The sequence below is a fragment of the Phoenix dactylifera genome, chromosome 18 (genome assembly GCF_009389715.1).
Source record: "Phoenix dactylifera cultivar Barhee BC4 chromosome 18, palm_55x_up_171113_PBpolish2nd_filt_p, whole genome shotgun sequence".
NCBI lineage: Eukaryota > Viridiplantae > Streptophyta > Magnoliopsida > Arecales > Arecaceae > Phoenix > Phoenix dactylifera.
Genome location: NC_052409.1, coordinates 5,078,566 through 5,185,347, shown reverse-complemented (window position 1 = coordinate 5,185,347; position 106,782 = coordinate 5,078,566). Strand labels below are relative to the sequence as shown.

General features: G+C 37.8%; 8 protein-coding genes, 2 long non-coding RNA genes and 1 other non-coding gene across 20 annotated transcripts; 4 read left to right on the top strand and 7 right to left on the bottom strand.

Moving 5' to 3' along the window:
* Positions 1 to 4,921: 4,921 nt before the first annotated feature.
* On the top strand, positions 4,922 to 10,972 carry LOC103722611 (SKP1-like protein 1A). The gene is made up of 2 exons (XM_008813224.3): positions 4,922 to 5,419; positions 10,541 to 10,972. Exons 1-2 carry the CDS (start codon positions 5,105 to 5,107, stop codon positions 10,712 to 10,714), a joined length of 489 nt encoding a protein of 162 aa, XP_008811446.1. The 5' UTR covers positions 4,922 to 5,104; the 3' UTR covers positions 10,715 to 10,972.
* Positions 10,973 to 12,335: 1,363 nt separating this feature from the next.
* LOC103722625 (tRNA dimethylallyltransferase 9) lies at positions 12,336 to 17,541 on the bottom strand. Of its 6 annotated transcripts, none has more exons than XM_008813262.4 (3): positions 17,296 to 17,541; positions 15,420 to 16,809; positions 12,336 to 12,821 (listed from the first exon to the last, which is right to left on the bottom strand). In XM_008813262.4, exons 1-3 carry the CDS (start codon positions 17,312 to 17,314, stop codon positions 12,791 to 12,793), a joined length of 1,440 nt encoding a protein of 479 aa, XP_008811484.1. In that variant the 5' UTR covers positions 17,315 to 17,541; the 3' UTR covers positions 12,336 to 12,790. The 6 variants fall into 6 exon arrangements, with proteins under 6 accessions (XP_008811484.1, XP_026655839.1, XP_008811501.1 ...); XM_026800038.2 differs by having other exon boundaries at positions 17,112 to 17,381; XM_008813279.3 differs by having other exon boundaries at positions 12,646 to 12,855.
* A 1,640-nt stretch (positions 17,542 to 19,181) lies between these two features.
* On the bottom strand, positions 19,182 to 26,407 carry LOC103722596 (pre-mRNA-processing factor 17-like). Of its 2 annotated transcripts, XM_008813205.3 has the most exons (2): positions 24,507 to 26,402; positions 19,182 to 19,589 (listed from the first exon to the last, which is right to left on the bottom strand). In XM_008813205.3, the coding sequence occupies exons 1-2, from the start codon at positions 26,309 to 26,311 to the stop codon at positions 19,583 to 19,585; spliced, it is 1,812 nt and encodes a 603-aa protein (XP_008811427.2). In that variant the 5' UTR covers positions 26,312 to 26,402; the 3' UTR covers positions 19,182 to 19,582. The 2 variants fall into 2 exon arrangements, with proteins under 2 accessions (XP_008811427.2, XP_008811433.2); XM_008813211.3 differs by lacking the exon at positions 19,182 to 19,589 and having other exon boundaries at positions 24,503 to 26,407.
* Positions 26,408 to 42,852: 16,445 nt separating this feature from the next.
* LOC103722575 (rac-like GTP-binding protein 5) lies at positions 42,853 to 53,375 on the bottom strand. Of its 3 annotated transcripts, none has more exons than XM_039115489.1 (8): positions 53,110 to 53,375; positions 52,839 to 52,978; positions 52,025 to 52,096; positions 51,757 to 51,866; positions 51,568 to 51,631; positions 43,648 to 43,712; positions 43,458 to 43,523; positions 42,853 to 43,367 (listed from the first exon to the last, which is right to left on the bottom strand). In XM_039115489.1, exons 1-8 carry the CDS (start codon positions 53,361 to 53,363, stop codon positions 43,266 to 43,268), a joined length of 873 nt encoding a protein of 290 aa, XP_038971417.1. In that variant the 5' UTR covers positions 53,364 to 53,375; the 3' UTR covers positions 42,853 to 43,265. The 3 variants fall into 3 exon arrangements, with proteins under 3 accessions (XP_038971417.1, XP_008811409.1, XP_008811416.1); XM_008813187.2 differs by having other exon boundaries at positions 52,025 to 52,112; positions 53,208 to 53,339; XM_008813194.3 differs by having other exon boundaries at positions 52,025 to 52,112; positions 53,110 to 53,273.
* Positions 49,674 to 50,727, top strand: LOC103722568. The gene is made up of 2 exons (XR_606492.4): positions 49,674 to 50,237; positions 50,652 to 50,727. It is a non-coding gene; the product is annotated as an uncharacterized LOC103722568 (long non-coding RNA).
* A 5,863-nt stretch (positions 53,376 to 59,238) lies between the features above and the next one.
* TRNAW-CCA lies at positions 59,239 to 59,310 on the bottom strand. The gene has a single exon. It is a non-coding gene; the product is annotated as a tRNA-Trp (tRNA).
* A 370-nt stretch (positions 59,311 to 59,680) lies between these two features.
* Positions 59,681 to 65,666, bottom strand: LOC120104462 (beta-galactosidase 12-like). Its single transcript, XM_039115662.1, has 6 exons — positions 65,595 to 65,666; positions 62,379 to 62,429; positions 61,885 to 62,030; positions 61,266 to 61,410; positions 60,264 to 60,458; positions 59,681 to 59,818 (listed from the first exon to the last, which is right to left on the bottom strand). The coding sequence occupies exons 1-6, from the start codon at positions 65,664 to 65,666 to the stop codon at positions 59,681 to 59,683; spliced, it is 747 nt and encodes a 248-aa protein (XP_038971590.1).
* Positions 65,667 to 66,692: 1,026 nt separating this feature from the next.
* Positions 66,693 to 72,355, top strand: LOC120104408 (3-dehydroquinate synthase, chloroplastic-like). 2 transcript variants are annotated; one of them, XM_039115487.1, is made up of 9 exons: positions 66,693 to 67,182; positions 67,281 to 67,431; positions 67,525 to 67,692; positions 67,780 to 68,006; positions 69,555 to 69,678; positions 71,607 to 71,669; positions 71,748 to 71,891; positions 71,966 to 72,124; positions 72,253 to 72,355. In XM_039115487.1, exons 1-8 carry the CDS (start codon positions 66,851 to 66,853, stop codon positions 72,095 to 72,097), a joined length of 1,341 nt encoding a protein of 446 aa, XP_038971415.1. In that variant the 5' UTR covers positions 66,693 to 66,850; the 3' UTR covers positions 72,098 to 72,124; positions 72,253 to 72,355. The 2 variants fall into 2 exon arrangements, with proteins under 2 accessions (XP_038971415.1, XP_038971416.1); XM_039115488.1 differs by having other exon boundaries at positions 71,966 to 72,355.
* Positions 72,356 to 73,765: 1,410 nt separating this feature from the next.
* LOC120104409 lies at positions 73,766 to 75,465 on the bottom strand. The gene is made up of 2 exons (XR_005506830.1): positions 74,355 to 75,465; positions 73,766 to 74,217 (listed from the first exon to the last, which is right to left on the bottom strand). It is a non-coding gene; the product is annotated as an uncharacterized LOC120104409 (long non-coding RNA).
* Positions 75,466 to 79,785: 4,320 nt separating this feature from the next.
* LOC103720604 (synaptotagmin-2-like) lies at positions 79,786 to 96,216 on the top strand. Its single transcript, XM_017846054.3, has 13 exons — positions 79,786 to 80,244; positions 80,345 to 80,498; positions 85,070 to 85,168; positions 85,250 to 85,300; positions 85,401 to 85,524; positions 92,535 to 92,653; positions 92,774 to 92,875; positions 92,985 to 93,059; positions 93,861 to 93,937; positions 94,055 to 94,301; positions 94,418 to 94,765; positions 94,877 to 95,005; positions 95,881 to 96,216. Exons 2-13 carry the CDS (start codon positions 80,388 to 80,390, stop codon positions 96,007 to 96,009), a joined length of 1,611 nt encoding a protein of 536 aa, XP_017701543.1. The 5' UTR covers positions 79,786 to 80,244; positions 80,345 to 80,387; the 3' UTR covers positions 96,010 to 96,216.
* Positions 96,217 to 98,161: 1,945 nt separating this feature from the next.
* LOC103720605 (protein ALTERED PHOSPHATE STARVATION RESPONSE 1-like) lies at positions 98,162 to 104,002 on the bottom strand. Its single transcript, XM_008810394.3, has 4 exons — positions 103,288 to 104,002; positions 102,987 to 103,201; positions 102,298 to 102,521; positions 98,162 to 99,273 (listed from the first exon to the last, which is right to left on the bottom strand). The coding sequence occupies exons 1-4, from the start codon at positions 104,000 to 104,002 to the stop codon at positions 98,490 to 98,492; spliced, it is 1,938 nt and encodes a 645-aa protein (XP_008808616.2). The 3' UTR covers positions 98,162 to 98,489.
* Positions 104,003 to 106,782: the final 2,780 nt, after the last annotated feature.

The following is a 106,782-nucleotide window of genomic DNA, read 5'->3' as shown; positions in this document are numbered from 1 at the left end:
GGGCTCTGGCCCATTTTAGTGGGCCAGGCCCACCTCCCTCGCCAACCAATCTTGGGCTTGTCTTACCTTCATGGGCTTGGGCCCAGCCCAGTTCCCCCTGCTCCTCCGCTTGGCTTGGTGGGGCGCTCAGGCCCGGGTCCGCAGCCCGATCCGGAGCGTGGTTCGGGCCCGGGTCCGCAGCCCGATCCGGAGCGTGATTCAGGCCCGGACCTACCCCCTAGGCTAGGGCTTGAAAGCCGCCTGACCGAGTGCGACCCGGTGTCAACTCGGCCTGAGCCGCCACCATCTTCTCCACACCCAACACCAGATGGCCGGGACCGTTACCCTTCCTTGGTGAGATATGCCGGGCTATCTTCTTGGGCTTTTGCTAGCCCTCGGAGTCCGGCGAGGACTCGGTCGCACTCGGCACTACTTTGCTTGGACTCGGCTCCGGGACATATGCAGTTGGTCCCCGGGTTGACTTGGTGGGAGGCCCCGTCATCTACTTCATCCGCATTTCCGCCCTGGCGCCGCCGCCCCATTGCATCTGCACCCGGGTTGTTACCATCCAGGGGCCGAACATCGTCGGCCCCTGCCCCTCAAGGTCATGTGCCGCCCTTTCCTCCGGAACATCCCCCGAGCCCCACCCCCAACTGGATTCGTCTTCTTCTCCAGCACGTGGAGTGGGCATTCCGGCGCTTTACGGTCGATGCAAGCGCAGAGGAAGCATAGGCTTGGCAGGTCCTCATTAGCAAAGGCTAGCCAAAATTTCTTCTGCCTATCTTGAACTAAAGAACCATGTACCAGAGGCTTACCTACGTTAACCTCCACCCGCACCCGGGCGGGTCCAATCCGTCACCGCTCATTGGAAATGCCGTCGAGCTCTACCGGCAACCCTGCCGCCGCCACAATTTCGAAAATGGCAGCCCTATTCCAGTACTTCAGAGGAAGACCCGGTAGTCGGACCCAGATCACTGTCCGGCTTACAATCTGGGTCTCCGGGATGAAGTCGGCCTGCCAATCTTCCATTGCAAGAAGCTGGCCCGCCACCACCCATGGATCCGTCGCCATCACCTTCGCCCGCTCATCCCCGGACCCAAAACGGACGGACATGAGCCCCTCTGCCATTGGGAGCACATCCACCGACAGCTGGAGTTTGGCCCGGCTTCTAACCTCGCGTGCCACCAGGTCCGCCGGAACTCGCCTCCCCAAACTCTTCCCAATCACCGCCTTCTTCTCCCATTCCATCCTCGTCATCTCCAGATGCTCCGCCGGCAGCCTCGCCACCCGTGGGAAGTGGCATTTGAGCGTCGCCAGCTCCTCCTCGAAGATCCGATGAGGGGGGATCTCCGGTCTTCACACTATCCCCTATGCCACCACAAACCACAGGGGGGTGGCCTCGGTCAACCCCGGTGTTCGACCACCCTGTTGGCCCCGATTTTCTCCACCTAACTCACTGCTACTGGGGCTGCCATGGGCATCCACGACGAAAATGAGAAGCTCTTTTTTTTTTTGGTGGGGGGGGGGGGGGGGGGGGGGGGGGGGGGTGGGGGGTGGTACACAAGAGATGCCTATTCTCAGATGGGTGAATCTACACGATCATAATATAGATGGGTCCCTTCCTTTCTCTCTATAAACAAACAAACAAAGAATGTTGCTCTAGACTAATTTATAATCAAAATTTCTTATAGAAGCAGGGTGGTCACGAGGGAAGTATAATAGAAAACTACACCAAGAGAAAAGGTATAATACTTTCGATATTAATTGATATATAAAAAAAATTAAAGATACAATCAAGCATCTCTACCCCATAGAATGCTTTGGAGTTGGAAGATGACTGAAAGATTAACCTCATGGGTCACGGCAGATAAGACCTCCATACCTAAGGTTTTGGATTATCTAAATAAGGACATTAGGTCCATATATAAATTGCGATAAATTATGCCATACTGCATACCGTGTCCAAGAGGTAATCCTTCACCATTGTAACCTCGGTTGCTTCTATAGGCATGCTACAAGGTTTTCTATTCTAAATTACTCTACCATTGTGCAAACTTATGGTTCACCCATCTCTGTCGAGATGCATCCTGTGCACCGTTATTATCACGCCCAATATCCAATAAATGGAGAGGTAAGCTTAGGTTAACCTCGTTCTCTTTAATTGCTGTTTTTCTATTTGTCATTATTGCTTCATTATCCAATGAAAAATATTGGAGATCACCTGATATCACGGCTTTGTTTAGTAGTCGACGTATGTCCATCATGAATCGGGTTCTTGTTCCTGCATCAGTAGTGGAAGTTGATGAATAGTTAAGAAACACCTGGGCCTAATTGACACGATCCATCTAATATCTGTAGCACCAATCTGAGTGCCATATGGGGATCGGGAAACTGAGAGGTGAATGAATGGATGATCAAGGGTAGTACACTTTCTTAATAAGCCAGCAAAAGCGGCACGGCTACGCATATATACATGCATGGCATTTAGGTGAATTAGACAATGCATACATGCATATATACATGCATGCATACATCAAAAATAAATACTTTTCCTAGCGACACTTGACAAGCTATTTTACTCAAGAAAATAAGAAACAACCCACATTGAAAGCAAATCAAACATGAAGCGAATCATCCGTATCCAAATCAAAACTAATGAGAACATCATTTTTTTTTCCCTCAAAAATAGTGAGCTTTAAACCTATGGAGGATAACAAACCCGCCAATATACATGGTCGCAAATTCTTTTCCCCCCTAACAAGCTAGTTGCTTCTCGGAGATAACAAACAACCAACGGCAAAATCAAATAAAATCAAGGGCAATGTAACATGATCCGAAGAGACTAATGTGATCATCTACATCTAAATCAAACTTGATGAACAATTTAACAGGAACATCTACATCCAAATCAAAGCAAAATCGCAAAAAATAGTAGATATCTACCTCATTGACTTAACCTTCTTTAAGGATATCGGTCCACCATCATAACGCAATCCACAAAACAACGAGCAATCAAACAGAGGGTTTCTGAGAGAAAACGCGATAAAAAGGATGAATTCCCTAGAGAGTAAACAAGAAGGGATCGACTAAAAGAGAGATATCTTTGGCCAGAGAGGCGACAAAAACTCACCCTGATCAGGTCGAAGAGGAGGTCATGGTTGCTCTTGATTTTCTTGATGAAGTCGAAGTCCCACGACCGGAGATCCTCCTCGGAGCCGCAGTACTCCTCCGTCCCGTCGTCGGCCTCGACGTGCTTCTGGCAGTTCTTGATGACATTCGCAAGAATGAATCTCGAGACGTTAGGTATGGGGATGATACCTTGGGCGGGCGCAGTCGTCCTCGATCATGTTCTTGATGGGCTCCAACTCCGTCGCCACCTTCATCTCCACCTCGAACACGTCGCCGTCCGAGCTCCTAAGCATCACCGTCTTTACCTCCGGAGGAGGCATGGAGGCGGAGGTCTCGTTGCCGTTACCGTCGGAGATTGCCATCGATCGCGGAAGAAAGAGAAACCCTAGAAAAACCCGAATACCTGCTCCGGGAAACGGTAGAGAACGAGAGAGAGGAGAGAGATGGACCGCTATGGGGCGGGGGGTTGGGCGTATTTATAGGGAGAGCTTTCCTTCGGAGAGTTTCCGATTTCGAATCGGAACCGGGCTCCCGAAATGGGCTCCTGTGGAGGAGCGGACCGTAAAATATTGGACCGGTCTAGGGTCAACCAGGACGGAAATTTGGTGCGGTTCGGTCTATATGAGTAGATCAAAGATCAAACCTAGCAGAAGAAATTCTTAGAAACTATAAAAATCCCCTGAAGTGAATATTTTTTATATCATTTATATAACAAAAATTAATAGATTCAGGTGACATACTTGTCATGCAAACAGTATGGCAAGGGCCGCGAGGAAAGATTCGTGAAAGAAAAAGATAAAACTTTGTAGCAACTCAGATATCAACTACAAGTATGGCAAATAGAATATGATGGTGGCGTACAAGAGCAAATCGAGCCTTCACTCCCCATTATAATCAATCGAACAGTAGGACATTGAGGTTAAGCTAAAGGGCAAGTTAGTAAATGTACTCCTAAGGTTCAAATTAGGTCCAGATAGAAAACAAATACATCTAGTAAAAGATTAATTTGCATTGTTGTCTATATGTTGGGATGATTCCTCGATACTTTGTTCTAGTAGCTTTTACAGATAATTTTTAGGGGTCCCCGCATCTAATGCAATGATCTTCTTCATCATCTCAAGCAATCATTCTTAGTTGTTTTTATAGCTACTTTTCAGAGGTCTTAGTATTTAATCCGTCAATTTTTTTCATTTCATCAAATAGCAAAAAAAGATGTTCTTCTTCGTCATAGGATGCAACCATCTTTGCAATGGCTCCTCAACGTGCCGCCTTAAAGTGGACCGTCTTATGTTTTTGTGTTATCCATGTCAGAGTTTGATAGGATAGGCATCATGAACTATGCCTTTGTGTATTAGGAAATGATTACTCTTACGTCGATTTACATGCTTAGCCAAAATGTATTGTGTTAAGATGCATTTAGTTTGCAATTAGAATCACAATAGGAATGAGTTGGAATAAAAAATAGAATAAAATCTGAATATTAAGAGGAGTTCAGGGATTGGGATATTTCCAATTATTCCTAAAATCAGAATAAAAATAAAGCCCTCTCCAACTAAATAGCTGTAATAGGAGTTCCGTATTTTTATTCCAACTATGGTAACTAATTTTTGCAAACCAAATATGCTCTAGATTTTAGTATCCAATTAAAATAAATAAAATTTTTGAGATTTAAATATTTTTTTCTGAAAAGTTTGATGATGATTGTATCCCACGGATCTATCGACAAGTGTTTCACGTTGGCGACCTCCTCTGGAACCTACTAGCTCACCGTTTTCTAAAAACAGATTCCTTGATTAAATCCATCTGCCGTTTCCTAATCGGACGGTCAGAAACATCCTCTCCTGGCCTTTGTTTCCTTCGCCACTAGATAAATATCTCGAACAACAACCGAGGCGAAGAAAAAAAGAGGCCATAAGAAATAAAAACTTGCGTCGTTCATCTCGTAGGTTTCTTATTGCTTTAATTCCTTCACTCCGGTGATCGATTCCCGGCGTCCATGGCGGAGAAGATCATCTTGAAGAGCTCTGATGGCGAGGTCTTCGAGGTGGAGGAGACTGTGGCAATGGAATCACAGACGATCAAGCACATGATAGAGGATGACTGCGCCAGCAACGGCATCCCCCTACCCAACGTTACCAGCAAGATCCTCTCCAAGGTGATTGAATACTGCAAGAGGCACGTCGAAGCCTCTGCCGCCGCCTCCAAGGCCGCCGCCGAGGACTCCTCCTCCAAGCTCGCTGACGACGAGCTCAAGGCCTGGGACGCCGAGTTCGTCAGGGTCGACCAGGCCACGCTCTTCGACCTCATCCTTGTTAGATCCTTCGACCCTTGATCTGTCCACCCCCCCTCTTTTGATTTAAGTTTTCGTGATTTCCTTCTTTCTTCGTCAATTAGGCTTGTTTGTTTATTTTTATTGCTCTTAGATTTGATGATATGTGTGCCGTTTTTGATAGGGTCATTTAGGGGGGTTTCTTTTGGTTATTTGTGCTGGGATTTGTTGTTAGGTCTGATCTTGTTCGGCTTTCATATTTGCCTCATCTATCTCTGGCTGTGATTTTGTTGGGGTTTCTTTTTGATAGGGTTTCATATTTGCTTCATTTATTGGGGTTTCTTTTGGTTATTTGTGCTGGGATTTGTTGCTAGGTCTTATCTTGTTTAGCTTTCATATTTGCCTCATCTATCTCTGGCTGTGAGTTTGTGATAGAAATATGAACATCTGATTTGATTTCATGAGGTTCATGTATTTGTTGACGTCGGGTGAGATTTCTGGGCTCTGCTTTTTCTATTGATTTTGATTGCATTCTAATGGAAATAATTGTTGCTCTGCCTGTATCTATTTAATATGTGTTATTATGACCAAAGGTATCTAACAAGGTCTTGCAGACTTTTGTTACTAAAGAATACCTTTCTATTTCTTTCGTAATGTGCATAATTGGGTTAGTGACGATGTCTTTGGTGTTTTCTCCCATTGTCTTCATCATTTGTTATCTCCTGTTGATTTGAATTCATTGGCTGAATTTGGTTATGCAGAGTGAGAATAACTGGAATAAACCAGTTTTAAGGGGGTTAATGGTTATGTGACTTGTTCGTATGTCGTCATCATAATTACCAACTAGGACCTTTAGCTTAAGATAGTTTGTGTTTGTTAGTTATTTTCTTTGATATACTTTAGTTATTATTGCATATAGGTGTACAATTTCTTCATCAGAGAGAGGGAAGCAAGAAGATGTATTTACATGTGGCTGAGAGAAAGGGTGAAAGAATAATATCTCCTTAGGTGGAAAGCCCCCTCAATCTATTGCATGCACTTACATCCATCATGCAGTATATTAAATGAGTTATTTATTTGATAGTGGTGCATTACGAATATTACTTATAATGACTGCACCAGCATCTACTCATTTATATTTTTGAAAGACTAAGTTCTCGCTACAACTGACCAGTTTTGTCTGGAGGGGAATGTTTTGGCATGGACCAAGCTATGTTACCCATAACGTTTGACATAGCCCAAAGTATCTGCACTGGCACCTAAACATGGATGCTGGTAAAACATTCGGACTTGGCTTCATAAGAAGAAATTCTTAGATTGTGAAAAGATCTGACATTTAGATGCACCGGCACCCAACAAACAACTTTGAGTCCATGTAACATTGTGACAGTTGAAACCTCCCCTTGGTTTTGGCTTTCAACTGGTTTTATCTAAACTGATCAGTTTTATTACAGCTTTTGTCCAATTTCAATTGTGCTTTCCAGTTTCTGCCAAAATTAAGCAAATTGGTCGTGGATGATATGTATATTCATCATTTGGCTTTTCAAATCATTTTTTGAGAGCATTTCTTCATTTCTGTAAGCGTGTTTGGGTAAATAAGGCTAGTCATTGTTCTTGCTTTTTTTGTGAGTTAGATGTTTTGACTCAGGTGTTGCATTTCTTGTACTTGTGAATCACTTATTCATGTAATATTTCAGACTTCCAAAGTCTTCTGAATTATTCATCATGTAGACTTATCATCCTCCGCTTTACAATGGTACAAGCAGATTTTTTAGTTGTTAGTTAATCCAACGTATAAGAAAATAAACAAGAAATCAATAATCTGTGGTTCCTGAATTGGTTTTATACATAATTTAAAGTATGAGATAGAATTTTTCTCAACATTTAGACAATCAATAATTTAGTGCTAATGAATGGTATCTTTAACCTCAAGAAACAATTTCTGGACAATTTTTAAAGTCATTGTGACAATGGCGGTGCAATTCGAAGGAATTCAAAATGAAGTAATTTTTAATGTGAAACACTCTTTTGCTTTAGAAATCTCACTTTGAGGAAATAACTATTTTGAGGCTGATAAGCGTAGCTTGTTTTTTAAGGCTTCTTTCAACATCTTAAAGTCCTATATATTACTCATGGAAACATCATATTAATGTACGATCCATTTAATCCCCCATTCCCCTTTAAACAAAGAATAAAAAAACCCGGCCTGCCCCAAAGAAACCCCCTTTAAGGAAATAATTATTATGAGGTTGATAAGCATACCTTGTTTTTTAAGGCTTCTTTCAACATCTTAAAGTCCTATATATTACTCGTTGAAACATCATATTAATATACCATCCATTTAATCACTGTGACTTATCAGTAGCTAAACTCTATTGTCAATTCTATGCTGAAGCGGTTTATGTTGGACATGCCACCAACTGTTTGTACTTCTGCTTGGAGCATGAACTGCACTTCAACAGACATCTGAGTTTTGATGCCTCTGTAGGGTTGAAAACTGCAAATAGAATCCTCCCCTGGATACATAATATATTAGATATTTGACATGTCCGGCACTTGGCATGTGGCACACCTCATGGCCCCCATTTGCTTCTCTTATCATCCTATGCAGAAAATATTGAATAGATTTCCATCTTTCTTTTATGCCCGCATTGCTAGTATGTGCTTTGTTGTTTGGTGGCATTTGGCAAATTATTCAGGGTTATGGTTGCATCATCCTGAATAGGTGATAACTTGAAAGAGCATGAAGTAGCATCAAGAATTTTCTCCAGGATGTTTCGTGTAACGAGCATTTGATCATACCATTGAGAACAGAGAGCTGGAATTATACACAGTGAAGTTAGGTGATGAGTCACTATACTAATTCTCAATCTTGTGAAGGGACATTCTGTTCTGAATCACATTAGGCGCATGAGTACTTATTAAACATCTGGTTTTGCGGTACTAATGGCATGATTATTAATGAAAGACAGGTAGGCTCTGCATAGGTTTGTTTTTGGTTTTTGGATCACGCCACAGCGATGGAGGTGGGGAGAATTCTCAATGAAAGAAAAGTTTAATGTCAACTGTTTCTGGCATCAAGTTCCCTTTAATAATTTTATGGTTGTAGTTACCTATTTATTTGCTGCTGGTGTTAGTCCATATTCATCATAGCTTAGGGGCGTCTGTGCCATACTTAATATCTAGGGAATCATGAAAATTTGTACTTCAATGTCATATGGTTCATGTAGATGAGCTGGTGCTTGTGTGCACTTGCTGTCACAGGTTCATTGGATAGGGGGCATTTTAATGCTTCTATTGGCAAGTGAACTACATTCTCATTTGCATATAGGTGGATATAATTGGATTAGATACGATGTTATTTGTGGCAATGAGTGTATCCTTTTTTTTTATTATTCAATTTGTTCATGATGTAAGATGAGCTGGTACTCTAATTTTCTTGTTGCCTTATACATGCTCTGTTTTAGTAAACTTTTTATCCCCTAATAATTGGAGCCTTCAGAAACTGAAATATTATTGTTATTCTTATAATGGAAATAACTGCAATTATTTCCCAAACAAGCCTTTGGCCGGATCTTTTGGAAAGTAATAAAATTGCAATTTTTTGCATAGAATCCATGGAATATTGTACCGCTTTGAACCGTTAGGTTCGGGCCGTACCAAGCCATACCGAGGGCGTACTGGCACGGTTTCGCCTTTCAGTTCGAGAAACTAGTGAGGGAGGGGAGAGGGGGAAGAGAGAGAGGGGGAGGGCCGAAATAGGGGTTCCATTCTCAGTTTCCCTATTTCAAACCCCTATTCGTTAGAAACAAGGGACTCCCTGACCCTCCTCTGGGCCTCCCCCTCCCTCTCGCTCTTTCCTTCCCTTCCTCTCCCTCTCCCCCCTCCCCCCCTCTCACTCTCTCTCTCTCACACACACATTTTTCCTTTCTCCTCCCTCTCCCCCTCCCTCGCTGGCTCTCGTTTTGTCGATATATGCTGGAACGGAATAGCACGGTACTGCACCGCCGGTCAACTAGTACAGATGCCGATACCGGTATCGCATGTCTTGATTCTATCTATGATAATAGCTGTTATATGACATTTAACATGAAATAATGTTGTTCTTTGATAATATCTTTGTTAACTGAATAAGATATTTTTTTCTTTTTTAAAGAAAGATATGATTTTATAATTTATTAAACAATGAAAATGTGAATAATGGTCATGATGGTATAATGGATAAATAATGATTGTCAATAAAATACCCGTTATGTATATGTAATATCGGGAACCCTTCAAAATCGTAATATGACATAGGTAGAGTAACAGTTGTGATACACAGATACACTCGAGTGTATCTCCACTTAGATCTGGTGAGGTCATAATTGGATGATGGGCGTCCATTATCGATAATCCATATTATTGGATGTGATATAATATCTTTAAAGTATTTTATACCAAAACTAATATTTTTGGAGATCCTTGGTCTATGCATGATGATTTAAACTGTTGTATTCTATGTATTGTTTCGTATTATGTAGATTATCCAATTTTTGACCATTTAATGCATATGCTATGAGTCTCAAAATCATATGATTTTTTGTGTGTAAGCAGTTCAGAAATAGTAGGTCACATCGAACAGCCCGGATCATTGATTTTGGATCCTCATTGTCCAATCATGACATGACCGGATAGACTCAAGTGTATCCTAGTCTACCTCTATTTTAATATGTAATTTTGCATTCATTTTTTTTGCATTGTGTCATTTTGCCTTGTATGGTTGCAGTGCGTCAAAGCAATGTTTATGTCCACACATATGGTTATGCTTTCCTGTATGTCTGTATTTCTTGTTAATCAGGTCACTCCAATGTTTTTGTTTTATCAGTGTAGAATGATCTTTATATCTTACTTTTTTTATGTTGTTTCAAGAAGGGGAGGAGGAGAGTGGTTGCAGAACTAATGCAATATTTTCCCCTATTATGGCTTTACACATTGTTCTGATTATTAGCTGCAACATGTATTCTACTTCTCTTGTTAGAGTTCGTCCTACCTTGCTGTAAAGCTTTTTATATATTTGCAAACAAGAATTCATCTGCTTCGAGATTTATTTCTGCATTTGTTTAGTTTGTTAGTTGTTAGAATTTTATGACTCTTTTTTGAATCTTTGCTTGGTGTTTCCAGGCTGCAAACTATCTAAACATTAAAGGCCTACTGGATCTGACCTGCCAAACCGTGGCTGATATGATCAAGGGCAAGACCCCTGAAGAGATCCGCAAAACTTTCAACATCAAAAATGACTTTACTCCTGAAGAAGAGGAAGAGGTCCGGAGAGAGAACCAGTGGGCCTTTGAGTGAATGGAATTTACATGTTATTTTCTGATAGGTGGGTAGCTGGCCTTGGGGTGATTATGGTGTAGATTGATGGCCTGAAACAATGCTGGACTTCCTTCTATGATGCTATTACTTTTACTGTGAGCTGTACAAAGTATATAGGGTTGGTTGCTTATCCGGACATGGGCACTGCTTGCCAACCTTATTTGGATACTTTGTGTATTTTCCTCTTGAATCATCGAACTTTGACAATTATATTACATTTCCTTGATTTGGATCCGATATAGGTGGTGCAATTTGGCATTTTCAATGGATTCTATCATGCATATATGCTTGGTTGAAAAAGTATGAAAAGTCAAAGGTACATTTGATGGCCTAAGATGGACATCATGTGGTACCCATGAGGCTCTGCTGCTAAGCGGTAGGTTTCTTTCCTGTAGGTTTTCATAGGAATATCAGGTTGGAGTTGCATTGGTGTTCTTTTGATTTCAAATGGATATAGATACCGTGGATTGTTGCATTAAAATTCTTCTGTGATGGATATTGGTAGGAATTGTCGGATCATAAAAACTTGTTTTTCTTTGTTAAATGCTAATTGTTTCGGCCAATTGTTTTGGATTTGATTTAGTATTTGCAGAGTGGAGTACAAGGTACTGCTGTATAAGATGGAACGAACATAGGCTGATTTCAGGCAAATCAATCAAAGCATATGCTGTTGCTTGGCAGTCAGCTTTGAAAGCAACTGAGCCTTCAACATCGATCAGCTTCTAAGAAATGGCGTAGCGCTTTGTAGCAAAAGCTGAAAAAGAGCCGGTATTTGTTATCCAGAATGTAAGTGGTTGGCTTTTGGCTGTTGTGACCTCTAACGCTCGTCGAGTGGCCAAGCATGAGCATTGAGTGGTCTGGGAGAGCGAGTCCGATTGCTCGAGGTGCTGTTTGGCTTATGGGGCTGCCTCGTTGATTGGTATCTATTTTGGGACAGCAAACAGGGCAAAACATCCTTCGACTCGGTAGGTAATACTCACCCTGAGATTAGTGTGAGCTGCTGGTGTACTAAAAAAAAAAAAGAACAGAGCAAAACGAGGAAGAGGAGTCCCGCTTATCCCGTGTGCATGATGATCCAACACGCCATAGTACTGCACGAGCAAAGTATAATATGCATCGAACCAAGATGTTGAACCATTATTGCATGTCAATAGAGTGGTCTATCACTAAGTTTTTCGATGGAAGTGGCTTATCGCTAAGTTGCGGTTTAAGTATATGCCACGTTATTTTATATAAAATATGGGTGATGAGGGTCGTCAGAGGATCAAACTTTATGGCTCGACTATGTTTTTTTTTTTTTGTGTGTGTGTGTGTTGGGGGGGGGGGGGGGGGGGGGGAGAGAGGATTGCATTACTATAAAAATAGTAAACAAAACAGATGATCACTAAGCACCTGAACCTAACAGAACAACAGTAATATCCATGGCACACTAATTTACAAAGCAGTAGTAGCAACATCAAATATTAAAGGTCCCTGCAAACCAGCTTTTAAGGCATATGTGGTAGCCAAATGTGCCACTTGATTCTGTGTCCTAGAGATGTGAGAGATTCGAATTGCAAAACAAGACCACGTCTAAAGCAAAATATCCTGCACCAGAGGAGAAGCCAAGCACCATGTATATAGTTAGGTTCATTAAACATAGAGATAATATCCATTGAATCCCCCTAGATCCAAATCTACGAAGCCTGGAACTTCATTATAGCACATTTAAAACCTTCTCACAATCCCAGTACTTTGCATATGGAACAAAACATTGAGGGAGAGGGCGTCCAGCCACCCACATCAGCCAGGTTGTATGATCTCATAGGATCAATCTTGCTGCTGCTGTCGAATCTCTTATGGCTCCATCAAAATTCAGTTTCAAGACACCAAGGGGACAGGGAAACCACTTACATTGCAGAGGAGAAGGGCCAACAAGCTGCTGCGTAATATTTCCCCAGTTCTTTGACTGTGTCTGAACATAAACTTGAGCACTAGGAGAATCATCATTCAGCAGGTAACACAAAGTACTCCTCACCAGCTTTTGAGGAGTCAATAGTTTCATACTGAAATACCCTATGGTTTCTTCGATTCCACATTTGCCAACCTGAACATGCCACCACCAATTTTACCTTTGCCTCCTTCAGGGCGTTGGATAATAGATCCAGCAATGCCGGCAAAGATGCAGGTGCATCAATGTGATAGTGATTAGCAATTGAATACCAGCAGAACCGAGCATAAGAGCAATAAAGTAACACATGGGAAACATCTTCCATATGAGTCGGGCATAAGTCACAAGTAGTCATATGATTAGGAATAATACTGATGGACCAATTTCCAGCAAAAGAATTTTACCTGCATTGGTACTTGCTCGACCATACATTTGACATCCTAGAATATGTTTCATGATGCAATATTTAGTGCTAATCAGACAGAAACCTGTTTCAGTCATAAAACTTCTTTTCCTTTATAATGTTTGATGTCAATAATGGTGATATGCTTCAATCACGTCCGTAAACATAAGAAGCACATCGGTTAAGAACTTGCATTGATCCCACGTGTTCTAATTGAAGAGAAAACTGTATTTTTCTTTTTTTGATTAAAGAAAATTAGATAGCAAATCTATCTAAACTAATAAAATGAAGGAAAATATTAGGAAATAAAGAACACTAGCTTGATGGACGGAGAAAAAGTAGAGTTTGGATTCTCTGTGTGGTTCAACTCCATGCACCCATTATTGGATTCAAATATTCTCAACTCCACAAAATAATTTAATACTTCAAACAATGATTAGCTGCAGTTGTTGCAACACCTTTTAAGCTCGATTAGGAATTAAAATTAAAGCCACAAAAGCTTTCCTTCGCAAGCCAGACCACGTAAATTGGCATCACATTCTCCTATAGATATCCAATATCAGAAGCTACAATATGCACAACAAATTCCTAACAAAATATGAAGCACCGCTATATTTGAACCCATAATTTGAATCTGGCAACCTTGATTCATGGATGAAAATCGATATTGCATCAGGCTTTACAGCAGCATAAACTTGACCAATTTTGAAACCTTTTAGGGTGCCAACAGATTTGGACTGGTTATTAGTCACCAGGGTTTGAATTTCAATAGACCTTCTCCATCTAATCCTTAAAAAAAATGATGAAGAAGGCTACAATTGTTGTTAGAGACCGAGACAAATCTAAATTATATTAGCATATAGAATTTTCAAGTTACTAACAAGCATGAACTACAGCTATGGAAGCCAAGTTACTAACAACCATGGAGAATTCCTTACATGCCACCCAAATGCCAAAAAAAGAAAAAGAAAATAAGCATGGAGAATTAAAGAACACGTAAATGCAGAATGGTATCAAGTCTACCGGATGCCTGACAATGTCTCGCACAAGTATCCACAAACAAAAATAATATTTGCATCTGTTGAATGGTGTAAAATTCCTACCACTCTCACTAAAAGAAAAATTTCTAGATCTCTCTCTCTCTCTCTCTCTCTCTCTCTCTCTCTCTCTTGTGCCAAGAGGGCCAGACATTGGAGAAATACACCTTAAAACATGATCAGAAGCAAATTAACTTATCCATTAGCAAGAGGGTGCTAAACTTCCCATCTGTTGAAAACAATTGCAACAGAATTCCAAGCTCCCATGGTTTGCAGGAGTTCCAACCTACCAACTGAGATGAATTTATATCATCTGACTCTGAGTAACTAGAAAACTATGCCCTGCCAATCATAAACAAATAACTGAATTATATGAAGTTAAAGAAAGAAGAAGGTTTTTCTGCTAGTTTGAAAGTGCTTTCAAAGATGCACAAGATTTGAGAAGTTTGGAAACATAAATTATGAGGAAAAAACAATGTATCACAAGTATATTAGGATTTCGCTCATGGTTTATGATAGAAATATTAAAAGGACTTATGTATTTTTGTCTACTCAATGCAACAACCATTTTCATCATCAATGTAACATTCTTCCCCCCCTCTCTTTATCGTCCATTTCGAGTCTTTGAGCCTTTAAGTGCAAGCAAACATACTTTGCAAACACTATTCCCAAGGGCATTGCAAAAGACCGTATGAATTAAGACAATATTCTCCATAATGGAGAATTTCTTGAACATCCTCAGTAACTCAACTTTGTAATGCCGCTGGACATGACCTCCCGTACCATACTGGTCAAGTCAGCCACTCAGCCACATGCCTTGGTATTCCTAACAGACAAATAAATCCAATCCTTCCATCAACTACTGTTGAACATATGAAATCTATGAATATGATATCAAAAGCCACAGAGTGTCCTCAAAGAAAAAATAATGAACAAGTCAGTACAGAAATTTTATGCATGTTTGAACCCATAAAGTAATAAAACTAAGGAGATAGCTTACATCATATGATGTAGTATTATAATACAAGAATGGCATACATATTTATGAAACACAAATCAATCAGATGATCATTTCGGTTAGAAACCAAACCACGTGACCCATGCTCAACGAATTTATGAAATATGCCGAAAAGATTTCTTTCTTAATGCATTGGTAAATGATGCCTTGATTAGGATAACAATAACATTCTCCATCAGAAATCATAGAGCCGGAGTAAAAATTAAGTTTTGAAGGCATAACAATTTCTCTTCACAACTATTGCATTTCAAGATAAAACTGAGAATCAACTGATGCTAGATATATGAGAATTATACCTTATTGTATTCTGGGTCCTCCTAATCCAATTCAGAACATGATGGCAATCCAGATCGCCAATAAACAACTTATTTTTGGTACGATAGGACTTCAGTTCATAGGTTTCCCGTTGGCCATTATTATCTTTCTTCATTTTAAGTGATTCAGGCACGACCAACGCCCCACTCTGGTCATAATAAGCATTACAAATGAAATCAATTACTTTCTCAAAAGGTCGTGAGGCATCAAGCCAGTTATAAATAAGCTCGTTCCGGAACCAAGTCATCTGCCTCTTTGCAAAATTTCGAGATGCTTTCTGAAACTCGTATAAAAATGCATAAAATTCTTCAGGAGAGCTTTTACCCCCTTGTTCCCTACAACTTAGCAAGTACTCCATAGCCTGTCTATAACCAATTGCGCGAGTTGCAGAGTTCATATTTGGACGAAGACCTATATCAAGAAGCCATGAGGATTCTGACAGAAGTCCTTCAGGGTCCATAAGCATCTCCTCACACCTCAAATCAATCGACCTATATAGAGCTACTCGTGGGCTTGAAAGAAAAAGACAAATGAACTCATAGTCCAGGTCCTTTGCAGGATTTTCTTGAAGATTATTTAAATCAGAAGTGCCATTAACTGAACAGCTCGTTAATCTCGAGTCAAGTTGTTCACGAAAAGAATCATATGGTACACTAAAAGCTGAAGGAGGTGACCCAGAAGACCTGATAATCTCAAGGCTACGCCTCAATCGATACCAATTGTTTTCAGGCAAGAACCGAGCTTTCGGATCACCAGCCTTCACTGCTAAATCCACAGCTGCATCCCACTGCCCATTCCTCTGCAAGTCCATGAGCTCGGAGCATACTTCAGAGGCGATCTCTATTGATGCTTTTGGAACAGCCGGTTTTCCATATATATACCACCGTAGATACAGACCAGTCCCACCAGCAACTATCGGCACCCGGCCCTTCCCAAGAATATCCTGTGTTGCTTTCCTAGCATCCTCAAAGAACTTCCCAGCTGAATAATCTTCTGATGGGTGTAAGGTGTCAATCAAGTGATGAGGCACTTCCCTTCTGTCAGTAACTGAAGGCTTGGCCGATCCAATGTCGAGTGCACAATACACTTGCACGGAATCGGCGCTTATGATCTCTCCATCAAGCTTCTTTGCTATCTCCAATGCAAGTCTACTCTTTCCGGCTCCAGTGGGACCAGATATTACAATGACCTTGCTCTTCTTATTTTGGTCAGCAGCTGAACAAGAAGTTGTCAAACTGTTCCTTGGGGAAAATGAGGACATGGAACTTCGCCTGAGGGAATATTGAAGAACTAAATTCCTTTTCATTTTTATTGCAAGCCTCGTTCTCCAAGCCGGCAACCCAACTCCCCCACTTATTAGTGGAAGAGCATCTACAACAAGTTAAAATCAAATCTATTTTAAAAATTAAAGTTAGGGGCATTAAGAAGTTAACATTCACGTTCAGGAAACTGGAAAAAGTAAAACATATATAATATCCACAAGAATTGAATCTCGATATTATTTTATCATTTAGAAACGAAAATGAAGGTACTAGAGATACGGAAGAGAATCTGAACAGCAGCTCAAAGTAATAGTCAAATCACTCGCGAATTGTGAAGATTGCCAACCAAAAAAAAAAAAATCATGCTATTAAGCTGGATTAAAAAATTAATGTTGAAAAGATGAACTATACCAACATAAAGCATTCGCAGCTCTCTAAAGAGACATCTTGCAAGAGAAAAGAGCTCCAGTTTTCCACTTAGGCATTGCCTCAAACATTTGGCACACAACAACAAAAACTACGTACTTAAACGTGAAAACAGGTCACGGTAGGAGCAATGGGAAGTAAATCGGAGAACAGGTAGAAGAAAATCCACCTATCCGTCGTTGGATCATATTTCCGCTGCTATGGCCTTGGAGCGTCGGGGAGTTAACCAAACCCTATCCGACTCCCCAGCATCGAAGACACTGCGCTTCCTTTATCCGTAACTCGTGGACCGCTCGGGCCGGCTTCAGATCGGTCGGAAGACGTCCGACCAACCCGGACCCAACTCGTGAACCGGCTGAACAAAAATCCTGCAGGGGCATCCTATCCAGGGCCCTCCCATGTCAGACGACGTCAGTTAATTTTAGACTCTTAAAGCAGGAGATATGATGGAGGATATTATATGGTCCAAATTATATAGAAAGGAGAGAGTTTCGAATCGTTGAATAATCCTTTGATTTCATTTATCAATTTGTTCAAAAGTACACTTCCACAGATCTTAAAAATTATGTTCTTTTCTATAAATTATTTATTTTTATATATCTATTTTTATTGAGTTAAAGATAAATACAAAAAGAATTAATTTACAAAAATATAAAAAAATAATTTATATGAGTACAGACATAAAGAGAAATAATTTATAAAAGTAAAATAATTTATAAAGATATACATGCAAGTACCTTGCAAGGATATACACATTATTTCAGATTTTAATAAAGATATGTATATAAAATAAATATTTTATAAGAATATAATACAAATAATAAATTTGTGAAAATATTTATAAAAAATACATGTAAAAATTTTAACTTTGAATAACAAATTTTAAATAAATAATAAATATTTAAAAAAATTTATGTATATCCTTATGAATATTCGAAATGATATAAATACTCTTGCAAATGACTATCTGCATGTGCCATTATAAATTATTCTTTTTGCATGTATATCTTTATAAAAATATAAAATTACAACTATTACTCTTGCAAATTTAATACTTGTGTGTACCCTTATAAATTATTTCTTTCTATGTCCATGTCCTAATAAATTACTTTTTTGTGGGTGGGTTGAAAAAATGTACACCCGTAAAAAAAAGAATAGTGTATAAGAATATATATAAATAGTGAATGTAAAGGAGTATATGAGTATATGTGTAGACCTATATTTGAACCTTTTATCTTATAAATATATATTTACCCATCTCAAAACAGTCAAAGCGACTTCATCTAGGTGGACCTATCCCGTCTTTCCTGCAGTCTTTTTTATTTTATGATTTTTTGGACAATACTCACACTCGTTATGTGTGAGTCGCCGATGTAAAAAAAAAAAAAAAAAAAAAAAAAAAAATCAAAGGGAGCACAAGTGCAGTAGAATATATAATATATAATTAGCTGATATGCGAAGTGGCTATAATTCTAATAGGACCACCCACCATTATGTGAATCCTATTATTATAAACTCCATACAATATGCTAATACTTTAAAACTTGTTTGGCTCTGTAAGGAAGTAAAGCTAAGATCATACTCATAGTGCCAGAGCACATTAAGTGGGTATTCACATGGTTATATGTAATCCTAGTATAGAACCCGCAATGTGCTCAACGAATTTTTAATGGAAAAAACTGAGCTTTGATCCCAAAATTTAAAGCTTGCGACCTTGATGAACATACTCTATAGCTCCAGCTTCTCGAACAGGCATTAAAAGGGACCTTACAGCACTTCATGTACATCAGGTTTTTCTGGTGGGATGTAAATCAGGTTTGCAGCAGCATATAATTAAGTTTACACTTTTAGATGAAGGTTGTATACTGATGATTTCAGTTGAGGACTTAGGCAAATCTAAACTTCCTCAAGTTAGGATACAGAATTTTCACTAATAGTACTACAACCATTATCATGAAACCCAGTTCACTAACAAGCAGGAACGATCCCTCGATTATCAAAAATAAAAATAAAAAAATCAAAGAATGCGTAAATAATTATCCCATCATGCCCAAGTAGCCACAAACAAAATAATATATGCACCTGTTGAATGGTGTACAATTCCTGCCATTATGTCATAAACAAAACAGTTCCACAGAGAGAGATATATATTTCTTTCAGGAACACATTGGAGAAAAACACCTTAAAATTTACATGAACTACACGTTTAATGACACGATGCTTGCAACAATGAAGAAAGGCCAAGAGTAGTAGTAGTCAAATCCGTCATAACGCAAGCCGATAGTTTGAAAACTTAGATGATGGCATTGCCATGATCCAAGGCAAATTAACTCAGCCAGCATCTGTAAAAACAAAATTGCAATGGAATTCCAAAGCTTTTGCAGGAAAGCGTGCAGGCTATCCAACCTAACAATTGAGATGGACCTCGTCATCTAACTTTGAGAGTGCCCAAAAAACTAATCCCTGCATATTACAAGAGAAACAAAAGCCTCAGATATCTGAACTAAAAAAGAAGGCAAAAACAAAGAAACAGAGAGTTTTCTTCTACTGTTTTGAAAGGGCTTATAAATAAGTACACACAAGATTTGAGTAAGTTCAAAAGCATAAATTAAGAAGGCCAAAAACTTATATATATTAGCATTTTGCTCATGGTATACAATTAAAATATTAATAATATTCATCTCTTTTTGTCTACCTGATGCAACAACCATTTGAATCGTCAACCTTACATTTCTCTCCCACCTTATACTAATCATTAATATTTTGAACAGCTTTTGTATACTTGGCATTATGTTGCCAGCCTTATCTGTAATATTTGTCAGTGCCATCCTGTGCCTCACACACACTGGCAAGCATATGCATATACTGGCACACGTAAGCTGGCATGCAGCGGTACTGCATGCCAGTCTTGCACTAGCAAAGAAAAGCTTGGCATCACTGAAATATTGGATGCATATAAGCTTGGTTGTTTCAGCATATTTGCCATAATTCAGTCTGTTGTCGATAACTTAAACATTCAACAGAACATGGCAGCATGCTTCACCAGATATTTACATAATGTATAGCTCCTTGGCCAAATTAACATAATACACTGGCTCCATGATGTGACATTTTTTTAAAAAAAAATCTGTAACTTCCATCTTAATCTAAAGACTCTGCTGTATGAACCAAGATTCAACTGCCAACTGCACTAGGAATCACCAAACAATGATCCAAGACAAAATGCACACAATGGAAAACTGCTGTCCTCACAAGCAGCAGATGCAAAGGTAAGGTGCATCCAAATCTTTGATTTTTAAGATGATAGTGTGTTTCAGATACTTTAATAGATATCATATTACCAGCTTAGATAACATCATGAAATTTAGATACTCAAGCACAAATTCATCAGCTACAGCCTCAAAGATGTACATGCATGCATGCTTGTGCCGGCTGTTCGCACATGTCTGTCTGTAAAATTGCCTACTGTTCACCAATAAATTGACTAATTTTATCAACATCTAAGTACTACACAGATAATGGGAACCTAATTATGCATAATGGAAAAACTTTTTTCTAATTTAAGGAAATGTCTTGAGATCTCATGGAAGAATATTGCCAATTATGCTATGAAGAGACACCCTTTATAAGTTCCTTTAGCTTAAATTCATATAAATTCTAACATGATGAGCACTAGATACCATCACTTAATTCTTTAGTCTTCATGAAATCAAAGGAGATTAGTGTAGCTCTATTGAGTCTACAAAGTCGCCAGTGAATATAAAAGAAAGCTCTTACTCTGGTTCTTGAATAAGAAGGAATGGTATTTTAGGCGTCCACAAGTGTTCCACTAAAGGTTCCTACTCCTCAACAATCTATTTAATTGGATGGAGGACAAGCACCAATAGAGTACATTTAACATCTGCTCAGCCACTCATACATTTAGAGCTGCAAACCTGGTTTTGCAATATGCAAGAAGATGGTCAGAAATAAGAAGCCACCAAGACATAGGAGGAAGGCAGAGCACAAGACCCTGTGTTTGACAAAGCAAATCAGATATCCTAATGATCCGATACTTCAGGAAGCAATGGGTAGCCATAGATCTTTTTTGTTGTAGACAAAGGAATTCCAAGCCTGAGGCTATCTGAGACACAGAATCATATCAATCCTAATGACATGGATGAGTGATTTTTATGCATATTTTTTACATTTTTTTAAAAAAAATGAAAGAATTGTGTTAAAATTGTTTCATCCTAAATGCCTTCAGTGAATACGAAGCATTATATGTTTTTAAGACTCATTAGGATTTGCTCAAAGTTGTATAAATGATGTCCATTCATCACTGCAAACAAAAAAAAAAGGTAGTCTACATGGAATCGGATAGAATACCTAGTGCAATTTTGGCATATCCTAGACCAATTTTACTATGTCTGTGCCACGAATGCTATTACTCTATCCGGCACATTACATAATGATCTCATGACCACTGATGATGTCCGTTAATTTCACCCAAATATCTGTAACATAGGACGTCATCTGAATTTCCTTTCTCATGCACAACACCCATAGTGATCTCAAAATTCTTGTCATACACACATTCAACATTATCATTATATTAATTTCTGCAATCAAAAATCATGCTTCTTATTCCTCCTCTGCCTCAATCTGTCACTCATTTTCCCACATGCCCATGAGCATAATTCTCAAGCATTATTATTGAGGGCAATGCATAAAACAATAAGAACTAAGACCACCTTTCCCATAATGAAGATTCTGGCCCATCATTATCAAAATAGAAGCTTCAAACATCCTTTTAAACTCAACACAAAATCATGACACCCTTGGGCACAACTTCCCATAACATATTGGTCAAGCCAGTCACATGACTTAATTGACAAATCAAGCCACTTCATTTTATCATCAACTATTATCCAACACATAGATCTATGAGTATAAAAGAATGATTGATCATAAGGTTAGCAAAATGAGATTCAGAACTATCCATCATCTAGAAACAAGAAAATAAAGACCAAAGGACCATCCCTGATGGAACTAGTGATAAGAGAGATAGAGGTGATTTCCAAGTAGATTACTTTCATGTTAAACAAGGCACTGCACAAAAAGTCAAATCTATATAGCCAACCCCATAGAGAAGGGTGAAGATCATTGCTCACATCTTTCATGTCAAATGTGTTTCAGGCTGCAAAAGTATAGCATCTATAAGATCCTCATCAAAAGAAATAGTAATGTCAAAGTCCAACGACAAGGACTGCTTAACCATATAGCTAAATATCTTGTATTTAAACATTTCCAGGTGTTTTTCATAAAATGTTAAATGATGGATATTGGGGCAACTTAAATATTGAAGCAAGCTCACAATTTTTTCCCTCTAAGCATTTACAATATAAAATAAAATTAACTCTGTCAGCAATTACAACTAAATAATTTAGCATATGAAATACTAAGATCAACATGAACTTAAAAAAAAAAAATGATAGCAACCATTCCTGTGAGAAAGCACTAGACATTTAAAGAAAGATCTAGCATCTGAGTTGCTAAGTGACTCATATCTCGACTTGACTGGTTATTCATATAAAAGCAATAGATGACAAAATCAACAACATAATGCTTAATTTAGAATATGAAATACTAAGATCAATATGAACTTAAAAAAAAATGATAGCAACCATTCCTGTGAGAAAGCACTAGACATTTAAAGAAAGATCTAGCATCTGAGTTGCTAAGTGACTCATATCTCGACTGGTTATTCCTATAAAAGCAATATATGACAAAAACAACAACATAATGCTTCTAATAAGAGTAGATACAACACTTCATATGCACATAGTGAAAACTGACATTCTAGCTAATACTAGCAACAGAATACTCTTTATTTTTTTTGTTTGTTTGTTTCTTTAGAATGTCAGTTGTTGGACAAACAAAGGTCTACAGCCATATCATCTCTACTAACCTATTAAACAAAGAGTTGTTTAAGAGGGCGAGGAGGCAAACATGGAATTGAATAATTTTATTTATCAAGTCTACCAAGAGTACTTCAAGCAATACCTTCCAGTCGTGTTACCTAGGCTTTTTAAGGAGCCATCAGGATGACATATACAAATATTTGAATTGTGGAGAACCCAAAAAGATTAGTGGTGTTTCTCCTTCTACTAGGTGAGATAAGGCTGAGATAATGAATAATTGTTCCCTAAACAATATTTGCCACCAACTTAGCAATCCAAGAATATATAACCATAGAAATTACATTAATGCCAACCTGTTGGCTGTAATTTGCATTTCATAATGTGCATCAATTTGTGTTCCAAATTATACCTTAGGAATATGAAAGTCATCAACTAACTATCAAAACATTATGAAAATCATCAGTTAATCATGTCTCAATCTAGGAAAGGGAAATTAGTTATCCACTCCAAAGTAGCAGTACCCTCCAACCAAACGTAGTTTATGAGGGTACCCCCCTCTAGAAATGTGAGAACGTTCACAAAGTATAAGTAAAATTCACTCCTATTGAGAATTAGATATCGAACAAGTTGAGGCACTGTATATGGTGATTTTGAAGTAGAAGGACAAAAAACTTCCAAATTTGGGTGAAATGGGCATGCCAACTAGTGGTCCAAATCCTAGCATAGTCAGTTCTACCATTGTCAAATAGTAAAGATCTTGATATAAGTCTAACTAATGGAAAGCTTGACTTCACCATGAAAGGCAAAGATCAACTATGTATTGACAGATGGATCTATCAATAACTACTCAAGCTCCGAAATGTTTGATTTCATATCTGCATATATGTGCTTGAGTATAAACTATGTGCTTAAGATAACAAATAGTATAAACTTATCGAACATACATCCATTTTTAGCAACATCCAAACTTGTATCCTCTTCACACTCTTTACTCCAGAGGCTAGCACTCAGGTGAGATATCTTAAACTTTTCTAAAGTTTATTTCTAATGTTTCCTGTATCAGCATTCCATCATCAATTCCTTCTTGTAATAATATCATATTACATTAACAGAAAGGGGCAAGGAAAAAAAAGGACCATTCCAGGTCCTTCTAACAGAGAAACAACAGGAGGCCACATTCACAACATAACTGAAGAAAAGTTTTACAGCAGTTAGTTCAGAAGTTCACGTAATGCAACAGATGATATTATAAATTTAACATGTCATGATCTACAAGTGAGTTGAAGACACATTTAGATTACAACCACAAGTCACATCAGAAATTAACCTATAGAAAATAAACAGTGCAGCAAAATGAAAGAATTAACTAGTTAACATCGTATTTATCATCCAACCTAATAAACAATTACGCAGTCGCTATCCTATAACAGAGATAAAAAATGCATGACAGCCTTTTATTGGGAAAAAAAAAACTTACCAGTATTTGATCATGCCATCCCATCCACAAGTTGCTACCTTGCTCTGCTCCAATGGATGCCACACACACCCGATACACACTCCCTCGTGGCATTTTAGAGTCCTGAAAACTTTGCAACTCTTCCAATCCCAAAACCAGCACTTCCCCTCCCCATCCCCTGACATAACAAACCGTCCATCTGGGGAAAAATTCACCTGACAAGCATAACCTGCAACAATGTGCCCCGCAAATCTCTTCTTTTTATTCAGCTGAAACCTTTCTTTGGTGCCATATATAAGTATCTGATTATCCAAGCTCTGTGCTGCCAGCCAATTTGAATTGGGATGAAGAGCAATTGATGGCATGGAATGCATGTGTGGCTCACTTATATACTTTATAACCACTGGAATTCCAAACTCCCATACGCGAAGGGACTTGTCATCACTCGAAGTAACAAATCTCCGGTTATTATCCACAAATGTGATGGTATTCACGGCCCCAAGATGTTGATCATACTCTTGTGTGATCTCCCCAGAATTCATGTCCCACTGAACGATCTTCTTATCACTCATCCCTGCAAGAAGAATGTTTTGCTTGTCTTCATCGGGGTTCAGCTTCACGACATAGGGGATTTTCCCAGTGGAGAAGGTTGAGATCACCTTCCCGGTCTCGGTGTCCCAATACTTGATGTTCTTGTCGTACCCGGCGCTCAAGAATTTGGTACCATCGTTGGAGAAGCAGATATCCCGGACCGCCTTGGAGTGGCCCATATAGGTGCGCATGCACTTGCCCGTATTGAAGACATCCCAAATCTTGACCTTTGAGTCCATGCCCGCCGAGAGGAGGTGGCGGCCATGCTTGGGGAAGAATCGAATGGCGGCGACGCCCTTGGTGTGGCCGCTCCACGTGTGGACCCACCGCTTGGGGATGTAGCAGTGGTCATTGGCGGCCTTGGCATCCTTGGGAGGTGCAATCCACGACCGGCCCTGGTAGTCGCGTTCCTCCTTCCCATGGAAGGTGCTCTTGTCGACTTGCTCGACCCTGTCCCCTCTCCCCTCGCCGCCTCTCTCCTTCTCGGCCTTCTTCGCAGCATGCTCCTCGGCGTACTTCTTCTGCTCCTCGGTAAGCTCACCCTGGACCCCCTCCTTCTTCCCTGCCCACGGGCTATTGCGGTTCTTGAGTATCCACTCCTCAGAGGCGGGGTTCTCGACGTCGGGACCGGCGGCGGCGGCGGGGTCTTCCTCGGCAGGGGTGGCCTTCATCTGGAGGCGGCGGCGCTTCTGTTCCTGCTGGGGGATGTTGTAGACGGAGAGGGCCTGGTTGCGTTGGAGGGTGTCGAGGTCGCCGACATAGTCGATGCCGGAGGGGTCGGCGGCGTAGCCGTACTTGTGGAAGGTGTTGTACTGCTCGTCGAAGAGGAAGGGCTCGATGGAGGCGTCCTCGACGAAGCCGAGCTTGTGGTTACGCATGCCCTGGGGGACGCCGTCCTTAGCGAAGGGGTGGGCGGGACCGTGGATGGGGGCCCAGAGCTGGTCATAGGTGGGGTTGAAGGCCACGGCGTGCTGGGCCGGGTCGATGGGGCGGTGGAGAAAGCGAGCAGTGCCGGCGGCGGCGAGGGCGAGGGCGGTGTCGTCCACCCGCGGCGCGGCGGACTTGGCCGGGAGGAGACGGGGAGGAGAGGACGAGGAGTCCGAGTCCGGCGAGGCAGGGGCCGCCTCCACCTCCGTCTCCCCTCCTCCTTTCCCCTTCTCTTCTCCTCCTTTTCGTCGCGATTCTTCCCCGTCTTCTTCGTCGCTCTTGTCCCCGTAGCTTTGGAGAAGATCCATGGTGGCTTCTAGGGTTTTCGAGGACGAACGGGAAAAAATAAAAAGCCCTAGCTTTTTGATCCGCTCGAGTGGGACCGGAGGCGGTAGTGGAGGAGGGCAACGGTATGGATCGGATCGGGTTTAAATATTATACATTTTCTTAAGCCAGACCGGATGGAGAACCCGAAAAGTCCAGACCGAAGCGGTCGAGTTTGGATGCCAAGCTGAGGCCGGTCCAGGTAAGAATTATCTACACGAGATAGATTTTGACGGCTGAATACATTGCCATCGAAAAAGATTCAGCAACAGTAATTAGCTGGATAATGAGTTGATAGTATTCAATGCTGCTCATCCGCTCGCACTTGATATTTAAGAGTCCCCTGACGGCACGTCTTCAACAAAATTTTTCATAAATACTGCCGACTTGGTTACTTCTTTTATGGCAAAACACTTCCCACAGATATTGTGGACCAAATTATTAGCTGTCTCGATCCAATTCTGTAATATTTTGTCTTCATCTTTGTTGAATGTATGACCTGCTCATCTTATCAGAAAAAATAATAATAATAAAAAACTCTTAAAGAAAACAAAACTCAGAATGGTTCCCCATGGGAAGTGGTTTGTGGTGTGTTATTAGAAGTAGAATTTTATATATATATTACATTAGGATCAATTGGAACCTGCATTCCATGCATGGTGGTGCATGATGCCCAACTAGTAGTGGAACGGATCATCAAAGGCCTAACTCGGTCTCTTTCTAGCTGGGAATCTGATCCCATCCCTCAGAAAATTCCTACAGCTAGCTTGTGTACGTGCCAGCCTTTATCCAAGTCCATAATAATTTTCTACTAAAAATCTACCATCTCAATGTATTTGATATACGCTTGAATGATCCCATATATAAGTGAAACTATATTTATCTTGATGATGTAGTAGAAAAATATACTTGTTGGCAGTAATTAATCATGCCAAGCTCTTCTGCAATCAGCTACCACACTTCTCTCCAACAGTAGATTTGGTTTGGTAATAATTTTAAGATTTTGTAACTGTGAAAAGAAACATATTTTTGTACGAGTCTTGCCTATTAATTTACTAGGTTTAAGAATGGACCAAGCACACATCATTTTGATTTTTCGAAAAAAGGATGGAGTCCTGCCATGTTATAATTACCTAGGTCCAAAATCTATCTTAAGCATGCAAAATCTATGATTATAACTAGAGAGCTATGACAATTAAGATAATCCTCAGTTCATAAATTTAAATATACCAATCAGAATTTTCTATAATAATGTTGTAAAAGAAAGTAAAGAATTTGCACCACAGAAATTTAGTCGGCAGTTTAGTTTATCCGGTGATCTCTTACCCAGATATTGCATTGGCTGTTCCTAGGCCTTTCATAGCGGCTGCTCGGTCAATTCACCTTGCAGTGGTCCATTAGATTCTTAGATATATTCCAGGTGCTATTTTTTCCATCATCGTCCTCTTAAGAGCATTCATTTCTTCTTAAATGAGGATTCATTTCTGTGCATATTAACAACCTCAAGTGGCTGGCCGACGGTACCATCTTTATTGGGAAAAATATTTGAATAAGCTAGATCAAACATTTTCTTGGTGAGAGACGCAGACATAATATCTCAAAAAATAGTTTTATCCTATCTGGTTTGTGGGTAATTCCTAAGAATATTTTGCAACATGTCCGGTGAGAAAGAAACTGCTATCATTCAATTAAATTTCATGAATCAGAAGTAATGAAGCAAAAGAAATATTTGCTTGCCTCTTTTTTGTTGGCAGGCCAAGTTCCATTTCAAGATATTCCAACAATTTTGTGAGAGCTTTGCAGTGTCATATACTGTTTGTTCTTACATTCAAAACAGAAGAGCGATTGTAGCTGGCTCCAAATATCTATCTAGTGTGCCATATCTCTGAAACTGGAGTATGTTTTCTTCTGTAGAGTTTGATAAAGAACCCTTTGTCTTCTTCAAACGCAGGAGGGCTTATTCTATCATTCCAATTATTCTACTTGGGATCGTTTCATTCTCCACCTAAAATAACCGATTTTCTATGTGAGAATCATGGGAATTTGATAGAATTATCATGTATATAAGTATCTACCGTAGCTGTCGTTAACTTAAAAACCTCGCTTTTAGCTCCTTTCATGTGAGATAAATGATCGTAGGCTTTTCAAACTTAGAAAAAAAAAGATACAGTTAATGCAGTTTTCTATTTCAGAGTACATATGAATCGCTGGATGAAATTCTTTGTTCTCTGAAAGCTCATCCATTTCTTCTAGTTCATCTTTTGTGTACATAACATACCATGCTGCAATCTATTCTTGAGCTGTAGCTGCATTAATGTAATTTCTTCATGAGCACCACTGCTCCTAGTTGTATCGCCTGATCTTTTCTTTTCTTCTGCATTGCCATGGTCTATGCCGTGCTGCGAACGACGAGTATTCCGGTGGACTGAACTTGTGGAAAGAGGCAAAGGAGGAGCCCAAGAAGGAGGATAAAAGGGACAAGAAGCAAGAAACATCCAGGGAAGAGATTGTCAACTCGGAACATGCAGAAGACGGCACCAAGAAGAGGAAGCATGATGAGAGGAGCCAGTTGCGTCAGCAGGATGGGCACGGAGAAAAGCCGTGACGAGAAGAGCTGGTGGCCACTTTCCATGGCTTAGGATCTGGAGCTGCCTGCCTCAAGGAAGCTGGGGGAAGCAGCAGAAATTTCCCACAGCAAATACTGCTCCAAAACAAGCGTTGGAACTTAGTAGGAACTGCAGCTCAGAGATTTGATGGTGCACTAGAAAACATGTTCATAGTGGTGGGAACATACTGAAAATTACTGGATCCATTACAATGCCAAGAGATGCAGCTCTAGCAGCAAGTCTTGCTGGCTGAATTGGTTTAATTATATAAGCTCCCACCTGTGGGTCCATGATCAGGTTGTGGTCCAAGGATCATGTTTGAAGTGTGAAAAGCATTAAAAAAATTGGTAGGAAGTAAACTGAAGGATAATGGAGGCATTTTATTCCTCCCTTTCTTCTGGGGTACTGGATTAGCTCAACTTCGTTTAGTTTGCTGTGGAGGGAATTTTAGTTGGAACCGTGTCACTCTTTTAACCTCAATGCGAGATGCTTGCGACAGAAAATAGATCATCAAAATCTAGCTAACTAAACTTTTAAATAGATAGAACAACACTACCTAATTGTTGGAACAAGAGATTTGTCGAATTTATGTCGGTCAATATCTGGAATTATGTCGACCTATGCTCCAACTAACTAATAAGTGATAACCAGACTGACGCAACTCAAGTAAATGTTATGACATGCTCAAGCAGACTAGTGGACCCTAAGCTCGCTCTCAGGAAAAAATTATTAGGTGGATCAAATCCACCGTAGATTTAAGATAAAATCATCTAGGTTGTATTGCTATTACCCACGAAAAAAAGGAGGAGGAGGAAAAATGAAGTGATTACATCCCAGGTCACTCGACCCGGCCGGTTAACCTAATAATCTCTCCTCTCTAGGACTCAGTCATGGCATCCCAACTTGGTGTAATCCATCCTGAGCTAACTTGGTCTGATTTATCTCGACCTCACCGGTCACCGCTGGTAAAATTTTGGTAAAAACATGCAAAAAAAAAAAAAAAATCCTTTTCTTTTCAAAAATTCAAAAACTAACAAAAATTAAACATCAAGGATTAAGCTAACATTTGCATTGATCTCACATCACTTTGCATGTGCTAGCCGAGGACTGATACAAGGCAACTTTTGGGATGGTTCCACACATGAAGTGATCCTGTACCTTCTCTACCATTTTGCACCGTACCATTTTGTTACCTCATTTGAAGCAAAGCGATCCTTTGCGGTCTGTGCCAATTCCATACCATCCTCTTATCACACACAATCTGTGCTATATTGGTCAGTGATTGGTAGAACTCTGGTTTTTTATTTTTCTTTTCAAATCCTTGCTTACCATCAAAGTCCAGCACAAACCAATCCCAGATTGGGCTAGTTTTTGCCACCCTTCTTTAGTGTTTATCCACCACCATACATCGTTCGTGCATAAAAGCGCACACGCGCATATATATTGATATATATATATATAGACAGATAGATAGACAGATAGAGAGATAGATTTGAATAGACAATTCTAAAAGGAATGAATGGTCACAAGGAGAACAACACAGCATAGGGCCTGACATTAGGCCTCATGATGGTTGCTTGCCGTTGGAACATATCATCAGCCACAGTGCCTTAAATGAAAATCCAACCAAGGTAGCGGTCAAATAAAGAGTATTTTAGAAGAACAGGATAACTCTAAAAGGTTTGTGGGTCTCTCTAGAGGTCCTCAAGCTTCTTGATGATTCTTGTCAGGCCATTTTAGTTCGATCAATTAACAAATTGTTCGAGGCTTACCTATTGCTGTTTCTAAGCACCAATGTCATGTGGACAATTTCACCAAGTGGCCAAGCTGAGGCATCCCATAATTCATATAGAGAGCCGAGCATCAACGTTATTTTTAACAGCTAAGGTTGGCGATGCAGGATCAGGAGCTGTCGAGCCGTTAAACAAATACAATCAAGAAATAACAATGCACGAATTCTTTTTCTCTCCTTGTGCATTTTAATAGGATATCACTGTAATTAACTAAGTAATAATAATCTCCACAATCTATATAAATAATTAACAAGCGAAATAATCAAATAACCTATAACCAAGAAAAACATAATTTTAAGGTGAAAAATCATTCAATGCAAAAAAAAAACTATAAAATCTGGCTCGGTCAAAAACTTACTCTATTTGAAACAATAAAATTACAATATTTTTTTCTAATTTAATTAGAGATTACGCAAACACCATCAAGATTGGATCTTAGCTTCTATAACAATAATATCCATCACTAATGAGATATATTTCAACAATTCATAATAAAATAAAGAATGGATGTCACTAACTTTGTATGCTTGAAAGAAAATGTTTCAAACATCCAAAATATTCAGTTTGCAGCTTGCAATAGAACTAGCTACTGTAATTCCAGCCAAGTCAATAGTATGGGTCACATCTAAGAAGGACCGGACGCCAGCAATACGGTAGGCCGAAACAAAACGACAGTGATGTGACCCAGAGGAGATGCCTTAGATGAGGACATGATCTTTTTTTTATCATCAATTTTTTTTGATAACATGTTTTTTTTTTAATAGCGTTCATATCACCACTCTATGTGTGTGTCGTAGGTGGGGGGAGCGCATTACATAAGCTGTCAAACCCGTGTCAAATACTCAAATACAATACAAATAATGAAAATTTTAATTCATTATTCAAATACTAAAGTTCTACTAACACAAACTTCAAGCTTGTACTATTCTTCATTTCGACCGATATATTTCTGGAGAGATAAAAGAAAATAGAGGTATATAAGCAACATAGCTTAGTAAATAAACTTTTCACTACTTTATTGGATCAAATATAATTTTTTTTATGCCAATGCATCATATTAAAAAAATAACAGATATTCCAAAATAAGCATTTCATAGTACCATATTAAAACAAGTCATAAAGCAAATTATACATACATAAATCACTTATATTTCATAAATATAGCTCCAAGTTCATTTTGTAAATAAATATATAAATTATTCTTCTGTCATTTAGCCAAACCATAGGTCAAAATATTGCTCACAGATATTCGTGCTACGGTCACTTTATACCCGTAATAGCGCTTATGTTCGTAATTGATATAGATTCATATTTTGTATGCCAACTTTATACCCATTAGTGGGGCAGTATTCGCATGGATGCTAGCTTCGGATGTCGATTTTTCTAAATCTAGAGATCATACATAGCTATCTAACAGCCTTTAGAAAGCTTATATTTTTTTCTTAAAATATACATATAAATAGATGAAAAATACTAAATGGCATAATCATGTTCATATTTCATAACGAAGCTATTTTTACCAAAGCATTTATAAACTATTTTTCATAACAAAGCATGATTTTCATAATACATATGTTGTTTCATAATTTTAAGAAAAACATTATATTTTCATAAGCAAATTTTATGTACAGAAAACATGATCATATAAAAAATAAAAAGGAGTATAAGATTTACTTATCTCTTTTGTCCTAGACTGTTAGACCTTGCTAGGCAACTCCTCTAGACCTATTTAAAGATATTAAAGCGAGATTAATTTTTATTCGAATTAAAATAATAAGAAATAGGGATGAGCATTCAATGATTTCGAGTGAGTCAGGCCTGAGCAATTCGATCAATAAATCATAGGGCATGGACTCGATCAAAGCCAAGGTTAATCAATATGGTTCATCAATGAAGGTTTCAAGGACATTTAATAGGGCTGGGGTGATCGGTCCAGTAGGTGATCCGAGCACCAAAGCGAATTGGGGCCCTTTACAGGGTCAACTTAGGTTTGTAGATCAAGTTGACAAAATATGATACTAGGTTTCTTGGATCTTCTAGAGAGAGAAAGTAGAGACAAGAGAGAGAAAGAGAGGGATGGCTCTCTCTCTCTTTCTTCTTCTTTTCTCAGTAATAGGAGAGAAAAGAAGGTAGGCTAGTGGCTGTTGTTGTCATGGTTCGGTGAAGTAACCACTGGAGGCGATGGCGGCGATGGCGGCTAACAAAGGGTGGCCGACAGCAGTGGTCGGCCGGGTGAATCAATCCAAAATAAAGCCGAATAAGGAGAATTTTGGCTTGGTTGTCCTCAGAACCCAGCTCGCTCGCCGACGGTTGGTAGTCCGGCTTTGGCTAAGGACTGATGCAGGGTAGCAGTCATTGGCTTCAACGATGAACGCTGACAGCGTCGGCTAACTCGGAAGGAGGGAAAAGAGAACCGAAACAAGGGTACCCTATTTCAGATGCAAATCTAGCGGTTGCTTGCTCTAATTCATTGGATCGAAAGCCTAAAACATAAAGAAAGGAAGAGGAGAAGATGGAAAGCTCGTACCTCAGTTCGACGAGGCTTTCTGATGACTCTTTTCTGCAACGAATCAAGGAGGAGGCTCGGAAAAGAAAAGCTTGAATAAGAGGATTTCTAACCTATGCTTCAATGGATCTCAAAAAGGAGGATGGGTGATTTTAAATAGGCAAGAGTTCTTGTTCGACTCGCCTGGAAAGCTCGTACCTCAGTCCGGCGAGGCTTTCTGGTGACTCTTTTTCTGCGATGAATCGAGGAGGAGGCTCGGAAAAGAAAAGCTTGAATAAGAGGATTTCTAACCTATGCTTCAATGGATCTCAAGGAGGATGGGTGATCTTAAATAGGCAAGAGTTCTTGTTCAACTCGTCTCGAATCGTCCGATTTTTTTCGCTGCGATCAGAAGGATCGTAATCGGATGACGGAGCAAGGAGACTTTCAGTCAGAGTTCTTCTCATCTCTTTCCTTACGTGCAGCACTGGTGAGAAATAGGGCTGGCCACTTAAGGTCGTGGCCATCCCACTGACCCAATCGTGTGAGGGCCAATCAATGGATGGGGGAGGCCGGAAGAGACGGCCGTGATGCATCCAAGCGGAGCTGTCTTGGACGAGGATATGATCTTTTCTAATCATCACTTTTTTTTTTTATTTTTTGATAACATGCTTACCGTCGCTTTGCGGTGGCAAATGATCCGCCACGAAATGTCACCGAGAGGCACAAACCAGCGACCGCCTCGGGTGACGCTTAGCGTGATGGATTCTGACGTTCGTTTGGTCTATTATCAAATGACTGCAGTATTAATTATATATATGATATAAGAAGGGCAGTATTTTATTAAAAAAAGACAAAACTGCAGTATTAATCTTTTTCATTTTGACAAATTATATGTATACATGATATAGGAAGGACAGACCTCCTTCCCTTCTATTCTCCTTATTAGGCGTAAACTAACCAAGCTTGAAGCCTAATAAGTTCGGCTAATTTTGTTTGAATTAGTTTATTTAACTTTAGATTCAGTAGAAGTTGTTCATGGACAGAATGCTCAATAGTACCGACAGAAGTTGGAGTAATTTATTTATATTAAATTATAATAAACAAATAAATATTAAAATGATGTTTATATGAAGATAATAATTGAAACAATGTCTATTCTGATCCTAATATAAAAAGATTGAAAATGTTTGCCAATTTTTCATTTCTCGTAATATCTATAGTTAATTTTTTTCAAATTAAATGGTGTTCCCATTTTTAACCTCTGATACATGCATACGTATATAAATATATGTATTATACTAGAATTCGTTGCCAATCTTGCTGTCTAATGATACTAATTATATTCTTGTTGTTATTAATAGAGATGTTGACTATGTACATTATATTCAAATTTTTTAGCAATTATAGGTGTACATTATAAGTTATGTATGCACAATTTTATTTTTTGAGAATAATATTTTGTTCAAATTTAATTGAGGCTTATTTTTAAACCTTCCGGTCAAAACTTATGAACTATACATGCATGGGCATAAAATAGCTTGCTTATTTAATATCCCAGCCTAATTGCTTTTTGGTACTTTCAAAAGTTTTTTTCTTTTTGTTAAGATGAGTAAGTCAGGTTATTGGAGTTCGAACCCATATAATAAATTAAAAAATAAAATATGATCAAGTATTATAGATAATTTTTTTTATATCTATAAAATGGTACTAGAGTGGTTGGGGGGCATAAGCAATCATTGTCTGCAGTGTGATTCGAACTTTCAAAAGTTGGATTAGGTGTTTTTTTGGGACATCCTTTCAACGTGATAAATTGTCTCATGCTCTTGTTACTTTCCATCAACAAATATTCAAAATGATAAATTCCAGGAAGAAACAACTCTTCCGGCCTCATTTGCTGTCAATCAATCAAGCTCTCCTGTTCCCAGTCAAGGCAAAAAAAAAAAAAAAAAAAAAAAAAAAAAAAAGGAGCAAGAAAGATAAGAGGGCAAGAATCTATCGAAGGTGGTAGTCCAGTTGCAACGGAGCGTTTGCTTCCAACCAAATTGTTCCAAATTCGAAACGCGCAGACGTCGATTAAATTTGGAGACCGGATGCCCCACGCCTGGACACGGGGTCTGCAAGCGCTACTGGTCGGCTGGTAGCCTGGGTGGTGCCAGATATGACGTACTCACACGGAGGGTCGGGTCGGATAACCGAGCCGACCCACGGGTGGAGAGGGTATGAGTAAAACCGGCTGGGGTGCCCAACACACGGTCATTTCTGCCCGCATCGAACATTCTTCCGATGGGATGGGAGCCCAGTAGGAGCTGCTAAGCGGGGATGGGCTTGTCCCTTACTATCCTTTTTTTTTTTTTTTTCAAGCAAAAAAAAAAAAATCCGCAAGCACTCTTCTTTTCTTTATTTATTTATTTTTAGAGATTAGCCCTCCTTTGAAACTACGTCCTTTTCTCCATCAGATCATGATTTATCGCAAGTACTATTGCGGCGCACGGCGTTACAGGTTCAGCCCATGTGGTACTCATGGAATCAAAAAAATAAAAAAAAATAAAAAATAAAAGAAGAGAACTAGATTTGAGAGGAAGTTGTTTTTTTGCGGTTCTAATTGCCCTCCCATTTATGCAAGAGTTATGTTCTTTTGAACTTGTTCTTATTTTTCCTTTCATGAATCTACGGTTAGCTCATACCTAAGGAACAATACTTTTGTCTGGATTTTTTTTAAGTCCAACCTATCACTGATTGTTACCTTTTCTCAACCGTCGTGTTAGGAAGAATTTACCCTTCATCATTATGTGGTTTCACTGTCATTGTTTGCCCCGAAAAGTAGATAAATATTGTTTAAGATATCTCGTGAGGTAACTTTTGTTTTTGTTTTTAATCAATTTATACCTCAAATTTCTAGAAATAGTACCAGAGAGAATTCTATTGTAATCACTATTTTATTATAGTAGATTTTATTTGGAGTTGCCCCATAATTTTTTTTTCTATAGAGAGAGAGGGTTTTTCATGTAAATTTCCATGTTTGCTCTCTTTTATCGAATTTTATTTTGTTTATATTTATAAATTTGGGCCCCTCAATTGGTATCAGAGTACTATTGACTGTTACCTTTTCTCAACAGTCGCGTTAGGGAGAATTTAGCCTTCATCATTATGTGGTTTCACTGTTTTTGATTGCCCCAAAAAGTAGATAGGTATTGTTGACCAATATTTATTAAGATATCTCGTGAGGTAACTTTTATATTTGTCTTTAATCAATTTATACCTCAAATTTCTAAAATAGTACTAGAGAGAATTCTATTGTAATCACTATTTTATTTATAGTAGATTTTATTTAGAGTTGCCCCATATTTTTTTTCCTAAGAGAGGGTTTTCCATGTAAGTTTTTGTGTTTGCTCTCTTTTAACGAATTTTATTTTGTTTATATTTATAAATTTGGGCCCTTCAAGTGGTATCAGAGTGAGGTTGGTTCTCTGGTGAAAATGATGGACACAAGATTCGAGATTGAGAAATTTAATGGTAGAGATGATTTTTTTTCTCTTGCATAGGAGAATGAAAGATCTATTAATAGAACAAGGTGTACACAAAGTATTATTGGGTAAAAAGAAAAAGGCAAAAAAAGTGTTTGACGATGATTTTAAAGAGAAGATGAGAAGGCTACCAGTTCTATCGAGCTTAATTTGGCGGATGAAGTTCTGAATAATGTGAATGATGTGGAGACGACCATAGAGATTTGGCAAAAGCTAGAGAGCTTGTACATGGCGAAAAATATGATAAATAAACTATATTTGAAGAAGCAATTGTATGCACTTCAGATAGAGGAGCACGAGTTTTTTTGGCACATCTAGATATGTTTAATGGCCTGATCATGCAGTTGGCAAATATTGGTGTGAAACTTGAAGAAGAAGATAAAGTTCTATTTCTTTTGGCTTTGTTGCTCAATTCTTATGATAAGTAGGTTACGACCATATTACATGGGAAGGAAATTCTTATGTTGAAGGATGTTACATCTACACTAATGTACAATCAGAAGATGAAAAATTCAGAGCCGCAAGTTCTTGTCACAAAGAAAATGGGTAGGATGATCTAAGGGTCATGTTATATCCAAAGGCAGGTCAAAGTCAAAAGAAAGGCTGAAGATGCTATCATTGTGGCAAAGAGGGGCATTTAAAACAAAACTGCTTTAGCAACAACCAAAAAAATAAAAACTGCAGGTTTTTTAAAGTGGGAGTAGAAAAAAAGAGAAGAATTAGAAGGAAAAAAAAAGAGCAAATGATAAGAACACTACAATGAATGTATTAGAAGAGGAAGTGGTGGTTCTCACATTTGGAAATAAAGAATGCAATCATATTCTAAACATGATGTTGAGTGGGTTGTTGATTTTGTAGCATCCTTTTATGCCACTCCCACAGAGGTATTTTTCACATCGTACGAAGCAGAAGATTTTGGTTATGTGAGGATGGGTAACAACGGTCGTGCATAGATTATGAAAATTGGTGATGTGTATAGAGACTAATGTTGGTTGCACATTGACTTTGAAGGATGTGAAATATGTTCTTGATTTGCACCTTAATATGATTTCTACTCATGCCATGGATCGGGTAGGCTTTGAAAATTATTTGGTAATGGAAGATGGAAACGTACTAAGGGTTCGTTAATTGTTGCAAAAAGGGAGTGCTTGCTGTACACTGTACAAGACTTATGTTAAGATGTGCACAAATAGATTATTTGCAATTAAGGATGAAACTTTACCAGATCTATGGCATAAGAGGTTGGCTCGCATGAGTAAAAAAATATTGTAGATTTTGGCAAAGAGGTCCCTCAAACCCTCCACCGAAGATAAACCACTACATCATTGTGATTATTGTTTATTTGGCAAGCATCATGAAGTTTCTTTTTACAAATCCTCCAAAAGAAAGAAAAAATTGTTGCATATGATTTATTCTAATCTATGTGGTCTTATTAAGGTAGAGTCGTTAGGTGGCAATAAATCTTTATTACTTTTATTAATGATGCTTCACGGAAAATGTAGGTATATTTTTTGAAAACAAAAGACTAAGTGTTCAAGTTCTTTCAAAAATTTCATATCATGGTAGAAAAAGAAATAGGCAGACCATTGAAATATCTTTATACTGACAATAGAGGTGAATACACTTCGAAAGAGTTTGAGGAGTACCGCAAGTAGAGAGGCACAAGACCTGAGAAAATAGTCCCTGACATCCTACAGCATAATGGTGTGGCGAGAGGATAAATTGCGCCATTGTGGAGAAGGTCAAATGCATGTTAAAGATGGTTAAGTTGCCAAAGTCATTCTGGAGTAAAGCTGTACGTACTGTTGGCTACCTAATTAATAGGTCTCTATCAGTTTCTTTAAGTTTTGACATTTTCGAGAGAGTGTGGACAGGACAAAGTTTTCTACTCTCATTTGAAGATGTTTGATCGCAAAGCATTTACACGTACCTAAGGAGCAAAGGTCAAAGATGGATGACAGAGCTATTCCCAACATATTTCTAGGTTATGGAGATGCTGAGTTTGGTTACAGATTATGGGATTCAGAAAAGAAGGAGATTATTAGAAGCAGAGATATAGTCTTTCATGAGAATGAGAATTTAGTAGACATTGAGAAGATTATGCAGTCTGAAGCTATAGTTAATGATGTTTCTAATTTTACACCACTCCCTTCTCCATCCAATAAGGTCACTGATGGGAGAGAAGTACAAGATGAAGAGCATAATGAAAAAAATGAGCTAGCAACAGTTGATAATGAAGATGTGCTAGATGTTGAGGGTATTGAGCAAAGGGAGCAACCTCCTCCATCGGAGTTTGCAAAACCTTAAGTTAGGAGGTCTACTAGAGAGCACAACCATCTACAATATATCCTAGTTTGGAGTATGTTTTGGTTACTAATGAGAGAGAGGCAAGTAGCTTTCAAGAAATCTAATATTATAAAGATAAAGATAGTTGGATGAGGGCGATGCAGGATGAGATGAATTTCTTGCAAAAGAATTATACTTATGAGTTGGTTGAACTTCCTAAAGGTAGGAAAGCATTATAGAACAAGTAGATGTTCAAGTTGAAGAAGGATGGTGATAAATTAGTAAAGTACAAAGCTTGTTTGGTAGTGAAAGGCTTCGAACAAAAGAAAAGGATCAATGTTGATGAGATCTTCTCTCTAGTTGTGAAGATGAGCTCTATTTGAGTTGTTCTGGGTTTAACAGTGAGTTTAGATCTTGAGCTTAAGTAGTTAGACCCGAAGACTACTTTTCTCCATGGTGACTTGGAAGAAGATATCTACATGGTGCAACCAGAAAATTTTGAGGTTAAAGGAAATGAGCACTTAGTTTGTAAACTAAAGAAAAGTCTCTATGGGTTAAAACAGATACCAAGGTATTGGTATAAAAAGTTTGATACATTCATGGTGGGCTATAGCTACACAAGGATAGTTGTAGATCCCTGTGTTTATTTCGGAACCCTTCCTGAAAGTAACTTCATTATTTTGTTGCTATATATAGATGATATGCTTATTGTGGGACAAGATGCTAAGATGATTGGCAAGCTAAATGAAGAGTTGTTTAGATTCTTTGACATGAAGGATTTGGGTCAAGCACGTCAGATTTTGGGTATGCAGATCATCCATGATAGAAGAGTTAAGAAGTTGTGGTTGTCATAGAAAAGGTATATAGAGAAAGTGCTTGAGAGATTTAATATTAAACATGCTAAGCCAGTTAGCATACCACTTGCTAGTCACTTCAAGTTGAGTAATAAGTTTTGTCCATCCACTAAAAAAGAGAGAGAATTCGTCATCTATTTCTTACTCTTCTGCAGTTGGGAGTTTGATGTATACCATGGTTAGCACACAACCTGATATTACTCATGTTATTGGTGTAGTTAGCAGGTTTCTAGCAAATCTTGGTAGGGAGCAATAGGAAGTGGTTTAGTAGATCTTTAGATATTTGAGAGGCAACTCTAAGTTATGTTTGTTTTGGGGGGCTCAAAACTAGTTTTAGAGGACTTTATAGATGCAGATATGACATGTGACCTTAATAGCAGAAAATGAACTTTTGGATTCTTGTTTACTTTTGCGGGAGGAGCTGTGTCATGACAATTCAACCTATAAAGTTATTTTGCTTTATCTACAGCTGAAGCTAAGTACATTGCTGCCACCAAAGCAATGAAAGAAATGCTTTGGATGATGAGCAAGATGGGTATATAGTGTTTTGTGACAGTCAAAGTACTATGGACTTGAGCAAAAATGATACATGTCATTTTCGCACAAAACATATTGAAATGAGATACCACTAGCGTCGAAAAGTGGTTGAGAAACAATTGGCGTTGTTGAGGAAGATTCACATTGGAAATAATCCATTAGATATGATGACTAAAGTCATTCCAATAGAAAAGCTTGAGCTTCGCATAGAGCTCGTTGGACTCTAAATAAGGAGTTGTATAGTTCCTCCATGGGGTGGAGGGTGAGATTGTTGGCCCATGGAGGGGGAGATTGTTGCGATGCATGACACTATAGGTCCAGCCCATATGGGACTCGTGCAGTCAAAAAATAATTAAAAAAAGAAAGAAAAAGAAGAGAAGGAAACCTGATTAGGAAGAAAGCCACTTCTAGCCATGAAAATGCCACCCTGTTTTTTTGGGATTATAATTGCTCTTCCATTTGAGTGGCAATTATATTCTTTTAGGATTCTTTTTTCTTTCATGGTTCTAGGAGTGGCTTACACCTTAAGAGCAGTGCCTCTATTTGGATTTTTTAAGTCTGACTAGCTGTTAGCCATTGTCTTCTCAACGATCGCACTAGAAGAAATTTAGGCTCCGTTTGAAAACTTGGAATTGAGGAGAAAGGAATGGAATGGAAGGGAAAGTTAAAAATTTTGATGTTTGGAAGTTTTTTAGTGGAAGAAAAGGAAGAAAAAAAAGGAGAAAATAGGAGGAAAAATTTTGGGCTCCAATTGTTTCCTTCTTTCCTCCCATAAGTGGAAAGATTTGGAGAGAAAGAAATTAGAACTTAATAAATTTTTTATAATACTTATTTTACCCTTAAATTAAAGAACTACCAAATTAAAAGGACAAATATATCTTAGGGCATATTTTGTTTTGACCTTTCATATGTTATCTCCTAGGGTTGGGTCTGGGTCTAAAATTAGGACCCAAACAAGGGTGGCTTAGGACCTGGTCCGATCCGATCCATTTGCACCTCTACTCATAAGCATGCCCCTTTTATAATAAGGGTATTTTAGTAAAAGTGTTAAAAATGTATACTTTCTTTTTTTTTCTCTCCAAACTTCCAAACAAGAGGAAGGAAAACACTTTCTCTTCCCTCCTAAAACTCCCAAACAAGAGAAGAGAAAAGTCTATTCTATTCATTTCTTTTTTTTTTCCTCCTTATTAAAGTTTTCCTTTCCTTTCTTTTCTCCCCAAAACTCCCAAAAAGAGGGTAAACCTTCATCTTTATTTAACTTCATAGTTGCCTAATACTTTAGAGAGCAAATAAGTGTTTTGAAAGACATCTATTGATATATCAAGGTGATTTTGAAAGGCATCTATTAAGATATCTAGTAACATAACCTTTATATTTATTTTCAATCAATATATACTTCAAGTTTTTTGGCATAGTATTTGAGAGAATCATATTGTAATTACTATCTTATTGTAGTAGATCTTATTTGGAGTTGTCCTATAATTTTTTTTCTTCATGGAGAAAAACTTTTCCACATAAATTTTAATATTTGTCCTATTTCATTTAATTTTATTTTATTTATATTTATGAATTTGAGTCCTTCAGTGGCAAGATCCCTTGTGTTAATAAATAAGGCCCTTCCGACAACATTCCACATTCAAACTCATCACATGCTAACATTCTCCTTAAATGTAATCATCAAATAAAAAGTGGCATGCGGCGGAGATAGGTCTGGAAAGGAATAAAATTCTCCCCCTTTTAATGTGAGGAAGAATGAAAGAATCTTCCCTCTCAAGAAAAAAATAAAAAAAAAGGCGTCCCACCAGTCAGGCAGTCAGACCTGGACGGAAAACAAACATTCAATGAGCTCAGGCACAGGTCAGGCAGTCAGGCTGAACCCCAGAGAACTGGATGAATCCAACCTAATATAGTTCAATAAAATGATACCCGAGCTAACATATTAAACACGGAAACAGTTTAATAAATGGTTCCGACATGGTCTTAAACTATAAGGCGTAAAGGTGATTAAAACAACTTATCTCTCTTTTGTTTCCTATTCTTTCATTAGGGACAATCTTTTTGATGCTGTGACCACTGACAAGAGGTCAGATTTATTTTCCCGACCAACCAAACTCAAGCAGGCGTAGACAAATTCAATATACTTGGTTCTTTCATAAAACTGTCAAACTTTATTTCCAGGCTATGTTAATACCATCTTTGGTCCCAAGAAACCTTCCACACAACTTTGGCACTGAGAAGAGTGGTATCGCATATATAGCATCTTCGCAAGGAATATATGGCACAAGCTTCCTCGTACCTGTAAATATAACTCAAGATAAAACCCCATTTCAACAGAAAAACATTGTAGTTAGATGATGTAAGGCACAAACTTTAAAAAAATAAGTAACTTCAATTGCAAGAAATGGATTTCAAGAAAATGAGAGTGCGCGCCACGGAGAGAAGCATGCCATGCCAGTCCATCACAATACCAATGATTTGCACAAAAATAGATGATCAGAGTTTCTGAACATAAGTTTAGCAGACAATTACACAATCTAGCCAAGCCAATTGCACAATCTACCCAAGCCTTTTAAGCAATTAAATTAAGGTACAAAATACTATTATATCGTGTCCATGCAAGGAAAACATATCTAAACAAGATTTCCCTTACATCAAGGTGAATAAGTCAACATTTGAAGGTGCGCGTCGCGACAAGTTGGTTACAAATCACCACAGGACAGAAAAAATTGAAACAGATCACCTGATACTGCCGTCAGTTGATTCTGCGCCAACCAAGATCCTTTAATGGAGCAAGGAGCTACAACAAAGGATGGCTGGTGGGTCATCATTCTTTCTTCTTGTGTTCAATGATCACAAAATGGAGCAGCCCTTCTGTCCCTTCCTCCTCTTCTTCTTCTGCTTGGGAGGCTGGAGTACCACCTTAATGGCTGCATCGAAAACTGCCTTGACGTTCTGCACATTAAACACATTTCGCAGCAAAACAGAACTCCATCAATAAAGCGGATATTACATGAAAAGATAAGCTGAGAGGAAACAACATACTTGTTGGGTCTTTGAACTGCACTCAATGTAGGCCGGAGCCCCTATTGCTTTCCTCAGCTCTTCTCCCTTCAACATTAATGAAAATCATGAAACTGGCTACCATAGACAAATTGAGATGACTTTGAACGAAATAAATAGGAAGTCTGAGTAGGGAATATGATGTAGCTGCATGATATAAAACCACCATTACCTGAGCAGTGGTAATGGGGACAGCACCTGGGTGATCTATAAAAAACTGCTTATCATCCCGAAGATCTGTGAACAAACCCATATGCAGCTAGTTAGCATACTAGAACTGCAGCTGTTAGAAAAGCAGTGAACATCACATATGCTCATAATGTAATAGAAAATAATATTGCATGACTGTTAAAAGATCTCTGAGCTTAGTCCTTAGCAAATGATGCATGCTGCATTAAGCAGCCAACTCAAATGAGTGGTAAGGGTAATGCTTCAAGAGCACTTACACTACCTATAACAAGATACCAACAAAAGAAAAAATAAAAAAAAAGGAACTGATTGGTAATGACAAAAATAGCCATTTGTATAGTACCTCTGATAGTTGAGAGAGAAAAAATATTCTAATAAAGAAATGTACATCCAAGAATTAGTCCAATAAACAATTCCAACTGTAAACAATTTTAAGTGATAATCTAAGTGACTTGTATTCACTAATTTATATCCACTGCATGGACAATAAAAATGTTAAATGCAAAAGTCCAGATGAGATCTCTAACAGCCTGAAAAATGGGAGATAGAAACAACCAGGTAGTAAGGAAGTAAGAGGATCTGATCTGACCCCATCATCACTTTGATCACATTAATTGCAAGTGTGGGATAACACAGTGAAAAACTATAAATTACAATTTGCAGTAGCAAAATACATTGTCATAACATGAAACTATTCTCAGGCCACTTTTTGAAACACTTCAGATATAATAGCAAGCATATTTTTCCGGAAATGATTTCTTTGATAAATGCACCTGAAGACAAATAAAAAACACTCTTTTTTACTGACAGATATATAAATAAGCATCAAAGGGGACAGAATTGGTCATCTGTACAGATCCAACCCACTTCCAGACCACAATCAAACTAATGAAGTACAACACTATGCCCCTCATAATTATTTGATACATATCAGAAGGTTCTTGTCAGGATGTGAACCTCTTTTACAAGCCTGTATTGCTAGGTGGCCCAGATCATCCATAAAACAGGTTGTTAAGCCTCCTTTACCAGTTAATCATCATATCTGGTTCCTCACGATATACAGAGGCATCTCATGTAGAAATCATGTTTGCCATTATTAACATACAAGTAATTCAAGGAGTGATCACTGACACTGTGGCAACTCCCAAGATCATTAATGAAACATATTAAACCGTAACTAAACTAAATAACTTCAGGCCATAACATTATAGTTTTAACTTTATCTTCCTAAAATATCAAAGTAATGTATGGTATGATATAAAAAAGAGCTACAATGGGCTACTAGGAGGAGTTGAAGAAGACATTTCACATTTCAAGTTTCATTAATATCATTAAGCTACTAAACCATCACTTTCCAGAAATGAGTGGTCTGAAGAACTAGAATCATAAAACCTTCAATGACCAGAAACATAACCAAGAAGCTGCATAACATGCATCCAGGTCAACTTCATGAAACTTGCTTTGTCTTTTAATGTATATATAGATTTAAATCTTTAACAAAAAGAAGCTTCTCTCAAAACTGTTGATGCAGTACACGGATGATTTCTCACTAACCTAACTACTATAAATGGTTTGCTTACTTGTCAATTCAGGTATTTCATGAATAAATAAATTACAAAGAAAAACTGGCAAGGCAAAATGAGGAAAAGGAAAAAAGAAAGACCCAACGTCTCATTGATAATGGGCAACTCATCCCTAGAGGCAGCACTATTTGCATGCCAATCAAAATGTAATTTGTTTTCCCAAATTTTACAAGCATTGAAAAAGAACTTCACATTTAATCAGTACCGTCCAATTGCATCAGATGAATAGAACTTTAAAAGACAAATTATCACAGATAGCACCCCTAACATCCAGCAGGCTCAGAGAAACTGCACTGTCAACCAGACAGACCCACAACATCAAGATTAATTTTTTTTTTTTCACTCCCTAGAGATGGAGACCATCTCTCAGTCAACTCAACTTGACTAAGCCTTAATCACAAACTAGCTGGAGACCATCTCTCACTGTGCACTAAAACTCCTAAACTAAACGTTGATCAGCAATCAAATTTTTTAACACAAAAATGTTTAAATGAAGCATCAACTGGCACATATTATGCCTCAAATCAGATAACCTTGGATTCCTTTCTCCCCAAACCATCAATACCATCATTTCAGTTAGCAATTACATGTCCAGCAGTTGATCATTCACTGTGAAATGCCTCAAAACAGCAACTCATTAACACATTTTAATCCCTAAAAAAGCAGGGAAAAATATCATACAAAGCAAACGCTAACAATCAAACCAACAACAACCTGAAGAGGAAATGAAGCTCCCCTCCTCTTAAGGAATGATATCAGACAGCAGGCAGGGAGGAGAAGAAAGCCTCGCATGCACGCATACATCTATGCAGAAAAATGTCAACGATAAAAATACGTGAGAGTTGTTTCTTGGTTGTTGTAAGATTGATGATTGCCATATGCTTTTAGGAATTAAGAGTCCATTTGCAAGACATACAAATGTTAAGGTGAATATGTGTGAAGAAACATGGATAAGGATAGAAATGCATACATCAGAAGCAGAGATGATTGTGTTACAGGGACTGCAGAATTTGCACCCAAAGAAAAACAAAAAAAAAATGCTTCTGTTGTTGAGATGCCTGCAAAATCTTTAGAGTTTCACAAGCATATGCATGTAGATGAGCTTTATGAAGCAATATAATAATTGAATAAATAGGGAGTTGATTTTGTCTGGAGGCATTAAGAGGGAATGGAATCACCAAAATGCAGAAGGATAAATGGAAAATAGTAGGAAGAGCATGAAAGGGCTGTATTGAAAAAGAGGTGTTTGGTACAAATTAATTGCAAATGGAGTGGTAATGTTGAGCCCGCATAGTTGAGATACTGATGCTTGGTTATATACATAGTCACACAAGCAAGATGAAGTTGGTTGTTTCTTTACATAATTCATTGTTAACTTCTGTTGTTGCAGCATAACAGCATATGGGTGTTCAGGCCTCTAAGAGATTTAGTACTTGGAACTACTTGCTTAAACTAGCCACTTCATTTCTCATCATTACTTGTATTCAAAACCAATGCACTTGCAAGCAATAATGAGTCAAAAGCAGAAGTATTGCATAAGCTGATTTTAGACACGTGATAGACAGGCAATTGTAAGATGTATTGTCTTAAGCATCAAGTTGAAATGATTGCCATATGATTTTAATACTAAAAATAGTACTAATACTAAAAATAGCAATAATACTAAAATAGCAATACTATTAATAATAGTAATACTACTAATAATAGTGATTGTACCAATAATAGTAAAGATGCTAAAACTAGTAACGACGTTAAAAATAGTAATGATGTTAAAAATAGTAATTGAATTAAAAATAGTAAGGGTACTAAAAATAGTAACGATACTAAAAAATAGTAGCGGTACTAAAAATAGTAACGATACTAAAAAATAGTAGCGGTACTAAAAATAGCATCGTTACTAATAATAGTGATTGTACCAATAATAGTAACGATGCTAAAAATAGTAACGATGCTAAAATAGTAACGATGCTAAAATAGTAACGATGCTAAAAATAGTAACGCTGCTAAAGATAGTAACGCTGCTAAAGATAGTAACGATGCTAAAAATAGTAACAATGCTAAAAATAGTAATAGTATTAAAAATTAGTAATGATCCTAAAAATAGTAATGATGTTAAAAATAGTAATGGTACTAAAAATAGTAATGATACTAAAAAATAGTAGCAGTACTAAAAATAGCATCGTTACTAATAATAGTGATTGTACCAATAATAGTAATGATGCTAAAAATAGTAACGATGCTAAAAATAGTAACAGTATTAAAAAATAGTAATGGTACTAAAAATAGTAACGATACTAGAAATAGTAGCGGTACTAAAAATAGTAATAATACTAGTAACAATAATAGTACTAAAAATAGTAAAAATACTAGTAACAAGGTAAGCCTTCCACCCACTTTCTCCCTCCTCCCTCTCTCTCCACCAATGCTTGCTCGCTCCCCCCCCCCAACCAACTCAACACCGCAATGTCGTCGGCCGCCCTGAAGGTAAGCCTCCCCGCTCTCTCCTCCCTCTCTCCCATCAGGCACTTGCTCTCTCTCCCCTCCCTCTTCGACGCCGCTACGCTATCAGCCACCCTCGAGGCAAACCTCTCCCTTCCTCCTCCTCTCTCTCTTCCTTCCTTCCTCCTCCGCTCCCTCTCCCTCCCAATGGTCCGATACGCCCCTGCTCATACAATATGTACCGGCACCATACTCATACAATATGTACCGGTACCATACCGAACCAATCACCAACCTGTACAAACCTCGGTACCAGTCGAACAAACCAAGGCTAGTACAATTTTTTTTTAAGTTTAAACAAACTTACTGTGTAAGAAACTCCATTGATTTCAATCTTTTTCCTCTCTCTTTTTTCTTTTGGAGAGAGGAGAGGGGTGCTCAAAAAACATATTAACATCTCTAGGATGCCAACTGTTCAAATAGATTGTAGGGAAAAAAGTCCCTAACATATAATCTCTCTATCTTTCAATGTACTCCTAAATTAGGAATTTTACCAAAACTTTTTCAATCATGAGTCACAATATCTGATGATAAGAATTTAAAACAGGGTTGTTTTTATAGTGAAAAATAATGTCTTCTAAATAATGCAAATCATCTTCAAAACCATGAAAATAGCAACCAGATAGCAACATTATATCCAATAATTCCACTTTGTATACCCAATATGCACCTAGTTTTAGTAATTGGAAGCAACTAGACATATAGAGGGATCAACATTCTTCCTTATAGGAAGCTGTCTACAACAATTCAAAAGTCATTGCGAGGATTAGCATATGGATAATATCACTACTAACTTTAGTAATTGATGTTCTTCTATTAACAACTAATGTGCGCAACCATGGAATCAGAAAGTAGTTCTCCATACCTTCATCCTTCAAGTAGAGCATAACATAAGCATTAAGTTGCAAGCAATATCTTCCTATAATCATCTTTTATCACATATAAACCTCAGCACTTTTCTCCTATGGGACACTCAACGCGCAACTTCTAGATCATGTATTATCAACTTTTAATTGGTCATATGACCTCTTGTTATGACATTTGTCCACCTAGCTCAATTATAATAGAAAGATCTCTCCAACTGATTTATTTCATCTAATAAAGATACTGAGCAAAAAATTGTTATGAATATCTCTAAAAGATTGACAAAACCTAAAAATACAGGATTCCAGCATGGTTCTAGGGCGTAGAACACCCCCCCCCCCCAACCCTTTATCTTCTCTTTCCCTGTTTGCATGAGCGGTCTAGAACAATAATACTAAGAATACCATTTCTAAAGTAGACCAATATAGGGCACAAAGAAATACTATATGATATGATCGACTTGCGAATAGAATAACTTAACTGTGCAACCTTAATTAAATGCCTTGTCTCATCTAGGTAAAGTATGGAATAACTTAATAAGCCAAATAATATCAATTGCACCATTAATGTTCTAATGGAAGCAGCTACTTCTGTGGCAACTACATCAGCTATAGATGTGATGAGTAAGCCATGAATAGGAACAGCACTTTGGTTTTTAAACATTGGAAAATGATGACAAAGTAAAAGCATCCACCTCAATACAGAAACTTCAATATAGATGGTTAAAAAAGAGGTGACATGATTTTAAGCTCTAGGCACTGCTGGTTCGTGCCAAATCAGTGTAGGCACCAGGCACAGGGTCAAGATGGCACATATGATGTCCCTCTATTTGATTTTTAATTAAAAAGAGCAATTGAATTCTTTTCTCGGCATGGATGTTTGCCAGTCGTGCTGGCTGGCACACTAATTATTGGCAATGCAAGGATTAGGGCTGGAAGTGGGCCGGGCCGGGCCGGGCCACACCCCTACCCAAGCCCGGCCCGAAATTTTTTTTCAGGCTTCGGGCCGGGCCGAGGCCCAAACAATTTTACAGGAACGAGCCCGGCCCGAGCTCGGCCCGAGCCCATTTGGGCCAGCCCGTTTGGGCTTTTCTTTCATTTGACCTCTGAAGGGCTTTTTGAACCTTGTGTCATTTATTTTTCTCACAAGACTTTTAGTTCAGTAATAAGGGACCCCTTAAGGTTTATCTGAGTGCATTTACTAAGATTCTCTCTGATTTAGTATCTGGAAGTTCTTTGCTTTGATGAGTTTACTTCGAATGTCATGCCCTTCTATTTCATATCCTTTATCATCTCAGCAACTTTTTTTTTTCAGTCCAATACATTTTTTCCCTGTCGCGTTGGTTAGATAGCTTATTGAATAGTTAATACATGCATCAAGTTATATGGTGCATCCCCTGGTTCTTGCCATAGCTTATATTGCTCTTAGACAGTTAATGTTTCTTCTTATTATTAGTCTACAGCTGCTGTCATTTCCATTTCTAACTAGCAACTTCTTGTGGTTGCAAGGTTTCATTGTTTTGTTGAACCTCGTTGTAACAGGAACTCCACCTGAAAATGAAGGGAGGAAAGGGAAAAGGGGCAACAAAGAAGGAAACTAAGGAAGTACTGAAGCTAGCTGATGACAGGTTACTTGAGCTTTTTTAATGCTGCATCCAGTCAACCTTTGCGATGAAATTGCTAACTTCATCCTATCTGCTGTTGTAGCTTACAATACTTTCTGTTTGTGATGATGGCTTATGATCCATCTTATTTGCTGAGTAAACTGATTGAGCCTATGGAGCATGGAAACACTGAGTTTAAGTGCAGATGCACACACGAGGTTCTAGGCACATTTGCAGCAAGGCTGGGGCACACAAGTGGTCATTTTGTAATTATATGAGTATTTCCTATGAGTGAAACAAATATATGTTATGACGGAAGGTCCTTCTTCTGCACGTTCAACATTAAGGATTTTACTGTAGCCAAGATCCCTTTGCAGAAGAGAGGTTTTCAGCATGCTATGTTGTTCTAGAAATATATTTGAAGTTTCTTTATTTCAGGAAGGTTGGGAAACGCAAGGCTGCTATTAAGGCAGATAAGAGTAGCAAAAGACAGGCCAAGAAGGAAAAAAAGGCCCAAAAAGATCCTAACAAACCGTTTGGGCCAGCCCGTTTGGGCCGTGATTTTATTTCGGTTCGGGCTGGCATTGGGCTCGGGCTTGGTCCGGGCCCGGGCCGAGCCAATGGAAAACCCGAGCCCGGCCCGAAATAAAATTGGGCTTAAGTTTGCAGCCCGAGCCCGGCCCGAAATTCATTGGGTCTAGCCCATAGCCCGGCCCGCAAGCGGCCCGACCCGATGGGCTTCGGGCCGGCCCGAGCCCACTTCCAGCCCTAGCAAGGATGCATACTTGGTAAATTGCATAGACCCTACCTTCAACGTTACAGAGCCAGCTCTAAACAATCTTGGCAGAAAGCAATGACTTGGCTAGTTCAATAGCAAAAGATAGCTGCACCTTCCCCTCTTCTGTAAAAAGGGCAGCACCTACTCCTTGCCTCAAATATTTCTTAATGTAACCGCAGTAGTTTAGAACTGCCACACCATTTGATGAATCTTGCAACCATGAGTGTCCTATGACTTTCCTAACTTCATTTGGCTAGCAAAAAAGTGTTACACACCAATCAAGAAATAAGGCATGGGAACAATCATCCAAGTTACACCACAACAGATGTAATTATATAATTGAATGTGAACTGCAAAAGTAACCTAGCATTATAAAACAATGGATGTACTTTTGCATTACAATCTAGGAAAAAAATACCACCAAACAATTATAACCATACAGTAAAAGGCTTTAACATCCAGAATACCAAAAATAGGAGACCGAAAATATGTTCTCTGATCAAAATCAGAACACAAGAATGCAAAATATAAAAAAGAGAAGCAATAAGATAAAGCAGAAATGATGAAAATCATTACCAAGCTTCGTTCCAACGAGAATTATAGGCACACCTGGTGCGTAGTGCCTCAGTTCAGGAATCCACTGAAAAAAGGGGCAAAAAACAAGTGTAGTAAAATGTAGAATCAGCAAGGCAGTAAATTGTTACTTTGAAAAGAGAGGAGGAGAGCAAAACAAAATATATAGAAGAAGAAATGATTAATTCTTGCCTTCTTAGCAACATTTTCATAGCTGGCCTTACTGATGAGAGAGAATGCCAGCAAAAAAACATCAGCACCGCGATAGCTCAAAGGTCTTAATCTATTGTAATCCTCCTGGCCTGTTCCAACAAAGCAGGCTATAAGACTGGCACCAACAACTTCATGACTTTGAGAAAAAGGACAAAGCGATACACACTGGGAGGGGGGGAGAGAGAGAGAGAGAGAGAAAGAGAGGAGAGGGAAACAAAAGAGAACTGCAAGAAAGTGCAAAATTTACCTGCAGTATCCCACAAACCTAGGTTAACAGTGCTACCATCCACCACAACATTTGCACTGAAATTGTCGAAAACTGTTGGAACATAATCCTGCCCGTCATTTAACACAAAGTAATGATAATAATTTTATACAAGACAGCTTTGGACAAAAAAAAAAAAAAGGTAACGAATAAGAAATTTACAAGGTAAAGATTTCCTTGATCAAAAATCCATCTTCCAAAACATATCAGAAAAGATAAGAAATTCATAAAGGAAAAGTCACCTAAAATGTATGTTCTTTCTGGAAGAAAAAAAAGTTATAAATAGAATTGTCTAAAGGAGTCCATTGCATCATCATTTCGAAAATCCAACAAGGGGGTGCTCAATAAAACGCATGGACATTACAATGAATAAAATCGCAATGCCAAAGTTCCTTACAGCAAATTATATATCATATATATGGCTGAAACAACACATGGTTCTGAATGAGAAAAACAGAGAGAACTGTATTGAAAAGCCAATACCCCACAATCTTCTGCGTAACAACAAAAAAATTATCAAGGACCAATTTCCCTGAATAAAGGTTGCAACAAGACAAAACATGCAACACTTCAGTGACCTCAAATGCAAAATCATTTTCTCAATTTCAACCCAAGTTTATGGAAGAAAACGCTGGAACATCATGTGATTTCATTCACCTAAAGATAATTCTCCGAGAAAATTCACTGAACTTAACCACCGAAACAGAACCGCACCCTACCACATTCCCCGGACGAAACCCTAACATCAAGAAATCACCAACCAAAACAAAGAATGCAGGAAATTCCAGCATCTCACCGTGGGGAAAGTGTTGCTGGTGTAGGATATAAGCATGCAGGTCTTGCCGACGGCGCCGTCCCCCACCGTGACACACTTTATGAACCTCGATGCGCTCATCTCCTCCCCCGATCTCCTCCTCCGCCTCCTCAGCTACGCATCTGAAATCTCCAAGAGAGACCAACAACGATCCCGCGTCCCTCAGCCCTCCCCGCGACCTCCATGAACGCAAAATCCAAGAAAAAACAGAAAAAAAAAAAAACCAAAACGGGAGAGAAGGAGAAGCCCTAACCCTAACCCTAGGGGCGGAGATCTGCGAGGAGATCTCTTCTCTTTTTTCTTTCGCTTTCTCTTCGCTGAAAATTTTTTCCGGTTAGAGAGAGAACGCACCTTTGGGCGAGAGAGAAGGCCAGAGGGGAAGTGTGGCCGGGAAAAGAACCGGTGCGGTTGAAGCGGTCTACCGGTGGTTTCTGGAGATGGAAATAAATTGAGAGGAATATAAATGGAAAGAGTTTGAGCCCCCTCGGTGACAGCTAATATGATCATTTCTCTCCTGTCCAATTCTATTATTATACACAGCATTTCTCATTTGTTTTTTTTCTTTCAATTACTGAACCTAGAAAAATCCCATACTTTTGTCGCTTACCAGTTACCTACTTGGGCACAATTATTGCATGTAATTAACTAGTGAAAAGAATTAGGTATGATCAGGATAAGAGTATATTATAAAGTAGTTAATCATGGAATAATGCATGAAAGATATAAATGGTTATGATCAAATGAGAAGAAATGTCAATAGTGCAATCCTTTATCCAATATCTCATTTATAAGGGTTAGTATAAAATATTAAAGATTTTAGAGACTAATATGCAATCTTTTTATATTTATATAAAAAAATTTGTGATGTTCTTGATCGACAACATTTTTACCTTAATTTTTGTCTTTTGCCCACTGATAGAAATAATTATTGAAATAAGATGGTTGCAGAGACTAGACTTATTCTTTTTTTTTGATTGGATGATCTTATATTATTCTCCGTGAACAAATCAACCTAGAACTATTTAATTATCGTTAAATTATACATGGATTAACAACTCTTTCGAGAGTTTGATATTAATTTTTTAAAAGAAAATTCTTTACATGTTACAAACTAATGATCCGTATATGATTATTAGTAGTGGCATGTCTTGCTATTATTTATTATTCTTATTTATTCTCCACTTCTTCTTGAGTGATTAAATTTTTAAATAGTTTAGTTTAGTTATATTTTTAAGTTTTGCTATTTTTTTTGTCACATCTCTCTCTCAATCTTTTATCCTCACATCTTGTTATCTCAACTCGTTCGAAATTTTGGATAAACTTATTGGATTTTTTTTGCAAAATCCAAATTGTGCAAACCTTTTGCTCTAAGATGACGGTCTTTTTAACCTCTCGTGCCGGTTTCTATCATATTGATATGGCTGAGTTGTATTTAGGCACCAACTTTTGTTATACCTTAAAGGTTGTGACATTGTGGTGTTTGGAAAAGTGAGTTTTTTTTTCACAAAAGAGAAAATGATGACGATGTCCTCAGGACTCCAGCAAATTTTATCTGGAGTATAAGAGGTTGTTCCAACTTTCTCAGACAAGAGGCATAAAAAGATATGGATGGTGGCCCATGCAATCTCTTAGGCCAGGAAATTCATAAAAATATTTGCATTTGAGAGACAAGTTGGATGCAGAAGAATGTCTTTTGGCTGATCAATTTCTGCCATGTTTCCTAATCATGCTAAATTCTTCCAACTTGGTCACTTGGAGATGATTTATTCTTTGCATCGGAATAATGCTCGAGAGAATGCTGGTGATAGGAATAGCTAAGAAAATGCATGCAAAGTCTTACATAATCAAGTTCGGTTATATAGGTGCCTTGCTGAGAGAGAGATGGGAAAGCCAGTTGAATCGGAACTTAGGCTGATTAAGATCTAAACTTTCATGCCTTTTAAGAAGGTTTGGCATTTATCCTTGACAGTATTGGATGCAACTTGAATTGGAGGTTGGAGAAGCCAACACAAGCCTACTCCTGTGGTTGTAATTACTTCATGTTAGTCATGTAGGGCTCGTTTGGTTCGCGGAAAGTATTTTCCCTCCTAGGAATATGATTCCTGGGAATCAGATTCCTAGGAAGAGGATACCTAGGAAAGTACTTTTGGCATGTTTGGTTAACCATGGGAAAGTGACAAATTTCCAAAGTGCTTATGTTTGGTTGACCATCCACTTTCCTAGGAAAGTTATGTATAATTCCTATTATGCCCTTAATAAAAATTAGGTATTTAATGCCTCTTTAATGCTTCTTTAATGCTGAAGGGTCTTTTTGGGAAAAAATAAAAAAGGAGTGATTCCCACCTCATGGGAAAGTAACTTTCCCATGTTTCTCATGGGAAAGACTTTCCCATGAAATGTGGGAATCATATTCCCATGGGAATACAACTTTCCCATCTCTCTCCTTTGAAAACTCCAACCAAACAAGAGGCATTTCATTACTTTCCCGTTGACCACACTTTCCCCCCTCCTTTTCCTGCGAACCAAACGAGCCCGTAGAGTCTGTAGGTACACTTGGGCAGGTATATATGCTATGTTCGACAGAGAATTTTGTGGGATTAACCCTCAGTTAGATACTCAGATTTGTGGACTTAATGGATCTCCAATGTAAATCAACAAACAAATGAAGATCACGGTGTTTACCTTATTTAGCGAAATGTTGAAATTATTAGGATATGTTGCTTGTTTTACAGCCTACGATCACCACACAATCATCATCTAGATCTCCTTTCCACGTCTCTGAGAAGGCTAGTAGAGTCTTCTTCTTGATTTCACCCTTCAAATTCCGATGTCCTGAATGACTACCCTAGAGATGATCCTTCTAGAAATGATCCCTTAATGAAGAAGATTTTCTCACAATGCCACTGTATCTCTCTCTTCAACTCTATCTCTGAATCACTATTGATTCAAAATCCTCTTTAAACTAGTGTAAAGGCTCTCTTTTTATAGAGCCTTTAGAGGAGAGAAGATAGCAATATTTCACTTCAGGAGTCTTTCAAAAATCCAAAAGACGTTTCTAATTAGGACTCCTTTGGTTATAACTAACCATGACACGGCGTTTTTAAGAGCTAAAAACATGTGGACGCAAGAGTTTGACAAGGTCAAAACCTTATTTGTTTTTCAACAATTATGACCCTTAAATATGGTGCATTTACCTAGAACATGTTCTGCATGTAAACTTCTTACAGTATCTGAACTCATACATGCATTTTTATGCATTCTTGCACCTCCTATGTATATTGAGAAGGTGGCTATTTTCTGGACTATGGGGAGTGTTAGGTAGTAAGAGGCAAGAGACCTAAGTAGATTGTCATTTATATCTATCTTCCCCTCTGGATCTATATAACATCCTTTAATACTGAATTCCATAGTAATGTTCAAGGATTTTGCTACGCTGAGGGCTGAATTTAACCAAGTCTTTGTCCTAAATTGCCAATGTTCAAGTAGCCCACAAAAAACAAAGCAAAAAAAAAGGGTCGCATCAACCTTTGACATAGTTTAGAAGGGTTCAACAATGGTGTTTACCAGAGTTACATATCGTACGGTATCTCAGGGGCAAATTTATCAGAACATTTGTATTTGCAGATAAACTTAGTGTAAAATACGGCAAAGGTATCATGCAAGATAAACCTCGAACAAGAGTCGTCTAGGTGCATTATGGGAATATCAGACCAATGAAAGGAATAAGAACAACCTCTTGATGTCTTACAAACTCTTCTAGGTACATAGGGTGTGGAAAAAATTAATGCGCACGTGGTGTCTCGGACAGCATGCGTATTTGCCTATTGGCGCCCACTGAGACTCATGTGGGCGCGCGCTAGCGGGCGCGCACCGACGCACACTGCTGCCAGCGTCCGCGGGCGCTGACCAACCGCGTCCACGGAAAGTGGACATGTGCCAGCGTTTGCTGGTCGCGAGAAGATCGTGAACGCATCCACGGAAGGCGCGGAGGCGTCTGCAAAAATTACTATAAAGGCCCTGCCCAAAACCCTATATTTACCCCTCGTTTTTTCTCCTTTCAGCACACAAAAAAATAGAAAAAAATACTGAAAAAATTTTGAAGAAATTTTTTTCCTCCTCTTAGCTACTTCTGATTTTTACTTTTGCAATTTTGTTTAGCAAAGTTTATTTTATTTTTTTATTTCGCTCTTCGCTGGATCTGCAAGTTCGATCGGGTTCGATTTGGCTTCTTCCGAAACGCACTGAAGAAGAAGTTTAGGATCATCGTATCTCTCAGGAGAATTGCTGGGAGATCCGTACGTAGGAGCAAACCCTTTTTTGGGACAGCGCCTATGCGCTTCGATCTGTCTTCAATCAGGCTATTTTCTTCTACTTTTATTTTAAATTTAATATTAGTAAATATGTAGGATTTACAACTTTGTGATTTAAATTTATTAAATGAAAAAATTTGTTTTGTGCTAGAATAAATTTCTTTTGTGATAGAATAGATTTCTTTTGTACTATAATAAATTTATTTTAATGTCGAATAGTGTATACACACACACACACACATATATATATATATATATATATATATATATATATATATATATATATATATATATATATATATTATTTTAAAATTTTTTTATTAATTATAGTTATTGCTTGATTTATTTATTTAGGTGATATATTGCTAACATAAGGTACGTACCTAAAATTATTAATACCCAAAGCCTGTCTTAAATGTCAGCACTAAGCACAACTTTAAACACTTGGCTCCACTATCCATTGAGTCCCCATGTGCTTGGTGAATCATAACCACATTCCTTCAAGTAGCTGTTTTCTTGGCCGTCGTGCGAGATTCTATTCGTGGTCCTTCAATCAGATGGCAACTGGTTTGCAATATGGACTAGTTCATGCAATGCCTGTTTGATTACATTCTCGTCTTGAAATTGTTTAAAGGAACTCGAGAAATAAATGTCAGCAAAACATGGATACCGGTTGCAGAGCGAAGTACCTTCATCCTCTACCCTGCAACAAACAGGAAGAAACTAGGATGAGGTTGTGATGAGAGTGGAGGAATAGCTTCAGATGGCAGCAAAACTGCTCGAGGTGGCAACTCCAGTGAACCAGAAGCCTGGAGAAAAGGTTGTTACTTCACCAAGTGTGTCCAACGAAGAAGCCAACAAGATGTTCCATAGGGATATTAGTGATTTCATCGAAAAAGGGATATTATTTGAATTTTTTGATCCTATATAAGTATCCAAAATCTACCCAGCGAACAATCAATATTGGATTAAACATATGCCTGCAGAAGTTCTCACATAATTTCCCTGTTTAAGCCCTGACGTTTTCGTCGGCATAAGATTTTCAATCTATTTAAATCAAATCACAAGCACCACGATCGACATATGTTCAGCCCTAATGAACCCATGCTGCAATATCTCCTAGTCCACATAGGTTATGAATCAGATCCGCTCCAATACTATTTGTAACAATTCAGAATCTCATCCAAAATGACTAGCCGGAATGTATATTTAAGTTCTCTGATCCTATACAAGTACCTAAGATGATCCAGCGAATAGCTGACGTGGGACTAAATACGTGCTCTCACGAGTCCTCGCATCATGCCTCTAGGATTTTCCTCCATACTAAGATACGTTGCACCGATCCAAATCGAACGGTACAAGTCGTACCATATCGTATTAGTACCGGTTCGGTGTCAGTAGGCCAAAAATAATTCCGTTCTATACCATACCAATACTATACTAGTATAGCACTGATATGGAGTGTGGTACCGAAATAACAAATTTTGCTATGTATGGACTGGTTGATGGGTGTTTGAAGGCATATGCATTTGCACTATAGGTTTTTGTTTGTCTTGTTTCTTTTGGTGTGTTGGTTGCATGTTACGAAAGTACTTACTTTCCTCGCTTGTCATCAGCTTGTGTATGGCTTTTGCCAGTGAAATGATCTCCAATGCTATGATGCCCAACTCTTACAAAATTTTCCATTGTTTGGTCATGGAGTTCGTCCTTTTATTTTTTCATTTTCGTTTTACTGGGAGGAGCTTGCTTAGTAGTTAGTAAGAAGGGCCTTCAAATTTCACAGTATACTTCTCAAAAAGGCTTATATACTAATATTTTTAATTCACGAAATTGGTTTGTAATATAATGAAATGAACGATAACGCTTCCACTTCATGGCATGAAATTTATATTCATGTTTTGTTCCTTGCAACAAAAATACTAGTAAAATCTTTTAAAAAAATAATTTAGATGGAAACCAAGAAATTTTTGTTATAAAAAGTTTTGGAGGGAAATAGTGGCAATGGGGGAAAAAATATTAGTAAAATGCAAAAGAAATTTAAAAACTTCTTTAAAAGTCTGGAGTTTGGGAATTGAACCCGACGTGAATCGAACACGCAACCTTCTGATCTGGAGTCAGACGCGCTACCATTGCGCCACGGATCCAGTTACTGAAAACCTTCTTAAAGTAATTTTATATTTCTTAACATTGTTGCATGCACTTGACGATTTCAATTTCACACTCATTGTTGCCCCTACTTGAAAAATTAATGCGATTGATGTGAATTCATTAACATATTCATGTCGGTGGACGCCATATTGCAATACTTGTGACCCATTGCAAAGGTAAGACAAAGTACATCAGGAGACTCTTCTACTGTAAAAGAAGCAAAATTTGCTTCCACCGAGCATTTGTACATTCACCAATTACTGTAGTAGTGTCCGAGAAGAAATTTTACACCACCGCCTTTGATCATTTCCAGTTTTTCATCTCATTACAAGGTTCCTTAACAAAAGTACTATATGACATGGTGAATCACTCCTTGTCATCCTTCTTCTGCCGAGCACATTTAGCCTGGACCGCAAGAGTGTTCGTGGTTCCGGGACAAGCAGGGTCTGCACCATAGGCTTGGGCTGACACTGGTGGCACACAGGAATTCTTCTCCAGGCAGGCCTGATCAGTAGAGAAAAATGAATATCAGTGGAGCCAAGATGAGGAAGAAAGAGAAAAGCAACAGCTCTTCGAGGCAGGAAACAGATAAATCCTTCTATAAATTAGTTTGCTGAGAAAAACTAATTGTAGTTTCTGGTTTATATATTCACATGGCTATGAAGTTTCTTGGAATGATCATGAATGATCAAGTGAATGTAGAAAGCTATCGAGGCCACACGGAAAGGTAGAGAAAAAAGAACTGCAAAGCTTTGACGCAGACAAGAATAAACTTCTCATGACAGATTTGTTGTTCCCTTAGGAAATCTAGTTCCCAATGAGGTCATGCAGGCTTATAACTAAACGGAGTTTACATTCATAGTTCATCAGGAACTTTATATAGCCATATATTTTCAAATAGATGTGAGTTGAATTGTTAGTAGAAGGATCACCTTCTCGACATGCTTGCGGTCTGTGGAGAGTGGCAGGTTCCGACAGTGAAGTTGCCACATGCGCCTGTGGGGTTCCCGAAGCTAGCAAAGGCAATGGAGCGGATGACCTTGTTGTCATCACACTTCAACTGAGCCCTTGGTTTAACATCTTGGACGAGGGTCTTGATCTCGCTATCCTCCCTCAAAAATGACTTAGGCCCTATTTGGGAGAGCTTTTGGAGGGCCAAAAAGCACTTTCTGACCCTCCAAAAGTACTTTTAGATAAAAAATGGTGTTTGATAAAATTTTCGAAAAGCTGTTTCAGCTTTTGCGGGAAGCTGAAAACAGCTTTTAGGGAGAAACTCCAATTTGGAGATTTCCGAAAATGCTGTTTTCAGCTTGTCGGGAAGCTGTTTTTTGAACCAAAATACCCCCATTTAAATCACACTTTTCCCCCCAAAACCCTTATCCCGCCTCTTCCTTTCTCTCTTTCCATCTCAATCTTCTTCTTCCTTTCTCTCTATTTTTTAGAGAGATAAATGGTTATTAGAAGGATAAAAAATTAATTTACACTAATAATTATAATATTTTATATATTTATTATTGTATTATACTATAAATATAATATTATATTACATTATATCATAATACATTGATATGTTATTTAAATAATTTAATATTATATTAAATTATTATTCTATAATACATAATGTTATATTACTATATTATAATAATATTATATTACATTGCATTAATATTATACTATATCATATATTTATGTATTAATACATATTATATTTTATTATGCTCTGTTATATAATACTGGTAATGTCCTTTATGGTCATTTTGTCACACAAAAGTACTTTCTCAGTTTGTTTACCAAACACATGTTAAAGTACCACAGCACTTTAGAAATGTAGTTACCAAACAGCAAACAGCTTTTTATAAACGCTCTGCTTCAAACAGCTCTACTTCTAACAGCTCTATTTCCAAAAGTTCTACTACTAATAGCTCCCCCAAACAGGACCTTAATATATAGCAGGAGGATGGAACTCGGTGACTACGGTGCAGATGTTGTCCCTCTTCACAGTCACGATCAGTATGTCCTTTGGCTTCCTTCCATGCTCCTCAAAGACGACCCAAAGGTTCTCCTTTGGCTTCAACCACGCGCGCGGGATGTGGTAGCTGAAACACCGAAGACAAAAAATTTTATGATGAAACTTTGCATGCTTCCATGTTCTTGTTGAGACTGATTCAAACTTTGACAGCATGTTTTCAGAAGACTTATCTCTTTGTTTGTTGGTTTCTAGGCGAAACTTACCTCTTTGCTAGTTCGTTTCTAGATAGGATTTATCCCTTAGTATTCTGGTTTATGGTTTTTATCTGGTTGTTTAGTGTTTCCATTGGTTGTAAGCCTATAAAGAGGCATTATTTGTTATGAAGTTTTGAGTGCTGAAAATCATCCATCCTCTGTTTTCCTCTGTTTCCAGAAAATAAAACAAGACTTCCATTCATATTTGTTATCTATCTATCACTCCTTCCCAACAGTTCTTTGACGTCTTTTGTTATGTTAGCAAATATGAATTCAATGCCTTCAACATAGGAGTATTAGAGATGATGCAACTATTTGTCATCAGAAATTATGGGTTCAGTGCTTACACTGACTGAGAAGGCTTTCCAAGGGGACTGAGGTAGGACACCCAGTAACGACCAATGCAGTTGCCAATGACCCATGCAAGTCCTTCGCCCATGCCGGTCATATCTAGAGCGACCGGATCGTTTCCACTAGGCATATCAAAGTATCTCTGAGAGAGAATTAGATCCAATGAGTATGTCTCGGAAGCTCTTGTTATCAAGTATATCATAGTAATGAGAATCTCTTAGCTCCTTCTTTCAGAGGGAGAATCCAGTGTTTCCAGATGTTATACGTGCTATCAAAATGCGATAACCAAAGCATTATGATTAGACTGAACAATTTGAACTCTATAGAAGAATATTGGTGCTTATAACCAATTGCTCTGATCATAGTGTGAGCTCAGCAGAAGGAAAGTTTTTCTTATTCTCCATACCTTGGATTAATTGCATAATAGTTATGTTAATCATTGATGATTTGCTTGATTAATTACGACGAGATAAAGATCATATCCTCATACCTTGTACCATGTTACTGGCATGTCACTCTTAGCTTCCGTCCACTTAACCTTCTTGGACGTAATTTTTACAGATCAATGTTTGCCGGTAAAATATAAATCAGGTCAAATTGCTTTCATCAAAAGAATGGAGGATGAAAATATAAATAGAGTACTAATGGAGGACAAGAGCAAGAGAAATAAACAAACAAAAAAGCCAGGAGAGGAACCAAAGAAGTAAGAGGAAAAGAAGAGGAAGGAAGAATGGAGAAACTAAGAAGCAACAGTAAGAACACCTTGCTCCTTGAAAAATAATTGTCAATTTTGGAACATGAGAAACCAAACTGGTCTAGCCCTTGAGGACGAAAACAATTGATTCCAAAACATCAAGAACATATCAAGCAAAACTTTTTCATTCCTCTCCAACCAATATTCCAACAAAAAATCAACGGTAAACTAACCACTTCTACTTTTTTTCCTTTATAAATCCCAAATGCTAATGTTGTTAGAATCCTTCAAAAGTTCAAATCCAGCAGCAGGTAGCTGATTGGTCTTTGAATATCAATTCTTACTTCCCCCAAAAACAAAAAAAAAATCTTACTTGCGAGCCTGAAAGTTTGTGGTTGGATATGGATCGATATGTTGTTCAGATCACCATTCTATCTAAGAGCATTAACAAGCCAAACATGTGCAAATGAGAGCTAGATTAAACTTGGTTTAATAATCACCAAGGTTGGATGAAACTTTGACTTGATATTAGCTTGAAAGCTGGCAAGATCCAACTAATTGAAGGTGGTGCTATTAATCATGAAATGGATAGAGGAGCTTTGCATGGGGCACTTAACGTTGCTGATGTTGATTTAGTAGGTAGCGAGCCGTAGATCAATATAGTAAATCAGGATGGAGTGAATGGGGGGCTAATGGCAAAATCAAGTGAGAGTTGCAACTGATTGCCATTGGATGCTGGATCCAGAAGTCACTATCCTTTAGGACATCACAGACATATGTACAAATGGAGAGAGGAGGAGGATCTTTTTAGGATTGTTGATGTCTATCCTTTACTTTTCCTCTTTCAATGCTAATCCTGCAATTTTTTTACATGACGTTGCAATCAAATATTTTGATGAATGTTTCCAAGGACGTTAGTGAGTGTTTCCATTATATATTGATAAGCATAAAATAATATGCATTGATATTAGGACTATTATTACATATCATCCATCTATTCATCGCCTTATTCATGAGTCTAATATGGTAGTCAGGAAGTTGGTGGTTTTGATCAAGATCCAAAATATGTCCAGCCAATTGCTAACTTTCGCATAGCATCGATGAACTAAGTATTGGTATGGTGATTAATCTAGCTAGCATTCTTCTAAGACTAATTAATATATATTTATCATAATCATATTTGATTCAAGTATGAAACAAGTGTAAGGCTTGGAATAAGCTTTATGCCTACTAAATAATATTTGGGAAACAAGATATAATCAAGAAACTAGTTATGCCAGAAGGAAAGCTATCATAGCTATACCGGAAGAAAAGTTATTTTTCACAAATAAAAAATTAGTACTCAAAGTTATTTCAAAAAAGATACTTTTTTTTAAAAAAAAATAGCAATAATAGTTATTTTCATGGATATAATTTTTACTATTTCTGTCTTCTATTTCGAACCAAAAGCAGCTTATATATTTAGAACTTTCATAACAAAAAAGTGAACAGCAAAGACACTAAATTACGAGTTTATGTGTGTTTGTTTTCTGGCTAAAAAAATAATCTCCTGCATTTCGTATGAATTTGTAAATATCATCATACATGCTTAATTGTCGTAATATCAAACTTGCATTTTTCACATTTTTGCAATATGTCCCATTCTCCTCCAAATTGGAGTATTGGCCTATTTCTTGCGCGTACCAATTGAAGTATTTTGAAATGAACTGAAGAAAAACGATTGTTTTGTTCTTCCGCTCTGCGACTCCATTCAGCTTTGGAGTGTAAAGGGCCGGATTCCATTTTGTTTCGTCATCACGGATCAGCATGTCAGACTAGTGGAGGGCGAGGGTCGGCATATCTTCAGTCAGTCCATCGCTGGTGCCGAGGTCAGAGCTGCATGAAAGGGGTGTCTCATACACGAGACAAATGCTGGGTGCGGACTGCATCATCCTTGAGGAGGATTCTGCTACGGTGACCCTCCGTGGACGAACCTTGCGGAGGAACCCTTAGGTTTTCGGGGCATTGGATTCTCACCAATGCTTGCGTTACTCAAGCCGACATTCTCGCTTCCGCTTCGTCCACACCTGCTTGCGCGGGTGCGGAATGCCCGGGCTACTGCCTATAAGATCTTCCAGAATAGGCCTTAAGTCATTGATTCAAGTCCAGGGATGATCCCTGCTCAGGGGCATTTCTCTCCGTAGGGGACTCAATTCAAGGAGGCACCGGTTACCAGAAAAGGGGCCTTCGCCCAATTATATGTCTTCGCCCAATATGTCCCATTCTCCTCCAAATTCTCATGGGGATTTCATCCATGCCTCTTCAACGTCTTTCTTTCACACCCGCTTTCGACCGTCCAATTCTTCCTCTAGTCATGGTCACCATTTTGTTATCACCATCTATTGGTTGGAGCTCTCTTCGGAAAAGAGTCTAAGCTGCCCGCCCATTTCTTCTTCAATTTCACAAAGAAGATTTGAGTGGTTTCAGCCCCTTCTCCTATAATGTTAGGCGAGGTGCCTTCTGCTCTCTTCGATTTAGCAAGCAACTGAGTGGCTTTCGCTACGTTTCCTCTTCTTTTCTCTCTCTTTCTTAAACCATCCCATCCCCTGATATCCCGAAAGTTCCCGAACCTAAGTTTACGAGGTTCGGGTTCCCTAACCCTTGGAAGGGGAGGGGATTCGGGGGAGGGAAAACCTTCCTTTCCCCAGATCTCGACGCTACGTAGTATAAATCAGAACTGAAAACTCTTTTATACCCGGAAAAAACTTTTATTCATTCCCGGTTTACAAAGGGGCAACCTCTACTCTAGGGTTTTACAGTTCATGGCACACTCACGCATCATATGCTGCAATGTCTACTTGTCAACTGACATGGACATAATTTATCAAAAGTGCCTACTTATCAGCTGACATGGAGGTAATTAGATGATGTTGAGGTAATTAGGTCATCTACTATCACTATTACCCCTACAAATAAAATCTACCCCCAAACCCTAACCCTAACCCCCAACCCTCCTTCCTAAGATGGCCATACATCCCTCACCGCCAAACCCTCGGCCGTTGCCTTCGCCACCACCGTCCCCTTGGCCGTTGCTGCCCCTGTCATCCTTCGCTCCTCCCCTATCAATGGCAACCAAATGGCTCCCCTCCTAAGAAACCACCAACCTCGCTGCCTCCGCCATGTCCTCCTCTGCTTCGCCGCTATCCCTGATGGATTTGCTATCCTCTCAACTTTCGATCCATGCCCTCCACCTTTGAGACCCTCGAGAGAAGCCAAAATGTGAGGAGGAGAAGAAGAGCCGATGTGCCTCTCTTGGGGTCCTCCTTTTGTTTGCCATGATTTCTACAATGTTGTTCCTAAACCATAAATCCTTCTCCACTTCCACCACCTTCTCTAAATCCGACATGGATTATGGTGAGGACCTGCCCATTTGATTCAGATTCCATGAAGAAGGGCTCGAAGTCGGAAGATCTAAAGAAGGTGGAGGGAGGGTTAGCAAAGTGATCGAGGACCTCTTTGCCTCAAATCGAAACATGGAGGAAATCTCAGGCCTTCTCTTATGATCGATGTCCTCGAGAGGTTCTGGCATGCTCACAAGTCAGCATGCAGGTTCTTCTGACGGACTAGCGAGAGGCCAAGGTTCGCACACGACTCCAACACCTGCAACAAAAATATTGAGCACTCTGGGGAAAATGAGGTGACGGAGAAAAAGGGGCTTGGCTATGGCTAATTGGCCATCTTGGCTGTGTAGGGTTAGGGGAGGGGATGGGTTTAAAGTTAGAGTTTGTTCATGGAGGTAATGGTAATGGCATATCCATAGTATTTAATTATTTCCACGTCAGCTAATAAGTAGGCACTTCTTATGAGCTACATTCACATCAACTGATAAGTAAGCGCTACCGGGAGCTCTAACCCTAATTGAGAGGAGGGTGGGCCACAATGCAATAATGTGAAAAATGTAAAATTAATATTACAATAATTAAATAGATAGAGAGTAGGAAGGGGCTTAGAATTTTATTATTATTAGTATTAGTATTAGTATTATTTTAATTTTTACATGCACATGTAATATAGCCATTCGCGGCACGTGCGGAATCTTCTGACGCTTCCATACGCCTCACTTACCACCCCTCCACCCCAACAACCCCCGCCTAGCCTCAACAACCCCCGCCCAGCTAAGGAGCAAAGCAAGCGGGGGTCGACGACGGCGGAGGCCAGTGACAAACACTTCGCCCCTCGTCGCTTCCAAGCCCTGACCCTAACTCTAAACCTAACCGTAACCCTAATCCATGGCGGCCTCCACATCTTCAATCCGCTCCTCTCTCCTCTCCTCCCCCAAGCTCTCCGGTCCCCGCCTCTCCGGCTTGGTCTCCGGCCACCGTGCCGTCTTCTCCATCCGCCGTCGCAGCCTTGACTTCCCCTCCCTCGCGTCGCTGTCGGTCTCCCTCCGGTCCGCTCCGAATCGCTCCACGATGTCCGAGAGCGCCGCGCCGGTGGTGGAAGGGACGCCGCAGAAGGCGGATTCCAGAGTTTCCACGATCGTGGAGGTCGATCTTGGGAACCGGAGCTACCCTATCTACATCGGCTCCGGCCTGCTTGACGAACCCGATCTTCTCCAGAGGTACCCATCTCCCTTAAAAATCCCGTCTTTCGTCTGTTTCCGTTTCCTGGATTATTGTTTTCTTACATGATTTCTTGGGATTTTTTCCTTCAATTTAGGCATGTTCACGGGAAGAGGGTTCTGGTGGTAACTAACACTACGATTGCACCACTGTATCTTGACAAAGTTATCAAAGCGTTGACTCATGGGAATTCGAATGTTTCCGTTGAGAGCGTGATTTTACCTGACGGAGAAGCATACAAGGACATGGTTGGTCATTCAGAAAAACCAGTTATTTTTTCTTTGATCCTTTCAATTGTGTTTGAATTATTGTAAACCAGTTATTGGTTGAGTTTCGTCCAGGAAACATTGATGAAGATCTTTGATAAGGCCATAGAGTCTAGGATGGATCGGCGTTGTACCTTTGTGGCACTGGGTGGTGGAGTCATCGGTGATATGTGTGGGTTTGCTGCTGCTGCCTTTCTTCGTGGTGTTAATTTCATTCAGATTCCAACTACTCTAATGGCTCAGGTACTCGGGGATTTAGTTTTCATGTTGAAGTAATCATTTACTCTTAAGTGGAGATTATTAAGGAAAATTGATGCTTGTATAATTTAGGTGGATTCATCAGTTGGGGGGAAAACTGGAATAAACCATCCACTGGGGAAAAACTTGATTGGCGCCTTCTACCAACCACAATCTGTACTTATAGATACCGACACTCTAATTACATTACCTGATCGGGAACTGGCTTCGGGTATAGCAGAAGTTGTGAAGTATGGGCTCATTAGAGATGCAGATTTCTTTGAATGGCAAGAAAAGAACATGCAGGGACTGTTAGGAAGGTGTGATTATAAATATATTATCTTTATTGCAGATGAGTAGTAGTTCTTGCAAACTAGAATAAGGTAAAATATTTTTAGATAGGTGCTTACTTATCTCCAATATTACATTTTTCTTGGTACCTTTTATTTATTTTATCTGGTAAAGAGACTCGATCAAGAAATGAGAATTCACATACAATGTTACAGTCAAAAGGATAGAGTGCAAACAACAAAAACAAAGATAATCCCATCATGAGAAATTTACTTAGGGGACTATGCTACTCCTTTACAACTTCTTTGTATTGCTGTCATGGTTAGCATGTTCACTTTCTATATCAACTTGTTTCAATGTGTTGTCCGAGATAATTAAAATATCAACAAACTACTTCCAAGTCCTTGAAATGCAATACTTGTGACTTTGCCCAATCTGGCTCTGCTTGAATTACATTTTACTATACATCTCTATACTACTTTGATCTTTGTTGATGAAAGAGACGCGAACAACAAAACCTTTATAACCAATCTCTAGTTTCTGAAGTGCTCACATACCATAATCACCATTTTGAACATTATTCAGACCAGTCAATATCAGGAGCTATGACCACAGAGCATGTGATAATCTAGGACATGCTCATGTAAAGCAGTACACATCAAACAAAATTTCGGAAGTGACCCAAAAAAAATATCTGCAAACAAAGTTCAAATTTTTCTGTAATAGATATCAAACTTCAACAGAGTCTTCTCTAAAACAGTTAATCCATTGGACATAGTTGGGTCCCTCGACTCCCTTGTACTTCTTAGATACCACATGTAGAATTCAGGGGTGACCAAATACCATGCTTGTTTGCCATAATAAATAAACCTTTCAGTGACAGTTCTCCAATAAGGCATTATTGAAAGCTCTTAACTCCAAAAACACCAAATGCTTAACCTTTAAAGATCTTGTAGGAAGCCTAACTTGTTTGATAGATATGCCGTTATTGTCAATAATCTTCCTTAATCTTTTTAATACTATCTAAAACCACCTTTTTAAGCTCCAAAAAACTTGTGAAATAAATTGGCAAACAAACTAGGATAGCCATTGAGTATCCACTCTGCCAATCAGGAGCATTTTCACAAGTTAGCCTTCACAGGATGATATCACATTACAACACATCTTTAGTTACCAATATAACTATTTTGCTCAGTTTTGAGAATTTCCCATTTCATCCCTTGCAACCAGTCAAATCTTGCATATCTATCACATTTGTTGTGAAACTTGTGACAATAAAGTTGTCAAAGTTGTATTTTCTTTAACTGTTGTAGACCAAGTAAGATGAATTTTAGCATATCTTGCTTGCTTTAGCTTGACACCATAAAATCTAAGTATCTTTTCCACTAGCCCTAGCCATTGTGAAGTTGTTTGGTAGGTTCGGTTTTCATCACTTTTTAAGTGTTTCAGCATTACACAATCAACAAAATTAGAAAGGTCGGAAAAGGGTTATGTGGCATAACTAGACTTTTAAGTGATTCCATTTTAGATTTTCATCAAAAATGAACCTCATCTATTTGTATATGTGATTATTGCAGGGACCCAAGTGCCTTAGCATATGCTATCAAGCGATCATGTGAAAACAAAGCTGAGGTCGTTGCATTGGATGAGAAGGAAAGTGGGCTGCGGGCAACCTTGAACTTGGGTCATACATTTGGTCATGTGAGTGTTTAGTTTGCCACCAATTTTGTATATGATTTTTTGTTTCTGATACTTATTCACTTTATGCTAATCTTGTCTCTGGCTCTTCATATGTAAATACATGTGCTAAATTTCCATCTTCAGAACATAATTAGTCATGTTAAATCCTATTTCCAGTTAACAAGTCCAATTTTTACAACATATGTTGGTTAAGATGTTCAGCTAATTACAGCAGAGAAGCAAGGGCTTACTCATCAAAGAAACTTGAAGTTTGAGCCATTGTTTAGGTAGTACATTTTACTACCATGCGGCGGATAGTTACTAATTTTTGGAAAAGCTTGCAGGGAATAATTATTTTCAATAGGTACCATGATGTGACCCAGAGAAACAAAAAGCTGGTCCTAGTTTGAGTTATAGCTGGGACCTATAATAACTTCAGGTGAGGAAGGAATTGCTAGCTATAGGAGTCTATAAATAAAGTTAATGGAATCTTGAGTTGGAAGATGGTATTTGAAGGTTTTTAGTGAAAAAAGAAGAACAAGGAGCACGGGCCCTTCTTTATCCTATTCTCCATTCTAGTTATGATTTGGTCAGTCCTTAGATGGCTAGTTCTTTCTTAATTTGAGTTATATCTGGGACCTATAATAACTTCAGACTACGAAGGAATTGCTAGCCAAAGGAGTCTATAAATAAAGTTAATGGAATCTCGAGTTGGAGGATGATATTTGAAGTTTTTAGCTGGGACCTATAATAACTTCAGATTAGGAAGGAATTGCTAGCTAAAGGAGTCTATAAATAAAGTTAATGGAATCTTGAGTTGGAGATGGTATTTGAAGTTTTTAGCCAAAAAAGAACAAGGAGCACAGGCCCTTCTATATCTTATTCTCTATATTGTGTATTCTCTTGATCACCCTTTCTTCTTCTTTACTTATTTATGTTGCCTTTATTTTCAGTTTGCTGTTAATTACTGTCACTCTTGGTAGAAAACAGAGTTAATTATTATAACTGAAGACAAATCTTATTTTTCATCTGCAAATAAACCTGAAGCAGCCCTAATTTTCTTGGTCTATATCAAATTATGGAAAAGCCATCCAGTACAAGGATGTTAAACTATTTTAATAAAAGCATATATGGTATGGATTTTTTTGTGCAAAACTTGAATGGGGTAAAGATAGGAGACTCCCTGTTATTCTGTTTCCATTTATTGTGTCATTTAGTAGATAAAACTGTATCTTATGGAATTAGAATAGGTTGAGCAAAGTGGAGAAGCACGTACGGGCATGCCTTACTATGAACTTGGTAGGGTGTGTCAATGTTTAATGAAGGATTGTTTGGTAGCACAAATGTCACTGTTTAAATGTATATCGCTGATATATAATTTTCCTCTTGCTCAGTTTGGTAACTATGGTGCCAGCTGTAAAGGAAGCAACATGAGTGTTATACTTTAGCTGTGGCAGTTAACTATATTGAGATTTCTGTGTTACACGAGGGCTGTTTGTGTTAGCTATTAGTTTGAAAGTAACCATATCACCTCGTGGTCGTCTATTTTTTTAGTCCATCTCACCAGATCTATCAGTTTAAACTTTAAAGCAAGCTCTTCGTGGTGCAGATTGAAATTCTAAGTTATGACTTTTATTCAAAAAAATGTACATATCTTCTTTTTAGGGGTTGTGGAAGACCATATGTTCCTACCGACCAAAATATCTGGGACATTTTTTCTTAATTATTCAAAATTCAGCAACTTCAATTGTCCTTTTCTTTTGAAGGTTTACTGACCACATGTGACTAAGAAATCATTATTCTTCTATTTAACAAAGTTCCTCACCTTCATTTTTTTTTTGTTTTTAAATCTGCTTGTTCTTAACATTCATTCCTTTCCATAATATGCAACTTGCAAGTGATTATTTATTATATGCATGACATTCTCACGTTGACACTTTTCATTTCAGGCTATTGAGACAGGCTTTGGCTATGGACAGTGGCTCCATGGTGAAGCTGTTGCAGCTGGAATGGTGATAGAGCCAACGCTCTTTGTTTCTTACATTTATTGTAAATCGATTATTGCAAATTAATATTTATGATTTTTATAGGTGATGGCAGTTGACATGTCCCGTCGTCTAGGCTGGATTGATGGTACAATTGTAAAGCGGGTCCTTGACATCCTACAGAAGGCTAAGCTTCCAACAGAACCACCTGAGATGATGACAGTGGAGAAGTTTAGAACTGCTATGGCTGTAAGTGTTACATTCTCTTCTCCATTTCTTCCGGCAATTCTTGATGCTAAACTTTGGAACCATTGAGATTGTAGGTTGATAAAAAGGTGGCTGATGGATTGCTAAGGCTCATCCTTCTTAAAGGTCCTCTGGGCAACTGTGTTTTCACCGGCGATTACGACAGGAAGGCCCTTGATGACACTCTTCATGCCTTCTGCAAGAGCTGAAGCTTTTAGCTGTGAAGTCGTCTTAAGTTCTTTGTGTACAAACATGATCAGGAATACAGTACAAACATGTCATTTACGCATTTATTCTTCTCATCTTATTCTAAAAGATGCGAGTGACCAAGAGCTGAAGCTTTTAGCTGTGAAGTCGTCTTAAGTTCTTTGTGTACAAACATGATCAGGAATACAGTACAAACATGTCATTTACGCATTTATTCTTCTCATCTTATTCTAAAAGATGCGAGTGACAAGTTATTGTTTCGGAGGTACGCACAATGTTCTGAATTCAGTGCAAAGCTTGAGTGGGTTCCTTCGAATTATTTGGAATAACGCCTCTGATTTGTATGCTGTTCTTTTGGCAAGGTCTATTTATTAATTCTGTCGCATTTCCTCGCCGACTTTAAGTGCGGTTTGGAACTTTTGAAAATGAAAGGAGGGGAAGCTGCTGAGATTCGTGCTTTCAATGAGAGGGAGCTGCCTCCTGAGGATAGGAGTCACCTTTCCTTGGTAATGCAAGACTAGTTTGCAACAGATAGAACATGTTTGGCTAATGTGATTAGCTTTTCACAAGGGCGAGATCAATGCAGAATCAAAATTCCTCTCATTGTCATCAGTTCATGAAATTCCCTCCATAGAGTTAGGTATAAGATCTCATAGTTTGGTTCCTGTGAATTTATAAATCTTGTTTAACCTAGTTTTTCGTGTTCGGATTTTGCCAATATAATGTTTGAAATTGAGTTTCATGTTTTGATTAATTCTTTATATTATCAGAATGGAGGTCGACATTTACAACAGAAACTAAGGCTCTATTTAGGAGAGCTTTTGGAGGGCCAAAAAAGCATTTTCTGACGCTCTAAAAGTACTTTTAGATAAAAAATGATGTTTGGTAAAATTTCTGAAAAGCTGTTTCAGCTTTTGCGGGAAGCTGAAAACAGCTTTTGGGGAGGAAGCTTCAATTTGGAGCTTTCTGAAAATACTGTTTTCAGCTTTGTCGGAAAGCTGTATTGTTGACAAAAATGTCCATATTAAAATATAATAATTACATAGTTTGTCCCTTTATAAACCTAAAAATCTGTTGGAGCCAACAACCCTAGCCGTCAGACTCTTTTCTGCAAGAAAAATTGTTAGAGAGATAAATAGTCATTCGAAGGATGAAAAATTAATTTACACTAATAATTAAAATATTTTATATCTTTATTATTGTATTATACTATAAATATAATATTATATTACATTACATCATAATACATTAATAAGTTATTTTAAATAATTTAATATTATATTATATTATGAAAAATTAATTTATACTAATAATTATAATATTTTATATCTTTATTATTGTATTATATTATAAATATTACATCATATTATATTATATTATTATTGTATATACTATGCAATGTCCTTTATGATAATTTTGTCATACAAAAGTATTTTCTTAATTTGTTTACCAAATATATGTTAAAGTACCACAGCATTTTAAAAATATAGTTACCAAACAGCAAACAACTTTTTATAACAGCTTTACTTCAGACAAGCTCTATTTCCAACAGTTTTACTATTCACAGCTCTTCAAATAGGGCCTTAGTATCTTGCAGCTTCTGTCAGAGGGACATGTCTCCAACAAACTTCTGAAGTGATCTTTCTCCACTTGTCACTATAACTTGAACATCGATAACGTAACCGCGATGGGTTGGCATTAAAATAATCACCGTTATCTTGTACAATGTCGTTATCAAACAAAAAGAGATGCCACACTTCAACATACAGTTTTGCTTTCGTTGAGACAGGTTGCATGGATTACTTTATTGAGGGCACACCATCAAGCTGCCACAACATTGCCACGTTTCGTTTGCATACTCTCATTGAAATAGTGATGAATCTAACCATTGTCTTGCTGGTTAAAAAGCAGATGTCCCTTCTCTTGAACCTGGTTATGAATTTGACCATTGTCTTGATGGCTGGTTAGAGTGCAATTCGGCATTTGATCTGTTATGCAGACCATCTCTGTGAACTAGCAAGATTAACAGATAAGGATTAGAGGGTAAAAATCATAGGACAAGGGGCGCATGAATTGAATTAGCAACAGGGCAAGTGATCGTCCCTTTTCTTCTTCAATGCATCTGCAATAAAACTGATTAGGTCATGATAGCCAGTTTCTTACAAATAAGGTCAAAAGATTTACTTATTACATTAGAGAATTTTAGTCAAATATTTGCATCTAGAGAATTCAGAAACACGGATAAAGAGAACAGCTTACTATATATTATTTTGATCGGTACAGTTCAGCACCTCCAACATCACATCCTAAAGGCGGAGCAGGCGGCGGAGACCATCGGTGGCGCCGATGTCTATGCTACCACCTTCCACGGCCTCCATGGCACAGGATGCAGCAGACTTGGGCCTTCGAAGAGAGAATCTAGGCAACGGAAGGCTGCTCGGTGGAGGCGAGATCGAGTAGATGGATTCCATGGCATCCTCTCTTTCCTCCTCCCATGTCTCTGCTTTGCATTTGTGGGCTGTTACAAGGACGGCTTTCCCATTCCTCGGCTTCGCCGAGGATTTTCCCTTCCACCGATGCTTCTGCTGATTAGATCTGATGGTCGTGGCTGTCCTCTTGGGTGGCGACAGAGCAGACGTGGATTTTGAGTCAGGGAGGGGAAGGAGGGGTGGTTGATGAAGAGAAGGATGAGAAGCACCAGGAAGAGAGGAATGATGAGGTGGAGGAAGTGATCGTAATGGCCCCAAACTTCTATTCAAGATGTGATGCTGGCTCAAAGAGAAGGGAGAATTAGAAGATCTTAACATAAATCTACCATTAACAGTGGCAAATCTTGTTGGATTCCGAGAAGAATGATCCATAACCACCACTGTCCCTGTCGGTCTATCCTTTTTCTTCATGAAAAATTATCTATTCTTCGTTTCCTTTCTGCACGCTAGGGGCGATTTCTTAGGAGAAAAAAAATAATAAAAAATTTCAAAAGTTTTGATGGAGATCCAGGAGATATTAGAAAGTCGGAATTACATCAAAAGATCCAAGAAATGATAGAGAAGATTGGAATAGAACAGGTTCAAAATCTTAAGAAATAAACAAAATTGAAAACGCAAATCCTTTTATCAAGCTAATCTTCTTCACAGTTTAGAGAGATAGCAACGAAAGAAAAAAGTTTCTGCACTTCACAAGAAAACAACAGGAAAAAAGAAAGAATAACAAAGACTCTATTATCTCTTATAACAAAATTAAGCTTCTATTATCAGAGGGTTAAAAAAGAATAGAAAGTATTATATATGGATGGATTTCTATTTTCTCTTTCTACAAGAAACCATATATCAAACCCAACTCACAAGTTCTCTCTTTCTTCCCTTCCTTCGCATGCAACGGTTCTGGAGGCTCTATACCCCTTTTATAGGACGAAGCCAACGGATAGTTCTGTTAAAAAAATATTATTAGCTTTTTTTATTTAAACCTCACATTTTTTTATTCCTAATTAGCCGACAACCGCTGCCACCGGCTCCTGCGAGGATCAGACAGCTACTGAAGGGTGGCAACGGCCGAATCAACGGACCGTCGGATCAGGCTAAAATTCCAGCCGTTGGATCATCTCGGCCGTTAGCTGAGATTGGTTTCGTTGGAGGACACCTGGACAGTGACGCCGGAGTTTTTGTGTTATCTCAAGCCTCCTGCCTTGATAATGCTAACTTGGAGGGATAATTAGCATTCCTGCCTTCAAATTTTTAGCTAATCGTCTAATCATTACTACTTTCACGCGTAATGCTGATTTAAATGATAATTTAATGACTGATGATGTATTTTTGACACCTATAGTAACACTATAGATGTTATGTTAACGTGTGCCATAAGAAATTTGCTGGTAATTTCCTTCCGAAGATACGATCTTAATACTTGTACTACCCATGCACATATATTTCAGTAAAAACATAAAAGATACATTGGATCTATCTTCTGTACAAATATCTCATCCATTATGTGTTAAACACATGCATGATGCACGCATATATACTAAGGGGGCATTTGGTATGGGGTGATCATCCCAAGATCAACAGTGCTATGGCCGGAGATGATAAGATCACTGTATTTGGTTGTACCATGGTGATTCTATATAGCAGTGATCTCAAATTATCCCCACTTTTCAAATCACCACCTAACCTAATGAGAGGATACCCGTTCTTGAGATCGGAAATCCAAGATCACCCTAAGAAAGTGATCTTAGGCAGACGATTGAGGAAAAAAATGCCCCTCAATCTAGTAGAAAAAATGATATATCAATATACCGTTAACATATTATGTCAGTATTATCTATGTATTATTTTATATTGATACCATATATTATATATATGATACATACTGTATTATAATATATTATTAATCATATTCTTATTTAATGATAATTTAAATTATAGTAGAAATATATTGTTGTATTTTATATCTATATAATGAAAGTATTTAATATTTTACTTCTATTTTCCTTATTTTCCTAATAAAAATAATTATTAGTATCAAAAAATAATATATATTATAAGTATAAATAAAAATATTAATTCTATGATAACAATCAATATATCTTTATAGGATTAATAATTTATAATACTAATAAATATACTTTTATAGAATATATTAATAATTAATATATTGCTAAATATATTATTTTTTATTATAATATATTTTATATGATTAATAAATATATCTTAATGAAATATATCAGGAATAGTTTTGCTATTATATGGTGAGTGATTTTGGATTCTCATGAAATACCAAACAGGTTACTGGTGGATACCTAAAAATTTTTAATCACTGGAGTATAACATACTAAATGCGGTGATCTTAAATTATCGGAGATCAGATTATTCTGAAATAAGAAGCACCGGTGATCTAAGATCACCTCGGTAATCCCATTTGGGTTACCAAACGCCAGCTAAATGTTGGATTTACCTTCAATTATCTCGTCTATTATGTATGAAGCTACTTTTAGACATTCTCCCATGAAATGGATATCATGCTCCAATATATGGATGATAACTTTATAAAGGGTAGATACACGGCAAAATTTTTTTATTTGTATGCTCTATATCAATCTTCGAAAATGTTTATAATTTAGATATCATGATTTGATATTGCAAAACCTATAATAGGTTTCTTTTACTTTTTTTTTAAAAAAAAAGAGGGGAAGGAGATCCATTTATATTATAATTATATAGGATCAAAAACCTCGCGATGCACCATCTAAGACTTGGATCTAAAAGCTCTGGTTGCCAAACAGAGCGATATGGCCACTAAAGCATCGATACACTAATTATACTATTTGTCAATCATGTATGCTTTAGAAATAAGTCAATCATGTGCTTTGTGTTTTTAGCATTCATATTTTTAAAATTAGCTATCTTGGTGATTTGCGGATACTAAACATGTCCAAACGCTTAAAGTAGGACTAAAACAATGAGGGGACTCAAATAGAAGTTAGAAGAACATATTTTGTAAGGTCCTCACAAAAGAAAAGAAGAGAGAAAATATTAAAAGAAAAAAATCCAACAGTTTGTTAGATTTAGAACAGAAAATGATCCAAATATTTGTAAAACATTATATATATATATATAAGATAAGGCACCCTTGCTACTACAAATTAGATATAACTTTTTGTTTGGTAAATATATTGTCTTTTAATTTTGCCTAAACAACTTCAATTCATATAATTTGTGAAAGACAATATGTTTTAAAACATTTATCCACAACGTCATAACTTTGTTCATAATAAAGCTTTGATTGTGTAACTCAATGACTCCTTTCTAAATTTATTAAGAAAATATTGGATTTATTATAATTAAAGAGGACTCTTAATATGCTATAGGTTAATGATACTATTTTTTTTTATGCATATCAAGCCAATCAAAGAGCACCTAACAAATTTCTTTCAAAAATGCGGGCATAGGGCAAAAAAAAATTCAATTATTCTGCCTCCCCCTAAGGAAGTCTAGCAGCAAAGTTGCATAGAAATCTTGATATTATGTTCTTTTGTTGCTTTTGCTTTTCTTATATCATTAAGAGAAAATCTATCATTAACAAATATTTGTGTTATATTAGTAAGAAAATTTATTATTAAGGATAAAATAATGATAAATTGAAGAACTTACAGCAAGGAGAGGCACTTTAAAGTCTTTAATTTGTATTCATTGTGGGAAAAATGAAGAGAGAAGACCTAACTTGACATGGATAGATGTTGTGAGGAAGGATATAGTAATGATTAAAAGAAAATCTATCATTAAAAGAAGTCCATCACAATAAATATATTGATAAGAAAATCTATTATTGAGGATAAAGTAACAAAAGATCGGTTGAAATAGTGTGAACATGTACAATGAAGATTCAAAGAGTCTCTAATAAGAAGAGATTCTTTAATTTATATTGAATGTTGCAAGTAAAAGAAAGGAAAAATGTAACATAACATGGATGAATATATGAGAAATAATATGCAAAAACTTGAAAAAATCAAAGATTGCCCTAAATAGAAATACTTAGCAAATGAAGATATATAAAGTTGATCCCAAATACTTAGAACAAAGATCAGATAGTTATGGTTATGGTATTGAACATTAATATATAGATGATATTTTATTAAAAATTTTCTTGAAGCATGAAAAGTAAGTATAATTAGTAATAATATTTACATTTGTCTTCTGTGTCCCTCTAGTTGCATTCCAAAGAAAAAGCAATCAAAAATCTAACAATTATCTCTCTTTAAATTTTTTTATTTTGTTAATGATCCTCTTTCAACAACCAAAAAGCTTTATCCATATCACACTTTAATTCCCTAGAAGAATCATGAATTCCAAAAGCCTCAATCTTTTTTGTGAGGGCAAAAAATAGTGATTATGATATTATTCATTTCCATTAAACCTAAAACTTTAATTTTAGTAATACCGAGAAATAATTATAATGATCAGAGAAAGCCTACCATCCATAACACACATAGTTTTCTAGATGGAAGTCAGATGCTTGATTGGCTTTGCAAAAACTAAACATTGTGGTATGGCTGTATTTACACTAAGATGATTCGATTCTTCCATTCCAACAACAACAACAAAAAAAAAAAAAGCTAGACACTATGGTCTGTGCATCATGTTTGTTCTTAAGAAAGATATACTCATCATCTTTCTCAACGTAAAGCAATCATTCAAATTCAAAAAAGAAAAAGAGAGTCATGATTGTACTATAATTTGCCATCATCAAGCAAATTATTGTCTCCTTTTGGCATCACCAACCACTACAACTTCCATAGTAAAGGGGACGTGTCACAAGAAGCCTATCAAAATCTCGAGCAATATGGTATAAGACAAGTATATATATTTGTTTTCCTTTTTCTTAAAGAACCCATGCCATGCACTAAAACTGCTGCTTTAGTAGTTGAAGAGATCCCATGACATGAAGCAACGAACCTTCACCCGTCATTTTCCGACGCCCACCCCTTCACGCGCCCCGTCACCTTTCTGCGGGTCCGTTTACCGTCTCCAGAACAAAAACCTGGCACGTTCCCATCACACAAAGAGACAACTAGACCACGAAGTTCACCAAGCACGTAGAGGCATGCATTAAATGAAGGCAAAATAAATAAAGCACTATTTTGGAGATCTCAACGGTCGTCCTCCTTATTCCCATTCTTTTCTTATTCCGTCCCGTAGCCTTACGCGGAAAAGAGCATCCGATGCCCCGACTCCAGAAGCCCTCCCGGAAGTCCAAACCCAAAGGAAAGGAGAAGATTAACAAAAAAAACCAAAAAGGCAAGCAGGAAAGAAAGAAATAAAGCCACCTTTCAGGTCCCGTTTTAAACTCTATAGCCTCTCTCCTCTTCTTCCAACTCTTCTTCTTCTTGTTAATCTCACTACTAAGAGAAATAAGTCCACTATTCCAGTTAGCTATTCAAAGTAATAGATATCCTGGAATAATTATCGTAACGAGGGAACGTCCCTTTCTTTTAAAGCTCTTAATGTGTGGTAAATATATTTCCTTGGAAGTGGCGATGGAGAAATAGAAATCGACCTCTTTGTATTCTTCTTCCGTGCGGGCTTTTTGCTTCTCTTTTTCGTACTTTTTGGCGCAGATGGGACGGGAGATTTGGGTGAGTTCGACGAGGTAGAAGGTGGGTGATCTTTTTTTGTTCTTTTCCTTTCATTTTGTTTTCCTTTTTCTTTTTTGGTAGCTATTGCTTGAGTTTAGTATTTGAAGTTGAAGTTTTATAGAAGCGGTTTTGGAGTTTTGTGAGGAATTGGAAGCGGATTGGAGATGGGGTTCGTGAGTACGGTGCTCGGTTTCTGCGGATTTAGCGCGGGGTTATCGGCTGGCATCGTGATTGGATACTATCTCTTCATCTACTTCCAGCCCATTGATGTTACGGTACGGTTCTTTTTTATTTGTATATGGTTTTCTTGTTTGGTAATGCTCTGATTGATGTGTTTTTCATTAATTTTTTTTTGTCAGATTTGTTCTTGTTTGTTTACGGGTGTAGTTTTTAAACTCTTTTGTTGAATTTGTGGTAGTTGCTTGCGATGAACAGTCTAGGAAACGAAGAGGATGAATGGAGGTATAGGTTTCTTGAGGTTATTGGATTTCTTGTTTTCATACTTTTCTTTGATTAGCTTGCAAGGTTCGAATTTGGGCTTCAAGAAGAAAGTCAAGTCTTGAATTGGTGTCCATACGAGCATTCTGACAAGAATCTGCCGAGTTAAAGCATCTTAGTTGATCGAACAATGCAAGTCACAAAATTCTGTTGTTTGAAACGAAAAAAAAAATCACAAGCTCAATACATCACATATACTTGAATTAGAAAAATGAGCCTGGACATCTTAGATCACTGTGAGTGGCAAAAAGCATTATATTTTTTAAAAGAAACATGTCCTTGAAAGTTTTAGGTTTTCTGTCATTGTTATAACCGGGAATAATAAGGAGATTGCATCATCATACCCTGCTTGTCTCTACTGACAATATGTTAAAGGAGCTGGCTTGCTCGGACGGCCATTGCTGCCAGAGTTAATGTGGTTGATCCAATTATTGTACATGGTACCGAGGAAGATAAGCAAGAGCACTGTTATTTTACCCACATATTTTTTTTTACATATAATTTTCTGTAAACAATGTTTTTAGATAAGGGGCAGAATATTAGTTCACAAAGAGGTAGAATATTGGGCTTATCCAGATTTGGCTGAATTGAAATATAAGGGCATACTAATGGACTGTTCCAGATTTGTGAAAGTGAATAGTGGATTGGATCATATAAATGTCTAAGGAGACATTATAAATAAGTTATGGATTACAAACCAGTAGGTCTAGGAGATGTGTTGGAAGAGTTGTATGTGTACTATTGATTACATAAACCATAGTCTAAGACTCTAAGAACAAGATGAATGGCTGAGATGCTATAATCTTAGTTCAATGGTCATTCATGCATGTTGACAGAAATTTATTGGTGCTCTTGTGCTAGTTATTATAGTACATGTGCAAATGCATGTGCTCATTGAAGTTATTAGACATAAAATATTCTAACTAAATTCAAAATCTATAATTGTAAATAATCCTATGATTGTCAATAAACCAAGAAAAAGCATAATTCTATGATATAGTAATCTAACCAGGTTGCACTTTGTTTTTAATAAAATAGAAAGTTTTTATCCTTTATTTTTGATGCTGATTAAGTCATATTTGACGAGCAAAATGCGTAATCACAATACAATATTATTGCGAAAATGACCATCCAAACACCAACTCTACCTAACTCTGATGTTTTCAATCCCAACATAGTCAAGTTGTCTCGGAACAATTTATATCCAAATCTTCATCTACCCTTTAAATTTGGACCTTGCTTAAATCATGTTTGGTTGAAAGTTGTAAGACCTACTGTAAACTTTTGTATCAACTTTTAGGCTAAGACTTAAACACAACAGACATGCAATATAAAATTAGACCGAGCTTTTCTAACCCAATAAAAATGCACTATTCTAACCTGACAATGACCAGACAAACCTGAACTCGAAGATAGGATCACATTTAGAGGGAAAAGAGAAAAAAAAAAGAGAGAGCTTGGCAGAGAAGTGGGAACAATAATTCATGGATTATGGATAGGCAGGCTACTTTGTACAAGCCAGGGAGAACTATATATCCTATGAATTACGAACTCGTTCATATTCTGGGGAGGTGTTCTGAAATCTTAAGGTTTACGAAATCTGTTTGTAGGATAAGACAGTGTGGTTCAATTTCTAAAACAAGATCCTAAAAAATGGAAAAGTTTACATCTATTTAAGGGAATTGGTAATTCACCAACTTGCCTTCTGAATTAACAGAAAATTTTGAAAGTTGTGGTAACAACAGGGGATTTTGTATGACTCTCATAGTTTGTCTATCCATACCAGACTATTAGTTGCCATTGGATTTGGTGGTGGATCGCGATCTCCAGGCTGCCTCTAATTAAACTATTTTTTAGATCCTTAATTATCAAACTTCTGTTGGATCATATTTGCATAAGAAAGTCCATAAATTATAAGAATAATGATCACTCTTTAGTAGTGGCTATTCAAATTGCAATAGCTACTTTTTGAAATTTGACTGGGTTTTCCTTGAATAAATCAGAGGTGAAATACTCTTATGGTCACGTATAATGCTGTATGTTGATTATTTTTCTTGTTTTAAAATTCAAGGAACCTCTACTGGCTGCTCGCTATAGGATTTTTAGAGCTGCTGCAAGGATGATTTTGCCACCAAATGGACAAAGATAACTGAGTTGCTTATTACTGATTCAGGATTTTCACACAACTACTGAAAAAATGATTGGATTCAAATAAATTTGGTGAACCAACGAAAATGTTATATTATGCACATATTTTAAACAATAATGCAGAAGAAACTATGAGTATTGTAAATGATATGCCACATCTGGCACAGTATATGCTACCAAATGTCCATTTCAATCTTATGATGAAATATACCTCATCATCTAAGATATAACAAATATTTTATTTATACCAAGAAAACCAACTTCTTGGAATTTTCCGAATAAAACACTATATTTCTTCAATCTTCAGTCTGCTTTTTAAATTATTGCTCATGTCTGAACACCTTAGCAAAAAACATAATACCATTCAATGTAAGGAATGGAGTGGCACAATGGTAGGAGATATGGATAATGCCAACGTCGCCATGAATGCTTATCTTTTTTATAGAAATATGTTGGTGAAGATTGCCATCTGAATGAAGTTCACCTTTAGCAACTGTATTTATTATCTGAAAGCTTCATATGCTAGATGTGAATTGGAGGATGAGGATGTAGAACACATGATATGGGGTTGTAGTAGATCAAGGGTAATACATGTGAAGTTCGATAGATTTGGAGGGGATGTAGATTCTGATATTTGCTGGAAATAATTGGCCATTATGACTAAATGTGAATTGAGAAATTTTACTTCTATGACTTTGGTTGTTGGAACATTTTGAAGGGGAGAAATGATGCTGCTTTTTAGCCACAACAAAGAGACATATTCAAGGTTGTATGGCAAAATTGTTAATCATACAAAGGGCTGCCTTTAGACAATATGCAGTCTTAGCAAAAGGCAGCAGATGTCAGAAGGTAGTTAATGGAACCATCTGCCCCCACCTTATATTAAGACAAACTTGATGCCTCTTTGGCACAGCAGCTTCAACAACTGGGATTGGGTTTATTCGTTGAAATGACAAGGGCTGCCAAGGACCAATGATATTGTTACTCCTGAGTTGATGGTTTTCAGAACTAGGATTGAATGGAGAACATGGGAAGGATGTTCTAAACTATGGTTGGAGTTAGATGCCAAGATTTTCTAAATTCCATACTAGCAGCTTTGGATAGCCTGGAACATTTCCATTGATACAAAAATGAGATGCTGCCCCAATATGATGATGTCTAGATTCTGCATGTTCATAGGGAGGACTGATTGGTTGGCTATCAAGAATGAACTCGGCAGGGAAGCTTGCAGTGGGAAGGATGTTCGCCACTGTGTACAGGTTCAGCAGGGATGCTTGCAGAGGGATGGATGTTAGCCTCTTGAATTTTTTATCGCTTGTACAAACAGATCTTGGAGGAGGTAACCCCAGAAAATGCAAACAAGTAGACCGCTTTGTACAGTAAATCTGAATTACCAAAAAAACAAAAAAATAAAAACATAAATGTAAATCATCACTATAAGACAGATTCCCCATTTAGAAGACATGAAATATATATTCCACTGATAGAGGATCCAGGCTCAAATCCTATTGAAGATTTTCATCTATACATCTATCTGTTATCTATTTAAACAGTCTGTCATGTGTTGTGCAATCTATGTCTTGCATATTTATATCTTCATCATATATGTCTTTGTGTATGTATGTATAACATATAGGAGGATAAGCATGAAGAAAATCTTTTTAGCTTTCATTCTAAGTAGAATTCTTTAAGTTGTAGTTATTTACTAGGATTTCTTCTTCCTTAGATTATGCAAGGAGTATGTCTTCTTTCTTGCAGTAGCTTGTATCTTCCATCGATTATTAATTTTTAGAAGTTTTTTTACATTGCATGCTTCTCTCTCTCTCTCTCTTCACATTTTTTCACTAGTATCAATATCATTTTGTACTCATTAATTTTTTTCTTTGCATGACCAGTATGTAAAACATATAGGAGGATAAGAATGAAGAAAATCTTTTTATCTTTCATTCTTAGTAGATTCTTTTAGTTGTAGTTATTTACTAGGATTTCCTCTTCCTTAGGTTATGCAAGGAGTATGTCTTCTTTCTTGCAGTTGCTTGTATCTTCCATCGTTTATTAATTTTTTGAAGTTTCTTTACATTGCATGCTGTTCTCTCTCTCTCTCTCTCTCTCTCTCTCTCTCTCTCTCTCTCTCTCCGCATTTTTTCATTAGCATCAATGGCATTTTATACTCATTATTTTTTTTTTTTTGCATGATAAGGATCCTAAAATTCGTCCACTTGTTGAACATGATTCAAAATCTTTGGAACGTATGCTTCCTGAGATTCCTTTATGGGTCAAAAATCCTGACTATGATCGGGTATGTGTGTGTTGATTGAATGCTATGATTGTAATTTTAATTTTGCTACTTCTTAATTATCTTGTTTTCCTCTCTTTGAAGGTTGATTGGCTAAACAAGTTTCTAGAATCAATGTGGCCTTATCTGGATAAGGTGTGTTCTGTTGCAAGTCCCACCAAATATTTTGAACTTACAAAATATCTGGTTGCGGCTTTGTTCTATTCAATGCTAATATATGTTGCTCCCTTTCTAGGCAATCTGCAGAATGGTAAAGGAAATTGCGAAGCCAATAATTGCTGAGAACATTCGAAAGTATAAAATTGGCTCTGTTGAATTTGAAACGTTTACCCTAGGTTCCCTACCACCAACTTTACAAGGTTAGTTTTTTATAGATCTTACCTATGCTTTTGTACTTATGCATTGAAGTGCAGACAAATATTTTACCTGTGAAATAATTCTTATTTTCATATAAAAATTGCAATAGCATTGCTATTTCCTTGATCATTTGGGAAGTGGGTGAGTAATGTCGATAATGAGAAAAGGAAATACAAGGGCATGCCAAATCTGTTGTGTAGGACCAAACAAGAGAAGCTGGTAGCTTAGTTTCATCTATTTTAATAATCATATCATGCCCTGACAAGAGCGAGAATATCTTTTAATGTCTTACCATCCATCTGGGCTGTATTATTGAGTTAAGCCATTAGAATGTCAATATCACCTTCCCATGCAGTATGTGGAATAGTGAATTTCTTTGAAATTTTAGGCAATCTCCTAGATATGGGAATGTTCCATCCAAATTCAATATTTAAATATCCAGTTAGAAAACTTCTAGGTTCCACTTTCTTTGTCCGGTGAGACTCTCAAACAGCTTTATCCTTCTAGAATCTATCAAGCTCTGTCAGATGAATGTGTTTGAAATTCTACATTGATGATCACATAGCATCATTGAAAATGCTCTCATATACCATACCTCTCTAACATCTTATACTGAAAATATCTTGGCCTTGTTCATTCATATAACTCATGCCCTATTTATGACAACATGATTTAATAACTTTCCACGATCTGTTTTATGAGCTATCTACTTGATTCTTTCTAGTAGGGCCCTATATAAGGAGGTATGGTATGGGTTTTAGATTAAGATTGTTTAGAGAAACCTAAGGCGCATTTAAATTGTATTGAAGATTATTCTATCAGAGGTAGCAGATCTTTGAGGGTAATCGGATATAGATGACTGGTTAATTGGATACAGATGAATAGGAAATTGACCTAGTTTCCTAAGATATGAAACCACTTCTAAGTTTTTTATCAAAATATGCAATAAATTCTAATATTTTCTTTTATTTTTGGTTAAGCCTCAAAGCTGCCACTATTAAGCCCTAGTCTTGCCTTAGTTTTTATGAACTCTAGTTTCTTCATTCCATGCTTCAACAAGAAGTTTTGATTTATTGTACACACCTGAACAATAATCCCCATGTCCTTTACATTTTCTCTATTTTATTTGATTATAGCTTTTGTCACATATGGTATATTAGTTTGGTATGAAGTTAGTTGATCCTCGAGCATTTACTTACCTGAACAATAATCCTGGAGTGCCTTATATTTCCTCTATTTTATTGAACTATATTTTCTGTACCACCTTCACTATATCAGTTAGCTACTAGGTTAATTGATCCTTGGACAATTATTGCCATTTATGAACAGTTTGTAGAGAAACAGGCAAGCTGAGCAAAGGGAAAGGAAACAACAACTACCCAAATTACTAGGTTTTGTTTGTCTTAATTAGTGCATACTTCAGGAAATAGAAAAAAAATGCTTGCATATGTTCTCTTGTTCTTGTGATTTAAAATGAAACAAGATGACGAAGGAGGTCAGACTCTTAGGGGGGCTGAGACTCAAAAGATTACTTTTTAAAAGTCTGCAATTATTTGACAACTTAAGTGTTGGAAATTTAAATGATCTATGTATATAGCATAAAGCATTGTTTATACACACGTCTTCTTTTTATGTTCATATACCAAATATGCATATCTTTTTTGTGTGAGAGGCGAGAAGCTATGGTTTAATTCCATGGTTATGGATGGATTGCTAACTGTATATATGAACTTGAAGGTTTATTATAGTAGACTTTGTTTGGATTAGCTTGTGGATGCTTTGTGTCATTGATTCCCTATTCATGGCCAAGTCCTCAAAGGTGGAGTTTCTTGAAATCTTTAATCACTACTTTCCATTGAAGTCTTCTTTGGTCTACCTCCTCTTCAGAGTTTCTTTGACCATAGTTGAGTACATTCCTTACTAGGCAATCTTTGGCATAGTGAGTATAAGCAAATTGTGTCAAAAGTTTTTTTGTCACAACATTGAAGAGTTTGGGAGCCTATTGAACCCATACTGCCTAGATCTTTAGCATACCACTCATTTCCTAGCCATGTGGCAGATTGGACATGGATATGGTGCTAGGGTATCAGATAAGTTCTTGATGTAATTTTAACTTAATCATTCCTAGCTGTCATAATTGTTATGCTCATCAAGTCATATTATCCATATCTGCCCCTTTCAATGAATGTTTTGACCTTCGTAGTAGAGTCAATTTCATTATTGTTCTAAAATACTCATTTGCATACTAATATTTGCATTTTCATGTGTAATATTATCAGCATACTACTTCATCAACAAATGACGTGAAACAAAGAGTCACCTATACATACATACATATATACATATATATTATGTATGTATATATTTGTATATATATGTATATGTATGTATATATATGTGTGTGTGTGTGTGTGTATGTATATATGTGTGCATATATGTATGTATGTATATATATATATGTAAACACATATGTGCATATATATATAGCAATACATGCATGCAAGAAGTATAAAACTGTACATAATGAGAACTTGCAATTAAGTAGTTGAGCAGTTAATCCACTTGCCATTGCTTCTTGATTAATGTCTAACATTAGCGTTATGCATATGTGATCTTTCCTTGTATCCAACAAATAAGTTATGCTTCTTTCTCCATTTTAGTAATTAAGACCTATTGAAGAAGTATAAAACTGTAAATAATGAGAGCTTGCAATTAAGTAGTTGAGCAGTTAATCCACTTGCCATTGCTTCTTGATATATGTCTAACATTAGCATTATGAGTATTTGATCTTTCCTTGTATCCAACAAATAAGTCATGTTGATACACAGGCAGATTCTCTTTTTCCTTTTTATGTAATCATGACCTTGTCAGAAGGTTTATGGAACTGACAATTTATTTCATTATAGTCTATACTCATTGGCATGCCAACTACTATTTAAACATATCAAGGTTCTCTGTTATCTACTTCCTTAACTGTATAAATCAACTCTCACTCTTCTATGCAACCATAGTTCTGCCATTAAATAAGAGTTCCATGGAATGAATTCAAAATGATATGACATAAGTTGTTCAATGGAATCACATTGTCTAAGAAGTTGCAGATTAAGAAACCTCATCAGTGCAATTGGAAAGGCTGATTGCACGACCATTTTGGCAATTTGATGAGGAAAGCGAGTTTGGGGATATTTAGAGTTAGTAAACAATGCATGCTTTTTTTTATTGTTTGGATTTATTTTCAGAGATGTATCTTAGTATGATCAGCTATCTGTTGTTTTTTATAAAAGAAATGTGTGACTATGTAATTAATCTTTTTATGTTTAGTGGCATGTTAGTCCATGAGCTTGGGTAATATTATAAAAGTTTTTTTGTAGGAAGTAGTCAGAGGATGTCCTTGTTTGATAATGTATTGCAAGGATGTGCAATGCACACAGAGGCAAATGAACATCGGCATTCAACGGGTTGCTTCCAAGCAGCTGTGTTTGAAGCATGTATATGCATGTGCACTAGGAGTGATACATTTTGTTTAGATTATCAATAGTTACGGAAAGATTGTTCTCTCTTTTTTCCAAGATTTGTCTCAATGGTCAAGGTGCCTATTCTTTAAACTGTAAGTCATGATTTCTAGGTTCCTGTGGCAATAATGAGACCACCATATAGCTTGGCTCTTTGATAGGCTGCAATTGGTCATGGTCCAAACAATGTCAAGCACAACTTGGGCCCAAACCAGTTTCTTTTTGGGTTTATGATTTTTGACCCATACCTAATCCATTTTTTGTCTAGGTCAGCTCAAATCTGGTTCATGGAAACTATTTTAGACTTATCAGGTCAATTGGGCCAGATCAGGTGAAGCATGACCAAACCCAACTCAATGCATCTGGGACCAAGTTGGGTTGGGTTTAAGTTTGCTTCCAATACAAGATAAAAAAGAAGTATATTATTCATTCTATGTCTAGATTCTAGAACTAATTAATAAATGGGGTTAATTAGTGGAAAGAAGTAGGAAAAGATGTTGCTGAGGAATGGGATGTGGCCACCAATGTCATCAATAATAATGTATTTCAAATGGTATGCTGTACTGGTCGGTACCAGACGTACCGTATCCGTACCGATGGATATCGGTATTGGTATGCCAATGTCGATACGCCTGACGTACCACATACCGTACCGTACCGACACTCGATACGCCTATACTAGTGTGGTATCGGTACGGGGTTCGGTACCGGTACGGCAAAATTCAACCTTGATGAGTCTTCAACCTAAAAATAGATAGCCTTAATACCCAATCTAAAAATCTAAACATGGCAACAAAGTGAGCTATAACTGATAGGCCATGGGTTTTTTGTTGAATTAGAAGCTGGGTCTGGTTGGATCATCTAATGTTTGAGTTGTTCTGGACTTGGTTGGTCCATGTTCGAGCCAGGTTAGGTAGCAAAGATTATAACCCAATCCTAATCTGGTTTTTCAAACAAGTCATAATTTAGACCCAGACCTGACTTGCTAGTTTAAAAAATTGATCAGGCTGTGCTTAACCGGGTTGACCCGACCCATTTGCAAGCCTAGTCTTTGATTATCAAGAGGATTTAGAAGCTTGTATAGTTGCTAAAGGATTTCTAAAGTATGGCACTAACCATGCAAATACTTTTGTCTCTGCAGCGTAGACGTCTACCACATATATTTTTACGTAGTCGAGGCGGTTCATGATTGGTTTCTTGATTAAATGGATATGAGGAATGCCTTTCTTTCAGGCAATCTTAGGACCCTTGCTTGACATTCTTCATTCTCCTCAAACTAATTACGACCTTAGCTAAAGCTACTTGTAAGCCTAAAAGGACTTGTCCTTAGTTGTATCATTTCTGTTGCAATTGTCGAAGGCATGTTCTACTGAAAGCTGTCATAATTATGCACGGCACACATGGTGTTATTATCATGAGTTATAGCTTATCAATGGTATAAACTTTCCTAGTCGTGGCACCTCCATCATTACCCATTAGATGTAGTGCCATCCAACTTAAGCTTGCGATGAAGAACCAGAGGCCTATAGCTACTTCTTAGGTTGCAAGGTTGCTCTCTTTACATAGGTTGCGTTCTTCTAGTAATAATACATTGATAATGCTTTACTAAGAAAATTTCTCTATCTTAGCAAGAGGAGTCCTACCAAGTTCAAGAAGGTGGGAGCAGCTTTATAGCATTCTACTTTAGGTTATCACCGTAATAGTAAATGTTTCTTTATTATGACTGCTACTTTCCACTGCATGCATCTCATTTACCAGGTGGGAGAGGTAGTATATCATTCTTCAAAATAAAGTAAATCCCTTGTAAGATTCAGTAGCTACAATAAAGTCAGTCATTATATTTCATTTTGTTATGTTTTGAGCATTCATAACACTTTTTACATTTGGAAAAAATGATTGTCTGTAACTCCATATTAAGTTACTGTTAAGTTTCTTGTTGTGAAGTTACATATGTTTTTGAATAATTACAAAAACCTTCCTAAGATCAGGGGTAAATTACATTTACACCCAATAGTATAAAAAATCTACGCCTACCTTTTGAAGTTTGTTTTTATCCAATACTTTAGACCATAACTTAACAAAACGTTAATCAAACTGTTAACTTTTAATGAGACCCAAGTACCACATCAGAAAATTTTAAAATGACCAAAATAACCTTACAATCCCTCCAAGGTTTATGCTTATTACACTTACACCTAATATTTTATAAAACCTACAGTTACCCCCAGTTAAATTGACAGCATTAGTAAAGCCATTTATCTATTATAAAAAGTCAAAGTTATCTCTATAAGAAAATAAGGCTCTTCTTTCACTTTTCCGACTTTCCGATCTCTTCGAAGTCTTTCGTCTTTAAGAGTCCTCTTCTCTTCGAGATTCAATCGCTAGAGTTTCTTTCTCGTCTCGCCACCCCATCATGAGCGTCCCTTCCCAACAAGTGACCGACAACAACTTTCCTTTCCAATCAGCATCCGATGACGAGCATCCTTAATTTCTGACCAGCATTCGGCAACGAGCATTCTTTCTAATCAGATCTTATTCTTGTTCCCTGCCCACCATGTCGTAGAGATCAAAGATGTCAGTATATCATTTGCCGATTCCGAGTTCTACTTGTCTAATACCATAGATATGATTTCTTAACATTGTCATTGTGGATGAGGATTCCTATGTCGACATATAAAATTATGATAGCTTTGGCAGCCTATCATCAAAAAATCAGTACGTGCGTAAAAACTCTTCTTTTTGGAGGGTGCATCAGTTGCGGTCCACTTGCAGCAGAAAATTTTAGAAGCATCTACTTGCCTGAGAGATCTAGATTGCTTTTTTCTTGGCACATAGCTTTTTCTGATGATTCATCAAGATTAAGCTCCAGACCCATGACGCCTCACGGCTGTTTTCCTCCGTAGGTGGATGTTATATCACTTAAGGCTACTTTGGTCATTTTCTAATTTTTTTTTGATGTGGCATTTAGGTCCAATTTAACTTAATGATTTGGCTAACATTCTGTTAAGTTATAGGTTTAAGTGTTGGCTAAAAATAAATCTCAGAGGGATAAGCATAGGTTTTTCAAACTATTGGATATAAGTATATTTTATCCCTAATCTCAGTTTTTTTTTGTAATTTACTCATCACTCATGGGCAATTTTGACATTTCATATGAGATAAACAGATTCACTAACGCTGTTAATTTAACTAGGTGTAAGTGTATGTTTTACAAACTATTGGGTGTAAGTATAATAAATGTAAACCTCAAAGGGGCTTTTGTAATTTACTGTCTTTTTCTTTCTTTTTTCTTCTGTGATTCTAGGAACTTATATCACTATTGTGCTTGCTCCCTTCATTGTTATTTTGCATCTAAGTTTCATCACAAGTCTTTTGATACACCAGCCATCTCTACACTGCATTACTCTAGACCTACCCTTGTTTCATGTATCTTAATTTTAGCATGTTTATTATTAGATACCTATTATGCTATGTATTATAATTTGTTGTGTCCGCATCAGGAATAAAAGTGTACATTACAGAGGAGAAGGAATTGACTGTGGAACCATCACTGAAATGGGCTGGAAACACTAATGTCACTGTTCTGGTTAAAGCATTTGGCTTAAAAGTAACTATGCAGGTTATTAGCGTGCTCTTTTTTTCAATACGAAAGTAGAATCTGATACTTGTGTTCAAACAACTTTGCATTTAAGAGCAGATGCTAAATCTATTTCTTATTTGTTTCATTTTGAGATTTTAGTTGGTTGATTTGCAAGTCTTTGCTTCACCACGTATAACTTTAAAGCCATTGGTCCCTAGTTTTCCTTGTTTTGCAAAAATCCATGTGTCTCTCATGGAGAAGGTATGTGAGAATGAGGAAATTAACTTTTTGTGCATTTTATACAATCTATCCCTTATGTTATTTCTGTTCAATTATATGAGGCTTTTTAACTACTGTTTCTGTTTTGCAGCCACATGTTGACTTTGGACTAAAACTTATTGGAGCAGATCTTATGGCAATTCCTGGCCTTTACAGATTTGTCCAGGTATTTTTTTTATGACCCTTGTCATGTTTTCACTCTGCATTTGATACTCTTTAGTTTTTTGAATCATTATAGTTCGGTGAACTTAATATGTTAAGTTTGTAAAAGTAAGATATTTTGACAAAGCTACAAAATTTATACGAGTGCTTAAGCTGGTGCACATTAAGACTTGGTCCTTTGTGCTGTATTGTAATTGGTTTGTCATTTTTACACAACCTGAATAAGTTTTGTTATTTTTGTTTTTAAGGAATTTTATGTTATGCTGTTCTTGTTCATTTAGTAGTAAAGTATGTTCTGCACTGACCTATATAAGTTCGAAATTCTCGGTTTTGGAAGTGGATATTTAATCATTTCAAAATAGCAAGTATTAGTATCCAGTGAAGAATCTTTCACCTTGTTCTATATGCCTATGCAGCCTATCTTTATGAGAATTGACATTGTGCTGAGGACTGAATTTTTATTTCTTCTCTGTGACAAGTGATGGTGGGTTGCCAATGTCAAAATTCTTCTTGTTTATGTGTTTTAAGATGTAGTTGGTGCATATGAGGGAAGGTTCGTGAACTAAGATGTGGAAATTAAGGTTGTTATAAATTTTTTAAATTCAAAGCTTGATGGCAGGAACTTCTTGCTAAAACTGTTATTTATTCTGTTGGGTTATTGATTTGCTTGGGTTATAAGGAGCATTATTGGGAACTGAGCACCATAATTTTCTGATATTGTATAATAGGTATTTCATTCAATTATTCATTTAACATTACCAGGAAATTACTTTTTTTGTAAGTTTCTTTGTGGTTCCATGTGCAGGAGACGATCAAGAACCAAGTTGCAAATATGTTTATGTGGCCTAGAAGATTGGAAGTACCAATTATGGACCCTTCAAAGTAATTTACTACATGTATTTGTAACTAATGAGAACTCTACCCAGAAAAAGAGAGTCATAGAGAGAGAGATGTCCATCCCGACAACTGCGACTAATTAGTCCTTGATACATCTTGCAGAGCTGAAAAGAAGCCCGTTGGAATTCTACATGTGAAGGTTGTCAGGGCTCATAATCTGCGAAAAAAAGATATCCTGGGTAAATCAGACCCCTATGTGAAACTTAGGCTTACAGAAGAAAAGCTTCCATCAAAGAAAACTTCAGTGAAACACGGTAACCTTAATCCAGTATGGAATGAAGAATTCAAGTTGGTTGTCAAAGATCCAGAAACACAAGCTTTGGAGCTTACTGTTTATGACTGGGAACAGGCATGCCTTGTTTCTTAACAAGTTCCTTTCTTTTATGCTTCTCCCTTTCTAAATATTCTGCTGCATTCTCTGTTTTATACCTCATTCAATGCTATAAAGCATATACACTTTTATAGGTCGGGAAACATGACAAAATGGGCATGAATGTTATTCGGTTAAAGGAGCTTACCCCAGATGAACCAAAATCTTTGACACTTGACTTGCTTAAAAAAATGGATCCTGATGACGTTCAAAATGAGAAGTTACGTGGACAGATTGTTTTGGAAGTGACATACAAGCCCTTTAGGGAGGTGGATCTACCAAAAGATATTAATGGGGATGTTGTAGGAAAGGCACCTGTCGGTACTCCAGCTGGTGGCGGTTTGCTTGTTGTTGTGGTTCATGAAGCTAAAGATGTTGAGGGAAAGCACCATACAAACCCTTATGTGCAGATCATGTTTAGAGGAGAGAAGAGGAAGACTAAGGTATCACTAGTCATGTTTATATAGTTAGCTATGGATTTCTGAGTTCTTAGTTGACATTTCTTTAATGATTATTTATCTAATAAAGAGATGTCTCCTGATCTATTAACACAGCACATAAAGAAAAACAGACATCCACGATGGGAAGAGGAGTTTCAGTTTGTATGCGACGAGCCACCAATTCATGATAAAATACATGTAGAGGTACTAAGTAGGCCACCAAGCATTAGCATACACTCCAAGGTACCAACTGTGTGACCTATCATTTTAGCATAGTTGATAATTTTGTAAATTTTAACATGAAATGAAGAATGCAATGCTTCGTTTATTCTTGTAGTAGTTGTATAAATGGTGTAATTCTCAGACTGACCATGCTGCAAGTTTAATATGCTCCCTTTAATAGCTGTGCTCGTCTGCATCATAATTTTTGAAATATGGACTTGCACCACAAGTCCACAACTGATAAGTTAGCTGCATCTACTTAGTGACCATGACCAGGGAGGGACATGCACCTTTTGAGTTATTCCTCTCTCTTTCTCTCTCTCTCCTCTCTCCTCTCTCCCTCTCTCTCTCTTTCTCTCTCTCTGTGTTGGTCCTGCAAAAAAAAGGGCTGTGCATACTTTTCCTGCCTGACAAGTTTTATAATCATTCCATGTGCTTGTCCGATATATTGCATGCTGCCAGCACTAGCAAGTGGTATAAAGACCAATGGTTCGCTGGAGCATTGTTGAATAAAAAGAGCATTTATATTATCATTTATATATTTCTTTTCCACTTCTAGTTGCCAGCTAGTGTCCATGGAACATCCAACAGAAGACTGTAAGGTGTACATATAAGAAAAGAGATACAAGAGGCATTTTCTATTTTACTTTCATTATTATCATTAACTGCTGTTATTGATATAAAATAGGTACTAGTTCCCTTATTTATTTGTGAATGTGCTGATAACCATACTATTGGTGTAGTTATTGTCACAATACTTGTTGGTTTTGCTGATTGGTAGAACTGTTGCGACATTTTTTTTCCTTAACATGCTGTCTTTTTTCTTCAAATGTTCTTTCTTATGCTGCTTGGTGTTTCCAATTGTTCACTGTCTGATATAAATCTTTATTATTCAGGAACATTTGGGTTATGTCATTATTACCCTTGACGATGTTGTGACCAACAGGCGAATCAATGAAAAATATCATCTCATTGACTCCAAATATGGTCTGATTCAAATTGAATTACAGTGGAGAACTTCATAAAGTTTCACTGAGGGAGAATTTTAAGCACTGATGTCCTATATCCAGAAAATATGAGAGCACATTTCTGCTTGTGTACATTACATGGTATAATATTTGGAAGATGAAATCCTGTAGATATTGAACTACAGAATCTCCTTTTTACCCATTTTTTCTTAGATTTATTGTGTTTGTGGATATAGATTTTTCTGATTAATAAATTCAAATTTATACAAGTCCATGCTTAATGGATTTTTCTGTGTGACTAATCACTTTATGGAGTGAAACTGCTCTATCAACAGTTACCTGACTGGGTGAGAGATGGAATGCCTTTTTTTTTTGTGGTAACAGTAAGTTGCTGGACTCCTGAAAACGAAGTACCCATAGCATCAGCAAGTAGAAGCTGAGCTAAGGGAGGAGCGAAGTCAGACAGTCCAACAAATGTCCTCCCAAGGTGGGTGGCCACTTGATTAGCCTCATAATGTACATGTCTACTATCAAACTTTAAAGATAGTTGATCGAATCAATCTCATACTCCTCAAAACAAGGAATTGAGTCGTCTCCAAAACATATATTCATGAGGCAGCCACCATTGAGTCACCTTAACATATGATTCTTTCTGCCTCAGCAGCTGCATTGCTGCCCTTATCCCATACTGGGAGAGATGGGATGCTTTGTTAGCTGCTGCTTGTAATGTTTTTCCAGCTTCTTTTGACCCAACTAGGGGCTTGGGGTTAGAAAATGAAAAGTCCTCTCAAGTGAAATCTACTTCCATGACTCGAGATGTCTGTAGTGGAGCTGTTATGGGAATTGCTTTGGAATTCTTACTGCCGGAAATTTAAGGCAGGTTGCCCCATTGTTGGAAGACAGACAGAGTGAGAGAACTACTGTACACACAACAGCTGGTACTGAGTGCCACTGATTTTTCCTTTAAATAAATTCTTTTAAACCAGATAATTTTCAAGTTTTGGAGCTCTCCTTTCTGTACTGTACCTTGATTATTTCCTTCATGTGCATTCATCATGAGCTACCCCTGATCCCTTTGTTTTATTCATGAATAATATGTGAGGTTTCGTCTCTTCAGCCTGTTGGCATATTGTGGCCAAGGAACATTCTTGCTGCTACAGGAGAGCCTTCACCATGCCTGAACCAGGAATGTAGAATTTCATATCTAATGAGTTGTGTGTTATGGTTAATTCCATATGCCTTTTTACCTTCTTACTAATTTTTATCTTGTTTTTATCATGCTTTTATCTTGTATTGAATTATTGATGATTAGCTTCTCTGTACTTTCGCTATTCGCACTCCGGCTCACTTTGAATATGGCATGAAAAGTAGGAAGAGAAAAGAGTCACAGGTCATTGAGGTTTGTTGGATTTTGTAGACTAGCAGTTCTCTTGAAGTCTTTTCTGAATAGAACGGATGTAAAGACTCGTTTAGATGCTACTATGATGTCTGGAAATTTGAGCTCAGTGGATACGAACATCTGGGATTCAGTCTCAGGTATGGATTATGATAGATATTATGGAGAAAAGTATCAATTATGATTTGGATATAGCAACAGTAGGAGATTAAAAGCTGAGCCACTACCCAGTGGTTAGATTCTTTTATCCGGAGAAATCCAGGTTCGGACTCTGGAAGTTTTTTCTTAAATTTTTACGGTAATTCTCAAAGTACTTTTTGGAAAACATAATGATTGGTGTGCCCGACCTTATTTGAGGGGAACAACGAAAAGGAAGACATGGTCCTTTTTTACACTCCTAGATCTAATCATGTGGGGTCATCTGTTCATAAAGAACTCTACCATGGTAAGTCGCCCTCTTGTGGTGGGCGATTCCTAAATATTTGAGGTGAAAGACAACGATCAAGTTAGAATCTCTCTCTCTCTCTAAGTATGATCAAGCTATAATCCCATTTACCTTTATTTCTAGCCATGATGATTTTTGTAAGCCAGAAAAGTCTGTTTGAACTCAGCAGTTATAGAATGGATGGCCTATCTTTCTTATCCAACATGGTATGAATCACCCAACCTACACTCAGAAAGAGTAATGCTTTGAAAAAATGTGTGATTCATTAAGTGGAAGATGCTAACTGAATGGTTAGAGATGCCACAAGCTAAGATCATATAGCCTAAATGGCTGCAATTTATGCAATTAAAATGGCAAGCTTGCTGTGGTATTGTGAATCCATGCTACTTTGCAAACAAAAGCGAGAAACCTCCATAAAAATCTTTGGAACACATCAAACTGAAACTGCGTCGAATCCAAAAAATGATTCAACACCCCAGTTCTCAGGTATGATGGAACTTCTGAGATCAGAAGGCCTCTCGTTGGACCATGACCAGTTACAAGAACCAGAAGCACTTCTTTGGTAGCCTCCACATATTTGCCAACCAAAACCATTAAAAGCTAAAAGAAAACTGTGAACACCCACCACCTACTTGCTATACTCAAAAACTGTTTACAGATTATACATGAATCTAACCTCCATTTTTTTTGGATCCCTCAAGTGAGCAATCTCTTCACGTCAATAACCCGATCCGATCTTCTCTGATGGTTATAAACCGACTCAAATGCTTGCATGCATACACTGGCAAAACCAGTTATGGCTTGGAAAACATTGGGCAGCCCTGTCTGCAAATTGTTCAGAGTCATTGCTCTTGTGACCGCAACGCTCTTCTCATGCCTGCTCTTCTCCTCCTCCGCCTTCGTCTTTAAAGATTCAACCTTTGCCCGCTTCTCCATAACTGGATATCTCCGTGACATTTCCCCATGACCTTCAGCTGCCGAGTATGGGCCACACTTGGATTCCAGTGACCTTAGTTCTTGAGCTCTTTTCTCGAGTTCTTTAAATGCCAGCTCCGACTTCCTCTTTTGCTTCTGCTCCTCTGCCTGCTGAACAACAACTGCATGGATTACTGTTATGAAGCTTTTGATCCCCTCTGACGCTACTTTGTCAGGAATTCGATCGAGAGCAAGCTGCCATTCTTCACAGAACGAGTAGATGTCGGAACTCTGCTGGGATTTGCCGAGCATGTTGTGGTCGCATTGAAACAGAGATAGGCGTAGCCAGCCTGTGAGGGCATACATGTACTCTCTCTGGGACTTTACCAGGCTGCAGAAGGCTGAGTACCAGTGGTTGACCTCAAGCTCCAACTGGAGACTGGCCTGCCGGTGTATGTCAGTGGTCGGATTAGTACTTGATGCATTGTTGAGGTACTCGAGCTGCTGGACTATGTGGGTCTGGACCTGATGGCACTCATACATGCTCCTCCACATGCCCATCAAACTGCACTTCATGAGCAATTATGGTCCATGGTATTAGTAAAAACATGCACCATAATCCAATAATTTAACAAGATCGTATGAGGGAAGAATAAAAAGTAAAATATCGTTGCAAGACTAGATAAAATCTTAAGCTGCTTGGGCAGCTCAACCAAATTTGATTAATGGGTGGTGCAAAAGATTATGGCACTCTGATTCTTTGTTATATTGTCTCGTTCACATTTAAAGACAATCATATGCTGCTGATTATATGACTGTGTCATTACATACTAACAGGGTGATTTGATATTTGAGATGAATCAGTCAAGGTTTAGTGGAAGTTTCTCTTGAGCATGCCCAACTAAGCATTTGTGGTTTCCATTTCTCAAAACAAGAGATGCTGGAATTCAGCAATCAGTGAATGGAAAGTCCAAGAATACCCATATGTAGCTGAATGAGTTTGCTACAATTTAGCAAATCTAAGCTTCCAAGCATGTGTATCTGTGTATTCAGTTAGGCTCATACCTGTGTAGTTCCGAATTCAATATTGTTGTGGATAGTGTTCATATCATATTATCTGGTCATTAGGTATGTAGCAATACCATTATTCTTTCTATGGCCATATATCATGAGGATATAATTGATTTTTACTAAACTTTTCTTTTTGAAGATCGAGATTGAGATTGAGAATGAGGGAGGGAGAGAGGGCAAGCGAGAGAAAGAGAGAGAGGGAGAGCACAAAATAGGGAAGAAGCTCCCCATCCTTCTTTGTTTAAAGAGACTAATTTAACCAAGTCTATGTGGTATTTTGTTAAGAGATCCAATTCCTGCTTATGTTTGTAGTTGTATGATAAGGTATAGGAGTGAAAGATTAATAATTCTCTGAAAAAAATGAGAAAATTGGCTACAAGAGAAAGTTTGCTTTTTTGTATCATCATGCCACTATCCACTACGTTTGAACTATTAACTTTTGTTTTGCACTAGATCATTCAGTCGATGAAAAGTTATATTTCTATATGTGCATAAACTCGGCCTATACTACTAATACATAGAGTGCAAAGAAGAATCAGAGCTTATCTGTCATTGATTCTGCTTATTTTAGATTATTCCCTTACTATCCTATGCTTTGGAATCCTAATTCCACTTTTGATCGTTATAAAGCTGAAAAGAAAATACTTCTTCATTTATATCATCTTTCTGTGCAAAAATTTAGTCTTGGAAAACAAAATATTTTGAGTACAGATTGAAGAATGATACAGCAATTTCTGAAGGGAGGTTGTGCAGGGTTAGAAATGGGTGAATCAAGTGTATATATTGAAAATCATTTTTTTCCAGTGGAGATTCTGAATTTGGAAGTACAAAGTTAACATGTTAGATGCTTATCCATTTGCACAACAGGAAATTATATCCTACAGGCTTTTCCCTCTTGTTTCGTTATGCTGCTCCAAAGATATAAGTATAGGCATGGGAATAGGTTAAAGTTTGAAACATGTTAGGATTTTTTACAAATTTTTATGAGTGTAACTAAGAGTTAGACTGCTATTTTTCATGATATGATGCATGAGGAATTGGAGGATTACGTTGATGATGTAGTAATTTTTTTCCAAGCAAAAGAAAGATCAAGTGGAAGTGCTCTGTTGAGTCCTACAGAGATGCAAAGAGTACAAGCTGAAGATGAACCCGATGAAGTGTGCCTTCAGAGTAACATCAGGAAAATTTCTTAGTTATTTTGTGAATCAACTGTTGGGCTACCTTATAAAGTCATCTGATTTGCTGGTGGCATAATTGTTGAGGTTTTGTTTCAGTGTCTCTGTAGGAACGAGCAGCCACAGATAAGTCTTGAAAAACAACTTCCAAGAATCTTGAATGGAGCTACTTCCTCTTTATGGATTTCATAGGAAAATAAAGCAGAGTTTCTGTTATCATGTCTTTTATTTGTGCTGATACTTGTATCATTAGATGAGATCATGAGAACCATAATATACGTATGCCTCCAAAATAATCTATAATATTAAATGTGGAAGCACTACACAGGAACATAAGGAGAGAAATATGAATAAAATGTTGACTGTAACTTAAATAAAGAATAAAAGAAGGCAAAGCAGCCATGTATGGACATGCTAGTATGCGAGATGCCAAAGTATCAAATGGTAAAGTTGAAACTTTCAGTTTTTAACCATGGAACTAAATTAGAGATGGCAATTTAAGAAACCAAAGAATGACCTATTATATATATTAGAGTAACCCATAGCTTGGCGAAACAGACCGGTTTTAATAAAAGACATTAGCCTGTTACTCTTTGAAGTTTGTTGCTTAAGCGCTTAATTGTTTGTTCAACTCACATAGAGATGCAAATTGAAAATAGCATTTATATAACATGTACACAGTCCTATAGTTATAGTACCAAACTTTAATAATGTACACAATGAAATACTGCATTACTGAACATGATTGTATGCCTAGTATGTCAAACCAATCGATAATAAAAACAAGGATACAACATGATCCCATGGTGATACCATGTCATTAGGTAGAATAGATTTAACTTTATATGAAATTTATAATGATGATAATGGTGAATGCATCAGGCTAGCAGACTAGTGCTCTTCTTCTTCTTCTTCTTTCTTTTTCTGTCAGACAACCTGGGACCGATAAGTGCTATTCTGACCTGTTTTCTTAAAAAAAAAAAGGGGATGGTGCAAGAGGGAAAACTGTTTTCTTAAGATCTTTTTATTTCCACCCATTCCATTTTCTCATCCATCTCCTTAGACCAGTCAGAGGTTTCCACATATAAAAGGAGGATAATACATGGGCAGTAGTTGGTGCATTAGCAGAAAGAAAGTGTGGAATTAGCAATGCTCCTTTATACTTCTGTGCATCTTCTTTTGTGAAACACCAACTTTGACTCTGACGGTCAACCCCACAATCGAGCATGGAGCCGTACTGCTAGGACCATAAAGCCCACCCATGTAACCTTTACGCAGAGCAATGGAGAATTTGTGAAAGTTTTCTTGGTGCATATTTGCATGAGAGAGAGAGAGAGCCTAACCCAGTGACCAGCTCAAGGAGCTGGGGAGAGAGTTCAGACTCCCTCAACCTGATGATCTCAGAGGCAGTGGTCTCTATAGCCTGAGAGGACACCAACATCTTGGACTCCAGCCTATCAATCTCGCTCCTGTTCTTCTCAACCTTCACATAGTCCACTCCCTTTGCCTCTTGCTTCCTTAGCAGGCCCACCCTTCTCTCATGCTCCTCCTTGAGTCTCTGAGAATTCTGTGGCAGATAAAAACAGTATCGAAAAATCACAGATAAGAGAACAGAACCTGCACTTTTGAACCAAGAAAATCTAGATGAAGCAAGCATTCCTTGCGGCAATTTTGTCTTCTTACTGCTCTCTTCGAAACTACAGGGTGTTTGGGCAATATTCTTGGGCCCCAACCCGACAAAATAAATAAAGAGAACGGAACAAAAGGAACGTGCTCCAGTGGAATAAGAACAAACGCCTGTGTGTTCTAATATAATTTATTACCGTGGCAAAATTTGATCGATAAATAAATCATTGCTTCTTTTTGTCCAAGAATCATTTAGGCTGGCACCACACATGGATCTCGAAAGAAACCAAGGATAGGAGGAAAAGATGGAATCCGCTCAGGTTAAGCACATGCAGAATATTAAAACTAAAAATAAAATAAACATGAGAAGGAGGAGAAGAACAGGAGAATGAGGAAGGTGGTGTACCTTGACTTCAAGAAAGAGCTTCTTCTCCCAAGCATAGAGCTTCTCCACTGTAGAAGAATGGCTCATGCTTCCAATGCCATCTCCACCACCATTCCCGACACCCTCCATCATCTCCTCTCCACACCTCCCAAACCTGGTGAAACCACTAGTCTTTGAATTGGATCCCCAGGTCCAAAGAAATGGGTTCAGACTCTTGCCGTAGCTGCACATCTTGCCTACATTATAACAAAGAAATAAAATGAGAACAAAGTTTTTGTATAAGAAAAGATTAAGGCAAGGGATTTAGAAGGAAGGAGCTTGCCTGCTAGTCCTTGACTAGAAGGAAGCCCGCAATTTGGAGCTTCTAAGAGCACCGAAACACGGCTTCCGGCATCGGCTGCCTTGAGGAAGTACTCGTCGAGCTCCTTAACAATTTCAGATAGATCCTTCCTGCTCCTGGGCACCACAACCATGGCGAGCTCACTGGTGGAATCCTTCGAGAAGCCGCTGACAACCGACGGCGCCGGGGCGGCGGCAGGCGCGGCGGTGACTTCGGACACGGTGGTGGTCGCCTCCTCCCACTCCTCTTCGGTAACCGACCGGGAGGAAGAAGGAACAAATGGGTCCCAAAAATCCCAGCTTGACAAGGGTGGCGGCGGGGGAGGAGGCGGGGGGAGCACTGGGGAGGCGGTGACCGAAGAGGTGCAGGTGTCAGAGCATGGGCTCATTGGAGGAGGGGGAGGTGGCGGTGGCGGGGGCGGTGGTGGCGGTGGAGGGGGCGGGGGCGGCGGTGCAGCGGATGGGGATGGGGAGGGGAGGGGAGGGTAGTGGTGGTGGGTGTGCAGGAGGTGGAGGTGGGTCTCAGCGTTGGCGAACTGAAGGAGGGCGGCGCCAGTGGAGCGGAGGGAGCGGAGGTAGAGGGAGTGGGCGGCGGCGAAGGCCTGCCGCTCCGCCACCAAATGCTTCATGTATCGCCGTCGGGCCTTGCATCGAGCCACAACCTCTTCTCTCTCTAGCCTAGATTGACAACACCCCATCTCTCCTCTTCTCCTCTGTTTCTTCCTGTTCCCTCTCTAATCTATACCAAAAGAAAGGTGGCTCCTTTTTGCTGGACAACTTCAAAAATATATGGAATTTTTCCTCTCGTCCGCCTCCTTTTTCTTCTTCTTCTTCCTCTTTTTTTTTTTTTTTGATAACAATCTTCTTCCTCTTTATCTACCCTGTTTCTTTTACTCCTTCTGAACTATATCGACAGAAAGGTGGCTCCTTTTGGTGGTAGAACTTCAAATATTCGTGAACATTTTTCGACCTCTTGGAGGGCAGATCTCAGAGGAAGATCACAACGGGTGGTTTCATGGTTGTGTCCCGGATCTTGCATTGAAGGGAAGGAGCCTCTTTTTCATCTCTAATCCTCTCTTGAGACCGCTTTTCCTAGCTCTCTTCTCTCTAAAGAAAGTTCAGAATCCTACTAAAAATCCCTTCTTTGCCTCTCCCCATTTGCTCTCTCTCTCTGTTTCTTTCTCCTGCGTTTTAACTTACTCTTGTTTTCCGACATAACCACTGGAACGGACGGAAGAGTAACAGTATGAACAGACATGAGTGTTGGGAAGCGTGCATGAGATGGGTGTGACGGGGGATTCTACATTACAATAATACCCCTGATCATTCTGTCGAATATCTCGTGAACCAATCAATTTTGGCGTACACCACTGCTTTTTTCGAGCCGTTCGGGTGAATTAACGGCGCCACAGGAGGGTACGTTGGTCAATTAAAAGATTCAACGGGAGTGCGCTTTATTTGGATAAGGTGTTTCATGAGACTAGAGCGGGCGTTTTCGTTATTCTCGGTTGGTGTGCAGGGTACTTGTGGAAATGACTTTCGGGTTTGAGTTCTTCTTTTTCTTTTTTTTTTTTTTTTCTCGCTAGTGGAACCAGGAAATACCTGCAAATCTGTTTCGGATCATTAATAATAAATTATAATACACTTTTACCCCCTTGAAGTTTTCTCATTAATAGAACTCGAAACTTTAAAACTTTCAATTAATATACCAAGTTAATTTACTGTAAAATCTTCGTTAAATAGCATTTGATATAAATTATCATGATCATCATCTCCAACTATAACACCTAGTTCCTATCGCAAGGCGAAGGAGCTAGGTGTTATATACTCTCTTTTCTCTCTCTTTCTTCCATCTCAAAACATATGTAGAGCTCTTATCCACGCCCTCTTAAGCTTCCACCATAAGCTTAAATTTTGAACACAAGCATATAGGACCCTAAATCATATTTTCTATTGAATAAGTAATATAACTCTAGTAGCACTAGAAAACTCTAATAAGCAGTTTCAACAAAAAATAACTTTGTAAATTGCAAACCTGGCTAAGGCAAACCTAACACCATCAAAACCTTTCATATGCTTCAAATTTTTTCTGCATAGAGCTAGCCCTTCCCAAGCCACCTCTTAAACCTTAGCAAAAGTATAATTTGAATTCAATCTTCTGATGTAACCACAAAAAGACTTCACCAGCTAGATAAACTAATTACAAAATGCATGCTACTCTCCATATTTCTGAACTCAAGTTAAATTCCTTGCCAACAAAATGCACATGATCAATTGAAAAATGTGATTAGTTTCTTGCCATTTTTTGGGTTTAGATGAGTTAGGCCAGATTGAATTTAAGCTAGCAGCAATTTCAGCTCAACTTCTTGTGAGCTCAAGAGCTCAGCCCTGCCCCTCCCTTCTAACTTCATGATATGTTCAAGGTTCTGTATGTGTAATAAACAAGCTTCAAGCTCTAGAAACACTATAATACAATACAAGTAGCAATATAGAATTCTAAATTTGTACGCTTGGTTAAAGAAGCACCAATTCTTTATCTTTTCTCTTTTCCTTTTTTTCAAATCTTTTGAGAAAATGCTCGCGCTTTATCTTACTTTATTCTTAGAATATATAAGGGTAAATATAAATGTTCAGCAATTATATGGTTGGACTATTTGGGCCTAACCGCACGTGAGGCATGTTGGGCTGATAATTAGCAAAGCATTCAATAACCTGAGCCCAAGACTACCCTGGCCTAGCACCCCAATATGACAAGAACCACTCTTGCAACCGTTTGAGTTCCCTCTTTTGGTGCCCCTGAAAGTAGATGGATTAAGTATGCCTATTTAAATTTTATGGGATCATTGTACCCTTATCCTCATCATTGCTTTTTTTTATTAAGGTGAATGGGTCATACATGCCTGCCAAGTATGAATGTATGCAATAGAGTCAGGAAATAAAATGTCACTTAATATGGTTGGAACAGCTGAGAAGTTGGTCCAGAGAACTTCTCTAAAGTGCTCAGCCACAGAGGAGGTAACTTGGCCTATTTGCTTTACGGTAAACATGGTTGGCCGCCCAGAAAACATGTTCTCTTACACTCCTCCAGATGTCAAACAGGAGTGGGTGGGCATTATTACTTATAAAAATTTTTTTTGGTATATCGGTTGCCCACACTAGCCTCGCGTAAGCACTGCCATAAGAGTCCAGAGAAAGGATACACCCCAGAGGTGGGGAAATAAATACATGGTAGGTTCAGAGAATCTCTCCAAAGTGGTGAGCAGCAAAGGAGGTGACCCAGTCTGTAGCTTTGTTCGTCTTTCAATAGACATGCACAACCTAGAAGACAACACACTCCTCTAATAACCTCCGGATGTCGATTAGAAGCAGATGATCTGTCTCCCACATCTCCTCCTGTAGGATCTGCTCAATAATCTTCACTGAGTCTCTCTCTAGGACGATATTCCTAGCTTCGAGCACCCGCCTGGCATGGAAGATT

Coding starts and splice junctions, on each gene's coding strand:
- LOC103720605 (XM_008810394.3), bottom strand. CDS start 104,002: ATGGGGTGTTGTCAATCTAGGCTAGAGAGAGAAGAGGTTGTGGCTCGA. Junction 103,202..103,287: donor TTCTAGTCAAGGACTAGCAG/GCAAGCTCCTTC, acceptor GTTATAATGTAG/GCAAGATGTGCAGCTACGGC. Junction 99,274..102,297: donor CTCCTTGAGCTGGTCACTGG/GTTAGGCTCTCT, acceptor CATGAAGTGCAG/TTTGATGGGCATGTGGAGGA.
- LOC103722625 (XM_008813262.4), bottom strand. Junction 12,822..15,419: donor AGGACCCAGAATACAATAAG/GTATAATTCTCA, acceptor TGGCATGTTCAG/GTTGGCAAATGTGGAATCGA.
- LOC120104408 (XM_039115487.1), top strand. CDS start 66,851: ATGGCGGCCTCCACATCTTCAATCCGCTCCTCTCTCCTCTCCTCCCCC. Junction 67,183..67,280: donor GAACCCGATCTTCTCCAGAG/GTACCCATCTCC, acceptor CCTTCAATTTAG/GCATGTTCACGGGAAGAGGG. Junction 67,432..67,524: donor GAGAAGCATACAAGGACATG/GTTGGTCATTCA, acceptor AGTTTCGTCCAG/GAAACATTGATGAAGATCTT.
- LOC103722611 (XM_008813224.3), top strand. CDS start 5,105: ATGGCGGAGAAGATCATCTTGAAGAGCTCTGATGGCGAGGTCTTCGAG. Junction 5,420..10,540: donor CGCTCTTCGACCTCATCCTT/GTTAGATCCTTC, acceptor TGGTGTTTCCAG/GCTGCAAACTATCTAAACAT.
- LOC103720604 (XM_017846054.3), top strand. CDS start 80,388: ATGGGGTTCGTGAGTACGGTGCTCGGTTTCTGCGGATTTAGCGCGGGG. Junction 80,499..85,069: donor TCCAGCCCATTGATGTTACG/GTACGGTTCTTT, acceptor TTGCATGATAAG/GATCCTAAAATTCGTCCACT. Junction 85,525..92,534: donor CCTACCACCAACTTTACAAG/GTTAGTTTTTTA, acceptor TGTCCGCATCAG/GAATAAAAGTGTACATTACA.
- LOC103722575 (XM_039115489.1), bottom strand. CDS start 53,363: ATGATCATATTAGCTGTCACCGAGGGGGCTCAAACTCTTTCCATTTAT. Junction 52,097..52,838: donor CCAGCAACACTTTCCCCACG/GTGAGATGCTGG, acceptor ATGTTCCAACAG/TTTTCGACAATTTCAGTGCA. Junction 51,632..51,756: donor ATGAAAATGTTGCTAAGAAG/GCAAGAATTAAT, acceptor CCCTTTTTTCAG/TGGATTCCTGAACTGAGGCA.
- LOC103722596 (XM_008813205.3), bottom strand. CDS start 26,311: ATGGATCTTCTCCAAAGCTACGGGGACAAGAGCGACGAAGAAGACGGG.
- LOC120104462 (XM_039115662.1), bottom strand. CDS start 65,666: ATGACAGGGGCAGCAACGGCCAAGGGGACGGTGGTGGCGAAGGCAACG. Junction 61,411..61,884: donor GGAAAGCCTTCTCAGTCAGT/GTAAGCACTGAA, acceptor TCGGTGTTTCAG/CTACCACATCCCGCGCGCGT. Junction 60,459..61,265: donor TCACCGAGTTCCATCCTCCT/GCTATATATTAA, acceptor GCCCTCCAAAAG/CTCTCCCAAATAGGGCCTAA.